The sequence below is a fragment of the Lissotriton helveticus genome, chromosome 1_1 (genome assembly GCF_964261635.1).
Source record: "Lissotriton helveticus chromosome 1_1, aLisHel1.1, whole genome shotgun sequence".
Lineage (NCBI taxonomy): Eukaryota > Metazoa > Chordata > Amphibia > Caudata > Salamandridae > Lissotriton > Lissotriton helveticus.
Genome location: NC_136057.1, coordinates 128,961,185 through 129,069,033, shown reverse-complemented (window position 1 = coordinate 129,069,033; position 107,849 = coordinate 128,961,185). Strand labels below are relative to the sequence as shown.

The window sequence follows — 107,849 nt, the reverse complement described above, 5'->3', positions numbered from 1 at the left end:
CCCCCGGTTGTGCCAGAGACTTAGCCACATCCTGTGCACTGTCAGCAGTTCAGCCTCGCACCACCAACGTCTGTGCTCCGTGACCACGATATCTGGGCGAGGAAGCCAGAGGCTGTGTACATTGTGCAATCAGAGACAGATGCTCCCTGGCCACGATTACACCACCTGAGACGGATAAGGAACTTGTATTCTGATTGGATATGTAAAGGGTGTGGCTAGTGCTATAATTGTGTGTGCGCTGTGGAGTGAAGCAGCAGTCTCCGTAGAATTGTCTTTGTACCATTCTCCGACCCTGTCCTTAGCTCGAGCTAATAAAGTAACTTACTTTCCTCCACAGCTAAGTTGCCCTGGTCTCTTTGGTAATGTATGAATAAGGAAGGTGAACCCGTAAATTCTAGGTGTCCCCTGCACCACTGGCTTTGACAGTCCAGTGGGGAGGGGTCTCCAAAAGCCGGTTCTATATCTCCACAACTTGCCTCTCTTTCACTTCACTGACTCAAAAGCTTATGTTTTATAATGTATTTTTTTAATAAATAATTAAACATTTCTCTATATACAAGAAAAAGAACAAGAGAAACTAAAGAGTGGCAGTTCCATTTATAAATGTAAATATAAGGAGTGACATCCAAAGTTGTAAGAAAGATATCCAACTTTCCATCACACTTAATACATCTGTCAGTTTCCCAAGTCAGCCTGCAGTATCAGGTTGGTAGTTTTCTTCTTTAGGGACAGGTGTGGTGAGCGGCCAGGGCAACTGACTCCGGCGCACAGGGCTCACTGCTCGAGCCCCAGCATTGGCCGCAGCTCAGCATCATGTGACTCTGGGCAACCAGACGGCCCCAGCACCTGGATACTCTTAGGGGTGATAAGTCACACTTTACAAATCTGCAATTTAGGGACATGCTTGAGTAAAAGGAGGAATTTGCTGAATTCTTTCATGCTTAGGTGCATGTGTTTAATCTTGAGGGAAACAGCTTCTGTATTTAATATTACTGGTGTTTCTTTTTCCTAGGCTGTTGTATTTATAGGGCGTGGGTGCTGATGGCTTCTTCCATTTATCTTCTAGGGATCAGAGAGTCTGCCTTTCTGTATTTAAAGTAGGTGAAAGATATTCTTTGTTGATTCTGTTTTTCACTTTCGTTTTGAATTTAGGTGCAAGAGTTTTCATGATGTTCCACCAGGGAGGAGGCATTTTCAAGTATCAGCCGTGCCAAGTGCCACGCATCAGGGGTTAGTGTAACACATTGCAGTGCATCGCACCACATTCCTGCACTAAAGTACATTTATCACACCTTTTTAGTATTTCTTGAGACGTTTTGCTTTCATCGAGGCTTGAGTGCAGCCACCCTGTTTTTGTTTAATCTCATTGCAGTCTTGGCTGGGCCAAGAGAAGGGACTGGGCTGTCATGGAAACGTCTTCTGGGCTCAGCTTATTACAATATATGGGCATTGTTTCTCGTGCACACGTCCGGAAACAGTAATGAAAGTGTCTCTGATCCTGAGCACATGCTCTGTTCCTACCACCAGTCCAGGGATTGACCAGCCTATAGGACACTGTGGCTGTGCCAGGACTGGTCCCACAGGTCAGTATGAGAGCCATTGTGTTGACCACTTGTGGGTCTGTTTCATGGACTGGTGGGAAATGTATGTACTGTAGACTTTGCTGATATTATCACATGGACTGCAATTTGTATAGCAACCAAAAGTCTGGTCACCAGCACATTACCTGTATCCATTGGGGTGTTTCAGCACCCCCTGCATGCCTTAATGATTGTGCACCCCTCCAATTTACAGACAGTGAAGAAGACCTACACTGATCAAATCCAGAGGCTAACATTTCAGCCAACCAGGGCCTGGACACCGCGGGTGCTCCAGATTAAATCCCCTACCCTAAACCACTCCCTAAGGATTTGTAACAGTCAAACTAAATCAGACACCCCAGGGAAGCACACTATTAATCAACCAGGACACTCTTCTATCATAGACTACATCCTGATATGTATCAGCATGTGGCACCAGGTGGTGGACGTTGCTGTCCTGACCCAACACAACAGCGACCACAATGCTCTAATCTTGGACTTGGAACTGCCATTTAACGAGGAAGTCTCTGGTCTAAACATACTGAAAGATGACAGATTAACCTAGACCAACAACAGAAGGAGAGTCCGGTGGTCAACCATACAGCAATCCCATGTTAGGATGGCTTCCCTTTAGGTCTTAGTGATTCTGTATCTAGTGGCCGCGGAACAGTCCATTTTCAGTGATGGTACATTCATCTCCTTCACTCGAGTTGCAGAGACCCATGAGGTGTTGATTTCCACTCTGGCTGATATATTTTCCCCCGTCATACCCAAGTGCATGTAAAAAGACCAAACACCCCTGGTTTAAGGACAGTTGTCAGATGGCCAAGTGAGCATTGATAGAGGCAATCAAAACAAGAGATAGACCCTAATCAGAGAAAAGAGGGCGCTGGACAGAGCTAGCATCACCAAAGCAAAACAAGCATTGGCATAGCCAATAGGTCTCGCCTTTGGGACTTTATAAGTGTTTAGTTATCCAGCACAATATCCTTGGTGCAACAACATCAACTGTTGCATGGCTAAACACTTATAAGGTCCCAAAGGTGAGACCTATTAGCTATGCCAATGCTTGTTGATAATAAGGGGCGGGCTGAGGAGTAGTGCAGCATCTCATGACTCTGACTGCCAGTTTACTCTTGAAGTGCTGAAGAGTACGTTGTATTTTTGCTGCTAAAAAGCTGTAATGGCAGGGACGTTTGTCATCCTGAGATCCGACCCTCCGCCTAACGAGGAAGGCGTGATCCATAGCACGCCGCCATTGTCATGTCTCTTTACCTGGCTGCCGCTGCATTACAAAACCTTTCCCCAACTGCAGGGAAAGGATATCAAATGAACATATGCATAGCCAGAGCCAAGGACCCCCTCCCCCAACCCTCCAGGCGTTTGCTTTAGGTATTCAAGAAAGACGACTTTACATAGCAGTCACCGCGCCATGAGCCGGCAATGTGAGGTCAGTTAAATCGCGTCAGTAAAATGGAACACACCGTTTGAAAATGTAAAAGTGGTTCTGTTTTTTTTACAATTCAGTTGTGATAGTAAGCGCTATATAAATGCATTTCAAACAAATTTAAACAACACGGATTGTTATAACCTGAACTTTCTCAGTCTATTAAAACTATTTTCAAAGTGACGTTTTGCAGAAAGATTACACTTTTCCCCTTAAGGCTGTCATAAAAGATTTAAAAAAATGAGTTTTCAAAAACTGAGATGACACATTATGCGACTAAACCTGAAATGAAAGTCACCAGCCGTCTGGACTACGGCAACTCCCTCTACGCCGGAACCACCGCCAAACTCCAGAAGAGACTCCAGCGGATCCAGAACACCTCAGCACGACTCATCCTGGACATCCCCCGCCGCAGCCACATCTCCGGACACCTGAGAGACCTGCACTGGCTCCCGGTCAACAAGAGAATCACCTTCCGGCTCCTCACCCACGCACACAAAGCCTTACACAACCAAGGACCAGGATACCTCAACAGCCGCCTCAACTTCTACGCTCCCACGCGCCAGCTTCGATCGACCAGCCACGCCCTCGCCGCCGTCCCCCGCATCCGAAGAGCCACCACAGGAGGAAGGTCCTTCACCTACCTGGCCGCCAAGACTTGGAACTCCCTTCCGACCCACCTCCGCCTGACCCAGGACCACCTCGCCTTCAGGAAGCAGCTCAAGACCTGGCTATTCCAGCAGTAGCGGACCCCCCCCCCCCCCAGCGCCTTGAGACCCTCCGGGTGAGTAGTGCGCTATACAAATGCCCTGATTGATTGATTGATTGATTGATGAGCTTTTAAAAACTCTCACTGTATTCCAATACGATGCTGCAAAACGGAATACCGTTCAATCGTTTCCCAAATGGCGGATACATTCAACAACCTCCTTACATTTCGTGGATGCTTCCAATGCAGTGTTTACTGTGAGCTGAAACTATTGTCCCACTCACAGCAGAGAAACGGAATCAGAGATAAGGAGACAGAAAAAAGATTGACAAAGAGAATAGAGAGAGCAGAATAGATCTCTAGACAGATGAGAGTGCGAGACATAATGAAAGCGAGAGAGAGCGGCGCCATACAGTCCTACGTAGATATGGAGGCAGATAAGGATGGACAGAGGGTCAGAGACAGAGGCAGGCAGATATGGTTACAGATAGAAACAGACCTAGATAGTGAACTATGTATAGAGATTGGTGTGTAGAGAGAGATGGAGAGATAGATAGGCATTGCTACTGAGAGACATGGATATGTGCAGATAAATAGATATCTAGCCAAAACCAACCTCCACAAGGGAATGAAGGCCGCCGCCAACTGGATGAGGAGCAGCCGTCTGAAGCTGAACTCAGACAAGACGGAGGTCCTCATCCTCGGACCCACCCCTCAGCCTGGTGGCCAACCACACTGGGAACAGCACCAACACCCACCGACCATGCACGCAACCTAGGATTCATCATCGACTCCTCCCTCTCCATGTCTAAACAGGGCAACGCCGTCTCCTCCTCCTGCTACAATACCGTCCGCATGCTCCGCAGGATCTACAAGTGGATCCTGACCGAAACAAGAAGAAAGGTGACACAGGCCCTCGTCAGCAGCAGACTGGACTACGGCAACCGACTCTACACAGGAATCCCAGCCAAACACCTATGATGACTACAACGCATCCAAAACGCCTCTGCCCAACTGATCCTCAACGTCCCCTGCCACAGCCACATCACCCCCCACCTGAGAGACCTACACTGGCTCCCCGTCGACAAGAGAATCACCTTCAAGCTCCTTACCCACACACACAAAGCACTCCACGACGCTGGACCAGCCTACCTGAACAGCCGACTCGGCTTCTACACCCCCACCCGCCAGCTCCACTCCGCCAACCTCGCCCTCGCCGCCATTCCATGCTGATCTTAAGTCCTGGGCGCTTAGGCCCTTGACATTATACAGCAGATGGTGGAGCTTCCTCGGCTGCTTTACCAGCTACAGAATCACCCATACCTGATCCCGCCCAGATGGTACCGGCTGGTGAATTCTGTGTTTGCGCAGTTTCTGTGGGAGGGGGGCAAAGTGCGTGTGACTCTACGAACATGCTTTCTATCCACCTATTGTGGAGGACTCGCGTCCTCAGACAATCTCTCGTATTACCAGGCCTCACACCTCCTTGTCCTCAATGAATGGTGGTACGACGACAGGAGAGACCCGGCATATCCGCTGGAACGATGACTCATGGGGTCCAATACACTGCATACTATCTTGTACTTGGCGCCGCTGTGAGGTGGGATGCCGTCAGCCACGCATGTGGTATTCCTGATCTGGAGGCAGGCGCTGCAGCGCATGGGTTGGTGGGATACCCTGACTAGGGAGACTCCTTTGGAACAATGGGGGCCTGCCCGAGCTGGCGGCCTTGCAGGGCTTCCGGGGATGGGATGATATTGGTATTTCAACTCTGGGGGATGTTGTGAGGGGCACAACACTCAAGTCTTTCCGGGACCTACAGAGTGAATTTCTTATGCCCCAGTCACAATTCTACTGATACCTCCAGTTTCGCTATGCTCTATCCCCTAGTCTGGAAGGTTTGGAATCTCTCCCTGAATTCAGACCACTGGAGGCGAGAGTCTTTATGGGGGATCTGGAAACCAAAAAGATCTCCCGGATCTATCAATCTCTAGTTACGCATTGCTCCACCACACTTCAGAAGCTGCGGGGGGACTGGGAGAAAGATGTGGGCACACTGGAGGAGGAGGATTGGAAGGAGACCCTGCCGGCCCCACGGGGAGCGGCCATAGCGATGCGCCTTCGCCTCATCCAGTTTAAATATTTGCACAGGGTCTATTTGACCCGGGCTCGACTGTGTCGAGCGGGTCTGTTTGCCTCCTTGGAGTGTCTTGGATGTGGTCGGGAGGAGGGCACGTTCATACATACTATCTGGCAGTGCCTTTCCCTGGATCGTTTCTGGAGGGGGGTGCTCTCCTGCCTGCCGGAGGTCCTGGGGTGGGAACTCCCACGTACGCCGAGACTAGCTCTGCTCCACTTAATGAAAGGAATAGGGGGTAACATTTACAAACAACATCTCATGCAACTAAGCTTCACATTGGCAAAGTGAGATATCGCCAAGGCGTGGAAGGGGCCGCAGGCCCCATCGGTGGCTGCTTGGAAGAACGGCTTGGACTTTTGCATGGGCATAGAACAGCCTGTTTTTGTATCCAGGGGATGTCCACGTAAAGATTACAAAATATGGAAAAGATGGGCAGATTATCGGGGTTTGTGGCTGGAGCCGTCAACTGTTGTAGAGGCTCATCCATTGGGATCATTTCTGATGTACACTGGGATGTGGTGGCACAGGGCAAGGGGGGATCCGGGGAGGTGTGTGCTATTGTGCTAAGACTCTGTTGTTCTGTATAAAGGCTGTGGCCAGGACTATGCGGACTCTGTGCGGCTTCAGGGGAAGGGAGAGGGAGGGGGAAGTTGGGGGGCTTTGTTGTATTACTTTGTTTATTTTCATTATGTATCTTGATGTCACTCACAAAAGTCGGTTGCTCCTGTGGTGATGTATGCTTTGATTCTGCAGAAGTCTCTGGAGTGCAGAGCCCTGCGACGTATGTGCAATTGACAACTAAAATATGTTTACAGGGGTGCGCAGCAACAGGTACACTAACAGTTGCATTTCTGAGAATAAAAGACCAGTACATCTTAGAGTCTGTCCTGGATGAGATACAACCTGTGCTAGCAAGGAAACTGTGTATTCAGTTTAGACATGAGGTTCTCCCGCTGCGCGCTTTCTCTACAAATGGTCATGTACACTCTCTCCAGGTTGTCCAGCCTGTAACAATGCAGTGGAGTCAGAGCTGCATGTATTCTTTTATGGCTAATGAAAATACAGAAGCCATTGACTGATCCAAATATGTAGAAACCTCGGGACCAAACACTATGTAGAGGCTTTTAGATTGCTGAAATACAAAACTCTATCCCCAATTGTATTTGCGGTGTCACAGTTCGTAGTATCTACGTGGTTTATGCGCAAGTCACTTCTGAAAATTAATGCGCAGGATTAAGCTGACAAGACTCTCTTTTTCTATTTTTAATTGAGCTCCCTCTATCTTTCTTAAAGTAATTTTTATTTGTGATTTTAAAGAGAGCTTTTTAATGTTTTATTATTCTTAGATGTATCAGATCTATTTCTGTGTATTAACTGTATATTTTAATAATAATGCACTATGTCCCACCCCCTGCCCCATACTGGCCAGACTCCTGAACTATAGAGACAGAGACCTAATTTTGCAAACGGCCAGGGTGGCACCTCCAATACGGCTTGAAAACTCAGAGGTCAGCTTCTTTCCGGACTTTACCCAAGTGGTACAAAGACAGCGTAGATCATTTCTTGGGGTCAAGAAGCGCCTGAGGGACAGAGGCCTAAAGTACCCCATGTTGTTCCTGGCGCGGCTTTGAGTGGAGGCCGGGGGAAAGACCAGGTTTTTTGGCACTCCGGAGGACGCTGCTGATTGGCTGGACGGATGGAGGGATCCGGCGGAACAGGGCTCCCAACGTGATTAGGAGGTACAGAGGCTCTGCTGATTGACTTTGGGATCATTGGGTTCCGTCCGGGGTGTCTCCCAGTTGTACTCTATATGTAGAACTTAAGGAAAATTATATTTTGCCTTGTTCTATGTCCCTACGTGTTCCCCATCCTATGTTATATGTACATGATTAATATGCATATGTATCCCCCTATGATCGATTAAAGACACAATTATAGTTGTGTCCAACTCTAGTATGCCAGTTTCCAGTTCTCGTGAAAGCAACGAGTACTAGGCCTATGTTACCACGATTTACAGTGTACATGTTAATTCATTGAATTGTCCCCGTTTCTAGGCCTCAAAAGGGCCCGGACGCCAGATTCAAGCTCCAGTTTCCTGAACCCGCTCCGAGGAGCGATACAGCCCCCACCTGCATTCCTGACCCTTCACTTACTTCCGCGCAGCGAGGTGCCCAGCTCTGCCTGCCTGTCTGCCAAGAATATGTTATGCTTCTAGTTATCAGTCCAGCCTCTCGTCTTCACATTCCTAAGCTACTGAACCGCATAAACAGCTCCAGCTATGGTCTAGTCTTTCTGTCTCCATGAAAGAGAAATACTGTATTAATATTCATAGAATATTCCTAGCACACGCAATACATGTATAATAAATGCATGCACCAGCCTTAGAGTCAAATAGCCTTTGCCCTGATAGCTTTTAGTTTCTATCAACATGTACTCCAAACACAAGATACCAGATATGCCATAGGTACATGTCGTCCTGACACCGTAGACTTTAGTCTCCTCTTCTAGTGCAGAAGTCATAGCCCCCAGTTCTCCCTAGTCACACGTCATAGCCCGTTTGCGCGCACCACTAGGTTAAAGGTCCCAGCTGCTCAGGTAGCCCCCTCCATGTTTCCGCCTATCTTATGACACTTCTGTGACGTCTACATCACATGTCCATGTATACGCCTTGTACACGCCTTCTTCTTCCACCAATGTGTCCTTATCTTTCGCGACTGCTACGCCTACTGCTACGCCTACTGTATTGAATGTAATTGTAATGTATATATACCTTGTACTGTTACTTAGACGTTGCAGCTGCCATCCATTCCATTTCCGTGCAGGCTATCCCGTTCCTGTCCCTTCCCTTATGCCTGATTAAAGCCTGTTAGACTCAGATACCTCGAATCCTGTCTCTTATTTATTGAGCTATCTGTTTTATTCAATGTATTCAAAAATAGTACCGGTAATTAATTATTTATTTACCACATAATGGCGCCCGAATAGGAACTTGCCCTTTCCCCACGCGCCGGCGAAGCCACGCAGGCCCCCTGACCCTCTGCAGCCGTGACGGAACCATACCGTGCACGTGCAGATATTTCTGCTTCAAGTATCCCTCAGGCCCACGGAGGAGACGGAGACTGCGGTCCAGCATCCAGACGAGGCGGTGAGGAATGCGGCGAGTCCCGACCAGAGCCCAAGCCGAGAGTACAAGGTCCGAGGTATCCGGAGGCCCACCTGTAACTGAAGTCCGAAGTTCGTAGTTCGACGTCGTAGCAGTCCAGTCCAGTCCGAGGCCTTCCGTTCTTGCTGCCCGGTGAGTACCGTTGCTGGGGTAGTATCTAGACAGGGTCAATTAATTTGTCTCTGGTCCGATGGGTTTGGGTACGCAGATCCAGTCCGAAGTGTCCACCTAGGTGGATACGGGTCCTGACGTGTCTCTTTATGGGACCGGTATGTTCTGTACTGTTTTAGCAGTGCATCCAGTAATTCTAGTAAGTCTGTTCTCGAGAAGTCCGAGTATTATGTTTTAAATGTATCAGGTAATATTCTGTTCGAACTGTTATTAATGTTATTTAATGTGTTTTCAATGTCGTGGTATGAGTGATTTGTTTTGCTATTCATTACTGTGTTTATCGTGTATTGTATTGTGTTTGGATTCAAGTCTAGAATGCCTCTGTTTTCCAAGTTACGTCAGATAGGAACCCGGAAAGGGTTACTCGAAGAATCAGTTCCTGTCCCGCCTAGGGACAGTCCAGGACATTTTATGTATCATAAGCATGGCTTAAGTGCCATATTGTATTTAGATTTATGGGTCGACTATACCAAGGATCTAGAAGAGAAATATAGATGGCCTGTATCAGGTACATGGGATGCCGAGTGCATCATGCGAGTAGAAGAGGCATTATGGAAAAAGAAAGCCCGACAGTCCCAGAAAGATGCCATCGAGTTATGGCGCAAAGAATCTCATAGAAGAACCGAAAAAGAAATCAGAAAAACAGAGTTAAGTAGGGAATCCGCAGAAAAAGCCCAAGAAAGGGAATTAATAGAAGAAGGTGAACGAGTTAGAGCAGAACAGTCAGACAGACAGAGAAATGCTCTTATAAGGGGCATGTATCCTCTTCTTGCCGAGGGCTTGCCGAAGGCAACCCCGGAAGCATCCAGTAATTTTCCGCCACCATTAGTCCCGACTAGGCTACGTCATAAACCGACCGCAGCTGAAATTTTTCTTTCGTCCTATTTGGACGATACAGTCCCAGAATATGCAAATCATATTCCGCCTGTTCAACCTCAGCACCCTATTAATAATGTAATCCCTGTTCCTCCAGCCACTGGTCCCGGGGACCAAGTTAATGTACCCCCGGCCCAGCCTACAGTAAATGCACCCGTTTTACCAGTCACGTTACCAGCACCCGCACGTCCGGTATTACCTGACGACTCTAGCCCAGGAGGGGCGGCGGGAGGCGCTCCTACCACCCCGCCTCAAACGAAACGAATGATGCTGAGAGAAGCAGCGTTACAACGTACACCGAAAGTCTCTACTTACGCAGCCCTCAAGAAATACCTTACTGATTGCGTATATGATTCAGTACCAGGTAAAGATTACATGATACTGTATTCAGTACGTTTACGACGAGTTACCACCTTTTTGGTTACTCTGCCAGACATGAAGGACCATCTAGATAGAATATATCGTTTTATCTGTACAGGGGAGGATCCAGAAAGTATTCACGAAGCTATGGCACACAGAAAAGTCGAGACTCAACATCTGATTTTACAGTTTTTGATTAACTGTTTAATAAGAGAACAAGACTATCCTGAGAAAGATAAAGATAAGATGAAAGTCCTGACAAAGTGGAGTGATAATATAGCCGAGGGAAAACACAAGACACAGAATTGTATAGACGCTATGTACAGGAAAATCCGTAAGGAAATTCTAGACATACACGAAAAAGAGAAAGCAAGGAAAATAGCCGAGAAAGAGAATGACTCTTCAAGTGAAGAGGTAGACAGCGAGAATCCCGACAGAATAGCGTATGTAGGTAGAACTAGACTTTCCGACAGACATTCACGTCCAGATTACAAGAAAAGTTTTCCTCCTCCAGTGCCAGAACAATGTTCTCTTGAGCAAGTATTCCAAGCTACAGATAAAATTCTGAAATCACGAATAGGTTATAGTGAACTTAATACCATGCATGGACAAGAACTAGCCCGATCAGCAGTCCGATGGACTAGTGATTCTACCACGTTTCCAGATGAAATCGTGGCACAAATGTTCCTGAAACTGCCCCCAGCCGAGCAGCGCCTGGTGGGTATGTATATGATCCAGCACCTCATCACACTGTATGAGGTTCAGCATTCTGATCCAGGTCCTCTACATGATGTATTGAACGAGTTACTCCAGTATAGATGGAAAGGTCTAGGTACCGATTTAATTAATGTCATTCTAGAACAGCGCCACAAATACAGTACGTTCCTGACTCCGCATTTTGTTCCCGTTCCACCCCCAGTAAGGAAGTCATTCTACATAGATAGACAGAATCCGTTACGAGAAGTACATCCAGTTAGGACAACGGGAGGTGCTCTAGAACGAGTATTTGTTTACACCCCCATCACGAAAATAGAACTCTTAGAAATGAAAAAGTTAATCCCCTGTCATGATAAAGATCCAGCAGGGTTCCACCGTGAACTAAAAGACATGCTCCGTATGGGAGAATACACGTATCCTGATATCATTAAAATGTTAAAGGTCTTGTTGCCTGCGGGCATATATGAAAAACTTAAAGAAAAAGAATGGGAGGTGGGAGAGAATAAGATAGATTGGTCCGCATTAGAAGCCGAAGATAACACACGAGTACCAGGTACCGGTCTTGGGGATAAAGCTAAAGCTTTGCCCGAACTGTTAATACAAGTCTTGCCAAGATTACTAGCCACGAAAAAGGAAGACTGGGATGCCATCTCAGCCTGTAAACAGAAACAAGACGAAGATACTAGTGACTTTTATTCTAGATTCGAGAAATGTTTCATTATTAATAGTGGTCTGAAAACAAGTAGTGAATCGTATCCACATCTTTTTGTTACTAAACTAGTCGAGAATTCAAGTCCACAAGTTAAAAATCGAGTACTGAAAGTCGAGAGTTCTTGGCAAGCTAATACTCCATCACAGATGCTCTAAATGCTCCAGTATCACAAGAACAGAATCAGGGAAGAGCAGGAACATGAAAGAAGACGTATGAAAGACACGAAAATGAAAGTACTAGTTGCACAGTCTGTTCCACAAGACAGTCAGAAGAGGGGTCCGAATCAAGCCAGTCATCCTGCAGCTCCTGTTAAAGGGACATGCAATTACTGTAAACAGCCAGGTCATTTTATAAACGAATGTGCAGTTCTGAAACATAACATAGCTACTGGTAAGACTAAAGAGAGACCGCGTCCGCCTAGACAAGAACAAGTTTTATAGACTTCCCAGCCACCACAGAACGCACAACAGACAGTTACAGTACCGCAGCCTATAGCTGCAACACAGCACGTTACACAGCAGATGTACCAGTATGCACAGTCAGAGTATCCAGATTATCAGCCATATTCATGAAACAGCCTAGAGAGGGAGGTTGGCTTGCCTCTCATCGAGATTCCTGTAGATCAAGAGGGTCCCTATGTACATAGTCAAGTATTAGGGAAAGACAGAAAGTTTCTGATTGATACAGGGGCAAGTAGGACTACCATCAGTCATGACGAGGTTCCAGGGGCTCCGCTCTCAGGCTCAAGAAATGTTTCCCTTGGATTTTCAGGAAAGCCTATTGTTAATGAAATATCGAAACCAGTTACTCTAGAAGTGGGTCCACTGTCCCGAACTACTGATTTGTTACTTACGAAGTCATGTCCAGAAAATTTATTAGGCATTAAGACACTGAAAGAATTAGGTGCCATAATTTGTTGCTCCCCAGAGGGAGTAAGACTGTTCCTGCGAGATTTTAAAGGTCATTATGTATTACGTGATTTTGATCCAAGATTATTGAATGTACCACAGCATTTATGGGCGCAAGGTCCAACTGATGTAGGTTGTATGCACATTACACCCTATCGTGTCACTCTGAAACAAGGTGTTGTATTACCACGAATCAGACAGTACAAATTGCCACCTGAGGCTGTAGCAGCCTTATCCAAAATTATTGACAAACTTATTGCTCAAGGAGTGGTTGTAGAAACTGACTCCAATGTATGTAATTCTCCTATCATTCCGATTCTGAAACGTACTGATCCGAATGCACCTCCAGTTTATCGATTAGTGATCGACCTTCGAGAACTTAATAAATGTATCATACCACAGTACCCAGTAGTCCCTGATATTTCCTCACTCTTGACTGCCATTGATTCTGAAGCCACGTTCTTTACTGTAATTGATCTCAAGAACGCATTCTTTAGTGTCCCCATTCATCCAGACAGCCAGTTTCTTTTCGGTTTCTGTTTAAATGGAAGAAGCTATAAATTTACTCGTGCTCCTCAAGGTTTCACAGAAAGTCCTAGCATTTACAGTCAAGCACTTAAAAGACAACTAGACAATATTCACATGCCAACTGACACTGCCCTACTCCAGTATGTCGATGATCTGTTAATTACAGCCCGTTCTGAACGTGACTGCGAACGTGCGTCACTGACAGTCTTGTATTTCCTGGCCGAGATGGGGCACAAGGTGTCCCCTTCAAAGCTTCAGTTCTGTGTCCAGCAAGTGGTCTACCTAGGACACTTACTGTCCAAGAGGGGTAGGCAGTTGACACCTGACCGTATCCAGTTAATAGCACGTCTTCCACAGCCCAAGACTCAGAAGGAGGTACGAGCTTTTATCGGCCTCACTTCTTACTGTAGACAATGGATTCCCCAGTATGCATATCTAGCCAAACCACTGATACAGTTAACGACACAGGAGGCAGCCGTATCGACTGTCCTCCCTTGGACCCAGGAACATACACTTGTTTTCAATGAGTTAAAGAAAGCTTTATGCCAAGCACCTGTTCTAGCAACACCAAACTACAGTAAGCCTTTTACACTTTTTGTTACTGAACGTGATGGTACTGCATTATCTGTTCTCACACAAGATCAAGCAGGACAATACAAGCCCTGTGCTTATTTTTCTAGCACATTAGATCCGGTGGCCCAGGCTCTGCCTGCGTGCCTCAAGTCAGTTGCAGCCACAGCTCTAGCTATCAGACAAAGTGATTCCATAGTGTTAGGACATTCCCTGACAGTACAAGTTCCACACTCCGTGGAAGTTCTTTTGAACCGAACTCAGACTCAGCACTTGACAATTGCACGTTTAACAGGTTATGAACTGACACTGTTCCAGCCACACATAGAAATCAGACGCTGCAACGTTTTAAATCCCGCTACACTGTTACCCTCAGTTACTTCAAATCCTGCCACACATGACTGTGTGGAAGTTGTTAACACCATGACAAAGCCAAGACAAGACTTGACAGATATTGCATTACCTGATCCTGACCTGACACTTTATGTGGATGGTTCATGTATGAGAACAAGTACAGGAGAACTAGTAGCCGCGTATGCAGTGACTACCGAAACCGAAGTTATAGAAACACACCGTATTGATACCCTGTCTGCTCAAGCAGCAGAGCTAGTTGCTCTGACCCAAGCCTGTAAACGTGCCAAGAACCTGAAAGTTAACATATATACAGATTCACGTTATGCATTCGGAGTCGTACACGACTTTGGAGTGCTCTGGCAAGAGAGAGGTTTCATGACTTCTCATGGAACTAAGATTCAGCATGGCCTCCTCATTCAAGCTCTGTTAGATGCAATACATTTACCGACAGCTATTGCCATTATGAAGTGCAAAGCACATACGAAAGTTACTGACATCATTTCCCAGGGTAACGACCTGGCAGATCGTACAGCCAAGCTTACAACTCAGACTCCAGACATTCCAGTTAACAAGACACCGACACACATTCCAGATCAGACAACTTGTATGACAGTTAAGGACCCTACACAAGATGTACTAGATATCCAGTCACATGCTACTCCCGATGAAATCAAGAAATGGTCCGAACAAGGAGGGGTCCAGACAGATCAGGGATGGTTGGCGAAGGGAAAAGCCACATGGTTTCTCCCCGACTCAATGGTTCAAGTCATTATTAATACCGCACATAGTCCAGTACACCTAGGAGAAAAGGCCATGTTAGACAGTATCCAGAACATTTGGTTCAACAAGCATTTACGAGCAGCAGCCAAGCAGAAAGTGCGTACCTGCATGATCTGTTGTCAGTTCAATCCAGGTAAAAGTGTCCCGGTGGAACAAGGTGGATTCCATCCTCCTGACCACCCTTTTGAAGTCCTCCAGATGGATTATATTCAGATGGAGCGATGTCGAGGTTTCAAGTATGTCCTCGTAGTTGTATGTGCTTTGTCCAGATGGACAGAAGCATATCCAGTTCCAGATTACACTGCCGCGACCACTGCCAGGCAGTTGGTTCGTGAGTTTTTCCCCCGCTATGGTTTACCTAGGGTCGTGTATTCAGACAACGGCCAGCCATTCTCATCCGAGCTCATGAAACAAGTTTCCCTTCTGTTAGGGTACCAGTGGAAGTTCCACTGTGTACGGCACCCCGAAGCAGCTGGTCTAGTTGAGAGACATAATCAGACATTGAAAATCCGCATTGCAAAAGTATGCGCAGAGAAAGGTGTAGATTGGTTGGTAGCACTGCCAGTTGCCCTTTTTTATATGAGAATGGTTGCACACTCTAGATCAGGTCTGTCCCGTACGAGGTCGTATTCGGCCGTCCTCCAAATATGTGGGGTACACCTATGCCCCGAAAGATTACAGACGTTTCCAGTAATATGCTGACAGATTACCTAGCTTCCTTGATGTCTGCCCTACACTCTTGTCGTTCACAGGTCGCCGCTGCTTTTCCAGACAACACTCAAGTGAAACCGCACGAAGTCGTTCCAGGTGAACTCGTGTTGGTTCGAAACTTCGATCGTTCAAGCCCGCTGGAGCCCCGCTGGAAGGAGCCCAAGTTGGTGTTATTAACAACAAGGACCGCAGTCAAGCTCGAGGGACGCAAGGGCTGGGTACATACCAGCCACGTCAAGAAATTCCATGGATTACGACCAAAGACATTTATCAAAGACTGCCCTGTCCTCAAAGACTGCCCAGACACAGACTCTAAACTTCCCCTGTTAGAGAAAACTCCGCAGCAGGAGTATAAAGCCAAGTTGAGGTCTAGCAAGTCAGACAGTTTAATTGTTTAAGTCCCTCTCGGGTGAAGCGGTTAGACAGGTTCCTGACATGTATGAGATAGACCCACATAGTGAGAGAGTTAGTCAAAACTCTAAGAGAATACGCTTTCAAAAGAATATTTGCAGTAGATGCATCGTTACTCTGTTATTTTTTATGTTTCTGAGTCTTATGGTTACCTGCATAAGTTATGCTTTTCATTTATGTTTTCCTATTTCACATGTACATATGTTTCCTAATGTTACAGTAGAGCACACATTTAGTGACCTGCCTCCTCACGAGTTATCCTATCGTCTTGCTATGCGTAATAACACATTTATCAGAATGTTACACTATTCACACCAGACCAGCAATGCCACTAATTGTTGGGTGTGTGGTCGACTTCCCCCTTTCCAGACCCCGAAGGGAGTTCTGCCACTTTTTCCTTATCCGTTTTCACACAATGGTTCGTGTGGAGCATGGTCCACATTAACGTCATCCTCGAGTGATATGTCCCTTCTGAATCGAACATGTTTCCCAGACAAGCAAGGTCTTTCCCATAGAACAGGGTTAGATCTAGAAAATGAAGTATATGATTTAGGTAATTATTCCTCGAATTTCATGGTTTTGAATGTTCAGTCCGAAACTACTCCAGACTCGCCTTCCATAACAGTCCTACCCGTCAAAGGCGAATTATGTGTCAGAAAGAATGGTTCCACACATGTAGGTCATAGTGATTGTACTACTGTGGTCGAGTATAGTGACAGTGGGAAATCCATTTTCAAAGCCTCACGTCATTCTTATTTTGTGTGTGGTCAGACCGCATATATACGTCTGCCCCTCGATTGGGATGGAACATGTTATATTGCCTTCCTACTGCCACCAGTTTATCTAGCCCCACCCGATTATCACAGAAACACACATCTAGTACACGTTAGACATAGAAGGGAGACTGAGTCCCCAATTGTCGATCAAACTGAAACTGCTCTAGAACAATATCAAGACTTCAATAAAGGTTTCTTTTTCTTCATAGGTCCGGTCCAGAATAGTAAGTTAATACGTAGGTTAACCAGAACCCTTGAAGCAGTAGTGAATGAGACTACTTCCGCTCTAGGTAATTTAACCGAAGAGCAATCTGCTATGAGATTTGTCGTGCTCCAAAATCGTCTCGTCCTTGACGTCATACTGGCCGATAGAGGAGGAGCTTGTAGAGTCATCGGATCTAGTTGCTGCATTTTCATTCCTAATAACGCACCGTCTGTTTATTCAGCTATAACCAGACTTCATAAAATTGCCCATCAGTTACACCAAGATCCAGGCACCTGGACATGGTCCGGTTGGCTCTGGAGTATCATATCTGCCTGGGGATGGAAGGTATTGTCATTTATAGGTATAGCAGTAATGATCATATTCAGTTGCTGTCTCTGTTTACAATGTGGCCCTGCGATTTGCGGCTTGTGTGCTACATCCTGTATTCCTAGTCCTAAGTCCCGTTCCAAGACAATTCGAGACGAGCAAATGATGCTATATGAACAGATAGATGGTATCATGAATATTGATGTTTCCTGATGAAAACGTAGGGTCAAGGAGGGAATGAGGAAAATTATATTTTGCCTTGTTCTATGTCCCTACGTGTTCCCCATCCTATGTTATATGTACATGATTAATATGCATATGTATCCCCCTATGATCGATTAAAGACGCAATTATAGTTGTGTCCAACTCTAGTATGCCAGTTTCCAGTTCTCGTGAAAGCAACGAGTACTAGGCCTATGTTACCACGATTTACAGTGTACACGTTAATTCATTGAATTGTCCCCGTTTCTAGGCCTCAAAAGGGCCCGGACGCCAGATTCAAGCTCCAGTTTCCTGAACCCGCTCCGAGGAGCGATACAGCCCCCACCTGTATTCCTGACCCTTCACTTACTTCCGCGCAGCGCGGTGCCCAGCTCTGCCTGCCTGTCTGCCAAGAATATGTTATGCTTCTAGTTATCAGTCCAGCCTCTCGTCTTCACATTCCTAAGCTACTGAACCGCATAAACAGCTCCAGCTATGGTCTAGTCTTTCTGTCTCCATGAAAGAGAAATACTGTATTAATATTCATAGAATATTCCTAGCACACGCAATACATGTATAATAAATGCATGCACCAGCCTTAGAGTCAAATAGCCTTTGCCCTGATAGCTTTTAGTTTCTATCAACATGTACTCCAAACACAAGATACCAGATATGCCATAGGTACATGTCGTCCTGACACCGTAGACTTTAGTCTCCTCTTCTAGTGCAGAAGTCATAGCCCCCAGTTCTCCCTAGTCACACGTCATAGCCCGTTTGCGCGCACCACTAGGTTAAAGGTCCCAGCTGCTCAGGTAGCCCCCTCCATGTTTCCGCCTATCTTATGACACTTCTGTGACGTCTACATCACATGTCCATGTATACGCCTTGTACACGCCTTCTTCTTCCACCAATGTGTCCTTATCTTTCGCGACTGCTACGCCTACTGCTACGCCTACTGTATTGAATGTAATTGTAATGTATATATACCTTGTACTGTTACTTAGACGTTGCAGCTGCCATCCATTCCATTTCCGTGCAGGCTATCCCGTTCCTGTCCCTTCCCTTATGCCTGATTAAAGCCTGTTAGACTCAGATACCTCGAATCCTGTCTCTTATTTATTGAGCTATCTGTTTTATTCAATGTATTCAAAAATAGTACCGGTAATTAATTATTTATTTACCACACAAACAGGGAAAAAAATGTAACCGAATGGTACAGGGTATCCATTTCATAATCACCATGAGAGGGGGGAGAGATGAAAGAGAGTGTACCCCCGATTTTCTTCAGTCAGTCTACGTTAAAGGGCGACAGGCACTCTGCATAGTTGATAACATGGGCAGTGTGGAGCCCTGGGTGTAGGGGAGCAGGGTAGCAGGGAGGAGGGCAGTTGGGCGGGGTTCATGTTTAGTTGTTTGTTTTTAAGGAATCATCCAGGCACCGCAATCTGGCGACTTAAACACATAGGTGATACATGAATGTCAGGAATGGCGCAATGGGATGAAGAGTTCAGAATGAGGAGCTGGAATGTCAACAGCTTAGGGGACAAAGTCAAGAGAACGGTGGTGCTACAAAACAAAAGGCACGCCCCTGACACAGTACTCCTACAGGAGACACACTTGGTGTGTAATTCCTGCAAGGCCCTCAACAGGTGGGGGTATAACCTGGCAGCACACGCGGGCTTCACCTCAGGATCGAGAGGCACGGGCATACTATTGAGAAACTCCTTTCCGCTCACGATCAAATCGACATGGGTGGACACGGGGGGAGATACGCGGGCATCACGGGCCAATGGGAGGGGAAAGTACTCACTCTCATGTTGGTCTACGTACCGCCAGCCCCCCAGGAACTAGCATTCAAGGACCTAGGATCTATCCTGATGATGATCCCGGAGGGACTGTTGATAGTGGGAGGGGACCTAAACGCAGTGGTAGATGGCACACAAGACAGACACCCGCCTAGAAGACTTTGCCCATCTAACAGCTGGTTGCCTAACTTTTTGGGGGCGCTGGGGCTACAGGATGCATGGCGCTCACTTCACCAAAGCACCCCCCTGTACAATTTTCATATGGGTGCCCACAACTCACAATCCAGATTGGACTACTTGTTGGTACCCCCTGACCAGATACAATATGTCCAAGAGGTCAAACACATGGCGAGAGGCATATCGGACCATTCCCTGTTGTGTATGCAACTAGTGGTGGGCCAACAGAGAGTGGGTAGAGTGGCACCCATCAACCCCTGGCAGCTCCGTAACCCAGAGGTTCATAAAGCGGTCCATGCCTCCATCAAACACTACTTCCTAGAGAATGAGGGATCGGTAAGTTTACACCAGAAACTGCGGGAGGTGTTTAAGACTGTGGTCAGGGCTCAGGCCCTCTCCCAAATAGCCGGGGTGAGGAAGGTAAAGGTCAAGGAGGTGGAAGCACTAGAGACGGAAATCTGAGGACTAGAGGAAGAACAGGCGGATCGACCTAACCCAGACACCTTACACACCTTGCAATTCAAACAGGATAGCTACAGGGCCCTGGTAACTGATAAGGCCAAAGAGCTGGGGAGAGACACGTTGGGCAGAATCTACGATCAAGGAGACAAAGCCGGGAAACTGCTTGCTTGGCTCGACAAACAAAAACTGGCAAATAGACTGATTCCAGAGCTAATAGATAAAGACGAACACATAATTACAGACCCCCAAGACATAGCAAACACATTTGCCCTACACTTCTAGGAGATATATGCTACCCACAAGCCATACTCCACGCCGGACTCTATTGCACTTCTACGAGACGTAACAATTCCTGAACTCTCGGAGTCAGAGCTTGAGTATCTGGATGGGGCACTCACACCAGATGGTCGCGTTAGCAACCAGAGGTCTCAACTCAAGGAAAGCGTTGGGGCCCTACGGGCTACAAATGGAACTCTATAAACTTAGGACAGATATTGTCGCCCCTCAACTCTATTATATATCCAAGGAGAGTAGGGAAATAGGGGAACAGCCAAGGGACCAAAGACTAGCCACTCTGGTGATGATCCACAAAGAAGGTAAAAGCTGGACAGATTGCTTCTCATTTAGGCCAATCTCCCTATTGAACGCCGAACCAAAGATCCTAGCAAAACTCCTTGCTAATAGGTTAATTAAGGTCATCAATAACCTTGCTCACCCAGATCAATCGGGCTTCATGCCTCAACGCAACATGGCGCTGAATTTGCGCAGGGTACACGGAGCAATGGGGAGGTCGACTACAATATAAGAAGGGGCGGTTCTGGTCTCGCTGGACGCCTCTATGGCGAACGACATGCTTGAATGGAAATACCTATTTGCAGTGCTAGAGAAAATGGGTTTTGGACCCCAAGTCATCCAGTGGGTACGACTCCTTTACACGAAACCACTAGCCCAGATAGTGGTAAACATTAAAAAATCTGACGTGTTTGAACTAGGCAGAGGCACGAGGCAGGGTTGCCTGCTCTCCCCCCTCCTGTTCGCCTTAGCTCTGCAGCCCCTGGCATCCTGGATACGGAGGGATCCGATGATCCACGGATTCAGATGGGCAGAATCCTGGGAGGACCGCATCTCCCTCTATACGGACGACATACTGCTGTTCCTAACTTCTCCGAAGGTCTCGCTCACGACAGTACTTGACATCTTTGCCACCTTTGGCAGATACTCATGGTACACCATAAACTGGCTCAAGTCAGTTCTATATGTCCTCAAGGGACCCCTCACAGGCTTACCCAGGGGCTGCCCAATACAAATCACCACTCAAGGCTTCAAATACCTTAGCATCTATATCACCGCCAACCCTGCGGAAAGATTCACGAGGAATCTGCTCACACCTCTGCTGCGACTTAAAAGAGACTCTGAGCGCTGGCTACAACTCCCACTCTCACTGCTAGGTAGAGCAGCCCTGTTCAAAATGATGTCCCTGCCCCGATTCCTATATGTCCTACAAAACTCGGTAGATTTGGTTCCCACCAGCTATTTCAAGGAGATCGAATCCCTACAACGCCGTCTGCTATGGAATGGGAAACCGCGCATTGCGCTATCCAAACTCAATCTCACCTGATACGAGGGAGGGATCGCTCTCCCTGATCTCAAAAAGCACTATTGGGCTGCCTATCTGGCAGCTATCAACAATGGCACATATAGGCAAGCCGGCGACCCGGGCTATTCAATGGATCGCTAGATACTACCGGGAGGGAACTATAACCGGGCACTTTATTCAAAGACCGGGGGCACCTTCTAACCTGGCCGACTAAACAATCAGTACAGGTGTGGAGGGAAGCCTCCAGGAGCATGGGATGGAACAATAAAGTAACCCTTGCAACGCCACTGTGGGACTCCAAAAGACTGGGGAACCTGTGGTCCACTAAAGGCTTTGACAAATGGGACCTCATAGGCATATCGAAAGTAGGCGACCTATGGGTGAAAGGGGAGGTCAAGTCATATTTCACGTTACAACAAGAGTAGGAGCTTGCCTCCACAGAATATTTTAGGTACATGCAAGTCCGCCATGCCCTGTACTCCTGTCTTTAGAGGGGAGATGCCCCTCCTGACGCGGAACCCCTCGAAGATAGGCTCCTTGATGGATAATTACTGACAAAGGCAATCTCGCTCACATCCAAAAAGCTTGTGAATCACACAGGAGACCCCTTAGTGAAATTGCAAGATAAATGGGAAGGGAACAGCATAATTCTAGATGATGAGGACTGGGTGGCGGCAGTGTCTTCACCACGAGAAGTAGCCATCGCAGCAAAGTTGAGGCTAGTACAACTTCAAATATTGCAACGCATCTATATCACGGGGCCTGGGCTCGTGCTCATGGGTAGGGCAGCTGATGGTAAATGCAGAAGGGGTTGTGGAGGCGAAGGTACATTCCTTCATATACTATGGGACTGCCTGTACGTCCAGAGGTACTGGAAGTCAATACAGGAGACTCTGAGTGAAGTGTTAGATCAGACACTGGAGGCTAAGAGATGTCTCCTGAACGTGTGGGAACCGACAGACCTGAACAACTCTCGTGTCACCTGGGGTACATTGGGGCTTAGGATCGCTAAACGTAACATAGCCCAAAAGTGGGGGGCAGCGTGGACACCGGCTGTGGGTGATTTGAAAAAGGATATGGACTGGTGCATGTTTCGTGAGAAATATGTCTATGTTGCCAGGGGATGTCCCAGGAAGTGGTCCAGAATCTGGGAGGACTGGAATGAATATAAGGGGAATCTCTGTGCCCCGCCGCTGGTGTCAGCTCAAGATGAACCGTTGTAGATATGACATGTATCACCAATAACTACATTGTGTATTTGTAAATGTCAGAAAACCTTGATTCAGATAAGCAAAACCATTGTACTATGTATACTGCCTTGTGATTGATTCCTATGGTTAATAAAAAGAATTTTTTAAAAAGTAACGCTCTACGTATGTGTTGTTATGTACCTTGCTTATTTATTGGGGTGCGGGATAATAACTTGCAATAGTAATATAGGACCCTGGGGCCTTGAGTTTAGGCGCTGGTGGATGCTTGTGTGTATTATCATTTTATGCACGTGCGTTTTTATGGTCTAATGACCTCAATAAAGTAATTGAATGGAATTGAATATTAAGTTTCTACTAATTCGCCAAATGTTTCACCAACATTCTGTTTTTCTTGCCTGAAAATATATTGCTCATAATAAAAAATGTGACATTGGATCGAATGTTATATTGAGCCCCTCTTTGATTTGATGGTAAGAAGCCTCTTTAGTTTGTAGACTTTTCTTTATCAGTTGCTTCACTCCTTCACCTCCAAGGTTCTTGAGGTATTTGATTATCCTTTTGTTATCTACTTCTTCTGGTGCATCAATGAAATCATCAACCGTTTCAATACAGGCAGTCCACAATGCGTCAATATTTTGTTTCTCGGCTGTATCAAATGGAAGCGGTGGTTTTAGGAATGCATATGCTGTTCAGTGTAACCTGGGACTGCCGGATAAACTAATAATAAACATTGAGGTTGGAGGTAGACGGATATGGAACCAAGATGATGAAAACCACACAAGTAACAGTCGAAATGACAATGTATGGTCGTGGTTACCAAACAACTTAAATGGAAACAAACATGAAAAGACTGCCAAGCTTACTTTTTAGCAACAGCTCCACTATCGTCTCGTGGAACATAGCGAGTTTAAACCTTGATAAAATATCTCGGTTCCTAGGTATCAAACCTTCAATAGTATGCCTACAGGAAACTTGGTTAGTCGATAATTTTGACCAAAAAAATTACTTTGTCTTCAAAACTCCAGCCACAAGGACCAGACAAGGACATGCAAAGGGAGGCCTGGCTATGCTGTTATCAGAAGAATTAAGCTGGGACCAAGAAATAATTCACCTAATTAGCCCTAATGTGCAATGTCTTAACCTAAAGCAGTTAGATAAAAATGCTCGTACTAAGTCAATATTTCTGTTTAACATTTTTGTTCCTCCTGGGTTTGAGCACGATACAATTCTCAAACATATTCAACCAAATAAATATCACCCTAGGTTCAAATGAGACTGCACAGATACTCCTAAAGGGTGATTTTAATGCAAAGAAATCTAATTCTTTACTGCATGCATTTCAGAATTCCATCCAGCTCTATCCCAGCGGCAGTTTTCGCAGACCATATCAAAACTAATAAAAGAAGGAAAATCATATTGGAACGAATCAATGAAATCAACAGGATAATTTTAAATGGAAGAACGAGAGGAGATGTGCCAGGTTCATATATGCGGAAGGGTCCATCAGGGCTATCTAGACTGGACTATATTATAAGCAGTTACGACTTATTCAATACATTTTGCAGTTTATCAACACAATTTGTCCAAAGCAGTGACCACGCAATACTTCGTCTGGAAATAGACCTCAGTCTTCAGCCAGTTTCTAGATGGTTTCTAGATGGTCTATCACATGGTAAAGGAGAGGTATTAGTTAAATCCAGCTCGAATATTTTGGAGCAGCGAGAATTTGAACCAAATTAACAAAGAAATGAATAGGATAATTAAGTTCCTGTCGCTTGAGCAAACCAACAAGAGAGCCAATCCAATCTCCTAGTTTGAAAGTACTAAAATCTTGATATCGAGTACTATGCGGAGGAAGTCTCTTCCCATTAAAAATAGTCCCTTAAAAAAGAAAGACTCAATAATTAACCTCCTTTCTAGGAAAGTAAATAAGCTAACCAGGCTGCAATTTACAAATTTCTCTCCGGCTAGGAAGGCCAAAATTTCCACCATGAAGGAAAGACGAAAAAGGCTCTGCATGAAAGAAAATAGAAGAAGAATGGACAGATACTGGGTAGACCTGCAAGAAGCCATTTAACGTAACATAACATACGCCTCCCTCTCCGAGTAGGGGTGATAGTGGAGGTGACTCGGGCATTTGAGGGCAGGTTCACGGATCTGAGCCTTAGAGGGCTTTCTTCGGTCAGCCAGGTCCAAGCCAATTCCAGGGTGTCAAAGAAATATGTATTATCCTGAAAGACAATGCGTAGCCGAGCCGGGATGAGCCGTCTATATTGTAGGTTAAGAGTGCACAACTTTTGCTTGACTTCCATGTACGAACGTCTTTGGGTCTGAACCTCCCTTTTGTAGTCTGGGAATATCATAATTGGTAGGATAGGGATTTCTGAATGCGGGCCTGTCGTAAGATCGAGTCACTGTCTCTGAAATTGAGGATCCTGGCAATGATGGGCCAGTGCAGGGCACCCGGAGGGGTTTGATGCCAGGGAGCGGTGGGCCCGTTCTACTGCAAACTAAGATTATAAAGCGTCTTTGGGCATCCATGAGGTGATTCATTGCTCAACAAAGGACTCCACCGAGCCTTGTTCTTAGCCCTCTGGAAATCCTACCAGGTGCAGATTGTTGCATCCAGATCTGTTCTCAGCCCGTTTATGTAGTTCCTTGGCTTCGGTTTGTAGTTGGGTCATCTGTTCTTTCAGTCTCTGGGCGTAGTCTTCAACCGAGGAGATGTGGGATTCACTTTCAGTAATGCAGGCCGTCGCATTGCGGAGATCCTGTCGTGCTGTCGGAGCAGGACCTTATCCACCTGGACCTCCCCGATCTTATTGCCAACCGAGGCCTGGGAGGCGCTAATGGCTTGCAGGATTGTATTAAGGTCGTATCCTGCCGGAGCGGGCCTCTCGGCGGTCCCGGAGATGGGCCTAGCATCGTTGCCAGTGTATTGGTCGATTTTGGTCTGCGTTGCAGGAGGTTTTGGACTGCAGTCTTTCCCCATGGTTCGTGGAAAAGAAGGGCAGGCAATGGATATTGTTGAGGCTACTTATAGTCGGGCGGTCTTTACAGTGATTCCCGTGGTTGGTTTTGTCCAGGCATCTAGTGGGTTCACGTGAGTCCTTGCTGGACTTTCGGGCGGTGGGGGGGGTCCTGGTATCGCCCAGGTGGTGGCCGCGTGGCGATGCTGAGGTAGGTCCCAACGTCAGGCAGAGTGGGTCCCCACTGTCGATGCCTCAGAGCCACAATAAGGATGGGGGTAGGCAAGTCCTTGGGATATGGCCACCTCAGCCAGAAGTTTCACTAGATTCTCCGATACTTGAAGTGCAGGGCTGATTGGGTTGGCTGGGGAAAGACAAGGTCCTGGAAGAGCTCGTGCCAGGGGTTGCCGCCGTCGTTGTTGTGTGCGTTTCTCTTCAGGGCTGAGCCTCCAGTGGCCGGGCCCGATGGGCATCGCCTGGGGTGGTGGTGGGGGGAATTGGACCAATTTCACTCAATGTCGGGCCTTCCCCATTCAGCGCCCCGTGCCTCACCCCCCCACTGTGGAAAAGTAAATTTTGCCATGTTCTGTGTCCCTACGTGTCATCCATCATATGTTATGTGTGCATGATTAAATATGCATATGTATTCCCCATGTACGATTCAAGACACAATTATAGTTGTGTCCACCTCTAATATGCCAGTTTCCAGTCCTCGTGAATACTACGAATATCAGGCCTATGTAAAGCTACGTTGCCACGTTTCTCAGTGTGCACGTTATTCCATTGTAAAGTCCCCGTTTCTAGGCCTCAAAAGGGCCTGGACACCAGATTCAGCTCCTGTCTCCTGCAGCCTCGCTGAGGAGCGATACAGCCCCCACCTGTATCCTCGACCCTTCACTTACATCCTGCCTTGCAGTGCCCGGTTCAGCTGGCTCTGCCTCTGAGTCTGCCAAAAGTATGTTATGATTCCAGTTATCAGTTCAGTCCTCCTTCTCTGCATTCCTAAGCTACTGAACTGCATCAATAGTTTCCGTCATTGTCTAGCCTTTCCGTCTCCACGTTAGAGAAATACTGTATTTAATGGTCATTCCATATTCTTCATCACGCACTACATGTAGAATAATGCATGGTCCAGTCTTAGTGTCTGTTAACCTTTTCCCCTCCTGACTTCTAGTTTATATCAACATGTTCTCTAAACATCAGATACTAGATACTGTTTAGGTACATGTCGCCCTGACTCTCCAGACTTCAGTCTCTGCTCCTAGCACAGAGTTCATAGCCCCCAGTTTCTCCTAGTGATACGTCATTGCCAGTTTGCGCGCACCACCAGGTTAGAGGTCCCGGCTCCTTAGGTAGCCCCCTCCATGGTTTCCGCCCCATTCATGACATATTCTGTTACGTTTGCATCACATGTCTATGTATACGCCCTGTTACACCCACTTTTACCCTTATCTTTCGCGACTGCTACGCGTCACGCCTATTGCTCCACCCACTGCTACGCCTACTGCAATGTAATGCTATGTGTTTGCGTTATGTATATATGCTCATGTACTGTTATTAAAAGTTATCCTTCCGCCGATCCTGATTCTGCCCCAGGCAAGCGCTTGCCATCCTATTCCTGTGCAGGTTGTCCTGTTCCTGTCCTTATGCTGTATTAAACCTGCATAACTCCTACTACCTCGAATCTTGACTCTTATTTTATTGAGCTATCTGTTATTCATTTATGTATTCAAAAATAGGGTATTATTTATTTATTTACCACATAATGGCGCCCGAATAGGGACTTGCCCTTTCCCCACGCGTCGGTGAAGCCACGCCGACCCCCTGACCCTCTGCAGCCGTGACGGAACCATACCGTGCACATGCAGATATTTCTGCTTCAAGTATCCCTCAGGCCCACGGAGGAGACGGAGGAGGCGGTCCAGCATCCAAACGAGACGGTGGAGGAACGCGGCGAGTCCCGACCAGAGCCCAAGCCGAGAGTCCAAGGTCCGAGGTATCCGGAGGTCCACCCGTAACTGAAGTCCGAAGTTCGTCGTCCGTCGTCGTAGCAGTTCAGTCCGATCCGAGGCCTTCCGTTCTTGCTGCCCGGTGAGTACCATTACTGGGGTAGTATCTAGACAGGGTCAATCTAAATTGACTCTGGTCCGTGGGTTGGTGGTACACAGACTCACAAACGAAGTGTTCACCTAGGTGGATACGGGTCTTGATGCGTCCCTTTATGGGACCGGTATGTTCCGTACTGTTTCAGCAGTGCATCCAGTAACTCTAGTCTGTTCCGTTCTCGAGAAATTCTTGTGTTTCTGTTTTCAGTATTCCAGGTAATATTCTGTCCGAACTGTTATGTTATGATGTTGTTCAATGTATTTCCAATGTCGTGGTATGCCTGAATTGTTCTCCCAATTGTTATTGTTCCTCGTGTATTGTATTGTGTTCCGATTCAAGTTTACAATGTCTCTCTTTTCGAGATTACGTCAGCTAAAAACTAGAAAGGGTTTGTTAGAAGAAGCAGTTCCTGTTCCGCCAAGGGACAGTCCAGGTCACTTTATGTATCAGAAGCATGGCATAAGCGCCATATTGTATCTAGATTTATGGGTAGAGTATACCAAACAGTTAGAAGAAAAGTATAGATGGCCCGTATCGGGTACATGGGATGCCGAGTGCATCATGCGAGTAGAAGAAGCATTATGGAAAAAGAAAGCCAGACAATCACAGAAAGATGCCATCGAGTTATGGCGTAAAGAAGCTCATAAAAGAACCGAAAAAGAAATCAGAAAGTCAGAATTAAGTAGAGAATCCTTGGAACGAGCCCAAGAAAGGGAATTAATCGAGATTGGTGAACAAGTTAAAACTGAACAATCAGACAGACAGAGGCATGCCCTTAATAGGGGTATGTATCCTCTCTTTGCCGAGGGCTTGCCAAAAGCGACCCCAGAGGCATCCAGTAATTTCCCGCCACCATTAGTTCCGACCAAGCTACGTCACAAACAGACCGCAGCTGATATTTTTATTTCGTCCTATTTGGACGACACAGTCCCAGAATATGCAAATCCTGTTCGCGCTCCGCCAGTCCCTGTAAATCAGGCACTTCCCGCTCCTCCAGACACCGGAGTACCTGTTACGGTACCCCCGGTCCAGCCCGCCATACAAGTCCAGCCTGCATTTCCATTTCCCACTCTGCCAGGACGAAGAGCCTCAGTAGACGACTCTAGTTTAGGGACCGCAGGGGGAGGTACTCCTCAAACCCCGCCGCCACACAAGCGTTTAACGACAGCCGAATTACATGCACAAGCGTCACAGCGTACGCCCAGACATCAGACTGTAGCAGAAATAAGAAAATCCCTTGCCGAATGCGGCTATGATCCAGTCCCAGGCGAGGATAATATGGTTTTATATTCATTCCGCGTAAGAAAGGTGGCCGAGTATCTAGTCACCTTACCGAATATGAAAGAAGATCTAGACAGAATATATCGTTTCATCCGTACAGGGGATGATCCAGAAAGCATTAGCGAGGCCATGTCTCAAAGGAAAGCCGAGATCCAGCTCATGATATTAAAGTTTCTGATCAATTGTCTAATAAGAGAACAAGATCACCCGTCTAAAGATCCGGCCGAAATGAAAATCCTGACAAGGTGGAGTGATAATATAGCCGAGGGTAAGCACAAGACCGTCGGTGCTATGGAGAGTATGTACAAGAAAATCCGTAGAGAAATAATAAAGATACACGAACAATGTAAAGCAGCACAAGTAAGCGAGAAAGAAAGTAATTCTGATACTGAAGAGATAGACGACGAGAATCCCGCCAGAATAGCGTATGTAGGAAAATCTAGATTTCCAGATCGCCATTTACGCCTAGAACACAAGTCTATTTTTCATTCTCCAGCACCAGAACAAGGTTCACTAGAACAAGTGTTTCAAGCTACCGATCACATTCTGAAATCACGAATCGGTTACAGTGAGTTAAGTACCATGCATGAACAAGAACTAGCCCGATCAGCAGTCCGATGGATTACTGATTCTATCACTTTTCCAGACGAAATAGTGGCACAAATGTTTCTGAAAATGCCCCCAGCCGAACAACGACTGGTGGGTATGTATATGATCCAGCACCTCATTACTCTGTATGAGGGTCAACACTCTGATCCAGGTCCGTTACATGATGTCCTGAACGAGTTACTCCAGTATAGATGGAAAGGTTTAGGTACCGACTTAATTAGTGTCATTCTAGAACAGCGTCACAAATATAGAACGTTTCTGAACCCGCATTTTGTTCATGTCTCACCCCCAGAAAGTAAACCATTTTACATGGAGAGACAGAATCCGTTACGAGAAGTCCACCCAGTCAGAGGAACGGGTGGCGAACTAGAACGAGTGTTTGTTTACACTCCGATTACAAAGATGGAACTCCTCGAGATGAAGAAATTAATTCCCTGTCATGACAAAGATCCAGCAGGGTTCCATAGAGAACTAAAAGACATGCTCCGTATGGGAGAATACACGTATCCAGATATAATTAAAATGTTAAAAGTTCTGTTGCCCGCAGGGGTGTATGAGAAGCTCAAGGAAAAAGATTGGGAGGTGGGAGAGAAAAAGATCGATTGGGCAGTTCTAGAAGCTGAAGACAAGATACGAGTACCAGGTACCGGTCTTGGAGATAAATGTAAAGAATTACCAGAATTATTGATTCAAGTTTTACCCAGATTATTGACAACTAGAAAAGAGGACTGGGATGCAATCTCAGCCTGTAAACAGAAACAAGACGAAGATATTAGTGATTTTTATTCTAGATTTGAGAAGTGTTTTAGTATCAACAGTGGCCTCAAGACAAGTAGTGAGTCATATCCTCACCTTTTTGTTACTAAATTAGTCGAGAATTCAAGTCCACCGATTAAAAACCGAGTTCTGAAAGTCGAAAGTACCTGGCAAGCTAATACCCCATCCCAGATGTTGCAAATGCTCCAATACCACCAGAATAGAATCAGAGAAGAACAAGAACACGAGAGAAAGCGTATGAAAGACACGAAAATGAAAGTACTAGTTGCACAATCTGTTCCTCAAGACAGTCAGAAGAGGGGTCCGAATCAAGCCAGTCATCCTGCAGCTCCCGTTAAAGGGAACTGCAATTATTGTTAACAGCCAGGTCATTTTATAAATGAGTGTGCAGTTCTGAAACACAACATAGCTACCGGTAAAACTAAAGAAAGACCACGTCCGCCTAGACAAGAACAAGTTTCACAGACTCCTCAGTCACAGAATGCACAACAGACAGTTCCAGCACCGCAGCCTATTGCTGCAACACAGCATGTTACATCGCAGATGTACCAGTATGCACAGTCTGAGTATCCAGAGTATCAACAGTATTCATGAAACAGCCTAGAGAGGGAGGTAGGCTTGCCTCTCATCGAGATACCTGTAGATCAAGAAGGTCCCTATGTTCACAGTCAAGTATTAGGGAAAGACAGAAAGTTTTTGATTGATACAGGGGCAAGTAGGACCACAATTAGTCACGCCGAAGTTCCAGGGGCTCCGCTCTCAGGCTCAAGAAATGTTTCCCTTGGATTTTCAGGAAAGCCTATCGTAAATGAGATCTCAAAGCCAGTTTCTCTAGAAGTAGGTCCATTGTCCCGAACTACTGATCTGTTACTTACTAAGTCATGTCCAGAAAATCTATTAGGCATTAAAACACTGAAAGAGTTAGGTGCAGTTATATGCTGTTCCCCAGAGGGAATACGATTGTTCCTACGTGACTTTAAGGGTCACTATGTATTACGAGATTTTGATTCAAGACTGTCTAATGTTCCACAGCACTTATGGGCGCAAGGTCCAACTGATGTAGGTTACATGCAAATCACACCCTATCGTGTGACTCTCAAGCCAGGTGTAGTGTTACCACGAATCAGACAGTACAGATTGCCACCTGAGGCTGTAGCAGCCTTATCCAAAATTATTGACGAGCTCATGGTTCAAGGAGTAGTTGTAGAAACTGACTCAAATGTATGTAATTCTCCGATCATTCCAGTCATGAAACGTACTGATCCAAATGCACCCCCAGTATATCGATTAGTGATTGACCTACGAGAGCTTAATAAATGTATTATTCCTCAGTACCCAGTTGTCCCAGATATCTCTTCCCTATTAACAGCCATTGATTCCGAAGCTACATTCTTTACTGTGATCGACCTTAAGAATGCATTTTTCAGTGTTCCCATTCATCCAGACAGCCAGTTCCTTTTCGGATTTTGTTTAAATGGAAGGAGCTATATGTTCACACGAGCTCCTCAAGGTTTTACAGAGAGTCCTAGCATTTACAGTCAGGCACTTAAGAGACAACTAGACAACATTCACATGCCAACTGACACTGCCCTGCTCCAGTATGTCGATGATCTACTGATCACAGCCCGTTCTGAACGTGCTTGCGAGCGAGCATCACTGACAGTTCTGTATTTCCTAGCCGAGATGGGGCACAAGGTGTCCCCTTCTAAGCTTCAATTCTGTGTCCAGCAAGTGGTCTACTTAGGACACTTACTGTCCAAGAGGGGTAGACAGTTGACACCAGACCGTATCCAGTTAATAGCGAGTCTTCCTCAGCCCAAGACCCAGAAGGAGGTACGTGCTTTTATCGGCCTTACTTCTTATTGCAGACAATGGATTCCTCAGTATGCATTTCTAGCCAAACTACTGATACAGTTAACGACACAGGAGGCAGCCGTAGCGACTGTCCTCCCTTGGACATCTGAACATACACTTAGTTTCAATGAGTTAAAGAAAGCTCTATGCCAAGCTCCAGTTCTAGCGACACCGAACTACAGTAAGCCTTTTACACTTTTCGTTACTGAACGCGAAGGTACAGCATTATCTGTTCTCACACAAGATCAGGCAGGACAATACAAGCCCTGTGCTTATTTTTCGAGCACATTAGATCCTGTAGCCCAGGCTCTGCCTGCGTGCCTCAAGTCAGTTGCAGCCACAGCACTAGCTATCAGACAAAGTGATTCCATAGTCTTAGGACACTCCTTGACAGTACAAGTTCCACATTCCGTGGAAGTTCTTTTAAACCGAACACAAACTCAGCACTTGACAATTGCACGTTTAACAGGTTATGAATTGACACTGTTCCAGCCACACATAGAAATCAGACGCTGCAACATCCTGAATCCTGCTACACTGCTACCATCAGTTAATTCGAATTCTGCCACGCATGATTGCGTGGAAATAGTTAACATTACGACTAAGCCAAGACAAGATCTGACAGATATTCCGTTATTAGATCCCGACCTGACAGTTTATGTGGATGGTTCATGTATGAGAACTAGTACAGGAGAACTAGTCGCCGCGTATGCAGTGACTACTGACACTGAAGTAATAGAGACACACCGCATCGACACTCTGTCCGCTCAAGCAGCAGAGCTAGTTGCTCTGACACAAGCCTGTATACATGCCAAGAACCAGAAAGTTAATGTTTACACAGATTCACGCTACGCATTCGGAGTCGTACACGACTTCGGAGTGCTCTGGCAGGAGAGAGGTTTCATGACTTCTCATGGAACCAAGATTCAGCATGGTCTCCTTATTCAAGCTCTGTTAGATGCCATACATTTACCGACATCTATCGCTATCATGAAGTGCAAAGCACATACCAAAGTTACTGACATTATTTCCCAAGGTAACGATCTAGCAGATCGCACAGCCAAGCTTACAGCACAGACTCCAGACATTCCAGTTAATCAGACACATACTCCAGATCCGACTACATGTATGACAGTTAAGGACCCTACACAAGATGTCATAGACATACAGTTACATGCTACTCCTGAAGAAATCAAGAAATGGTCCGAACAAGGAGGGGTCCAGACAGATCAAGGATGGTTAACGAAGGGTAGAGCCACATGGTTTCTCCCCGACTCTATGGTTCAAGTCATTATTAATACCGCACATAGTCCAGCACATTTAGGAGAAAAAGCTATGCTAGACAGTATCCAGAACATTTGGTTCAACAAGCATTTACGAGCTGCAGCCAAGCAGAAAGTCCGTACCTGTATGATATGTTGTCAGTTTAATCCAGGTAAAAGTGTCCCGGTGGAACAAGGTGGATTCCAGCCCCCTGACCACCCTTTTGAAGTCCTCCAGATGGATTATATTCAGATGGAGCGATGTCAAGGTTTCAAGTATGTCCTTGTAGTTGTATGCGCTTTGTCCAGGTGGACAGAAGCATATCCAGTCCCAGATTACACAGCCGCGACCACTGCCAAGCAGTTGGTTCGTGAGTTCTTCCCTCGTTATGGACTCCCTAGAGTCGTATATTCTGACAACGGCCAGCCATTCTCATCTGAACTCATGAAGCATGTTTCCCTGTTATTAGGGTACCAGTGGAAGTTTCATTGTGTACGCCATCCTGAAGCAGCCGGTCTCGTAGAGAGACATAATCAGACTCTAAAAATTCGTATCGCAAAGGTATGCAAAGAGAAAGGTGTGGACTGGCTGGTAGCTCTGCCAGTTGCTTTGTTTTATATGCGCATGGTCGCACATTCCAGATCAGGTCTGTCCCCGTATGAGGTCGTTTTCGGCCGCCCCCCAAATATGTGGGGTACTCCTAGACCCCGAAGTATTACCGATGTTTCAAGTAATATGCTGACAGATTACCTAGCTTCCTTGATGTCTGCCCTCAACTCATGTCGTTCACAGGTTGCCGCCGCATTTCCAGACAATACCGAGGTGGCACCGCACGAAATCGTTCCAGGATCCATGGTGATGGTCAGGAATTTTGACAGATCGAGTCCACTGGAGCCTCGTTGGAAAGAGCCCCGACAGGTCCTCCTCACCACCCGTACAGCCGTGAAGTTGGAAGGTCGCAAAGGCTGGGTGCACCTTTCTCATGTAAAACAATTTAATGGACTGAAACCCGTCTTAAAGAACATTTCCCAGGATTTGAAGGATTGCCAAAATATTGTTCTCAAGGACTGTCCCGCAAAAGACATTGCTACAACCCCTCCCCTGTTAGAGAAAACTCCGCAACAGGAGTACAAGCTAAAACTCCGGTCTAGTAAAATAAGTCAGTCAGTTTGATTGTCTAAGTCCTCCCCTAGGTGAAACGGTTAGACTGTTTCTGACATGTATAAAATAGACCCCCATAGTGAGAGAGTTAGTCAAAACTCAATCCGATGTATCGTTTTTCTGAGTTTCATATTATTTCTCAGCATTATGATTTCCTGCACGAGTTATGCATTTTACTTGTATTTCCCAGTTCCTCATGTAAACAGGTCTGCTAATGCTACAGTAGAGCACACGTTTAGTGATCTGCCTCCTCATGAACTCTCTTACCGCCTCGCTATGCGAAATAACTCATTCATCCGCATGTTACATTACTCACATCAGACCAGCAATGCCACTAATTGTTGGGTGTGTGGTCGACTCCCCCCTTTCCAGACACCGAAGGGAGTTCTGCCACTTTTTCCTTATCCATTCTCACATAATGGTTCGTGTGGAGCATGGTCCACGTTAACGTCATCCTCAACAGATATGTCTTTTCTTAACAGTACATGTTTTCCAGACAAACAAGGTCTTCCCCACAGAACAGGGTTAGATCTAGAAAATGAAGTGTATAATTTAGGTAATTATTCTTCGAATTTCATGGTCTTGAATGTCCAGTCTGATACTACTCCAGACTTACCTGCTATTTCAGTATTACCAGTCAAAGGCGAATTATGTGTCCGAAATTATGGTTCTGTACATGTAGGACATAGTGAATGTACTACTATTGTCAAATATAGTGACAGTGGGAAATCTGTTTTCAAAGCTTCACGTCATTCTTATTTTATTTGTGGTCAAACCGCATATGTTCGTCTGCCCCTCGATTGGGAGGGAACCTGTTACATTGCCTTCCTACTGCCACCTGTTTTTCTAGCCCCATCTGATTATCACAGAAACACACGTCTAGTATACATTAGACATAGAAGGGAGTCCCCAATTGTCGATTATACTGAAACTACTCTAGAACAGTATACAGATTTCAATAGAGGTTTCTTCTTCTTTATAGGACCTATCCAGAATAGTAAACTGATCCGTAGGTTAACCAGAACCCTCGAAGCTGTAGTAAATGAGACTGCCTCTGCTCTAGGTAACTTAACCGAAGAGCAATCTGCTATGAGATTTGTCGTTTTACAGAATCGTCTCGTCCTTGACGTCATACTGGCCGATAGGGGCGGGGCCTGTAGAGTCATCGGATCCAGTTGCTGCATTTTCATTCCAAATAACGCGCCGTCTGTTTATTCAGCTATAACCAGACTCCATAAGATTGCCCATCTGATACACCAAGACCCAGGCACCTGGACATGGTCCGGTTGGTTCTGGAATATAATTTCCGCATGGGGATGGAAAGTCTTGTCCTTTCTAGGTATTGCAGTAGCGATCATATTTAGCTGCTGCCTCTGTATACAATGTGGCCCTGCGATTTGCGGCATTTGTGCTACCTCTTGTATTCCTAGTCCCAAGCCCTGTTCTAAATCCCGTTCCAAGAAAATTCGAGACGAGCAAATGATACTGTATGAAATGATAGACGGTATCATGAAAATTGATGTTTCCTGATGGAAACGTAGTGACAAGGAGGGAATGTGGAAAAGTAAATTTTGCCATGTTCTGTGTCCCTACGTGTCATCCATCATATGTTATGTGTGCATGATTAAATATGCATATGTATTCCCCATGTACGATTCAAGACACAATTATAGTTGTGTCCACCTCTAATATGCCAGTTTCCAGTCCTCGTGAATACTACGAATATCAGGCCTATGTAAAGCTACGTTGCCACGTTTCTCAGTGTGCACGTTATTCCATTGTAAAGTCCCCGTTTCTAGGCCTCAAAAGGGCCTGGACACCAGATTCAGCTCCTGTCTCCTGCAGCCTCGCTGAGGAGCGATACAGCCCCCACCTGTATCCTCGACCCTTCACTTACATCCTGCCTTGCAGTGCCCGGTTCAGCTGGCTCTGCCTCTGAGTCTGCCAAAAGTATGTTATGATTCCAGTTATCAGTTCAGTCCTCCTTCTCTGCATTCCTAAGCTACTGAACTGCATCAATAGTTTCCGTCATTGTCTAGCCTTTCCGTCTCCACGTTAGAGAAATACTGTATTTAATGGTCATTCCATATTCTTCATCACGCACTACATGTAGAATAATGCATGGTCCAGTCTTAGTGTCTGTTAACCTTTTCCCCTCCTGACTTCTAGTTTATATCAACATGTTCTCTAAACATCAGATACTAGATACTGTTTAGGTACATGTCGCCCTGACTCTCCAGACTTCAGTCTCTGCTCCTAGCACAGAGTTCATAGCCCCCAGTTTCTCCTAGTGATACGTCATTGCCAGTTTGCGCGCACCACCAGGTTAGAGGTCCCGGCTCCTTAGGTAGCCCCCTCCATGGTTTCCGCCCCATTCATGACATATTCTGTTACGTTTGCATCACATGTCTATGTATACGCCCTGTTACACCCACTTTTACCCTTATCTTTCGCGACTGCTACGCGTCACGCCTATTGCTCCACCCACTGCTACGCCTACTGCAATGTAATGCTATGTGTTTGCGTTATGTATATATGCTCATGTACTGTTATTAAAAGTTATCCTTCCGCCGATCCTGATTCTGCCCCAGGCAAGCGCTTGCCATCCTATTCCTGTGCAGGTTGTCCTGTTCCTGTCCTTATGCTGTATTAAACCTGCATAACTCCTACTACCTCGAATCTTGACTCTTATTTTATTGAGCTATCTGTTATTCATTTATGTATTCAAAAATAGGGTATTATTTATTTATTTACCACACCACCCCCACCAGCAGTCAGGGTGGTCCAGATCAGTCTGGTGACAGCTGCACACCCGGCACATGATGCGGTTGCTGGAAACCAGGTGCTCCCAGGGCCAAGTCAGGGGTTCGCCCCCCAGTCTGCTCTGCTTGGTGACTGCTGCCTGTGGGATGTGGGAGTAAGGGTTAAGGTCCACAGCCTGTAGGGCGCAGGAGGGATGTACTCTGTTCCCCTCGGGCATCCAGAGTTGGGTTGGTGTTTTCCAGTTGGATTAATAGAGGGGATAGTGAGCATTAGCCAGGTGAGGACGCCAGAATGCGGAATCTTGGGAGGTTGGGGGGGGGCTCCGGCCCTGTTGCTCAATGGAAGGGAGGGGGGACAGAGGTTCACCGCTGCATGAGCTAGCATCCGATCTCCCTTACCTGGAGGCAGTCAGGTGTCATCCTGCGTTGCTGCACAGTAGAATGACGAGGCCGGCTCTTCTCCTCTGGCGGTCTCGAAGCACCGGCTCTCCAACCTAGGGCTCACCATCCCCTCAGGCCCCGGGTGAGGGCCCCCTCCCGGGAGGCCCACCAATCAAGGAAAAGGGGCTCCCATCAGGATCCGAGCTTCCCAGAGCAGGAGGAGGCAGCAGCCGAGGAGTCCCAAGGAGATTCGACGGTCAGGAGAGATAGAGGGGGGTGTCTCCACCTGAGGCCCCACTGTACTACCACCGCAGCCGATCCTTGGCTTTCAATAGGTGCGGGTGGGTAAGTCTTCAGTCCCAATCTTCCTCAGGGTCAGCTCCGGCGCACGATCAAGCACCAAGGGCTTTGAGGCAGGCGGTCTATACGGATCCTCAGATGTGATCGCTCCAGTCATGACAGGCTCCGGCCAGGAGGGCCCCTTCTCCGGAATGTGTGTAGGGCTCCTTCACTCACAGGTCCGTAAGAGAGGTGGCGCCGGGTGAGGGGCTCCTGCGTCGCACCAGGCCGGGACCAGGACACGGGCATGCCCGCGGGTCGGAGGACTTAATCGCTGTGTAGTTTTGTCCCAGGTACTCCCGGGGCCTCCGATTGCTGCTTATGTTTGATGCGGGGGCCTCAGGAATGTGTTGGGCCACATCTACGTCGCTGTGAGGCGGGAGGATGATCTCTGGCCTTTATGATTTGGTGTGGTGAGTGCCAGCCGCCATTTTGTCAGGGGTGCAGTCGGGAGGTCTGGGGCAGATCCGACTGCTGCACCTCGCGTTTCTTGGTTCTGCTCCATGCCAACATCCACTCCTGGCTGCGGCTAGATGGGTATCTCCGCTGGAAGGGAAGGACAGCAGCCGATGGTGGCGGATACTCGGAGCGGATGACATAGGGGTCGGGAGCACTCTCAGAATGCGACCGCCATCTTGACGCTCCAAGCCACACACTCCGAGAAATTTTGATCAAGAATAAATATCTCCAAAACAAAATAGTACTGTTTAATCTACTTACATTTATTTAGGGAGAGTTTTCTCCCAGTCTATTGGAACTGCCTGGAATTTTCAATGGACTGAATTCAAAATAGTATCCCATGCAAGTGCTATAAAAAAGTTTTATTCATCTACTGGGAGGCAACATTTTTCAGCCCTCTTGGAAATTTATCGAACAAAGATTATCCCTTTTTTAACGTATGGTTTGGAATGTATTTCTATAAAATCGTTTTCTTTAAATCTCAAGGAGGGAATACTCTTACGTATGCTTACTACTACAAGTCAAGCCACTCCTGTTCACGCACTCCGACTGGAATTAGGGGTAGTGAGTGTATATACAAGAGCTTTGGCAAACCTTGTCAGGTGGGCTTATAACATATTGCACGCACCTGAAGGTACATTGAGAGCAATTATATGTCAAGAAACTTTAAGGCTGGGCCAGGAATAAATATGTTTAAAGGAAATTTAGAGATTGCTTTGGAGCACTCCCAGTGCTCCAAGAATCTTTTACAAAGTTGCTCTCCAGTACTTCTAAAGTTAAAAAAAAAAAATCTACTCAGAGCTTGAGATATGAAATGAATAAACTTCATTGTCAACAGTTATCGCATTATAAGCGATCACTAGCCAGGGTGGAGTATAAAGAGATCACAAAATATTTGAGTTTTACACTGGACCATACGGTTAGGCGTTGCATCCTGATGCTAAGACTGAGGACATTACCGCTAAAAGATATAACAAAAAAATGGGGCACAGTGGCGTCACTAGGTGGGTGCGGGGGGTGCGGACCGCACCGGGTGACACCAGCACTAGGGGTGACACCAATGAGCGGTGACTGACGCAGACCGTAGCGCAGTGAAGCTCTAATTGTTGTATTTACTGATGCAGGCTGTCACGCATAGTTTACTTTCAATAATTCTTCCTGCTGGCAATCATTTTATAGTTAAGAACGGTTTCTGTCATTAATAGCATTATAGCAGACTCTGACTACCCCTTGTGAACCCTGGAGTGACGCCTTGAGTGCATGCATGGTCTGATTGGCCAGAGGCAGACACAGGCGGGCGGCAATTTTGTTTCTCCTTTCCACGCACGCAGGCGTCAAAACTGTGCCATTCTTCCAGGTCTGATCGTATGCGCGCAGGCCGGGGCCTGTGAATGTCCCTCCCTGTTTGGAGCCAGTGCTTGCCCGGCCGCCTCCTCCTTCCACGCACCGGTCACCAGGTCACTAGGCATCGGAAGATTCATGCCGTGTGTGTGTTGCTAACACGGACACCTATCCCTGATTCAAGGCTGGCTAGCTGCACCTTACGATTTGTATAGCTGGCAAGATGATTCAGAGTCAACACACATTGGTGACGTCAGATTACTGGTTCCAGTTGTAGGTCTCATGCCATATTATTTAAAGTGCTTACAGACCACTGTATGATGCACTATGCAAAATGTTATAATGAGGAGCCACACATTGGATGGGCGAGGGACTGGCCTGAAATGAAATACAAGGTATTTGTAGGCAGGTAAAAGTTGGGAAAACAAAGGGTGGGAGCGACAGGAAGAGGAGACAAGCTCTGAAGAGAAGCAACACAACTTTACCACGGGGTTAGGGAATGAGCCAGGGACAGCAGGGTATATAAGCTCCTCTTTCTGCGTCAAACACTGACAGGGGATATGCTTAATTTGTGCTGCTGGTGGGCACCGGCGCTCATTTTTAGCGACCGGAACTTATTTTTCAATACTAGACTTTAAGCAAGAGAGAGAAAGGTAGAAACAAGCGAAATAATGTGGAAGATAAAGATGGGAAAAAGTAACAAAGGGAAGAAAGACAGATGAAAAGGAACCAGCGAGAGATAAGATAAAGGAAGGCAGGGTGTGGTGGGAAAAGGGTAAAGGCTTTGGTATTTGAAAACACCAGCATTCGGCCACCCCAGCCGTCAGGGTTGAACTTTGAACCCCTGCACTTTTTTTATATAATGTCATCTGTAAAACATTTGTGATCTTGGTGAGGAGGTTGTGTACCTTCATCTCCAGGTTCCCTGCCAATGACTGTTCATCACCAGCTTCTTCCTAGTGTTTATACCCACCAGTCCCACATCATGTTTGGTGCATCTGTAACCTCCCAAAGCATTCAAAAAGTGTTATGTTTTGTGTGCTGAACTATTTGGTTGGTTTTGTTTCTTAAAAATCAAGACTTGGATAATACAAAATGTAGTATGTATGTGGACCTGCAATGCTAAAATAGGCATTGGTCCTGTACTCTTGTCAATCTCATTTTCTCTAAAGAAAACCTCTAGGTGAGTGTCTTCTAGCAATGTGAGACTTTCATTCCTTAAATAAGTTTTGTGGTAATCTTTGACAATATTCCTTTTCAATATAATTTTTGATGTATGGTGTCTATACCAATATTTTTAAATGAGGCCTGAATAAAGTTGTGCATTGTGGTAGCATGATTCCTCTTAACATACATAGTATATAGCATTTAAAACCAGGGTTTAATTTGAGCTGGCGGTTTCCGGTGCTCGGCACTGGCACTTAATTGTCAGCACCAGCACTTGAAACTGTATTCCACAAGATAGCACTGTCTGGCTAATTTAGAGATGACAACAACAACAGGTAATTATTTATTCAATATACATTAAAATAACTGCTATCTCCCCTTACCCTCCCACCAAGCCATTCTTATAACTTAGGGGGCCTGGAATATTCCAAATTGTCACACTTGTAGGGTTGTAGGGTGATGGTTAGTAAGTGTGTTGTCACTATCAGTGGTAGCACTGGCATGGGCAATGTGTGGTGCAAGCTGAAGTGGCCTCCTGATGAGAGCCCTGGCACCAGGCGCGAAGCTAGGCACTCTGCTTGCCACCCGTGGCGGACCCTGCCTTTTGCCACCACACGCCGTGTTGAAGAGCTGGCGGGGGTGCTAGAGAATATTTTTGCCGCTGCCCCAAAAAACCCGCGCGTCTGGGTTACGCGTCTTTGTTCTTTCGCGCCTCGAGGAACAGGAAGCACAGCCTGGCCCCACTGACCAATGTTGTGATTGGTTGGCACACATTCACCCCAGACCAATCGCAACACTGCAATGCAGCGTTGTGATTGGTTTTGAGCATCCTGGTTCGACGCTCAAACAGGGAATGGGGGCCTGGGAATGTTCTCCATGCAGGCTGTAATGCAGCCTGCATGAAGTACAGGGAAAGAGTGCATGACTTGTGTGGGCGGCCCGAGAGTCATGAACAAACAGTCATTGTGCACTTAGGAGTGGACAAACCACTCCTCCCTTGCTCCAAGAGCTGAGCAGCAACCTGCAAAGCAGCAGGAAACATCAAATGATAATAACTGAAAGTCTGTTATCACCATGTTATGTTTCTACTTCTTGCATTGCTTGAAAGCAATGGGGTGATGCTCTGGAGGAGACGCCACTGCCACTATGTGCTCTAAGATGTCACTGTGACTATGAGAAATATACACATCACGGGGCTGTGTGCTGATCACATGTGAACCTTACCTCACGCTAATGATAGGACGCAATTTGCAGCATCATTTGAACTGTTTTTTTTTGGTCTGTGAGAAAGGGCGCCAGTGCATGCGTCTTTCTTTCTGTCTCCGTTCCACCATAGTGACAGTTTACATGTATTGAGTGCAACTAGAGAGGATTTTCTTTTTTGTTTGTCTTACTAAAACTCTGACTGAAAGCTACTTTTCTGGCCCCCATTACAAATGCTGCGCTACTAAGATAGGGCAATAGCAGGAGTTTAATTATTTGAAAGCGTTTCTCCCGCTATTTTAGAGATGTTTAAATTAAGAAGAATAATCTCTTATATATATATAATGTATTTTGTGATATATCGTGGTACTATGGAATTGGAAATATGTATAAACTATTTTAACATATTCTGGATCTCGGAAGAGGTCTATACCAATTAAATTTAATTTAATTTCACTAACACTCCCTTAACTCTCCTGATATTGTCACACCTCTTATACGATCCCACTCCATTCCCCTCATCATTACCGCTGGCCGCTCTCATACCACTGCTGGCCTGGACGACCCCATGAGCCTCTGCAGTCTCTTTACAGCTTTGACCCACTTGGGCTTTAAAACTTCATGTTTACCGCCTAACTTAATTATCAGACATGACGTAAAAACCCTAACGTCCTCCAGGTCAGCAGAGCAGTCCCCGCTCACATTTCACATGCTTTCATTCATCTTGCATTTCCTAAGAGAAAATCATGTTTTCAGATGATGGGTTTCTGTGTCTTTATTGTCATACAACATATGACTCTAATGTGTTACAAATTGTGAAGTCGTCACCCTCAGGTGTGGGTGAGCTCAGACTGTGGTTGGGTGTTTATGATGGGCACGATTGAGAGTCCGGAGACTGAAGGCTCGACAGGTTTCTCACAGTGCCTGCCAATGGCGCATTCAGACTGAATGCAAAGTTTGTGAATGTATAGGGTGGGTGGGATCAATAACGGGGTTGGTACTGTCTAATTTGTTTTGTTAGGTAGAAGTGTGTATGTTGACAATTTGGCTACTCGTAACTGCACAGCACACAAAGCACTGAGATCATGGAAGATACAAGACAAGGAATGATTGATCCACACACAAAGCCGCAGATTAGACTCCTTACATGGAATGTTAGAGGGTTGAATGACCGTAGGAGAATACGGAAGGGGATAGAATATCTCAAACGGCAAAGTGTAGATGGAGCAATATTACAGGAGACGCACCGGGCCCCCAATAGTGAGGAATTGACGCAACGTAGATTGCCAGGTCAATCAATCAATCAAAGTACTTTATTCAGCTTTTGTATAAAAAACATAAAAGTACAAGTTAGATTGTAGAGGAAGGAACCCGTGCATGAATATCATTGAATAAATAGTTTTAATTCATTATAAAGTACATGAAAAAAAGGACATAAAAATGTATCTACATCATATATAAAAATCAAGAATGCTCACAGTTTCAGGACTACATCATATATGAAATTTAGTCGCAGCTAGATCTAAGCCTAACTGCAACCTTTAAAAAGCTAAGAACGTGCCATAAAGTGGACCCCGAAAGCATGGCTAAAAAGGTAAAAGCAGGGCACACTTGGGTAAAGTTTGCTAGTTTTAAAATGGGGATTATCTCCCTCGGCACCTCATAATAACTACAAAATGTTAAAAAATGAGTCATATCCTGAGGGGATTTGCCATCGCAACCACATGGCAACAGAGTCTCGCCTTTTCTACTCCTCTGCGGGTGGGCGAGGAGAAGGTGAAATAAATCAAAACGTAATCTTGTTAACCCCTTTGCTGCTGGCGTCGGCCAACGGCCATCGTGCGCACTATCTTCGTAGTGCTGCCATCTCTGTGATGGTTGTGATTCCTAATGGGTCTCAAATTGCGACCTACCTCACTAATATGCATGAGGTAGGTCTATTTGAATCTCGCTAGCAATCGCTAATGAAACTCAAAAGAGTTTCATACATTAGGAATTCCGATTTCCAAATTGCGACTCATAGAGAATCGCAAATAGGAAATCAGTATTCCTGATGCTAGTAGATCCTGCTCTAAGTCGTGTTGTTTTTTTTTTGTTGTTTTTTTTTTGTGGAGTTTTATATAGCGCGAACTAGACCCGAACCGAATCAGGTATCAGAGCGCTTTACATAGCACAAGTTGCGTTTTTTACATGAGGACACACTTTCATTTTTTTTTTAGACACGGGGAGATTAAGTGATTTGCCCAGAATCACAGGAGGTTTTGGCGTCGTTACCGAGACTCGAACCCAGATCCCCAGGTCCGAGGTCGAGCGCCTTAGCCGTTAGGCCAGCTCCTCTCCCCATTGTATTTGCATTCTTCGAATGAGGAAAGCAAAAAAGAACTGGGATGAAAAAAGAAATTTAAAAAATCAGTCTGGACACAATACTTACTCTTGACAAGAGTTAAATCAAGTTATACCTGGCGGCACTCATAGCTACGGGGCTGCTCAGTGGGTTAGCTGATTTGCAGTTGGTTGCGGCAGCGCTCTTCACTACCGAAGCCTGAGCGCTGTAGAGCTTACAGAGTTACAAAAACATAAATGTGAGCCCTATAGGAGGGGATCTTAAATGCACAGAATGCTGACTCGAACCCATTGCAATGCAAGATACAGCAGGATTTATTGAGGAAAAGAGGTCTACAGACATCTGCAATAAACACAGTTCAACTACTAACTCTTAAACATATGTGGGAAAAGGTATGATGGGAAGGTAAAACAGCCCATGTTTCTTTCTGCAGCTCCAACGGTAATCACGCACCACAAAGAGCGAGCAGCACCTGGGCTGAAGACGGAAGCAAGTCCGTTCCGCGAGGCGAGTACCTCTGTGCATGGCAGAGGGGCTACGGGCTTCGATTTGTTGGCACTTTGGCATCTGTGAATAGGGGGCTGTGCTGAGAACCCTTGCTGTGAGCTCAAAGTTGTTGTGACGTGTAAGTAGTAATTTAATGTGTGTTTTGTAAGACGGCATGATAGCGTTGCGGCTGTGCCCTCATGTAATGGCATGAGCGAGGTGGTAAATGAATCCTATATTCGGTTGGTACAACAGAATCAACTAGCAGTGAGAAACCCTAAGAACATTTATAAAGAAATAACACAAGGATGTGATTGGTTACCGATCATAGTCTCCTTACATGGTTGTACGGCTGCTCGCAATCACGCTTCACAGGTGACGAGAGCTGCAATTACAGAGCCCAGGTCTAGGCCGGGAAAATGACTCATCTGAATGATGCTGCCTCACTGGGGGCACATATGCCTTAGCATGCTTGCGGCAGGGTCAGAAATGACTTCTCTAAATAAGTTTAGCACAGGCATACCATTATGCACTGAGTGCTTGCCTTTGAACACTTTTAGCTGGGACTTAAACATCAGTATGCCGTACATCGTGCCCTTAAATACCGAACAATGCTAATTAGTGCATGGACTTTTAAAATAAATTAATCTGCAAGGCGCGGATCACGCCCGGACAGCCACAGCTGCCTGTAAAGCCCTGCAGCTTCTCTCAGAAACTAGTGCAGCAAACAGCATGCAAAGAAGAAACATGCTGCACAACTTCTGACCCTCGGCAATCCGATACACTGCCGTTTAAGAGGCACGCTGCAACGTTCTCCCCTCTTCAACAGTGGTATGTTGCTAGGCCTAAGATCTGCGCTCTGTGCTCCTTCACGCAAGAGATCTTTTTTTCCACCCTGCTCGCTTTTTAAAAGCAAGAGCTGCAAATGGTGCCTCAGTGATGTATGAAGTGTATGTGCTTCGCAACGGAGTTTGGGCACTCAGGGTTATTACACTAAATGCACGCTCCCTACAGGGAACACTGGCCATTAGGAATTTATGACTATAAGCCCTCGTTACAACATTCCAGTAAAACTTACTTTGGTGTAAGCAGGACATAAGATTGTTACAGTGAAAATGGATCTAGTTTGTATTTATTGGTGTTATAGAAACGTTCATTTTGAGTGAAGTTCCTGGCATAAACTGTGCAGTGATAGGGTTCAGTTCAGTGTGTATTATTTGGTGCCGTTGCATATGTGTCTTACCAGTAAAGCTCTTCCCACACACTGTGCAGTGATAAGGCCTCTTTCCTGTGTGTGCACTTTGATACCATACATGACCTTTCTTTCTAAGAAAAGCGCTTGGAAGACACTTTGCAGTGATAATGTTTCTCTCCTGTGTGTTCGGTGTTACGAGACTTGACTTTTGATTTAAGCTCTTCTCGCACACAGTGCAGTGAAAAGGCTTCTCTCATGTGTGTACGCTTTGATGCCGTACAAGGTATCCCTGATAAGCGAAGCGCTTGGAACACTTAATGCAGAGATAAGGCCTCTCTACTGTGTGTGTTCTTTGATGCAGTACGAGGGTTGCCTTCTGAGAAATGGTTTTTGAACACACAGTACAGTGATGAGGCCTCTCTCGTGTGTACGCTTTGATGCTGTACAAGGGTTGTCTTACGAGAAAAGCGCTTTGAACACTCAGTGCAGTGATAAAGCTTCTATCCTGTGTGTGTTCTTTGATGCCGTACAAGGGATCCCTTATCAGCAAAGCGTTTGGAACATAGAGTGCAGTGATAAGGCCGCTCTCCTGTGTGAGTTCTTTGATGCAGTACAAGGCCATTCTTATGAGCAAAGCGCTTGGAACACACTGTGCAGTGATAAGGCCTCTCTCCAGTGTGTACGCTTTGATGCTGTACAAGGTTCGCCTTATAAGAAAAGCGCTTGGAACACAGAGTGCAGTGATAAGACCGCTCTCCTGTGTGAGTTCTTTGATGCAGTACAAGACTTTTCTTACAAGAAAAGGTTTTGGAACACAGAGTGCAGTGATAAGGCCGCTCTCCGGTGTGTGTTCTTTGATGCAATACAAGGTTTACCTTCTGAGAAAAGGTTTTTGAACACACAGTACAGTGATGAGGCTTCTCTCCTGTGTGTACGCTTTGATGCTGTACAAGGTTCGTCTTATGAGAAAAGTGCTTGGAACACAGAGTGCAGTGATAAGGCCTCTCTCCTGTGTGAGTTCTTTGATGCAGTACAAGGTTTGCCTTACAAGAAAAGGTTTTGGAACACACAATGCAATGATGAGGCCTCTCTCCTGTGTGTACTCTTTGATGCTGTACAAGGGATCTCTTATCAGCAAAGCGCTTGGAACACACAGTGCAGTGATAAGGCCTCTCTCCTGTGTGTAAACTTTGATGTCGTACAAGGCTGTTCTTATGAGCAAAGCGCTTGGAACACTCTGTACAGTGATACGGCCTCTCTCCAGTGTGTGTTCTTTGATGCTGTAAAAAAGTTGCCTTTTGAGTGAAACACTTTTTACACGTTTCGCAGGGATATGGCCTGAGGCTGGTGTGTCCTTTTTTGTGCCTCACAAGAAGTGTCTCATTGATAAATCCTTTGTCACACACATTACAAGCAAAGCGTCTCTCCCTCATGTGCATTCTGCGCCGTTTCTTTAAGTAGATATTTTGAGTTATATTCATCTTGCCTCCGGAACCTTTAAGGCTTTCTTTCCCATTCATATTTTCTAGATGTGATTGTTGTTCTGCAAAATAGAAAAAAACATTGAAAATTACATGAAGAAAATATTTCTTGAAAAAGCTGCACTGATATAATATGGAGTCGGACAGTTACTGAGGTAACGGGTTTTTAGGAACCCGCTGGTGTCAGGGGATAACACCCGAAGACCTCTGAGTTCCCTAGTTCCGGACCACAGAAACACGTAGTCTTCTAGTCGCAGTCAAAGATCAAGTTTTATTGGTAGCTACCAAGTAACACGTGTCCCAGAAGTACACCACACAGAGAGTAGGTTCTTGGGAGACTGTTCGTTTTTACAGAACCAGCCGTCTCCTTATATATCAAATATATGGCTTCAAGCAAGAATTCTTGAGTTTATGGTATGGCAACACACATATTTCTACAACAATACAAAGAGCGAAGTCATGTAAGCAAGCCCATATTTTAGATGTCCAGTTTGCTGATAGATTACCCAGTTGGATCGGGAACTCCCATCAGATATAGATGAACCACCAATAAAGGAAGGTACAACCCAGCCATAAAAGGGCCATAAACAAGATACGGGGACAGGTGCGTGTTTGAAGGAAACATGGGCTGTATGTAGTGAATGGTTCGTGGAATGTTATGCGTAGATGCTATCGTATTCGGCCACTGGGCGAGGAGCTGCCTAAACAGGTTTGGCCGAAGACAGTGGAGTCAGTTGGGACAGGTCAGGGGAAAGTCACGAAAGGTGGACGTGTCTATTTGGATCAAGCTCGACCTTTAATTGACTTATCATGAGGGCAAGATGCAAGATGGATGCCGTTCACAAAATGGAGTTTAAGGGATGGGACGGAAACTGTGATTTAGGGGTGTTGGCAACCCTCGATTGTAACGCAAATACATAGGAATGATCTCCTAATCATTATCGGTTCGTAGACACCAAAATCGTCTCGGTACGTTGAGGTTTCGTGACACGGGTATTGGACCTCGATATCGGGAAAACCACAGGGTCCGGATTTTGGGAACCACAGACCCTACTTTTGCCCTCATATAAGGCAATAACTCATGCTAATCTGAGTCCAAATCGGTATGAAGAAATTCGTGGAGATGTTGCTGGAGCATCATTCTGCTACTCAGCTCGTCCTGTGACACAGACTTCCGTACACACGAGGTAGCACAGAGGCCACATAGTGCAGGAGCACACTGTATACACAAGCAAAACATGAACAGAAGTGCCAAGATCATCCCGATGAAAATCAAAGTTTTCCATCCCCAGGCAGTGATCAGTTCCCAGAACCACCCCAGCAGGGACCAATCCCCTTTCTCAATGTGAAGGGAACCAGATATTTTGTGTAGTTTGGAGATGGCCTGGTATACTGTTGGTGCGTTATCAGGGATGAAAATGCAGCAACTGGATTGGATGACTCTACACACACCACCACGATCGGCGAGTATAATGTCTAAGGCAATTCGGTTCTGAAGGGTCATAAGTCGATCCGACTGAAGCTCTGTTGTCAAATTGCCAAGTGCTCCGGCCGTTGTGGTCACGGCGGATTCAACTATCCTCGCTAACTGGCGAATATTCCTGCTGTTCACCATAGGCCCCCAAAATGGCAGAAAACCCTTTGCGAAGTCAGCGAATTCCTGACCCGCGGTGTCGTTTTTACTCACGACACCTCTAGCTGTCCTTGTCCGGTGGTAATCTGCTCGGGCCGTGTAGATAGGAGGCAGCAGAAATGAAATAAAACATATACCTGAGAAATCAGGGGGCAACCACGTGTAGGCTTGGTCGTGGCAAACGAAATACGTGCCTTTAGCTGCCAAGAGTATCGGGGAAGTTCGGGAAGCAAATACATATGTTTCCGTGCAAATGCTCTTTCCTAACTGTGCTGTGGGGTTCCTACCAATACCCTGTAAGCATAAGTGACCTCGGTGGGGAACTATCCAAACTGGGCGAGATTTCTGTGCTGCCTGGCTCTTGACCAGGTAAACCCCAAGTTTGGTCACGTTCCAACGGGTGTAGGGACTCAGTTCATCTTTGGGGATTGTCAGATAGGTGTCGATATCCCTACTCATGTTCCTTATCCCTGCAATTAGTGCCTTGTTACTGGAGTCGCTTGCAGCGGAACGGGTCGGGTATGGTTCTAGGGCGAATAGGAACACGGTCTGGAAAGCCCACAGAGAACCATAGTAGCTAAATGGCAAAACGAAGTATGGGATACCCTTATCGGTTGTGTGTGGCATAAGTCCGCATATCCAACAGTTTGACGTGTTCATTATGGACTGGTGTTGGTGTAGAAGCTGGATGAAAGAGTTGTTTACAAATTCGAGTCTTCGGGCAGACTCGTGTTCAGGTAAAGGGTGAAAGTAGTGTGGAGAAATAGTGGGAGGAGGTGGTGTCTGGGTGTCATTCGAAAAGGTAACTTTAAATACGAACAAGGTATAACCAATAAAAAACACAAGTATGCTACATAACATTAAAACACATAATATCAGGAATCTTCTTCTGGACAGTATCGTGCATAACTGTTTTTCGAAGTTCGTGAGTCTGACAGGTCTCTCTACCCTTGGAAACTCCATCCTCTAGTTGCTGCCCGCGGTGGTTGATTGATTCTCCCAGGGAGCGCGCTCTGCTCAGTCCGTGGTAACTCCCGTGGACCAATCAGAACCGTGGACCTAGAACTTCCCAGTTGCACTCCCCAGACTTCAACCGCGACCCTAGCAGCAGAACCGGATGGCGGTTCGAAAAATCAAAAATGAGCTAGTTCCCTTGGGACGAGAGAGCTGAAAATTCAAAAATAGTTCTTAGGGGAGAAGAGGAAATTACATTAGATCAAGCTTTTATTAGTTCTTTTGTCTAGACCGCAGGTTGTATCGTCGTTTCCCAGGTACGGTGTGATCTTCAAACAGCGTTTCAGGGTCAGTAGTGTCCAATTGCATAGATGGTGACACATGTCCTTGCAAAATATGATCACTCTTCTTTTCGGTGCTAGTTTCTTTCAAACGGGCATCGCTGAAAGGGATGAAGCGAGGTACGGATTCTGTCTCAGAGTCAGCAAGTCCTTTGTTGACCCACTGGTCGTATGGAAGGGGTAGAGAGACCCGTTTGCAGTGGGTCCCATGTACCCAGTTCTTCTTGCCTTCAACCCGAACAGCAGATCTTGTTGAAAGTAGTACCAGGTGCGGTCTGGTCCACCTCGGTTGTCCGTTGTTGGTGCGCTGAAAATTCCGCAACAAAACCCACGAACCGGGTTCGATGAGGTGACCTGGATCGTCAGAGGCTGGTGGAGAAGAACTGTGAACCTGTTGGTGTAAAACACGCAATTTAGTTGTCAATTCGCACAAATAGTCAAGCAGTACGGGGTGCTCTATCTCGCTCAGTTTCTTGGGTCTTGGCACGCCCCAGACGTTGGCTGGGCGGCCAAACACGATTTCATGGGGGCTAAGTCCTAACCTGGAGTGGACAGTCGTCCTGGTTGACAAAAGTGCTAGAGGCAAGGCATCAGGCCATTTAAGACCTGTACTGGCTTGGATTTTGGCTAGTTTGAGTTTCAGAGTGCCATTGTAGCATTCTACTAATCCAGCCGATTGGGGGTGATTCGCAGAGTGGAATTTTTGGTGTATGCCTAGACACTCACACACTCTCTTCATCACGCATCCTACGAATTCACTTCCGTTATCACCCCAGACAATTCTAGGCATACCGAATCTAGGGAAGAACTCTTTGACAAGGGCTTTGGCAGTCGATAAGGCTGTGTTGTCCTTAAGGGGGTACGCTTCCACCCACCTTGAAAAGGCGCAAACAACAACGAGAACGTATTTCAGGTTGTTGCACCTCTCCATGTGGATGAAATCTAGCTGCAAAACCTCGAACGGGTACGTTGGAGGCGCAAAATGACCAGCTGGAGTTGGCGTTCCCCTACCGGGATTGTACTTCAAACATACCATACACTTTCTGACCACGTTTTCTGCGTACTTTGGGATATTGCTATTCTGCCATACTGGGGCCAATAGTTTACATATTCCTCTCGAATTGATGTGTGCCATTCCGTGAGCCATCGTTACCACTGCAAGTACGTATGCATTAGGTAGTAACCATCGCTGGTGTTCCGATAGTTCAACCCAACAACCATTCGCATCCAATCTACCTGTGCTTTCTCTCCATTCATTCATCTCGTTCTCAGTGGCCTCGGCTTGTATTGATTTTACGCTTTCAATGGTGTCCTCACACATTCCTACATCAGCAGTCCATCTAGCGGGACCCATGACATACATCCGATTCATTGTGTTCCTTGCAGTTCCTTTCGCAACCTCATCTGCAAATGCATTTCCGCGGCCAACATCATCCTGAATCTTTCTGTGTGCACTACATTTTATAATGGCGACTTGTAGGGGCAAGGTGAGTGACTCAAGGAGCTCATTAACTAGCTGGCCATGTTGTATCTTTGCACCATGGGACGTAAGGAACCCACGTTCACGCCATAATCTCCCAAAACTGTGAGCCACACCAAAGGCATATTGGCTGTCAGTGTACACATTCACTCGCTTTCCTTTCGCCAGCACACATGCTCTAGTAAGCGCTATCAACTCTGCAGCTTGTGCAGAACTGTGGGGAATGCGTGCAGTCTCTACAATGGTGTGTAACGTCGTTACGGCATATGCTGTAGTCGTATCACCATTCGGCAACTTGAAACATGAACCATCAACCCATAGAGTATCATTGCATTCGGGAAGGGGAGTGTCCTGTAAGTCTACTCTCCCTTTTGTCTCTTCCTCTGTCCTGAAACAGCAGTCATGCTTGTCAATCTTGTCTGTCTCTGTCGGGATGGGTAATAACGTAGCGGGATTGAGTGTATCACACCTCTTTATATGGATGTGACTTGGTAGCAGGGTAAGTTCGTAACTGGATAGTCGAGCGCTAGTAAGGTGTTGTGTCTTTGTCCTATTTAGTAAAATGTCTACAGCATGCGGAACCATAACGATCAGAGTGTTATTCATGACTAATCCAGCAGACTGTCGAATGCAGACAGCTGCTGCGGCTGTTGCTCTTAGACAACTTGGCAGTGCCTTAGCCACTGGATCCAGAGTTGCCGAAAAATACACGCATGGGCGCTGTTTGTCCCCAAAGAGTTGCATTAAGACTGATAATGCACAACCTTCTTTTTCGTGGACATACAATGTAAAAGGCTTACTGTAGTTGGGGTTTCCCAACACAGGAGCCGAACACAATGCATCGCGCAACTCGCGGAAACTCGTCTGACAATCTTCAGACCAAGGCATAGGTTTAGGCGTGTCTTTGCGGAGTAGTGACAGTAAGGGTTTGGCTAGTAGTGAGAAATTCGGTATCCATTGTCTACAGTACGATGTAATGCCCAAAAAAGCTCGGACACCTCTCAGTGTCCTTGGGGCACTTAGTTCTGTGATTGCCTGTATTCTTTCTGGTGTCAGTCTCCTTCCCTCCTTCGATAAGATGTGACCTAGGTAGGTTACTTCTTGTCGACAAAATTGCAGTTTTGAAAGGGAGACTTTGTGCTTCATGTCACATAGGTGACGTAATAGCGACAACGTAGCTTCCTTGCAAATCTCTTCAGTGTCTGCAGCGATCAGTAGATCGTCTACGTACTGAATCAATGTTGACCCATCTGGCAGTACAATTGTGTCTAGTTGTGTTTTCAGAGCCTGACTGAATATTGATGGACTTTCGCAGTAGCCTTGAGGAGCGTATTTGAAGCGGAAGCTTCGTCCTCCTAAATTGAAGCCGAAAAGGTCTCTACTCTCTTCGGCGATCGGGATGCTGAAGAAAGCGTTCTTCAGGTCAATCACCGAGAACCAAGCTGCTGAAGCTGGAACCATTGTCAATAAAGCAGTAATGTCGGGGACGACTGGAAACTGCGGTATAACTACCTTGTTTACTTCTCGGAGGTCAATCACAAACCTATACACAGGGGGCTGTGAAGGATCAGTACGTTTCAAGACCGGTAAAACTGGACTGTTACAAATGTTTCCTGTTGTTTCCTCGATAACATCTTTATCGACCAAATCATAAACGATCGTTAACAATGCCTGTTCGCAGTCGTTAGAAATTTTGTATTGGGGAATACGTGGCAATCTGACGTTTGCTTTCAAAGTTATGACATACGGTGCTATCTCTAAACGACCTACATCGTTGGAACCATTAGCCCATAGTATATCTGGAAGTGATGACAATTCGGTTGGGATACCTTCTTTTGACAAGTATATTGAAGAAATGACTTTTCTCCCTAAAGTAAGCTGTACTCCCGAGGGAGAACAGTACAAAGTCGCGTACAACCTCTTTAGCAAATCCAATCCTAACAAATTTTCACCGCAACCTGTTGTAAGAATGAGGGGTGCTTCTAATTCACAGGGGCCAACAGAAACGGAAACAGGACTAGAGATCGGGTTTCTAACAGGGGCGCCAGAGAAGCCTACTGAGACATTCATTTCGCCAGACAAAGGTGCGGCAGGAAGTTTTGAGTGCATAATAGAACTTTTTGTAGCACCAGTATCCAGCAGAAATGGCTCTGACACTCCTGAGGTAATTACCTCGACATAAGGTCCATCCTGATCTACTGGAACTGAAACAACTCCCTCTCTTTGTCCGTGGCTGTCCTAGCGATCGTTACCCTCATTGTCGTGTTCGGTGTAATAGTCGTCAGCATAGTACTGAGCTGACTTGGACGATGAAGGTGGAAAAGAAGTTATATTCTGAGTGAAATATCCACGGCCTCTACCTCTAGAGGCATGCTGAACACCTCTTTCCCTTACACCTTGTGCACCGTTTAAACGTCGTGCAAGAGCCGGACAATTATTCCTAAAATGGCCCTCTTCTTTGCAATACGCACATTGATTCGGGCCATACGTAGGACGCTGATGGGAAAGCTCGTTTCCTTGCGCGTCTTTAGAGTACTGCAGATTCTGTTGATAATGAGGCTGGCTAGCCATACGAGGCTGATAGGCCTGTTGGAGAAGAACTTTAGTTTTCAAATCTTTCGTCTTTTTGTCTGCCTTGTCTAACTCGTCTTTACGCCTATTTTCATAGTACTGGGCTGTTGCTAGAATCTGCGCTGACGTAGAGACAGCCCAAGCACTTTCTGAGTCTTTTAGTTTAGCACACAATTCAGGAAGCAAATTGTGTACAAACTTGTCTACAAACAGTCTTTGGCCACCCTCGGTAGCCATATCCTGACCACTATGGTCAGTGAAGGTTTCCTCAAATCTCGTGAAGAAGTCAGACACATTCTCGTCTTTCTTCTGCTTGCACGCGGATAGCTTGTCCCAGTTTACACGTACTTCAGGCATAATTGTCTTCATGTATGCGATAATTCTACCAGGAAGTTCAGCTATTAACGGCTCAGGCTTGAAACCACCGATTTGTCTAGCATCTGTAGTCGCAATGTTTGCCCATGAGTCACCTAATTCTTGGTCATGATCCGTATGACGTATCTTACTCCATAAAGGATGTGGAACAATGTTCCCAAACAACATGTCTATATCCGCTAAATTCATTATACATGAGCTTGCAGTTTGGGACAACTCCTTATAATACCCAGTCGGGTTTTTACGGGGATCGGGTAGTGTCTGCTTGAGTGCTAGAACTTCGGATCTTTTCCAGGGGACATGTACCCATACACGCTGGAAATGAGGCAGAACCGGTGGAACTGCGTTTGCATCACCTTCCCTCCACACCGGAGGAACCTCTCTCCTAGGGTACTGTCTCGCTCTTTTCCTACTATACGTACCACTGTCAGAGGATGACCCAGAATTACCACCTGTACTTCGATGTGATAATAATATCTCTACTGCTCTTTCAACGTCGGGACCAACTATCATACCCTCCCCAAATTTAAATCGTAACCTACACAACTCCTGCAGGTTGCTCTTCTGACCATTATCTTCCAAATCCTCACACAGGAAAACACACATCTGCTCAAAGACGTATCTTTGCGTTGGTTCATCCCATTGACGGAAAACGTTCATGACAGACTCTACATCATATCTTGCTGTATCCATAGCCCAATTTCGTGCTAACTTATTCAATGTTTCCCTTTCCTGATAATCAGGCATTTGGCTTCGTAATTGTCTTCGTTCCGTGTTAGGGGTCGTTTTAGGCGACCGAAAAATTGGTGAAGGAAAGTTAGTAACAATGCTGGCCATTTTATGCCAGACGAAAGGTGAAAGTGGAGGAATAGCTGGTAGGAGAACAGAGTCACGCAAAGCAGAAACAGAAATGTTCGTAGAACGAGTATCAGAGAGACTAGAAGGTGCGCTAGGCGAAATTTTAGAAGGAACGGTAGGAGAAATAGATGTGATCGGTGAGCCTTGAGGAGGCTGTGCCAAAGAAACAGGAGCCAGCTGAAGAGTAGCTGGTGAGTGCGGTAAAGGAGCCTGTATTACAGCTACCAAAGGTGCAACGAAAGGTTGCGGAGGTGCTGTGGCATTTTGTGCATAGGGTGGCGGAGAATTTAATAGGTGGGACATCAATGGATCTTTCTCGGATCCTTCCTGTTGACCTTTTCCTCTATTTGGCAGCATTGGGTAACATTTATCTATCGCTAGTTTCTTGCTCCTAAGCATCTGTTCGCTCTCTTGCTCTTCCTCGTTATCTCTGTATGCAACGGCAGCTTGCACCATTGACATACCTCTTTTATTCTTTTTTGCTAGTCTTATTTCTTTCTGTTTGGCTTCCTTGCGCCATAAGCGGAAAGAGTCAAACATTGCCGGCCGGGCTTTCTTCTCGAACAATTTGACCTCTAAGTTATCTAATATTTCTTGGTCGAAACTACCATATTGGGGCCATTTTAAAACACCATCCTTGCGGGTGTATTTTATCCATACCTCGTTATATGTGATAGGACCTACGCCGTGCTTCACATAGAGTTCATACATTGGAGTTCCAATTGGAGGAACCGGACAAGAATCTTCCAACTGGGAGTCCTTACTACAACCAAGACAAAACAAGTTTCCAAGTTTGCTAAAACCAGGCATCTTCGCTCACTGGTCTAGCTTCAAACTTCAAAGGATTATCTGTTACGATATTTCTCGTGAATACACGAGTCCTTCGGCTTTGGGGCTTGCAAGTTCCAAATCAAGTCGTATCTCAAGGATACCAAAAACTAAGAACAAACTAAGGACTAGGAGACGCTCCACTTATACTTAACTGAAGTATTTGAAGATCGATGACGTCGCTAGAAGACTCGTCTATCGTTTCGCTCTACCAAGGATCACTGGGTCCAAAACAAGGCGATAGTCAGGGCAGCAGTCCTTCGAAGCCGTCGGGACGCGGGGAACCTCGCAGCAAAGACCTTCGGAACCACGTCGACATACAGGGGTCGCTGAAGTGGCTGGCCGTCCTCCGGAATTTTCACACGAAGCTCCTCACGAACATCTGGCTTGGACCGTCACCGCTTGATATCGCCCCGAGTTGGGCGCCAACTGAGGTAACGGGTTTTTAGGAACCCGCTGGTGTCAGGGGATAACACCCGAAGACCTCTGAGTTCCCTTGTTCCGGACCACAGAAACACGTAGTCTTCTAGTCGCAGTCAAAGATCAAGTTTTATTGGTAGCTACCAAGTAACACGTGTCCCAGAAGTACACAACACAGAGAGTAGGTTCTTGGGAGACTGTTCGTTTTTACAGAACCAGCCGTCTCCTTATATATCAAATATATGGCTTCAAGCAAGAATTCTTGAGTTTATGGTATGGCAACACACATATTTCTACAACAATACAAAGAGCGAAGTCATGTAAGCAAGCCCATATTTTAGATGTCCAGTTTGCTGATAGATTACCCAGTTGGATCGGGAACTCCCATCAGATATAGATGAACCACCAATAAAGGAAGGTACAACCCAGCCATAAAAGGGCCATAAACAAGATACGGGGACAGGTGCGTGTTTGAAGGAAACATGGGCTGTATGTAGTGAATGGTTCGTGGAATGTTATGCGTAGATGCTATCGTATTCGGCCACTGGGCGAGGAGCTGCCTAAACAGGTTTGGCCGAAGACAGTGGAGTCAGTTGGGACAGGTCAGGGGAAAGTCACGAAAGGTGGACGTGTCTATTTGGATCAAGCTCGACCTTTAATTGACTTATCATGAGGGCAAGATGCAAGATGGATGCCGTTCACAAAATGGAGTTTAAGGGATGGGACGGAAACTGTGATTTAGGGGTGTTGGCAACCCTCGATTGTAACGCAAATACATAGGAATGATGTCCTAATCATTATCGGTTCGTAGACACCAAAATCGTCTCGGTACGTTGAGGTTTCGTGACACGGGTATTGGACCTCGATATCGGGAAAACCACAGGGTCCGGATTTTGGGAACCACATTACAATTCAGGGGAAAAAAATGTATGTTCTAGGAAAAAGAGTCACACTTCCCTTTGAGATACAAATGGTGGCTAGTCCTCCTACATAAAGTGCGTTGACCTGGTCCTGCAGCAGGAGCATGCTGGGAAATCAAGTGATTCACAAGAACCACTGTTCGACATGGGGTTTCTGGTTGGCTAGGGTAGGCACCTAAGCCAGGCAGAATCCACCACTCTAGTCAGGGTAAGCCAGATACACACCTGAGATAATCTGCGCTCACCCTCTGGTAGCTTGGCGCAGAGCAGTCAGGCTAGTTTAAAGATGCAATGTGCAGAGCATTTGTACAACACACTCGTGCAGCAACACAGTGAGTAAACCACAAAAGGGAATCCACGCAGGACTAAGTAAAAATAGATTCTATATTACACACTTACTTTTATCTTCGCGTTGCAAGTCGTCACAAAATGATTCGCTTTACCACAGTATATGCATATCTGTCCAATGGCGGGACATTTACCTTTGTGTGGAAATGACAGTCTGTATCTGTAACACGTTTTGTTTTTCTATGGAGACAGGACCTTGTGTCCCTCGGCCTTGTATCTTGGCTTACTTTTCGTGCTCATGACCGACGCACTTTGGGCACCTACGGCCTCCATGTCAGTCACTTGGCGATAAGTACGCTGGTCAGCGCAAGCAGCCTTGAGGACTTGATACAAGCTCAGTTTCCATCAGCATTCGTCGATGAAATGCTTACGGCAGACATCCATTAATTACTCCGAGGAGGGTAGCCTCCTCATCATAAATTTATTGAATTTACAGTGCTTTATCAAACATCCAGTCTTTGAACAAACTCATCAATGGTCTTACCTGGTCTCTGGATGAAGATATATCTTTTATAATTCACATTTGGCAATGGCTTAAACTTGACATTAAAGGCCTTTTCGATTTGACCATATGTCTTTTCACCTTCTTGTAAATTCTTTTTCATGGCTTCTTTCCTCCTTCACCGGCTATGTTTCTCAAGATACTTTATATTCTTTTTCATCTATTGCATCTATGAAATCTTCAAAAGTTTCTATCCATCCATCTATCGCCAATATTCTGTTTTTTTGCAATATCAAACATAGTTGGTGGTTTTAAGAATGCAGCAGCCGTATATACATTGGAGGACAGTAGTGGTCTCTCAGGCACTCCCTGTGGAACTTGATCAGACAGAGCTTCTCTAGAGCCTCGTGATGTGCTAGCTTCGAGGTCAGCCTTAATTACTTTTGGAGCTTGGATCTCTGTCTGGCTCTCCATCGGAGCTCTGTATGTTATGGCTGTTTAATGAGTTGTTCTGGGCCCCTTATACAGCAGCTTTGGTGGTGGGCCGCTTCGGCTTGGGAAACTAGGCAAACTCACCCGACCCTCTTTCTGGGACTGCTCTCCAGCATGTTGAGAGACAATGATTTGTTGATGGTTTCGGGAAGGAGATAAATCTTTGTACACTACAAGTACATGAAAGCAGATAACACTGGTAGATTTTGTGCTGAAATGTTTCTTCACAAACACCTGGTTAATCTCTGCTTCATAGCATGTGAATTTCAGTGTTATGTGAACTGAACTATTTCTGTGTGCTTTCCTTCTCCACCTTTAGTTTTCTTACTCCACATAGCGTAATCGTATTAATTTGCGTAATGGCGCCATATATTCCATTAGAAGCTGTTTCGTTCAGTTCTAGTCCAGCGACATGTAGACTTTCAGTGTCGCTGTCTTTATCTTTAAGCACTTTATGCAGGCTGGCATTGCACTGAGATTCCACCAGTGCCAGCATCGATTCTGCACTTCAACTGAGGCACACGTGGCACGCACGAGCAGTGTGCTGGACCACGGCAAACTCTCTGGAAGAGCGCTTTTAGTGTACGGGCTTCGTATCCCCGATCTTGTCACCAGTTATAGCTTTCTTCCAGCCCAGGTACTCACCTATTACCAAGCCACACATGGAGAGTAGTTGAACACATCTTGATTACACTGCGTGTACGTCAGAACTCAACATTCTACACCGGCCTTTAACTCATCTCTCCAGCGCTTACATCCTTACCGATGATACACCTTGGAAGTCACTCATGAAGGATCGATGCTACTACTGCAAGAATAAGCTTGTTAGTTGCACTGAAGAAAACAGCTATTGAATTTGGTAGACATGGCCCTCTCTACAGGATCACCCCTAACGGGTGCCTTCACCCTTCCTATTATTGCTGAATTTGTTTCTGTTTGCCTTAGGACACCCTCCTGTTCTACGCCACTGTGAACCCATGTGGTACCCTTTGTAAAAGCTCTCAGGACCAACTAGGCTACCCCACTGGTACTTCCTAGCTGCCCGCGGCCAGGACCAGGCCCTAGGCCACCCAGATGCCACTGGTCCTTACCCATCCACAGAGTGGGGGTAGTTACCCATGGCAATTAGTACCCATTCTCCACTCTTTCCCTCATAAGGGCAGTTCTAGACAGCCACTGATCCTCCAGCCTAGGGTCCGTTCCCTCAGGCTGACCAGAAGTCATGGGCGAGGCTTTCCTCCCCCTACCTCTCCTCCTAGGGTTCAGCACTCTCCTCCTTTGAGAGGCCCCCCCAGAACACAACTCTCCCACCAGTTCAGGACCTCTCTCCAGCAACTGGTCTCCCAACCTAGGGTCTAAACCCTCAGGTTGCACCGGGGTCAGAGGCACGAGCTCCCTCCCTCTGCACCCCCTTCCAGAGTTCTGCACCCTCCCAACTGGAGCGGTACCCTGAAAACCGAACTGGTCAAGACACTGGTTACAGATGTCCCTCCTTCCAGGTCAGGCAGATCCTGAACCTGTCCTCCCAACCCAGGGACCAACCCCTGCGGTTGAACACTTGCCTGGTACGTCAGGACTTCTGGGGGCGCACACAGCCTCAACCCCATGAGGGTAACACATGACTCATGTGTCGTGTGAAAGTCTGCCTGGCGCAGATCTCCCGACCCCTGTTCATCTGACAGCATGCGAAGATCCCCCAGGACAGTATTGGTGTCACCATTGCCATTCAATGGTGACTCAGTCCTTCTGGCTGGCCCCGACCCACTGGTTTTTCCACTGGGGGAACACATCCCCCTCTCACCCCTCAATCCAGACTTCTGCACCCTTCCAACTGGAGCGATACTGCCAGACACTAGAACCACTGGAGCTCCGTTTACAGATGCTCCAGGGTCTCCTAACACTAGGAGATCCCCCTCAAATGGCTTCCTGGTACAGCCTAGGCCCTCAACCTGGTGTTCCCTTAGGGAACCCTTCAGGCCCTGAGACTGGGTTTCGGGCACCTGGGGACACACAGTCCCACACTCACTCCTACTCCACTGAAACAGGACGTGAGCCCCTACACCCCTCCCACTACACTGGTGAGACAGTTTCTTACTGCCACTGAACTTCAACCTATACTCCTCTTCTTGGGAACAAGGTACCATACTTTGGGAACTGGGAATGGGACTTCCTGCACTGGACTCCATATTGCTGTCACCACTGGACCCCACCCCCACTGGTGAATCCAGAAAACCACAACTGCACTCAGGGGATAATCTACCCTCCAGAGCTAATTTCTCCCTGGCGAAGGCCCTCTCAGCCTCTGCCATCTTCTCCTGCACTAAGACCCTTTTGTTCTCTAGCTATTTCTCCTCCACCCTCAGCTGCGCTATCTCCTTGGCATGCTCTAACCTGAGCTTCTTCAAAGCCAGCTGATGCTCCCTTTCTTCCCTCCTATCTACCCACTCCTCTGGAGATAGGGAAAGGGATGGGGCACTGCCCCCGACACTGGATCCAGCTAGAGACTCCCTATCTACGGGGTCCTCATTATCTACTAGTATCCCTGTCCTGTCATTTTCTTCCTCCTTTTCAGACTCCACAGGCCGCCTCAGATCCACCACCCTCTTGGCTTGCGACCAGGGCCCTCATCTCCTCATTGCGCTCACGTTCCCATTCGTCCTTTTGCAATTGGATCAGGTTTTCCAGAAGTTTTCACGTGGTGTCTGACCTACTCACTGCTATGTCTCTCTCCTCACAGAATCCCACCAACTCCCACATACCATATCTAAACAGACCATAGAAATTAAAGGCAGACTCTATTTTGGCAGTACGGTCAGACACGTGCAACACAGGAGACCTAGGTGCAATAGCTGCAACAGGAGTACGTAATTCAAAAATGGCACTTTTAGAAGAAAAAAATAAAATAAAACTCGGAAACAATAATCCCCAAACACGTGATTATCTAAATGCATGGTTTGTAGTGCAACCAGTTGTCGCTCTGGTACTGCGCAAACGCACGTCCTATCCTCACCGCTGACCACCAATGTTAGAAACAGGATCTCTGGTTGGCTAAGGCTTGCGCCAAAGCCAGGCAGAGACCACCACTCTAGTCGGGGCAAGGGAGTTACACGCCAAAGATAACCCCTGCTCACCCCCTTGGTAGCTTGGCACGAGCAGTAAGGCTGATCCCGGAGGCAATGTGTAAATCGTTTGCACAACACACAGCAGCAACACCCTAGGCACAACACAAAAGGAACTCCACACAAGGTTATATAAAAATTAGCCTTTGTATTGTCAGAAACACATTAGAAACATAAACACATAATATACACTGTGCCAACTGGCACTAGGCAATATTCACAGGGGATTATATACAGAACCAGGCCAATCAGGCCCTGGTCATAACCATCAGAACAGGTAAGTAAAATACAAGTAACGAAACAACCAGTAACTACTTGTACCATAATGACCTCAGCATTATCACCTGTAATAAACACATTATGTCTGCATCACTTTGGGCATACACACATTACACTATCTCATTAGGCATAAACACATTAGGATAAACCTCATACTCATAAATCACCTGAGGGCCTGCCGCCCTCAAACCTATTAGTCCCCCTGGCCAACTGGCCTTCTCAGGGGCTCAAATGCCTTATGTCCCAAATGTCAGGGCTGCTGCCAATGCAGCGGAATTCGCAGTGCGCAATAGTGCTGGGCAGAGGAGTGCATCTCACTCCTACCTCACTCAGAAATGCCCCCAAAGGAATTGCTGGCCTAAATGTGGCAGCTGCCCACTACTTGCTGGGCAGCTGTGAAATCCAAAAAGATGGGCACTGGCACCCTCTGTCCCCCACTGGGACTCTAACAAAATAAATGGGCCAAACGCTGCAGCTGCCTGCGCTTCGCAGGGCAGCTAAGGGAATGCACTGGCAGTCCTGGCACTCACTGTGCCTCGGGCGCCCAAAACAATGCCCCAAAAGCAATGAGGACGGGCACAGTGCACATGGGAGTCTCGCCCTGGGACTCTGAAACTAAACCCTGCCCCAAATTTTGCAGTTGCCCACTGTCACGCGGGGCAACTGTAACAAAAGCTTGCCAACACGGGAAAGAGCACGGGCCTCTCGTTGGAGATTAGACTGGAGAAGGGCCCAAAACGTTGCAGCTGCCCGCTTCTGTGGCGCAGCTGAGAAAATGCGAAAAGCAACGACAATGTGCCTCAAGCGGCACTAACACTGAGTGGCATTCAGCCCCCACTCACTCACTGGGGGCGCACTGGCATATTTCTCTGGGTCCCGGTGGGTGGGGGCAGGCACCGACAACGTGCCTCATCTCTCTCCCACCTCCGGACCCTTCCTCACCTGGTCGGGCGGTCTCTCTCTTCTTTTGGTCCAAGGAGTGCGGGGTAGGCTCCCGTCTGCTTCCTATCTCCTTTTTCCACAGAAGCGTGAGGTAGGCTTCTGTCTGCTTCTGGCGTCTTGCGGAGCACCCCGCCCACAACCAGGCCGCTCTGCCTGGCTTCCGGGTCGCCGCGGGCAGCACTGCGGCCCCTCTTGTAGATCCTCTGTGTTCTCGGCGGCGGCCTCACGAGGGTGGCCAGAACCAGCAGGGTGGGCTCCGCTTTGGGTTTTTTTAAAGTACTAATACATGGAAACAGCGGCAATGCGGGGTGGGCACCCACTCTTTCAATAAAGATGATTGCGGGGTGGGCACCCGCCAGTAGCACACACAAATGCAAGGTGGGCTCCTGCTTCAATAAGGAGCTCAGGGAGAATCCCACATGCCAGGATTCCCTCGCAGGCACGCGCTGCAGCAGGGCCTGCTCCTCTCCTCTTAGGCGCTCACGAGGCGCTAGGCCACAAAAGTCCTCAAAAAGGCAGAAATAAGAGAGTCCTTGGTGCTGGGGAGACAGGCAGGCCAGCACGCAGGGACCCCCAGGAAGCAGCAGCTGGGTCCCACGGCGGTTCATCCTGGCAGAGTGTCCTCCCAAAGTAAGAACAAGAACAACACTTTCATGGGGTCACAGCCCCTACATTTATAGGACAATTTCCTTTGTGTTACAGCATTGGGCTTGGGAAATCAGATGCAACTGGTTTTGGAGCACTTTGTGTACCAGGCTCCACTTCTCTATTGTTAGGTGGGGCTCAGTGATCAGACGCACCACAGGGGGCGGAGCCAGCATTGTGGAGGGAAAGCACAGTCCTATTCAGGTCCCAGGTGCAACTCCTCCCTCCCCTCTGCATGCAGCTCTCTCTATTCATCAGTGGGCTGACTCACCCTGTCTCCTGGAGCCACCCACACCACCCAGCCCCATCACTCGCAAGCCAGACATGCAATTCACATCAGGCAGGCAGACACACAGCAATGCCAACTTCTAAAAGTGGCATTTTTCCCCCAGTCACCATAAATATGTGCACACCATTGCGCAGCATTTATTCTCACGAGTTCATACATACCTAGCTCGACCCTGCACTCCTCTCATACCAGGAATTACCATGGACACACATATCCCCCATACATTCCTATGGGAGGGCAGGCCAATCTCACCACAAACACTCAGAGAGTGCACACACTCTAAACTGGGCCACAGAGCTAAAGTGCCCAGAGGTCTAAAATCACTACCACCATGTCAGAGCTTAAGGCAAAAAGTTCAGGGGTGAACCTGCCAAAAGGGCCCAAGTCCAACACAGATAAAAAGTGGGTGGAGTCTAGGGAAGAGCGAGCACCGCACTCAGCTTTAAAGTTACAGAATAAACCTTAAACGGCATGGCTGAAGTGGCGAAAGGAGAGGGGTTTGTTTATAGGGTAGCTTCTGGTGAATGCGGCAGAAGGGGGGTAGGGTTGATGAAGCAATAAGAAAAAAATGTGAGTAGACTGACAGCAACATACTGGTTACCTTGGACTTCTGCGCATTATATACTAGTATAGATTGCCGCCATACAGCATTTTTTGGAAATCGGAGACGCCACTCTACTTGAGCATTATGAAATGCTAATAGATTTGATTACTGTTGTTTTGGCTAACAATGACTTTATCCGGGGAGTAGTATGATTTAACAGCAAGTTGCAATAGCTTAGTATGGCCAGATTATCAGGCACAATCTGTTTTAGGATTTCACCCGATGCACTTGGCTCTTCACAGGGTATCCTTCAGGATCACAACAGTGTTCTTCTTGTTCTGTCTGGTGATTATTATTATTATTATTTTGGAATTTTATAAAGCGCTTAGTTACGCTCTCCGGCGTGTCCCTGCGCTGGTGATGGTGATGGTGACTTAACTGCTGCATTTCTTATCCCTATGTCATTGTTACAATTGTGTAAGATACTTTGTATATCCTCTTGCAGTCTTGAAAAAGTCTCTATGACGAAACACGTGACGTCTGCCTGTCTGTAATGCATTTTAGGTCTCAGACGCAAGAAAGGTGAATAATTGTGGAAACAATGAATCACAACAAACATCTCTAATCTTGCAGTACTTTACTGGCCACAAGGCATGGCCATTGCACTTCGCTGAGTGCTTCAGTATTCCTCTGCTCATTTCGAAGCGAGGTGCTGGCAGGATAGGTCTCTTTGACTTAACGAGGGGGAGCAGCTGTCACTTATCACAGTTGCACATCACAAAGGCTCTGCTTGAGCACTCTCTCAAAGGAGTTATCACTGGTCTTTTGTGACTCCAGACAAGCTGGACCCAGGGCAAGGAGGAAGCAGATGCCTGACACATCACGGCGGTGGAAGCCTCTAGAAATTACTACTAGTGGGTGCCAGGTATAAATTATGGACTCCAGACCGCAAAAGAATAAATGAGGTCCCAGTGCCACCTACTGTCCCTTCTAATACTTCATGCCAGTAAAAACAACTCTCAACAAATTCCCACAAAATTATAGTGTCAGACAATTTACATCAATGACACCTAGTGACCCCTCCTAACATATCTCACAGTTAAAACTCTCAACGAAATTCCACAATGCTAAAGTGCAAGATGTTATCTTGCGAGTATACTGTGTCTTTATATCTACACTGTTATTCTAAGCCTACATGGGGATTGTTTTGCCCATCTTATTCCAATATTATCTTGTGCATATACTGTTATCTCAAGTTGATGCTGCTTCCTATCCTACCATGTGCCTATAGCAGTGACCCATCCTTTGTGATGTCTACGAGTCTATGCTGGTATTGATATATTACCTATGATGTGGGTGTATAACTTGTACATATGCCCTCGAATATAAAGGACGTTTCTGCAGACTGACCAATAAACTCCATCACAACCACCAGCTCCTAGATACCATGACCACTAAGAACCCAGTGACATCAACAGGCCCACTGGCGCTTTTCGGCTTTCAAGGCCCACTTTTCCTCAAAGGGATCCTACCAGATCGCCTTGGTGACTTTTTTCACACGCCTCTGACACTCGCATCCCACTCTTCCAAAGAAGTGCCCACCAACCGTCCATTGAAGGGCCAATGTTACAATCAGGCGGCCATCTCAGCTGTTGGAGGCTGCCTCTTCACCACTATGCACAGCTCTGAATGCTTCTCCTGAAGTCTAACTTTGGTTATCCTCAGAAACAACTTCTGAGTATCACTTCAACTTCGGGAGCGTGGAAAGATACGCCCCCAACTCGTTTCTGCAAAACCTCTCCAAACATGCTGCTAAAAAGTACAAACACAAAATCCTTAAAGAACACCCAGAGACACGAATAACAGACATCTTCTACAATCCAACACACAGAAGTCTTAAAATGGACTTCATCTGCTCCACTACGAAACCTGCCAAAAGGAGAGAAAACGTCATTCAACACCTTCATGTAACTAATGCTACCAATGTCCCTTATGGATCTAAACAAACTATATACCTATCCCAGAAATTTAGCGGAGATCTGTCCATAAATATATACAGAAATGGGAACATCCTAATCCAAGCCACTGAACAAAATTATCTATTTTCCACTTTCCGGCTCTCTGCGCCGCCATGCCATTCGCTCCCACCACCACTCCTCCAATCTCTCCCATGCACGCCCTCATCTACTAGCTGAACCTTCTACTCCCAAACCCCCTCGCACTGCCCCCACCTCTACCTCCCCTACAGCCTCTCTGATCCCCAGACGCACTGAAGCTTCTGTTTCGATACCAAACTACTTGCCCCCTCTGCATGACTCACCTCCACTGCCCAGCTTGACTTATCTATCCCACCGGAATCCTCTTAGTCCTCCAACCACAGCAGGCTGGATACTACATTAGCCCAGGAGCGGCCTGTGCAGGTAAGAGCGGTGGGGGGCCGGGGGAATGCGACAGACGATGATAATGGAAAATTAAATAAATAATTTCCCCCTTGTTGTCGTCTATTGAATCCCCCCCACCCGGACCCATCGCTTTTACCTGCACCGGCCGCTCCTGCATTAGCCTCCGCCCCAAACTCTGCTGAGCTCCATCACACTCCACTTCCTACCACTGACCCAACCGCCACTCAACTGATCCCTACAACAGCCCAGCTTGAACTCACAATCAACACTATTCTGGATGAAATCTCGTAAGAACGCAAAGATGACCTACTTCCTGCCCCAGCTTCACGCATCTATAGCGAACACTGATCCTGCCACAAACATACACTCTGATCCCCTATCCTTTACCCCTAGACAAACTATCCCCTATATCCATCACCAACTCAAACATAGATGCACCACGACTGAAATCACGCAACGGGAAGCTGACATGCTGAGCAACACGTATGACAATGCCCCGAGCAAGCCTTGTCCCCGCCAGATCCCGGTCATCCTTGGCACGAGTAGAACCCTGAACACCACTCGCCCTCCCAGGCGGACTACCCAAATAACAACCATCCAACCCCGTCAGCCTGGTCCAAGATCACTACCTACGCGTTGCTGCATGCTACTAAACTGTCAGTCAGCATTTAAGCATGCCACTCAAATAGTCGAAACCATCCTAGGAAACAAAATCGACTTCTGCTTTCCAACTGAAACCCGGCTGAACGACCACTCATCCTCTTTTATCAATTTCCTCAACCCACAGGGCTTCTCAATCATCCGTACGACCGCTAGGATCGTATTGGCGGTGGATTAACCATTATACACAAAAACTATCTGTGCTTAACTCCATTCCTCAACACAAAATACTCTACCTTTGAATATGTAGGAGTTCAACTCTCCTCCAAAGGCCCCAACTCTAAACAAAATTCATGTCATCTATCACCCTCCTGGTGAAAAATGACAATATTTGAGAACTTAACAAAACTGTAAACGCAAAACTACCTTAAAGGCAGCGCAGACGTTCTACTAGGAGACCTGAACCTGCACTTGAACAATGCCGATGATCCAACAGTACAAGCCCTATCCACCCTCCTCGAAGCAAACGATCTCACCCAACACTGCAATAAACAAACTCATACCAAGGGCTCTACCCTTGATGCAATCATCTCTAAGCAGAACACCTTATCCCTCCGTTCTATCCTACCCACCGACTGGACTCACCACCACCTAATTCTTTTCAAACTCAATGCCATCCAACCAAAGGCCCACCCCCAAAATACCCGGTACAAGCACTGGGCGAGGAACATACATTGAATCGCCCAGGCAGAGTTAGAAGCATTAGTCAGTTCCCAAATTCCAAGGTGATGATCTCACTGCCCACTACAACAGATAAATGGGAGAACTTTTTGACATAGACGCCCCTTTGACCCTCAAGAAATCATATGTATTCCTTTCAGATCTTGGTTTAACAACGACCTTAACAAAGAGGCATCAACTCCGATTGGCTGAATGAAACTGGAGACAACAACCCTTGTTAACACATCTAGCGATACCAGGAGCTTCAGAGAAAAATCCGCCTTCTTCTGAGCCCAACTTGACCGTTCTAGGAACAGACCTAAATACCTTCTCAACATAATCAAAGAAGCAAACCTCCTCTTTCCCGCAACACTCAATAAATGACTCTACCATGCGCTGCAAAGAGTTTGCAACATTCTTCTATAAAAAAATATCTAACATTGAAATCTCTCTTGACCCACCCATCTCTCCGTCCTACACCAAAGATGTCCCCCCTAACAAAGAGGGTCTACCCAAGGCCCTACCTCCAACTAATGGTCGTCTCACCAAACTCACCCTATCCCGGTTGGACTGAATTTGACTATGTCCCTTCAGAAAACGTGCTCAAATTACTTGCTTGCATGAAACCAACATCGCACATTTCCGATCCCCTCCCACCTGAGCGTGTCAAGAATCTCAGTCACATCATATCTCGCCTGCATGAACCAAAATCATCAACTCCTCCTTTTCGAGAAGCTCCATGCCAACCTCCTTCAAACTCGGCCAAGTCACCCCCTCATCAAACAACACAGACGCCGACTAGAACAACCTTAATAATTACAGACCTATATTTATTCACATTTACCTTCAAAAGCAAGTCTCATCAAAGCACAAGAGTGCCTGACGAACTTAGTAGTCCATACGCTGGTACTTTTCAGACTGGATTATTGGACCTCTTTCCTGTCTCGCCTTCCCCGAGAAAATTATCATCACTGAGAGAAATGCTTCATACAGTTATCCACTTTGCGACCGGTCACAACATGTTTTAATCATATTTCTTCTATACTTCGCATCCTACAATGGCTTCCAATTGAAGCAACAGACCAATGTAACACTCAATGCATCACCCACAAATCCCTCCACATTTCCACACCCTCCTACTTGGTAGAAAAACTCAAAATCTCTGGATCTGAACAAGGATCGAGAATTCGTAAAGTCCTCCTGCTGGAACAAGCGACATTCAGCAAGAACGCTTTATGAAGCTCGCCTTCTCTGCCAGCGCTACAAGGATCTGGAACTCCCTCCTACAACCACCTTGAACAACCACAAGTCTTGCCACAATTAAAAAGGAACTCAAAATCCTCCTATTTGAGAGACGCTCTGAATAATAAATCTTTGGCCACTTTTCTGCATCCACTTTTTCAATGTATCCAGATATTAACTGTTTGAACTTACTCCCCTGACGTGATCTGTGAGATTCGTCTATTGCTTATCTGTTATTTTATGGCACATCTAATCTGCATTTTGGTCTTTCTTCTTTAGAAAAGTGCTTCAATGCCCTTCAGCCAAGATTGTACTATATAAAACCACAAAAATAAACACATTTTGTATAATAAAGAGGAACCAGAAAAAAACTCTTTTTGAAAAGTTTGTGCAAATTTGTCAAAAGATTCCAAAATTATATTATCAGCAAAGAAATAATTGTTTTTCAAAAGAAACTCTTATAACCACAAACTACGTGGGAGGGAAAGAAGGAAGAGCAGAAGAGAGAGAGAAAGTGAGAGAGAAAGAAATAGAAAGGAAGAAAGATAGAGAGAAACAGAAACAGAAACAGAGAATGAGTGACAGAGAGAAAGAAGGAGAGAAAGAGAGAGACAAAGATAGAGAGAAAGAGAGAAGGATAGAAAGAAAGAGAAAGACAGAAAGAGAGAGAGAGAGATAGAGAGAGAGAGAGAGAGAGAGAGAGACAAAGATAGAGAGAAAGAGAGAAGGATAGAAAGAAAGAGAAAGAGAGAAAGAGAGAGAGAGAGAGAGAGAGAGAGAGAGACAGACAGACACACCATGGTTTAAGTGAGTTGCAAATAATTTTAAAAAGTAAATTGAGATGTTAAAAGCAATCCCAATAAGGGGGCGTGGCTTAAGCGCCGACGAGCATGGTCGCCTGAGTCCCGAGCTCCGGGCTGATCTCGGCGAATTATCCTGACAGACCCCCTCCCCAGCGGCGCCACCGACCTGCTGTGGTCCCTGAAGGTCTGGGGGCAACTTGGCGGCTGCTGTGAGCCAGGAGGGCCCCGTGATCGCCTTGATTCCGGCGGCTGCCGGGAGGCCGGGGCACTGACGGACGGCCATCTTGCTGTGGGCCTGCCGCCGGCCCGGATCCCCGACCTCGATTTTGGAGGGACCCACGAGGAGGCTGACCCATCGCGGCGGTGTGACTGACGGCGAGACCGGAGGGTTGGCCCGGCTGTGGAGGACGCCACGACCTTTTCGCGCAGGATTCCAGGGACCTGCGGCTGCACCTGGCGGGTGTGTGCGGACGAAGGCCCAGGCCCGAGAGGAGCAGAGGCGGCGCTGCGCTCGGTTGGAGGCGCGTTCTCTGCTGAGGAGTGCGCCGCGCCTGGGGCGGTTGTGACGGCGCAGGTACTGTGGGGTACGGCGCTGGGCTGAGGCCGCACGACGGACGCTCTGGGGCAGTGGCGTCGGAATCTGGAGCGGCGCCGGCCGGGCACCAGACGCAGGGGTGGGTGCCCGGTCCCTGGGAGCCCGAAGCCATTCGTCTGGAGGACTGGGGGCCCACTAGCGCCTTGAGGGGACCGTGCTGGCACTCTAGTGGAAGTGCTTTGGAGCCTGCGTCACCGGCTCTGGACGGCGGGTGGCCCCCGGCTGGCCTGCCTCGGCGCGCCTGAACTTCCTGGCGCAAGTCTCTGACCTTGGTCCCGGTCTCGCGCTGGTGGACGCGCGGAGATACGTTTGAGCTCCCCTCTGCTTTCTGGACTCTGCGGACAACCGTTGGGGGCCTGGCATGCCTTGGTGTGGCCCGCATGGCTAGTGGCCCATGCACACGAGGATCCTGAGAGTGGGCCCACGCTATCCCCTGGAATTTCCCAGTAGCCCTCGCCCTATATCACGCGCGGACCAGCTGGGTGGAGGTGAGTCCTGCGACCCTGGTAACGCTACGGGGTGGACCTCTGGTGCTTGCCGCCCCTGCGTGCTCTAGTGGTGCATCATGGGGAAGCAGCGGAAGGGTGCTGGTGCGGCCTCGGCGGATCAGGCTGAGGACCCCCTTGAGGCAAACGACCACCGATCGACAGATAGCCAGAGCACAGGTCTTCAACAACAACAGATGGACCAGATTCTCAAGGCCATAGGGGACACGAGGGAGGCGCTGCGTCAGGATATTGCGCAGGTCTCTACGAACCTAGGCCTACGGAAAGCAGATCATGACAAGCTTGCGGATCGTGTCAAATCCACGGAGCTGGTGCTTGAGAAACTCGAACCGGCCCAGAAAACCACGGACGCTACGCTGGATGACCTGGTGCGTAGGGTGCAACAACTGGAGAGGAGAGCGGCTGACGCAGAAGGGCGCAACAGACGCAACAACATTAGAGTGGTGGGTTTGCCCGAAAACGTCGAGGGGGATGACATGGTCTCTTATCTTGAACGCTGGCTGCGAGATGTGGTGGTACCTGAGGGCCTGATGACCTTCTCTACTTTGGAGAGAGCCCATAGGGTCCCGGCCCGACCTCTGGCCCCTGGCCGTCCCGCTCGGCCTGTCATTGCCCGCCTGCTGCACTACAGGGATCGAGACATTATTCTGCGGCAAGCCAGATCGAATGGTCCGTACAAGGTGGACAATGCGTCTGTGTCCCTCTTTCCTGACTACTCTCAAGAAGTCCAGCGCGACCGCTTTTCCTTCGTGGCTGTCAAGCGAGCTCTCCACGACGAGGGAGTTCAGTACTCCCTGCTGTTACCGGCGCGCCTGAAGGTGCTGGTGGATGGAGTGGCGACGTTCTGTGACACGCCGGATGACGCCTGGCAATGGCTGGAACGGTACCGGGCGGGCAAGGATGGTTCAGGTGTGTGGACGGCGACTACTGAGGGTCGACCGCGGCCGCGGCGGAGCAGGCGCAATCGGAAGCGAGGACAGAGCCAGCGATCCCCACCGGCGTCACAGACGGAACTGGAGAGGCAGGCCACTTTACAGGCGGTGTCGCTTATTTCTGGAGTGGTGGCAGAGGGCCCTGTGATTGACTCGGGCTCCCGCTTGGGCTCTGATGAGACGGGGCAGGGAGGTTCGGATGGGGGCTCAGAGAAGGAGTCTGGGGATTTGCCTCATGTTACCCCTCAGACGGCCGAGGGATTGATGGACGAGTGACTGCCGGGCAGCTGTGCAAGGAACAGTAAGGAGGGGTGCTTGGCCTGCGGGGATGACTATGACAGGGCTGCTGGGGTTCCTTTCGAAGGGGTATCGGGTGGGGCTACTTTCCCTGTCTTCCCGGGGTGTTGATGGCACTGTGGGGGCCCCATGGCATTATGCACTTGATTGGGCGGGAGCGCTGCTTGGGTGATGGGGGGCGAGGTTTCTTCTTGACCGGGATCGGCCCATCACGGTGTGGTGGATCTCGAGCTGTCCTGCCGGAGGTGCTGCGCTACCCCCTCTATCTCACTTAATCTGTGAGTCTCTGGTGCTTTCCAGAGTTTCCCTCACCTGTGGGGGTGGGAGTTTGGATGGGTAGCAACTGTTTGACGCCTGTTCTGGGGGAGGTTGGGTGGGGGGTGAGTTGGGGGTGTTTGATGTTGCAGGGGTCTGTCAGTGTGCCACTAGGGTTGTTAAGGTTCTGTTACTGCTATAGCTTTACTGATGGCGGCTAAGTTGGAACTGAAATATGTTACGTGGAATGTGCGGGGGCTCAACTCTAAGTAAGAGGTATATGGTGCATGCATATCTAGTGCGTAGGGGCGTTCAGATAGCCTTTCTGCAGGAAACACATTTGACACAGGCTGAGGGGCGAGCGCTGCAGCGGCGTTGGAGGGGGCAGCTTTACTATACAACCTACTCCGCTCATGCTCGGGGGGCATTGATTTGGGTTCGGGCGGGCGTCCCCTTCCAGCCCATGACGACGGAGATTGATTCGGAGGGGAGGTTTGTAGCGGTGTTGGGGAGATTGGATGGCCGGGACGTCACGCTTTGCAGTTTTTATGTCCCTAATTTTGATAAAACCGCGTTCCTTTCGGCGTTATCGAAGAGATTAGCGTTTCTGTTGATCGGCACGGTGTTCATGGGGGGGACTTTAATTCGGTGGTGGATGTGGATTTAGATCGCTCGCATCCTCCCCTAGTTCAGTCGGTGGTGCGCAGGGTGGGCAAAGCCCGGAGGGCCTGGCAAGAACATTGGGGCCTCCTAGACGCCTGGCGTACGCTCCATCCCAACGATAGAGACTATTCGTTCTACTCCACACCCCATGATCTCCACGTCCGCCTCGACGCCTTTCTCTGTACTGCTGGGGCCCTGGCGCTAGTCCGCAGTAGCGAATACCTGGCGAAGACTATCTCAGACCACAACCCTTGCTTACTCGCAGTCCTCTGGTCTAGACAGCGGCAACCGATCCCCACGTGGCGGCTGAATCCGCTGATGCTGGAGGACCCGGTATTCCGCACGGAACTGCAGGAGTGCCTTGAACGCTACTTCCGGGAGAATGCGGGCACCGCAACTACTAGAGCGGTTGAATGGGATGCCTTCAAGGTGGTGGTGCGAGGCGCGTGCCTCTCCTCTTCGGCCGGGGTGCGTAGGACGCTGCTGGCAGACATGGAGCGGGAGGAGGACTCGCTTAGGCTGGTGGAGAAGGCTAACCACACGGCGGGGAGCGATAGGGAGGAGGTGATGGCGGCACGAGAGCGTGTAGCCGCACAAGTGGAAAGGCTTCGTTGCCATGACTACCGGGAATACATGGTCCGGGCTCACGCCGAGAGGGACCGAGCCGGATCGCTGCTGGCGTGGCTGGCGAACCCCCACTCTGGAGGCGCACCGATTCTGTCCCTGGCCACACCTACCGGGGCGCTGGTTTTCTCCCAACGGGAAGTTAATGACCAGTTCCTAGCTTATTACTCGGAGCTGTACGGATGCAGGCTGCCCTTGCCCCCGACGGGTTTGGATGCCTTTTTGGAGGAGGCCCAGCTGCCGCAGCTGGACCTAGATCAAGGGAACGCCCTGGGTGCTGCTGTGACGCAGGGGGAGATTAGAGCAGCGATCAAGCGCATGGCACGGAGGAAGGCACCAGGGGGTGATGGCCTCTCTGTGGAGTTCTATGCTGCATTCCTGGACCTTCTGGCGCCACAGTTGTTGCGGGTCTATGGCGAGGCGTGGGAGCTGGGCAGGCTGCCGGAGTCAGCGAGGGAGGCGATCAGTGTGCCGTTGCTGAAGAAGGGCGGCCAACCCACGACGAGAACGGCATACCGTCCCCTTTCGATGCTCACTGTGGACTATAAAATACTGAGCAGGATTCTGGCTACGCGCCTGTCAGCCCATATGTGTTCTCTCGTCCACCCGGACCAGGCGGGCTTCATCCCCATGCGGAATACCTCTGCCTGTATACTGCGCTTGCTACGGGTTATGGATGTTGAGGGGGAGGGTCCTCCGACTGCGGCCGTCCTATCGGTGGATATCGAAAAGGCGTTCGATAGCGTGGAATGGCCGTATCTGTTCGGTGTGTTGCGTCGGTTTGGGTTGGGGGACGGCTTTGTCCGCTGGACGCAGCTGTTATATGCCTCCGCTACTGCCAGGGTCCGCACGGGCCGTACAATATCTGCGGCATGTGCCGTGACGAGGGGTACTAGGCAGGGCTGCTTCCTGTCCCCGCTTCTGTTCGCCTTGGCGATTGAACCACTGGCGCCACGGGCGCGTCAAGGGCAGCACTATGAAGGGGTACTGTTGCGTGGTGTCCGACACCACATCTCCCTGTATGCCGATGACCTCCTGTTGTACCTGGCTGACACGATGGCCTCGGTGCGGGGAGCACGGGCCTTGCTCCGAGAGTTTGGCGAACTATCGGGCCTACGTGTTAATTGGTCCAAGACCTGCCTGTTCCCCCTGACTCCCCGGTGTGTACAACCCGCAGAGCTTGGGGAGCTGCGCTGGGAGCCGGAGTGTATGCCATACCTCGGGGTCCACATTTATCATACCCATTCGTCCCTGTATGAGGGAAATGTGGGCAGAGCGCTGAGAGGCATCAGGGGCAGTATTGGATTCTGGCGTACCCTCCCCCTGTCTGTGGCCGGTCGAATAGACTTACTGAAGATGGTGGTCCTCCCGCGCTTGCTCTATTTTTTCTGTACACTACCAGTGCGGATCCCGCTCTCCTTCTTTCGGACTTTAAGGTCATTGGTGATAGGATTCATATGGGGCTCTGGCAGAAGGCGCGTGGCTCTCTCCACCCTACTTCGATCGCGGGAGGAGGGGGGGCTTGCTGTGCCGGATTTTGAATGGTATTACCTGGCGGCACAGCTGCAGTGGTTCACCCAGGCGGTGGCGCGGGAGTTTAGGGGTCCGGTCGGCCCACATGACAGGATTGTGCAGCGCCATGTCCTGTCCTTCATATTGCTCCAGCAGGGACTTCGCCTGGACCAATTGTCTCTGGAGGAACGCACCCTCCGACACTGTTGGCTTCGTAGTCAGAAGCGGGCGGGTATCCACGTTCCATATGCGCCGGAGATCCCCTTAGGCATGTGTACAGCCTTACCGCACGGCGGGGACTGGTCGGGGCTAGCCACCTGGGAAGATTGTGGGCTCCATATGGTGGGAGACTTGTACAGGGATGGTGTTCTGCTGTCGTTTTCCGACCTGCAAGAGGCATTTGATTTGCCGAGAGGCGACTTCCTACTTCATGCGGCTTTGGTCTCTGCGATCCAGAGACGCTGGAAGAATGGTCGGGCGGAGCCGCCTACGTCTTTGGGATGCCAGTACGTTGTGATGGCAGCTGGCACCTTTAAGGCTATTACTTGTTTGTATAGGAGACTGGCACTAGATGACCCCCCCCCCCCACTGGATAAACTACGGGAACGCTGGGAGACGGACCTAGGCCGACAAATACCGGAGACAACGTGGCCCCAGCTTGTGAGCCGGGCCTGGAAGGGCACGCGCAACGTCCGGTTCCAATTGGTCCAATACTTCACACTCCATAGGGCGTACTGGACGCCGGCCAAGATCCAACGGGTTTTTGGTGGGGCGCAATCAGTGTGTCCCCGTTGTACCTCAGAGGGTGCTGACTTTGGACACATGTTTTGGGCCTGCGCGGGGCTCGGTTCGTATTGGGCTGATGTTGTGGCCTGTCTGAATGAGATCACTGGACGTCACGTTGACACGGACATGGGGGTTTGCCTCCTACTCTGGTTCCCGCACACCCCGTCCACGAAGGTTACCAGTAAATTCATCGACCTGGGGCTGATCCTGGCCAAGAGGGAGCTCACCCTACATTGGAAATCTAGGGGGGGTCCCAGCTTCCTGAGATGGCGGGGGTGTTTCCAGCAATGGGCGTCTAGTGAAGGGACTCTCCGCTTACAACTGGCCAATCGTGCAGCTAATGATAAAGCACTAGAAACAGCCAGGGCGTGGTGCGCGCTAGTGGCAGAATTGCACTCAATGTCAGAGGTCGCGGAGGATAGTGAGGAAGAGACGCCAGCGAGCCAAGGGGAGGAGATAGCAGCGGGGAGGGCGGGGTCGTCCACGGGGGACATTGCATGCTAGGACTGCATTCCTGTTGGCTATTAAGGAACTAGAATATCACGCCAGGGGTTGTGGAGATGGGATGGGGTTGCATGCATGGACCTGTATGGTGTTTGATATCCACTTGGGTATGGGAGCTGCTGCCCGGGATCTGAGAGGAGATACCTGCAATTTCATGTTGAGTTATGTTGCATCAAGGGACCGACACACGTGGCACACTGACATGGGGGGTGGGGGTAGAGAGGGTGGAGAAAGGGGGATGGTAGGATGTTGATTTGTGGGGCGCAATACCTGAACTATTGATCTGTGAAATGCATATCGGAGGCCTGCAGTCATTGTTTTTTTTTAATTTTTTTTATTAAACCTTTATTTATTGCTTTAGACAGAGGTACATGACATTCGCATCTTTTCCAACCAAACAGCATGTTACAGTTACGGTACAGTAAGAAAGTATCGTACAGTTGCTTGGGCTAGATCATCTCATCACGTCTGAGCAGTACAGTAAGGTACGACAGTCAATAGGGTGGACACATCATCAGTACAGCACTACGTTTAGCACAATGGGGGTTACAATTTACGGGGAAGTCCCACCACTTCATCAGGCCATCCCAGCAATAACCTAGCCAGGTATAAGTATTGCTTTAGGGAGGACGAGTATCAGACCTCTCGCAGGTTTCTGCATATACCAACCCTACCAGGTGACATTCCGCGGCTACATTGGTGTCAGTGTCCCTTGCATGCAGCATCTAAGACAGCCCCCCCCCCTCTTCCCAGTGGGCTTACCAAACCCGGGTGCAGTGGTCAGTGTTTGATGTGTAGTGATGCATGGTTCCCAATCCCTCAGTGGGGTACCCGTACATGTGCCTATTCCCAAACCCTGCGTGCAAAGAAAGAACCATCCTGATCTCGGCATAAGTGTACCAGGGGAGCCGTGTCACATGCCTCACAGATATCAATATCCAAACCGCATGCGTCCCATAGCCTTCTACCTCGTCTCAACATTGAGCAGTCCGCCTCTCCACAAGAAGAAAGAGGGTATCACCGCCAACTAAGGTGCTGTATTCGTATCAGGGCGTCACTCGACAGTAAGTTGCTCATTACTCAGTCAGCTGCCCCTCACCCGCAGAGGTGGTATCAAGAGACCCCTGGGACAACCAGTATAGCTGCAGCGGGGACCAAATATCCTTGGGTCTGCAACGTGCAGGCATTAAGTCTGCATAGATGCCCTGTTGGTCTTGGCAGTATGTTAGATCATCCAACCATTCTTTGAATTTTGGTGCCCTGCCCTCCCCCACTTGCAAGCTACTCTCCTTTTAGCAAGGAGCAACGCAATATCTACAAATCGTCGGTTCGTTTTGGGTATATTCTTGGTATACCCCAATAGCATCAGCACCGGGTTTAGTGGAAGAGGGCCTGCAATCATGACCTGGAGCGCCGCATGAACCTGCGTCCAATATTCCTGTATCACGCCACACCCCCAGGCCAGATGAAGGAAGCCTGCGCCCTCCGAGTGACACCTCGCGCACCTGTCGTCATCAGAAAGATGAAATCGCAACTTCCTGACTGGCGTGTAATAAAACCTCTGAATAAATTTGTAATGGATGATTTTCAGACGGCAGCTGGACGCGACATTCGCCGTGGCCGAGCAGCAATAGTGCCATTGCTCTTCAGTGAGTTCATCGTCCAATTCGGAGTTCCAATCGTCCCTCGCTTTGGACCGTACAGGCGGACGTAGCGCTCGGATGTTATTATATAACTTAGAAACCATGTGCCTCCCATCCGACACCAACAGTACATGCAGGGGCAGCACCACCCCTGGTTCATCCGGAAAGTTGGGGAGTATGTCACGCATACCCTGTCGTAGCCTAATATAGTAAAACACCTCCATCGGTGTCGGGGATCCTGCCTGAAATATCTGATCTTTGGTATGAAATAGCCCGTCCTTGAACAGATCCCCCCACGTATTTATGTGAATGCGCTTGCACATAGACCGAAATCCAGTCTCTAATAACAATGACAGTCTCGGGTGGTACGTTAGGGGGAGTGCAGGCGAATAGAGCATGGGAGCGTCGAGCATAGTAGTCACTCTCCTCCAGGCGTCTATGGTACATGTGACTGTGGTGGCGGGCGTCTCAATATCTCCAACCACTCCCATCAGCATACCGTTAAGCGAAAGCGGATGCGCAATCCATTCTTCAGCCGCAGCCTGTGGCATAAAGGGAGCTGGATTAACCCAGTGGTACGCGTATTGTGCCTGAGCACTAAGGTAGTACGCAGCAAAATCCGGCACATCAAACCCACCTTTGTCATACGGCTGTGTCAAGGTCGCCCAACTAATCCGTGGTTGTTTGCCTCCCCAAAATAATCGAAGAAGTTCAGTCCGCAGTCTCTTAAAGAAGTAGGGGCCCGGGTAGTAGGGGATATTCTGAAAAAGGTACAGGAACCTTGGGAGGGTGATCATCTTAATCAGCGAGGCTCTACCTGCCATTGAAAGCGGCAGGGCCAGCCATCGAGTAACATTGTCTGACAATTGTGAGATTGCCACACCATAGTTCAACCGAATAGTATCCTCTTTATTGAGCGATATCTCAATACCCAGGTATCGGAGTTCCGAACTACGCCACTCCAGGGGGTAGTCCAATTGGAATCGGTCAAACGAGGCCGTGAGGGGGAAGAATTGAGATTTCTTCCAGTTAATGTGCACTCCCGACATGCCGCCAAAGACAATAAATTCCCTAAGGATTGGGTTAAGGTTCTGCTGCGGGTGACGCACGTACAGGGTAACGTCATCCGCGTATAAAGAAATCCCTATCTGCCGCTGGTGGCAGTTAAAGGCACTGGCCTTGTGTAGTTGCCGTACCCTGCAAGCCAGCGGCTCTATAGCTAAGGCAAAAAGCAGGGGCGATAGAGGGCAGCCCTGCCTGGTGCCTCTCGTGATCGGCATTTGTGCGGAAAGTACACCGTTAATGACGACCCTGGCAACCGGGGCAGTGTAAAGAAGCTTCACCCAGGAGATGAAAATCTGAGGAAAACCCATTCTATCCAAGATAGCCATGAGGTAGCCCCATTCCACAGAATCGAACGCCTTAGTGGCGTCCAAAAACACAGCGGCAACAGGCAATTCAGGCGCGATAGTGGGAATAAGGGAGAACAGCGTGCGAAGGTTGTGCGACGTCGCTCGACCTGGCACAAAGCCAGCCTGATCCGGTAGTACCAGGGTAGTCATGAGAAGGGACAGCCTAGTCGCCAACACTTTGGCAAGGATTTTTGCGTCACAGTTCAAAAGCGAAAGGGGCCTATAAGAGTCGGTATCTAACGGATTTTTCCCTGACTTCAGGAGTGAGGTAATCGCCACTTCTCTCATAGAGCCCGGTAGTATCCCCACTTCAAGCGATTCTGTAAAGACTTCCCTCAGCACCGGTGCCATGATTTCAATGTAGCACTTGTAAAATTCAGCTGGAAGGCCATCCAGCCCTGCAGCTTTGCCGTTACTAAGGGACATGATAGCTTCTCTAATCTCGTCCAGTTCAAAAGGAGCCCCAAGAAAGGCCCTATGACTATCGCCAAGCCAGCACAGCGCTATGTCATTAAGGAAGTCTCCGAATTCCACGTCGCCTTCCTGCTGTGTGGAGTACAAGTGTTTGTAGTGCTGTAGGAAGGTGTCTTGTATACGCTTCGTGTCCTGATAGGTCCCCCCCATGCCATCAGCGATTTCCAAGATATGGGTAGCATAGCGCTGATGTCGCGTGAGCGCAGCGAGTACCTTCCCCGGACGGTCCCCCTCGCAGAATCTCCTAGCCGTCCAGTATTTGCCCCGAAACTTCACTTCCCTAGCAGCCTCTTCCTCAAAGGACGAAAGCTTAGACCTGAATTCCTGCGCTAGCGCAGGGCTAGGATTGTGGACCATCTCCGCCTCAAGGGCTTTAAGTTCTGATTCCAGTTTATGCAGTGTACGAACTAAGTCCCTTAGTATCCCGCAGCTCTTAGCAATCGTGACACCCCTGATAGTCACCTTGAAGGCTTCCCATATCGTCTCTACACTTTCGACAGACCCCTTATTTCTAGGGAAGAAAGCCTCTATCTCCTCCCCAAGTTCAAGTTTAAAGACAGGGTCAAGCAGAGCCGAGGGGAGTAGCCGCCACGGTGGTCGCAATTTGTGTAGGCCAGGCATCCCAATCACAGCCAAGACCGGGCAGTGGTCCGAGTAGGTTCGAGGCAAATGTTTAACTTTAATGACACCATTGGCTAGACCCCGTGAAATGAAGCAGTAATCAAGTCTCGCCCATGCACGAGTGTATGCCGTGAAGTGCGTGCCCTCTCTAGTCCCCGGGTGCGTGAATCTCCAGCTATCAATGAGCCCTGCCTCAGTTAGTATACCTTGCAGTGTGTCTCGAGCCTTAATGTTGTAGTGGCCACTCCCATCTGACCTATCCATCCCAGGTATCAGCGACAGGTTGAAGTCTCCCCCCCAGACAATGTGCGCGGCTTCAACCTCCAGCACATGACCCCACAGTGTCAGGAAAAAATCAGGAGTGTCAACATTGGGCGCGTAACAATTCACAATCATGACTACATCCGTACCCAATCTACCCCACAACAGCACATACCTCCCCTCCGTATCCACCCTCGCTCCCAATTTTTGGAAGGGCAGTGCCCTGTTAATCAAGATGGTCGTACCTCTGGAATACGTGGAATAGGAAGAGAATTCTCTCACATGTGCCCATCTACACGCAAATTTAGGGTCTCTTCGCGGGTCCAAGTGAGTTTCCTGAAGCAGCGCTATCTGCACATGATGTCTATCTAAATATGCAAGTACATTTCTACATTTCCTGGGTTCATTAAGGCCTCGTACATTCCAGGACACAATTGAGATGTCATCTAATGCATCATTCCCCATTGCAACCGCCGCGCTCATGATTCAGAATCATGTCCAATTTAGCAGCCCTCATACTTCCTGTACCAAATGCAGATCTTCTCTCCGCACGAAACATTCGCTTCTCCCAGCCCGTAACGCAGTCAGTCATACTAACTTCAACGTCTGCACGCTTGTCATTGATAGCACCCAAACCAGTGCCTATAGTAACAACATCAAAATCCCCAACAAACACACACCCCCCTTCCCCCCGGACCCAGCAAGCCAACTCACATGCTCCCAATCCCCCCCCTTCCACTGAAGCAACCCAATCTTGCCAGTACCCCATCCCCACCCCCCTCCCCGGCTCCCACATTCAATAACCATCAAACAATTGTGTGGGGAATCCCCTTCTAGGGGCATCAGAGGGACGCACCAATCCACCCCGATAATCTCCTCCCGCCTCGCACGTGCCATGCGAGACCAGTCAGAGATAGGGGGGGGTGGTGCCTGGTATATATTACCCCTGCAGATTAGAACCTGACCAACATGCCAACATCTCTCATGGCGCCCGCCTCAGATGGAGAAGACTCTAGGGCATTCGAGTGAGAGTGGCCCCTTGTCTGCTGCAACTCATACCTCCACCAGTTATGTCATCAGTCTGTGCACTCCAATAAAGTCCCAATTATCGGACCGCAGTTCGACCTGCAACAGCTCAGTCTCAGTACGTTTACGTGGCACTGGAGCAACACCTCAATCCCACAACAAATGCAGCCCAACAGGGGCTTGGTCAAGTTAAAGGAGACAAATCAAAGTTCAGAGCGGGGACGTGAGGCCAATCAGTGTATAGCGGAGAGGCACCGTCAGTCGCCATCATTTTCCAAAGGTTCTCCGTCTCCACCATCATCCTCTTCGTGTCGCCTGCCTCCTCTAGCAGCGCGGATTTTTTTGATATAGTCCTCCACCTGTTGCGGATTAGTGAAAAAATATTGTTTGGCATGATGGGTCACTCTGAGACGCGCAGGGTATAAGAGTGCATAGTCCACTTGCATGGCTCTAAGCTTTTTCTTCACATCTAAGAACTTTTTCCGCTGTTCCTGTACCATAGGAGTGAAGTCCGGGTATACTGAGAAGTTCACACCATCACACGACAGGTTTTGGTTTGTCCGCGCTGCTCGTAGTGCCGCATCGCGGTCGCGGTAGTTGAGCAACCGGGCGATGATAGGCCGCGGCGGTCTCCCTGGTTCGGGCCGAGGCCCAAGCGATCGGTGTGCTCTTTCGACAATAAATTGACTGGAGAAGGCTTCCCTGCCCACTGCAGTCGTGAGGATCCGTTCGACATATTCTTCCATACGTCCTGTGTTGGTGGATTCCGGAACCCCTACGACGCGTATATTGTTGCGTCTACTCCTCGCCTCTAACTCCTCATTCTTTGCCGCTATTACGCGCAGTATATTGTCCATTCTGGATAGGCGGGTATCGTGGGACGTCGACATGTCCTCCGTGGCCGATATGCGCCGTTCTGCCTCTGACAGGCGCTCTTCATGGATCTCTAGTTTCTGCGCAACTCCGTCCATTCGCGAGGACAGCCGGTCCACCTTGTCCACTATCGTGGCGAAGCCCTGCCTCATCTCCTCCATCATCAGGCGCATCTCAGGGGTCATGGCCGTTGAGGGGGGTTCAGCGCCCGCCGATCCACGGGCACCTCCAGAGTCCGCCGTGTCTCGTAGCTGTTTTCTAGTGGCCGCGGGTTCGAAAGAGAGTTTAGGCTGTTTATTGTCATTCTTCCCCATTGTACGTCTCTTGTAGGGGCTAGAGGCGTTCGGAGCTATACGGTTAGCGCGGTCCTCACCGCCCGCCAATGATCTGTTTTGCATACGTGTGCTCAGTCCAGGGGTCACTCAGATGGCGGCCCCCTCTGCGCGAGGAGCAGTCCAACAACCCGGAAGAATGCACCCCCAGATAAGGTGACCTTCGCTCCAGCTATCGAGGTCCCCCGCATGCACTCACAAAGGGGTCAGAGGTCCCACTCAGTTCTTGTCCTCATCGCAGTATGGAGGAGAGGTGCGCACTCCCGCGGGCTCTAGACACGCGACACCCCCACAGCAACGCAGTACTCACGCGCCTGTGAATACCGTATATCATCTGCATGTAATGTGGACTGCAATAGGCTCCGAGTTCACTTGAGCAGGCCCCCTGCCTCGCAGGCATGCACTCAGGCCCGAGTTAAATAGTCTCAGGGGGGAGGGGTGCACGTGTTGCCGGCGGGTGGCGGTCAGTTGAGGGACCGGTCCAAGCTAGCGTCCCCCAGTAGGCTCCTGACGCTCCTCAATCCGCCGCTAGCAGCAGCGGCGAGCCCTCGGAGGAAGGGTTGGTTCTACCGGGCATTTGTGCACAGAAATCCGGGGCCCCGTTCAGTTACCTCCCGGTGCAGGCATCAGGTCTCAGCCTCTCCCGCAGTGCCAGCGGGTCCTCGCGCCTCCGCACAGTATCTCTGCCTCTGACAGCTGTCGGTGGAGGGGGATGACTCACCGCCACAACGGGTCCGCCGAGCAGCAGCAGGGTCCGCACCCTCCGGACGGTCCGTCCCTCGTCCAAGGCCTGTCTACCTCGTGGCGAGCCTCGGCCTCTCGTGGTCGCGCCTCCGAGCCTCTGCACTGCCTTTCCGCAGCAGCTCACCCCGGGCAGCCTTCCCAGGCGACGAAGTCCGGCGTCCGACGTCGGATTGCCACCAAACTTGGCCAGGATCTGCGGGGCAGGTGGACGCACACTCGCTGAAAGTTTCAGACGATTATCTGCAGGGCATAAGGAGATATGAAGGATAGTACTGTCCAGGCAGCCAGAGCCTCACTACAGTGCGGCCATTATCTTGTGCGCCCTCTAGCGCCCCCATTGGTTTGTTTGTTGATATGGAAATTTAACAAAATTTTGTTCAAAAAAAAAAAAAAAAAAGCAATCCCAATAATAACTTCAAAGTGACCTTTGTGCCTTTGATCCAAGACTACCAGACAGCGCTAAAGACATCTTGGGGATATTCAGAAAGCATCAGTGGGAATACATTCCACAGATTCCTTACCATTGGATTTGTGGTTTGTAATTCACATCCGTCCCTCCTGCTGCCCAAACCTTGTTTACTGTATTCTTCCACAAACAAGCTTTCTGTAAAAAGGCCTTTAAATCTTGCTTTTATCTGGTCACATTTGCAGTGCATTCAAAGACAGAGGTGAAATAAATGTCAAGCTCTCTCTTTGAGGGAGCTTGGTGTTTACTTTTCTTCCTATGACTTCAAAATGAGAGAATGTATGTGACAATTCTGCCTAGTATCCATACAAGAGGAGAAGGTGTAAGATTTTTTTCCTAGCACACAACAAAAAACAAGCACTGGCAAAGCCAATTGGTCTTCCCTTGCGAACCTACTGACTTTGCAAATGACTTTTAGCAGTGTCCCACACCATCAGTCGAAAAAGAAATATCCTACTGCATTTTGCAGGGTTACAAAGATTGACACGTAGTTACTGAGGCCTACCCTTTGAATTTCAATCAAATTTGGTGGATATGATTAATGAAAATAGAATGCCGGAAGCGGAGAGATATTACTGTGCCATCAATAAGGTCCTTAGGTGCTGCACCTAAAAATGCTGATATTACATTTTTTTTCTGAACGCCTGGAAAGGGGACTATTAGTCTGATAAGAAGCTACAAATGGTTGCACTCTGTTGCAGGGAATCCCAGCCCACAATCAGAGCCTGAGAAGTCTCTCCCCAGTGTGAGTATGTTATTTTTGAAAAGTAGTTTGGCCTCGCCGTCGGTATTTGATTATTTTCCTCAAGATACGACTAGCAAAGTGCCCAATAATTTCCAAATCAGCCTACGGGCTTGCCTCTTTCACGATATTGGGTGTAAATGCATGAGATGTCCTGATGATTTTCTGCTTCAATATGGCCACCACGCAGGCAGCATCGAGGTCGCTGGCCTTGAAGGGCATGAAGGTAATTTTTCAGCCCTCACACACCTTCTTCACAGCAGGCACCAGGTGTGTGTGGGGGGATCTCACCACACTCAGGTGTGTTATTTATTTATTAATTCAGTGTTTTATATAGCGCAAACATGACCCAACTGGGTATCAGAGTGCTTCACAATTCTATAGCACTGTACTTTTGACATGTGGTTTGATTAGTCCTTTAAACAAACTACCAAGTATATATATTCAATTTTAAGTGGAAAGCATTTCTACTTTACAAATAATACATGTCCTATACATTACTAGAGATCAACTTGCATTACAATAGTAAGTGTCCTAAATATTACAACAATTGACATTTTAGAAATACATGTACTAAGAATACCTCATATCATTTAGTACAGTGGACTGTGCGTAGCAAACAGACTGGTTACAGAATTTATAGCTAATATTCTATACTGCTTTCGGCCCGGAAATGTTGTACAGATGTGGCAGGGTCGCGTCATGATGCCCCTGGTGAGAGCTGCCAGAAGATGCTTCAATGGCACGGCCCTCTGTACATGCCAATGTCCCCTCCACCCCAAGCCGTCCTTCCAGTACCTTAGGTGCCAACTTTACAGTCGACAGTGAAGTTTCTGGTCGGCAGCAGTAGACATAAGCACTTTAGTTGAAACTTTCTTGGGGTTCTCGAACACTGGCAAACTTGTGTATCCTTATTGGACATCGATAGGGTTTCAGACAAGGCAGCAGGTCTCCGAACATCACAACTGTCTACCAGGGTACAAGGCCAATTACAGTGTCTGCGCAGACACCAGCCTAAGGTTTGCGGACCTCAAGGGTCATGATGTGGAATCCAACCTCTGTTCAAAATCAGCAATTTCTTTTTACATTTTAACATTAGGCAGCCCCTGTGCCAGGGAGAGACAGGATGGCACCACGGCTCTTTATGGCTTCTTTAATATTTTTATAGGATGCGGGGAACAAGTCTCTTCATCATGTAATGGTTCAAGATGTAGCCAGCCAATCAAGGAGCTTCAGGTCCGCAAACCCAACTTTGGGTTTACGTATCCGAAATGGATGGGCGTAAAAGCTCCCTCAACCAATCGGATCCAATATATTTTTACATTTGGGTCTGCGAGTCCAGATGCACTGACCATTCATGGGCTAAAGGTCCAGCTAGCTCGATCCTAAATGACTAGTGGCTTAATTTGAGGACCACAAAAAACAGACTGCATGAAACTAGCCATGCCAATCCCAAATAGTTTTGTGCAGATTCATTGAACTGTGCCAAAGTTATTATATGTTTATATATATATAATTATATTAGACGGGATTCTGTAATCCCTGTATAAATGGCAGTCTCTAATCTCTTTATAATCAGGAATTTGTGATGCACTAAGTCAGTGATTATGAAGAAGAGACGTCAGAACTCGGATTTTATAAGTTATTACAGTCCAGTCCTGAGGGCACAACAGTGCCAGCAGCTGATGTGAAAAGAAGGTCAAGTCACGAAGCATAATTGAAGCAGCTGTTTAAAGCAACAAACAGCACTTTGCTTTTATTACTTCTGCTGTATGTTACTAGTTTACTATGAGAAGCAGAGGGAATATGTTCATTAGTTTCCTTAGATAAAGGAAGGGTGGAATCTTTCTGCATGTTTCTACACGTTTCGAGCTACTGCAGCTTTTTCTTTTTAATGGACTTTTATTGAACTGTTTCTAACATCTTTTTGCAATAAATATCTAACCGTTTTTATTTTTACTTTTGCACAACAGGTTTTAAGCTAATTCTTCATGTTTGCAAACATGTTAGCTGCTGCATATGTAGGAGCTACGTACCAAAGTTTGTGGGAAAGTGGATGTGTGACCATGTATTATACGGGATAAAGTACCACCTGGTGCATATAATAAGATTATTGCAAGTCACCTCAGAGCTCCAAAACCTTTGTGTATCTGTCTATCATGAGGTGGTGTACACTCCTGGAGAACCCTGCAGTGACAACAACATCCCTGGTCAGACCTGCTGTTGAGGCTGAATACAGACTAGGATTTTTAAATCAGGAACTGGAGACGACTGCGTCTTACCCAATGTAACTGTGCAACTAGAAACACAGTTCCCTCTCTAGACTGCACATGTCTGCTATTCTCAATGAACACCACATCACTTGCATCCGACTATTACGTGCGATTCTGGCCAGTAATTCCTCCCATGAATAGCGCTATTTCCAGTTCCTCAGCCTGGAATAGGGACGGACAAAGAACGACAAGAGCTACTAGCCTATTTGTCTCATGCAGAGTCCCATAACCAGGCCTGTTTCTGCACAGGAAGGATGCAGTCCTGTGTGGAACCTCAGACTACATCCTCCTAGGGGACCTCAACTTCCACCTGGAAAACAACAATGACAGCAACACCGCCGCCCTGCTGGACAACCTCGCCAACCTCGGACTCAAGCAACTGGTGAACATCCCCACCCACTACGCCGGCCACACTCTTGACCCCATCTTCTCCTCCAGCAAGCACATCTCCTTCAGCCCCTCCACCGGACAGATCACAGATGCGTCCACTTCAACTTCAGGAGAACCACGACACACCACCACCCGCAACAGGTTCCCCGCAGAAGCTGGAGCAAGATCACCGCCGACCAACTCACCACCTCCCTCAGCCAGAACCCTCCCACCAACACGAGGGACCCCAACGAAGCAGCCCGCAACCTCACACAGTGGCTCACCAACTGCGCCAATGACCTCGCGCCACTGAAGAACCCTCCCAGCAGACTCGGCAGCAATAAAGCCTCGTGGTTCACCAACGACCTCAAAAACTCCAAGAAAACCTGCCGCACCCTCGAGAAAGCCTGGCGCCACGACCAGACAACAGAAAACATGACAGCCCTCAAGAACGCCACCCGCAAACACCACCAGCTGATCCACACCACCAAAAGGACATCATTCAATGAACACCTGGACAACAACACCCACAACAGCAAGGAACTCTTCAGCATCGTGAAAGAGCTCTCCAACCCCAGCGCCTGCAACAACGACATCACGCAAGACCTCTGCGACTCACTCGCCTCGTTCTTCCACTGCAAGATCGCCGACATACACAACAGCTTCGGCGCACAGACCACGCACACAACCACCGAACCAGCGCCCCCCAACACCACCCTCTGCACCTGGACCCCGGTCACCACCGAAGACACCACCCGCATGATGAACACCATCCACTCCGGCTGCCCAACCGACCCCTGTCCACACCACATCTTCAACAAAGCCGACTCCATCATCGCACCCCAACTCCGGGACGTCATTAACAACTCCTTCGCATCCGCCACCTTCCCGGAGAGCTGGAAACATGCTGAGCTCAGCGCCCTCCTGAAGAAACCCACCGCGGACCCTACGGACCTCAAGAACTTCCGCCCCATCTCGCTCCTCCCTTTTCCTGCCAAAGTCATCGAGAAGACCGTCAACAAACAACTCTCCGCCTTCCTCGAGACTAACGGATCCCTCGACCCCTCGCAGTCCGGTTTCCGAGCAAACCACAGCACCGAGACCGCCCTCATCGCAGCCACTGATGACATCAGGTCCATGCTCGACAACGGGGAAACAGCTGCCCTCATCATCCTAGACATCTCAGCAGCTTTCGACACCGTATGTCACCGCACCCTGATACAGCGCCTCAGCAACACCGGAATCCAAGGAACGGCCTTGGAGTGGATCATCTCGTTCCTCGCCGGAAGAACCCAGAGAGTCCGCCTCCCCCCGTTCCTATCTGCGCCTACCGAAGTCATCTGCGGCGTTCCGCAAGGATCCTTGCTCAGCCCCACCCTCTTCAACGTCTACATGAGCCCCCTTGCAGCCATCGCACGCCAACACAACCTAAACATCATCTCCTACGCCGACGACACCCAGCTGATCCTCTCGCTCTCCAAGGACCCCACCACCGCCAGAACCAGCCTCCAGGAAGGAATGAAAGACGTCGCGGAATGGATGAAGCTCAGCCGCTTGAAACTGAACTCAGATAAGACAGAAGTCCTCATCCTGGGACCATCCCCCTCTGCCTGGGACAACTCCTGGTGGCCCCCTGCCCTGGGCACCGCCCCCAAGCCAACGGACCAGGCACGCAACCTGAGCTTCATCCTGGACTCCTCCCTCACAATGAGCAAGCAAGTCAACGCCGTCTCGTCATCCTGTTTCAACACCCTGTGCATGCTCAGAAAGATCTTCTGGTGGATCCCCACCGAAACCAGGAAGACGGTCACCCAGGCCCTTGTCACCAGCCGACTGGATTACGAGAACACCCTCTACGCAGGAACCACAGCCAAACTCCAGAAAAGACTTCAGCGCATACAGAACGCTTCTGCACGACTCATCTTGGACATCCCCCGTCACAGCCACATCTCGGCCCATCTGAGAGACCTGCACTGGCTTCCCGTCAGCAAGAGGATCACGTTCAGACTCCTCACCCACGCACACAAGGCCCTCCACGACATGGGCCCCAAATACCTCAACAGCCGCCTCAGATTCTACACACCCACCCGCCAGCTCCGGTCGGCCAGCCTCGCCCTCGCACCGTCCCACGAATTCGCAGAACCACCACCGGAGGAAGATCCTTCTCCTACCTGGCGGTCAAGACTTGGAACTCCCTCCCCACCCACCTACGGCTGACCCAGGACCATCTCTCCTTCAGGAAGCAACTCAAGACCTGGCTGTTTGAGCAGTAGCGACTCCCCCTCCCCCCAGCGCCTTGAGACCCTAGCGGGTGAGTAGCGTGCTATACAAATCTGCTGATTGATTGATTGATTGAACTAGAGGAGGAGAATGCAGGGAAACATCTGCACCCTGTGTACTCGTACTTTGGAGGTCAGTATCGCTCAGTGGGTTCCATCCAAACCATAATCCTCCCCTCAGATACTTTCTAAAATCTGCCCATACGCATTTTGAAGAGGTTACATGTGTTAGTATGCACTCCAAGAGTCCATTTATAACAAGACACATACCTGGGATAGCTTCGAACAGCAATAAATGTGACTTTGTATTTCCTCTCTCCATTGAGTCTTCATCTGCAGTATGTGTATCCAGTCCTAGAAATGATGGAGGCAGACACTGACCCCGCTCATCAGGACAGAGCAGTTCTGCCTTGCAGTTCGGATGTTGATGCTGTGATTCAGGGTGCAGTGGTTCGAGTATGTAGTTCTGATCTGAACCCTCTGCATCAGTACAGGGAGGTTCTAGCTTGTACTTTTGATCTGAACCATGTGCATCTGCACAGGTCTGTTCGAGCTCGTCGTTCTGATCTGGTTTCTGTGCTTCAGGAAGCACTGACTCTAGCTCTCGGTCCTGTGAAGCAGTGTACAGTGGTTCTAGCTTGTAATTCTGATCTGAACCATGTGCTTCAGTATAGGCCGGGTCTAGATTGTCATGTTTGTCTGGTTCCTGTGCTTCTGGGCGCATAGATTCTAGATCGTAGTTCACGTTTGGATCCTGTGCATAAGGAAGTTCCTGCTCCAAGCATGGGTGTTGCTGTAGGCACTGGGTTTGTTGTGACCCCAAATCATCAAAGGACAATAGCCCAGACTCTAAGTGTCCGTGTGATGACATCCCATCAGGTGACACGGGTTGTAGGCTGCGGTTCTCCTGGGGATCTTGGAAATCAAAACACATCAATTCTTCCTCCAAGGGATCATCAGGTCTGTTCCCATCTGGTAGCGTGGGTTGTATACGGTGGTCTTGCTGTGGTTCGTGTCCTTCAGGAAATAGTGGGTGTGGGCAGAGGTTCTGTTGCTGGTCCCAGCTATTAGTAGTCAATGGGGATGGTTCTTGCTTCAGGGGCTCATCTGGCTCCGACTCTTCTGGGAACGCCGTCTGTACGCTCTGGTCTTGCTGTGGTGTCTGCCCATCAACAAATTCCGAGTGAAGACACAGCTTTGCCTCCTGTGATCTGCATGGAGGATCTGTCTGAGGGCACCGGGATAGAGGACAATCCTGCTGTACTCCATTTCTAGCGGGAAACCCAGGCTGCAAGCACTGGTCCTGCTGTGGGTGATGTCGATCAGGAAACATTGGCTGTAGACAAAGGTTTGGCTCCTCTGGACGCCCTTGAGCATGAGTTGGCGAGGAGAGCGTACAGTCCTGCTTTGGTGCATGCCCATCAGAGAACACCGGCTGAAGACACAAGCTCGGTTCCCCTTGCCTGTTCAGTTGAGGTGTTGCAGGAGACCGGCTAATTGCACAATCTCTAATGCTCACTGGACAGACCATCTCCAAAGACACTGCACCATTATCTAGGTAACATTGATCCTTTTCTATCCAGATTTTATTAATCAGCCCAGCGACTCTAGAAGGTACGTCCTCCACAGTATTCATCAAGTTATCCAGTTTGGCTTCCAGCTCCTCCAGCATGGATAGAAGGATAATGTGGGGCAGGTTCTCCGAAAGCGGTTCCAGGTCCTGGTCCCTCTGAGCATCATTTTGGGATCTTGAAGTTGAGACGTTATGGAGAGGTAAAGATGGGACTGTGGCTCTTACGGATTCACGTGAACACTGCGCTGTCACTTTCTTTCCTGGAGCCCGTCTTCTGCCCATTCTGGTAAATTGATGTTCAAGTCTCAAGAGTCTGCAGAGGAGAGGAAAAGAGAAAAGACAACATGTTATCACAGGACAGTTAGGTCAAAATATTCCTTCCTGTCTCACCAAGCCTGTGTGATCAGAGAACATCGCTCATTTCTAAAACCACCCACAAATTCAATCATTAAAATTTCACAATGCCCATAACCTAGTCAATAAATTATGAAAGAAACTGATTTGAAATGTGTTTTCAGCACAATAGGCTTGATTTCGATCTAGGCAGTATGATTTAGCCATCACTTTTTCGACTTGATTAACTGTATGCCTTCTTGGCGGAGGTAGTGTCTTACGCAGATGACACACAGATCTTGCTGTCTCTCGCCCAGCCTGTCAGCTCCTCTGCCTCCAAGTTTAGACTCTGTATGGAGGCAGTTGCCCATTGGATGATTAACAATTCTTTGCGGCTAAACGGTGAAAAGACGGAGATCCTTGTGTTTGGCGTGAAGGAAGACATCTGGTCGGCGGAATGGTGTCCCGAATCTCTGGGGGCCTGCCCAGCTCCTACCCGGGCAGCACGAAATCTGGGGGTTTATGATTGACCCCTCCCTCGATATGGCCCTCCAAGTAAAGCGGACTATCTCCACCTGCTGGGGTGTCATTGCCATCCTGCGTAAAATTAAACACTACCTGTCCGTGCAAGCCCGGAAACAAACTGTGGTAGCTTTGATAACATCTCGGCTTGATTATTGCAACGCTCTATACGCGGGAGCCAACAAGGGCCTGTTGCAAGGTCTTCAATCCGTGCAAAATGCTGCAGCAAAGTTTGTGCTGGACCTTCCTAAAAGGTCATCAGCGACCGCCGCCAGGAAATCTTTGCACTGGCTTCCTATTGACGCCAGGATTTCTTTTAAAGTTTTATGCTTGGTGTTTGGTGCCCTAAATAGGATTGAGACTGGAGGAGTAAAAGATCTCCTGATTCCTTATGTTCCTGCCAGGAACCTCCGGTCCTCGGCGAAACTGCTCCTCACCGCTCCCCGAGTGCGAAGAGCTAAATGGGGAGGCAGAGCCTTTTCCAATCTGGCTCCAAGATGGTGGAATACGGTTCCTTTGGAAATTAGGACTCTACCTTCAATTCATTCATTCAGAAAGGCCCTGAAAACATGGCTCTTTGGTAAAGCCTACCCCTAGCTTTTGGTTCTGCCTTTTTAATTTTCATTGTTTTGGTAGGCGCCTTGATGCCTTCGGGCAAAGTTGCGCGTTTATAAGTTTTATTTCATTTCAATCACTCTATTTAGATGTTGGCGTGTCCATAGACAAAAGAACGCCAGAGTTCCAACGACTCTGCCAGGAATTTTCAACTGAATTGACGGTGTAAGAGGCAGAAGCAGCTGTTGGAGGCACTCCAACCATGATGATTGGCGAGCTAATCACGCTGTAGCTTTCCGTCGAGCCAACTATGGCTTGAATCCCTCCTAATTTTAGTTGGAATCAAAGGAAATGAGGAATGAAAACGTAACTTTTTGTGTTTTTCACTACTGCTTCTGTCTTTAAACCCTTCATCCAGGTTCCACCTTTGCTGCTTTGACAGCACCACGATGCCAAATGACTCTGTTGCCGCCGGGATCTGAGGAAAGCTACTTTTACATTTGTCTTACTATGAATCATGTGTTGACAATTGCTGTAGCCTTACGTATTTTTGCATTACTCTTACATTCAATTTTTTTCTCCTGTGTAATGCAGTAGTGCTCATTTCAAAATTTAACAAGGTCAAATGAATAATTCTGTTTTGCCACTTGAAAAAATATATTGTGGCTGTGGTGCCTGTGGGTGTGCATTCAAAAGTGTCTGAATGTTGTTTGTGTGGCATGCAATATGTAACAAAAATGGGCATGACACAACATACGTATGTATTTAGAAGCAAACACAACATATGTGTATGGACAGATTAATAAGTAGAACTTACCAGTCTCCACTCCACCAGGGACTCACACTGTCAGCAAACCGCCGCTGGGACAACCCCAGCACAACAGGGATATCTAAATAGGCTTGGCACAATATGGTTGGCCTGATGGAGACGGAGTTATGTTAGCCAGGAGAGGAGACCACCGAGTCGTGGTGGTGTGCCACTTATGCGACGGAAAACAGTCTATCAGTGTGGAAAATGGTTCAGCCAGCACACATGTAAATACAGCAGACGGGATACCGGCAACTCAACGAAGTACTTGAAGCTGCTGCCATGGAGTGACGGAGGGAATACTGCCAAGATCTAAACCAGGCCCTATGTCTGTTCCATGCTCTGTCCAAATTACACACTGTGCTACCTAAAAAAGAGAATTGCAGCCTTCGAAGGTTTATAAAACCCTGGCAGACAAGACTGCGCAATCATTCTCACTTGCACTGCACACCTCTCTTTTGCAATATTCGGTTCAGTGACTGAAGCACGCACCAACACATCAAACCTCTACAGGATCTACAAAATGCTTGTTATGTCATTGCAAATATAGAGAGCATGTTCAACCTGGGGTTTCTTGAAACTGAATCAGAAATACATAAAAGAGGAGAAAACAAATCAGATCGGGGAAGAATGTAGTATAAGTAGGCTTGTGGGTGGTCAAATTTCTGGGAAAACACTTGAAGTTAGAATCAAAATGGATTTAAACGGGAGGGAGATACGAATGGAAGGAGCTTGTACCACAAAGCTGCAACCACCTGATCTGATCTTCTATAATTTTGCAATAGCAAGTAAATTCAAGTGAGGCGATCTCTGCTTTTGTACGGGTGTATGCATCTCCACCTGGTTTACAATGAAGTGAGGGGCCAGACCTCTCAACCCTTTAGAGCCAAGGCAGAGGGTCTTAGAGCGAATTTGTTATTTTCATATAGGTATGACGTGTGTCCACCTCAGAAGATGCTATCTTAAACAAGCTGCATCACTGTGAATTACTCGTAATCTATGAATGTGGTATTGGGTATTCTTACATATACTTGGTTGGCATAATGCGATCTAGATATAACTACAGCCAACGCTATTGCTTTACTTGCTGAAAGTGGGAGCAGGGGCGTTATTTTCTTGAGTAGTTTCAGTATAAGTATACATGTAGATCCTACTGCTGTTTGTTGTTAAGATTATTATCGATTGCTGGAGGTTTCCCATACTGGGTATCAGCTGAGAGAACTTCTGATGAATGGGGCTAGTATACCCCCGGAACTCCCCCATGTGATCCGCTGCATGAGGAAAATACGGAAGCGAGTGGTCAGGCATGTCCTTAGAAGAGTGCCCTATGCCCGAACACTGATATATGGCTTCTGGTTCCCTTCGCACAAACTGCACAAACTATGGCGGTTAGCCGGCGTCAGGGGGGTGGCTGTATATTGCTATCTGATCTCTACCCTTGAGACAGGTTCATCTCTTTGCAAGAAGCCCAGGAAACATTTGCCCCAGGGACAGGCTAATTCCTGCAATATGCAAAGCTAGCGGCGATAGCTAGACAACAAAGGCCCTCGTCTCCGGAACACACTAACACTCTATGTTGTCGATGGCGGGGTCGTAAACTAATTACACACTTATATTGGGTATTACACTCCGATAAATTACTAAAGCCCCTTCCAATCGAAATGGCTTGGAAGCGGCATATTGAAGAGCCAGTGGCTCAGCTGGAGTGGCTCAGGATACATTCGCGAGTAAAAAGGGTGGCGGTGTCTGCCCGTTTTAAGCTAAAACAATAAAATATTATACACATGACCTACCTCTCCCCCAAACGCCTGCACAGTATATATCTCCCTATCAATCAACCAATCATGGCATTTGTAAAGCGCACTACACACCAGCGAGGGTCTCAAGGCACAGGGGGGGGGGGGAGGAGGGAAGCTGCTACTGTTCGAAGAGCCAGGTCTTGAGAAGTCTTCTGAAGGTCAAAAGGTCTTCGGTCTGCCGCAGGCGGATGGGGAGGGTGTTCCATGTCCTGGTGGCGAGGTGGGAGAATGATCTGCCGCGCCAGGGGTCACTCTTCGAATTGCGGGGGCGGTGGCGAGGGCGTGGTCGGCTGAGCGGAGCTGGTGGGTGAGGGTGTAGAGGCTGAGTCGGCTGTTGAGGTACGTTGATCCGATGTTGTGGAGTGCCTTGTGTGCGTAGGTGAAGAGTTTGAAGGTTATTCTCTTGTTGATAGGGAGCCAGTGTAGGTCTCTCAGGTGGGGTGTGATGTTGCTGCGGCAAGGGGTGTCGAGGATCAGGCGTGCGGAGGCATTCTGGATGTGTTGAAGCCGTTTCAGGAGTTTGGCTGGGGCTCCTGCGTAGAGTGCATTTCCGTAGCCCAGTCTACTGCTGACGAGGGCCTGGGTGACCGTCCTTGTTTCTGTGAGGAGCCACTTGAAGATCCTGCGAAGCATGCGGAGGGTGTTGAAGCAGGAGGAGGAGACAGCGTTGGCCTGCTTCGTCATGGAGAGGGTAGAGTCGAGGAGGACCCCTAGGTTTCGTGCGTGGTTGGTGGGTGTAGGGGGTGCTCCTAGTGCCGTCGGCCACCAGAAGTCGTCCCAGGCCGAGGGGGTGGATCTGAGGATGAGGACCTCCGCCTTGTCAGAGTTCAGCTTCAGTCGGCTGTTCCTCATCCAGTCGGCGACTGCCTTTATTCCTTTGTGGAGGTTGGTTTTGGCAGTGTGGGGGTCCTTGGTGAGGGAGAAGATCAGCTGGGTGTCGTCAGCGTAAGAGATGATGTTGAGGTTGTGCCGTCGTGCGAAATGGGCGAGTGGTGCCATGTAGATGTTAAACAGCGTTGGGCTGAGGGATGAGCCTTGGGGTACGCTGCAGATGTTCTCAGTGGCTTCGGAGCGGAAGGGCGGGAGGCGGACGCTCTGTGTTCTGCCGGGGAGGAAGGAGGTAGTCCGGTCCAGGGCCTTCTCTTGGATTCCGGCATCGTAGAGGCGTGTTCATATTGTGCGGTGGCAGACAGGTCCAGGAGGATGAGGGCCGCGGTTTCTCCGTTGTCTAGCAGGGACCTGATGTCATCCGTGGCGGCGATGAGGGCAGTTTCGGTGCTGTGGTTGCTGCGGAACCCAAACTGGGACGGGTCCAGGATGCTGTTCTCCACGAGGAAGCTGAGTAGTTGTTTATTGGCGGCATTTTTGATGATCTTTGCCGGAAGTTCTTGAGATCCTTGGGGTCCGGCCTTGGGTTTCTTGAGTAAGGCGTTGATCTCTGCGTGCTTCCAGCTCTCCGGGAAGGTCGATGTCTCGAAGGAGATGTTGATGGTTTTCCAGCGATGGGGTGTGATGGTGCTGCTGGCTTTGTTGAAGATGTGGTGTGGGCAGGGGTCTTCCGGGAATCCGGAGTGGACGGTGTTCATGGTCTTGATGGTGTCGTCGTCGTTGATGTTGGTCCAGGAGATCAGATTGGTGAGGGTGGTCGTCTTGGGAGCGGGAGTCTCAGTGGTTGCCGGGGTGGTGGCGGCGTTGAAGCTGTCGTGGATGTCTGTGATCTTGCGATGGAAGTAGGTGGCCAGCGAGTCGCACAGGTCATGTGAAGGTGGGATGTCGTTGGTGTTGGAGCTGGGGATGGAGAGTTCCTTCATGATGTTGAAGAGCTCTTTGCTGTTGTGTGCTTTGTTGCCTAGGCAGTCTTTGAAGGAGGTCCTTTTGGCGGTGTCTGTGAGTGGCATTCTTGTGGGTGGTGTAGCTTTCCGATGTTCGTTCACGGATCCAGGTTTTTTAGAGTTTTCGGCAGGTTTTGTCGTGTATTTCTATAGGTTCTGAATCAGTCCCCCTATTCCTGACCCTATTCTGGTTAAACTAACTATCAAGTTAACTAACAGTCAGCCCATGAGGCAAGAAAACCCCCATGATGCAGATACCGTTATCTGACGCAGTCACACTATGGCACAGGAACGTGTTATCTGATTAGGTCATAACGCTTGAGATCTAATTAGACAAGCGACATTCCTCCAGCCCCTGATAAGGCATACGACGTTCTCATAACAAATCAAAGCTATGACAACCTGGACAATCCGTGCGGCCATTGTTTTGATTTCACAGAGAACTTTTGCAAAAGAATGTGCTAACGAGCAAGTCATATGACATCTTTATTGACGTACCTATGTCCATCCTTACGTCAATCTCGGCACCTTTAAGGTATAAATATTGCCGACCTTGCCCTATGCAAACACACGCGTGGTGACAAGACGGAGCAGCCATACTTGCCGAAGCCGAGAGCAGAAGCAGACCCCGCTGGCGCAGCCCCGCCTTCCTGACGCGCTGAGAGACGCGCTGCTATCTCAAGCCGAGAGACCCAGCACCGGCGCTTTCGGGCAGCCCTCGCAGGCAGCCTGGAATATCGAGAGCAGAGAAAGAGATACCATTCCTCATTCATCCTAACTTCCAGGTACAGAACTGAATAACCCCTCACAGAGAATTCTTTAGTTATTCACTTGGCAAAAACAAACTTAACTTAAACTGTAACTTTCTATTCCCGCCCACGCATTAGACTTAGGTCAGGTACACGGGGTAGGCGTATTTAGAAACACCAGTTGAGTACGTTTAGTCAAATGTATATGTGTATGTAAATATATTTTAATCATTTTAAACATCATATGGCTCAGAAACCATATCAATGTTTTTACAGTATTATTTTATACTATTGCTTTTAATGTATGCACTTTACTTAACTATAAGTATTGCAATAATATCGATCCATTTCTCTTGTACGAGAAAAGAGACTGATCAATAAATAACACCTTTTTATTGAACACGCCCGTCTCTTCCTTTTCTCTACAATCTGATGAGACTAAGAATGCACGTACTGACTGAGTAAAATAATTGCCTTGTGCTCACACGACTCTCGAGATTGACTCTTGATTAGGGGAGAGCAAAGTTGTCATGTTCTATGGTTGTCAGAAACTAAATCCCTTCTTGTCTAATCAGGGAAGTTAATCCTTCCTTGAACATTCGAGAAAGTTTCTAGCGAACTCTGAGCTTAGCTGGCAAACCCAAAAATTAAGTCTAGTATCGACAGTAGTAGACCTAGTTAACGTCTGGCCTAGGCCTTTACTGCTGTAGGTACTATTCCAATGCGCAGAGCCTATTGGGAAGATAGGAACTACACTACATGGCGCCCAACGTGTTTGGAAAGGGCGATAAAACTAACGTAAGACATTTAGAGTAACTCAGTCGTGCTTTCTCACTCAGACCCCTTTTCCCAAATACTCCAAAGACGTCTGGAGTGGGTGAAAGGTAATATCCTCCAAAACCTCGCAGGAGGGAACTCCGATGTATGGTTCTTGGTATAGTCAACGTTGAAGGATAAAAACATTCCCAAAATATTGTGCATCTAATCTCTGTTTCCATAAAGAAACCTGATCTGCAAACAAACATAATACCATCCTGTCTGTAAAATGGCAGAGAGTGATGATGAAAGAGAGGCAGTTAGATTAGCAACTGAACTCGCAGATGCTGATGCTACCATGCAAGCAGCAGACGCGGATATAATACTCATTCCGGTCATTAAAAGGAGATCTATAACCTTAAAACTTATAGAAAATGGACTGACACCTAGAGGTGGCACAGTCATATTCGTAATTGAGGCACACGAATATCGGCAGACAGAGGTATACTATTCATGGATACATTTTCCAGCAGCAAATGCTGTAACAAAGTACTTCCACTATTACAAAATAGAGGAACCTCCTAATGAGTACACTCCTTTCGAGGAGGTGGAAGTACCACTCAAATTCCAAGAGCATTTGCTCTTATTTGATGGCGCCCTAAAACATAACAATCACATTACAAGGCTCGGTCCTTTAGGAAGACCAGGAGCAACGTGGCCGGTCTTAGCCGGATACACACCACATCCAGACATCGAAAGAATGCCTGCAGCAGAGCTGTTAATACAGCTAAAACAACTACTAAAAATTCATAGACAATTAGTTCAGTATGTAATGCTGACTTCAACAATTCAGCCAGCGATTAAACTTCCACAGCTGACCCCTCACCAGGGGAACACAAATAAAATCACACCACAGAACATCCAGTCCTGCCTAGGTAAAGTTCCAGCTAAACGGGAACAAATACCATTCTGGTTGGCACAGAAAATCACCCAAATAGAGGCGGTGTTTCCTGACACCACCCCGCTGGAAAAACACAGGATTCTGACTATATGTCTCCCAATGGGAATCGCACCACACATTGAGGACTGTGACACTTGGGGTACAGTCTTTGCTTCCATCTACACAAAAACGCACGGTGTTCCATCCATTTCGGTAATACCAGATGTGCTTAAACAAATTCAAGATGAATACGGTCCAGAACCTGCTTTAACTCTTGGTATGAAATTACTGAAAGACTTCAAGCAGGTCTCGGCCATATTACTAGCCAACATAAAAGGTGAAGCAGCAAACGTGGCGATCCGCCAGAGGTTAAAAGAGACAGATATAGCAGACCAACCAGCTGAAATTGCCAGAATCATAGAAAAATCCTATGAAGAACTAGGCAGAGATAGTCTAGGTGGAATACCAGTAAAACCGCATCTGACTACAAGTCCTGAAAAAATATTTTTTAATAATAATAATTCACCAAAAAAGAACTGGGATGGAAATAAACAATCCAATCCTAAAGAAAAGAAATTCCAGTCCAGAGGAAGGTCTCCGAGGCGAAGAGAGAAATCTCCAAACCAAAGACAGAGGTCACCACAGAGTGACCCCTCTGGGAATAGATATAACCTTAGAAATAGGGATAATATTAAAAAACCTGATAGATATCAAGACATTGATACACGTCCCTCTCAATCTTTTCAGAATTCCTCGCAGAAATCGGAAAGAAGAGGACGATCAGAAGAGCACGCCAAGTCCAAAGACAAGGAATCTGCTCAGCTAAAAAAGAAATTACAATTTCCAAAAAAGAAGGTAGCCAGTATCAAGGTAGTTAAAAATGCCGAGAATACTGAGGACACAACTGAAAAACGGAGAATGGGCTCAGACAATGTTAGACAGCGCAGCAGAGGTGAGCATAGCTCGCAAAGTCCTTATGAATCATCTGGAGACAGTGGACACGAATGAATACCTTCAAGTGGAAACTGCAGACACCAGAGTTAGCAAGCCCCACAAGATATACGAGATAACATTACGTATAGAGGGAGATAAGACTAGGAAAATAAGGGGACTATTTTGGGATAACCTCTCCAAAGGCTATGACATCCTTCTAGCTGAAAAAGACTGGCCACCAGAGTTTGTCAGGGAGTGCCCTCATGGCGAAGAAGTAATTATGCCTGCCTTCTCGAATCAAATACCGATTCATAAAAAATACACACTTGCTAGAAAGTGGGCAGTGGCCTTAGCACCTGCTTTATATAAAAATCATGTAGGATGGGATGAGGATTCTCCTCCTCACAAAATCCAGTTAAAATCACAACCAACTGCACAAAGGCAGTACCCAATTAAGCAAGAAGCTAAAAAACAAGTAAATGAAATACTAGATCAGCTAGAATACCAGGGGGTGATTGAAACTTGCACCTCACAAATGAACAATCCTTTGTTTCCGGTCTCCAAACCAGACAATTCATATCGTCTAGTTTTGGATTACCGACACCTTAACACATGTTGCAAAACCTTTGCAGTGCAAAACTCACACAGTGCTGCACTAATGAATAACATAGTGCGCAAAAAATACAAAACAACCTTGGACATCTCCAATGGATTCTTTTGTCAAAACATAGCACCAGAGAGCAGATATTTAACTGCATTCTCAGTAAATGGCACTCAAAAACAATTCTGTCGGTTAGCCCAGGGGTACAAGAACAGCCCGGGGGTATTCTCAGCGAGAGTAACAGAATTACTACAACTATATGATGATGAAGCATTATCTTATGTCGATGACATTTACTGAACAGATGATGACTTGGAGACTCACTTGAAAAGAGTGAACACCATAATACTTGGGTTCGCTGCAGAGGGTTACAAATTCAACTTCAAAAAGTCCAGAATTGCCCATCTGACGGTCCTATTCTTAGGATATGAGTTATCAAGTGAAGGCAAAAGCCTGGCAGATAATTTCCTAGAGAAATGTGCCGTAATCCAAGCTCCTAAAACACTAAAAAACCTACAGTCAATTCTAGGCTTCCTAAATTTCGGAAGAACATACATTGCAAATTACGCAGAAAGGGTCAAACCCCTCTACGATCTAATTAAACCAGACTTTAAAAGATCCAGTTGGACTCAAACACACACAGAAATTTTGAGATCCTTACAAACAGACATGCTAATTAAAACAAAATTAGAAACCCGTGATAATACACGCAACCTTGTGATCCGAATCATCCCAGGGAGATGCGGATTCACATACCTAACCTCTAATGAGGGAGATAAGGTACCAATTGCATTCAAATCACACATGTACACAGAAGCTGAACAGAAATTCAGTAATACAGAAAAAATCATTCGTGCAGTTCAAACCGCAATAGCTAGAGAAAAAGACATAGCTGACGGTAGACATATCACAGTCAGAACAGCAGAATCAGCCTTTGAGGCACTAACAGCACCGTGTAATTTACCAACAACAACATTGAATCCGGAATGGATACAATGGGTGAACTCAATCACAACGGACAAAGTATACTACTACTTTGATCCAGAACTAGAAGAATTAAAAAATCTAAAATATGAAAAGACGTATCCTCTGCCAATCGACATTCTGCCTCTACGACATTACGCCTGTGTAATCTATACAGACGGACATGCTCAACCATCCGTTTGGGGAGAACAAGCATACAACCCCACATGTGAGATTACAAAAGAAGTGTGGCGCGGAGGTATATTAAAACCTCTATTAACAAAATCACACTCAGTAGAAACTAATTCAGAACAACAAACTGAAATAATAGCATTGAAATGGTGCTAGATAATGCGGATCGCGAATTCCCGACACTTATAGTGTCAGATTCATATTACTGCGTCAAAGCATATAACAAGGATTTGCAGACATGGATTCAGAACGGTTACAAAGATGACACAGATGCACCAATAAAGCAGAAACTGCTCTGGGAACAAGTAGCTCTTTTGAAAAAAGAACTACCAAAGACTCACGTGACACACTCACTGAGTCATCAACGTGATGGCGTTCACGTTGTGGGGAATTCATTGGCTGAAACAGCCGCAGCGGCAGCCACTAAACCGGCTCCCGTAGATCGAAAAAAGCGTACATTAAAATACATTGACGGTGAAACAATGCTGGCGGTGAAAACGTCATCAAAAGGCGACTGCTCAGCGTTACCGATCAACTATCCACTCAATTATACATACATAATCGATGCAAACTCCGTCCCTTTTGCTCGAATCCCTGGAGTGGGGGATAGAGTGATTCCAAACATGGACAGGAGAAACTTGTTAATCGCAGACGCACACATGGGCGAGGGTCACAGACACCTTAAACTAAAAGATTCTCTGGAAGAATTACAATCACGGTACTGGTGGCCAGGCATGAGCCTGCACTACACCATGTTTGTAAAAAACTGCCCAAACTGCAACAGAGATCGCAGTGGGGAGAGAAGCAGTTTAATACCTCGTCGTATCAAGGCAGATAATATTACCAGCAAAAAGAATGGCTTGCGATTAACATATACAGGCTAGTTTCCACTTATAATGTAGATCACCAGCGAACGGCTGACGCCAGAACTATTATAAAAGATTTGCGAGTCTTTATCGGCACATACGCAATTGGCATGCTGCATTCGGACAATGGTCCTGCTTTTAGCTCTAGGGCTTATAAGGAGGCCATGGTCAGCATGGGCGTGCAATTGCGGTACTCTTGTCCATTTCACCCTGAGGGGAACGGAATTGTTGAAAGAAAAAACCGTGACATAAAGCAATCTATAACGGCAAAGGTATTAGGTTCGGGAGCTGGGTGGGTCAAACATCTAATAAGTGTCCAACGTAGTCTAAATAACTTGCCAAGAAATTCTCTGAAGGGATTCAGTCCGTACGAATTATTATTCGGAACTAGGATGTTGATCTCTGACCTTGATAGTCAGACTTCAGTGGTAATAGAAAAAACCTTTGATGTCAAAGACCGTTTGGCTATTTTACAGGACTTAAACAAAACAAGAAAAGACCTGAGCAACATACAGTTGAAACAACAGCCAACGACCACTGAAGAATCACCACCTGTCCCAGCAAGACCTGTCTGGATTCCAAAAGTTGGGGATCTAGTCAGGGAGAAGATCGCGGTAAAGAAGGAATTTGGGCCTTCTTACAGAAAAGCAGTTCCTGTCTTGTCTGTCAACGGGACAAGATCAGTTGTACTACCGCCACTTGCTGGAAAAAAGGAGAACCGAGTTGTATCCATCGACCTGGTAAAACCACAACATGTGGCCGATAACAAACAGTAGGCCAAGTGGACTCCCAATAAGTAGCAGAACAACAAGGTTTGCTACCAGTACAGACGTCCTAACAAAGAGGCTCATCACATTCGAAACGCCTACAGAAGAACAACAAGGACTATGCAACAATGCAATAGAACTCAGACCTCTGAAAACCCAAATAAAGACATTTAGCAGAGACACACCAATCTATACTGAAGTACCAAGTGAAAATGCAAGAAACAAAAATCCTGAACCAATTGGAACAATTGACAGAACTGCATCTGGTTACTTCATCAACTTCGATGATTCCTCTGACGGCTTCAGTGAATCAAAGACACAGCCATCATCAAAATCCTTTAAAGACAAAGCTAAGGAACTTTTGAAACAACTGAAAGAAACATATCTGGTTTCTCCATGGATTGAATTTTGGGTGGGTTTTGGTGCATTTATCCTCATACTTTGGCTCATCATGGTATTTACTTTGGGACGCTACATTGAGGGAAAATATGCTAAAATGGACACAGCAAGTCAGAACATCAACTTGGTCCTCAAACCACACACATCTTCACACGTCGAGAAAAGAGAACTTTCTCCAGAACTTTCTTCAGCCAACTTCACAGCCAATCCGATACCTGGTGGGGTAGCCTGGGACAACACTGACTATGAAATTTATGGTCCGGTCGAGATCCTGAAATATCCACACCAAATCAAGATCTCTTTGAGTGACTTTGCAAAACCAAACTCATTTGCTGATGATTGGGACTTCGAGAGTATTAACAACATGATGTCTGACTTAGTAATGTCTGCTAAATTTACAAAACATGATTATTTGCAAGGTTCTACAAATTATGATAGTATGTATTGCTATAACCATTATGGTAACCATTTTTTGCATAAATCAGCACAACCTAGAAATGTTTTAAATTATAATCAATGGGAACATTTTGCTACACCTCCAAAAGGGAGCTCTAGAACTGTTTATGACAAATATTCATATTTCTCAGGTTTTAACATAAGTAATGCTGAAACATTTTATTTTAAATTGTCAAACAAGACAGGGATGAAAACCATGATAACCAACACAAAATTGATATATTCAGATTCATTCTTCGAAAAAATGAATACTTTTGGATTTGATTATTGGGACAAAAATGTTGATTTGAAAAGTGTTTGGGGTACAAAAGAATGGCAAGTACAGGGTTTAGAAGCTTTGTTTAGAGCCTGCATGATCCCAGAACAAATGATATTTTTAAATGACACTGTTCAACAAACCACCTGTCTTGGCTTAGCCAAAATCAAAGATTTAATTAAACCGTCTATTCCAAAGCCAACAATGTTTAGCAATAACTCTGATACAGATGAAGAAATAGACGTAAACCATATACTAAACCAAAACAGAACACATCCTGATTGGAAACAATGGTTGATCTGGCCCACAGATACAAATAACTGTCAAGATAGATTCCTGAATAAAACACAGGGTTTCAAAATGACCAGGCCAGACCCTAGATATCCCCAAAGACATCACCCAGGGATAATAACAACCTACAGTGTGGGCAAATTATGCCTTCAATGGCTACAGACTTCCACACTGCCTGAAATTAAGCAACACCTAACTTTACTTACTGATGGTGCTGACTTGCGTGATTTCATACTGGGACCACGCAAACAGCGTCAAAAGCGTTTCATAGCAGCCTCTGTATATGCAGCATACAATGAGGCCTGGAAGGTTACTCAAATTGAGACAGCAGAAAGAATACGGGAAATTGACCGTATCAATTTGGAAAAATCACTTTCTGTAGTGGACAATGGGTTAATGACTCTGTCCTCCAGAATTTTTTTATTGGACAGCATTGTGTCTTCAGCAATCGATATATTATCGCAAGACTTACTGTTATTACAACATGGTCAGTCACAATTGCGTTCCATTGTACAGCTTGGCTGGACGTTACAAAATCTGCGTTCAGGCTATGTGCCTTGGCGTTTAATCAACACAACGTCACTATTCCAAATCTTTAACCTTACTGATAGACAAATCGGTATGGCGCAAAAGGGTGCTGATTATACAATCTTGAGCATTGAAAAACTAGAAAGATTACCAATGACAATGTCAGAACGACCTGTCAGTGAATGGATAATCCACGGAATCATAAATATTCCAATCTC

General features: G+C 47.6%; 1 protein-coding gene across 1 annotated transcript; it reads right to left on the bottom strand.

The window, feature by feature from the left end:
• Positions 1-44,991: 44,991 nt before the first annotated feature.
• On the bottom strand, positions 44,992-93,389 carry LOC144768240 (uncharacterized). Its single transcript, XM_078651753.1, has 2 exons — positions 91,783-93,389; positions 44,992-48,138 (listed from the first exon to the last, which is right to left on the bottom strand). The coding sequence occupies exons 1-2, from the start codon at positions 93,365-93,367 to the stop codon at positions 47,096-47,098; spliced, it is 2,628 nt and encodes an 875-aa protein (XP_078507879.1). The 5' UTR covers positions 93,368-93,389; the 3' UTR covers positions 44,992-47,095.
• Between the last annotated feature and the right edge of the window lie 14,460 nt (positions 93,390-107,849).

What these genes read in the sequence shown, in the direction of transcription:
- LOC144768240 (XM_078651753.1), bottom strand. Translation starts at nt 93,367, where the DNA reads ATGGGCAGAAGACGGGCTCCAGGAAAGAAAGTGACAGCGCAGTGTTCA. An exon ending in GCTGTTCGAAGCTATCCCAG is followed by an intron (nt 48,139 to 91,782) that starts GTATGTGTCTTG and finishes TCTATTTTGCAG; the next exon opens with AACAACAATCACATCTAGAA.